At 42.1% G+C, this 144,179-nt stretch overlaps 1 long non-coding RNA gene across 1 annotated transcript; it reads left to right on the top strand.

The window, feature by feature from the left end:
• Positions 1-30,261: 30,261 nt before the first annotated feature.
• On the top strand, positions 30,262-126,557 carry LOC144761667 (uncharacterized). Its single transcript, XR_013595838.1, has 3 exons — positions 30,262-30,680; positions 125,143-125,528; positions 126,289-126,557. It is a non-coding gene; the product is annotated as an uncharacterized LOC144761667 (long non-coding RNA).
• Positions 126,558-144,179: the final 17,622 nt, after the last annotated feature.

Below are 144,179 nucleotides of genomic sequence, written 5' to 3'. Positions count from 1 at the left end.
CAAGACCTCACCCCATTATTGCAAGGATCTAGAATTACAGGGACTGTGATGTGGCATTGCATCGCTCCAGAGAACTCTCAGATATGAGGGCAGGGAAATTTCCATTTACTTGAATATCACATAACAGGTTCAGGAGGCACGTAAGAAATTCCTGCCAGTAAAGAGGAAGCTACAGGAAATTAACATTACCTATGCTATGCTCCTCCAGCTCACCTGAAGTTAATCATAGACAGCAAGCAAAAGATCTTCAGGGATCCTAAAGTTTACAACAGTTTCTGCAGCAGCAAGAAAGGGCAGACAGTCAACAGAAATCTCCTAGAGGGGACACTGGGGAACTGGCATCTTCCTCCAGCTTGGATTAACCTGGCTATAGTTACATTGCTCAGCATTGTTCCAATATATTCTGCGACCATGCATGCATTTGATAGCTTGTTTACAGACCGCTGTTCATGGTTGTAAGATGACTGCCAATGTTTGATCAATCTGCATTGCACCCTGTCCGTCAGGATAAGTCAGATCTGATATTAGTGATCCTTTGATGCAAGCGAGTAGCATGATATGATTCTCCCACCTAACTTACATCACTGGTGCCCTGCTTATTACTGCTTGGCAGCCCCCTCCACAAGAGTCATATTGTGGCGGGTTCCAGCGGGCTTTGGCTGCTCCCATGTGTGCACCAAACTCTTTCCATAGACTCGAGTTGTTTGAAGGGGGGAGGGGATGGGGATTTTTGGAAGGGTTTGTCTAGGAAAAGGTAATGTTTCTGGCACAATAGGGCGTTGGAGTGGGTGGGGGAGGTTATATGTTGGGGTTGAAACTTGTTTCCAAAGCCACTAATCTGCTTGACACAACAGATGCACTGATTCGTATTGCGGACTTTTCCCCATTCTACTCCCTAAAACTGTACATCACAATGTAACATGACACAGACACTTAGGCTTCTAACTCTACTTACCTGGAACATTAGAGGATTGAATAATCCTCAAAAGACCCACAGGTTTTGGCATATTTAGACCACCACGGAGTGCAGGTTGCATTACTACAGGAAACTCACCTCACTCGGCACACAGAATTTAATGTGGATGCCAGATGAGCATCTGTACACATAGCCTCATCCTACTCATCCTTTGCTCGAGGAGTGCTTTTAATGGTTAAAAAAGGGACCCTGTTCTTAGTGTTACACACGCAAATCGACACACAAGGCTGCTGTGTTATTGTGCAGCAAAACTTTAGTGGTACCATCCAGACATTGACTAACGTTTATGGGCCGAATACTGATGACCTTGAACTCTATGCGCAGTTCTGGGCACGACCACACAAAATGCCACCTTCAACGGTGGTGTGGAGTGGAGACTTTATCACCTGTATTGACCCAACCTTAGACAGATCGACCGATATCAAACACTATGGTAAACAAGCAGTCAAAGTACTTAGGGACGACATAGAAGAGCAGAATCTGGTGGATATGTGGAGACTGCGATACCCGGACGGACACAAGGGCAGATATTCCTCACCCACACATTGCTCATGTTCAAGGACAGGCCACTAGTTAGCTACCCAAGAGGTTAGTAACTGGACAAAGACAGTAGACCATATGCTGAAAGACTGCCTGATCATGACCCCCTTTAGCTGGTGTTGGTGCTGCCCACTCACACACCCTGACTGTTCAATAGGTGCTTCCCGACAGCTGCAATGCTGGATCAGGTCTTCAAGGCAGAAATACAACATGACATTGTTGAATACTTTGAGCATAACACAGGCACAGTGGTGAGTACCCAAACATTGTGGGAGGCCTTTAAGGTGACACTGCCTGGAGACTGGATCATTAAACAAGTAGGTGTTCTACATGACATTCACCAGCATCTCTGTGCTTGAAAGGACTATCATTTACAACAAGGGGTGGTGATGGACAGAGTCTCTGAATTAAGCAGAGTACTCTCACCCAGTCAAGAGATCAGGGCTAGATCCAACACCGTTTTTTAGCTCATTGCACCATCCCAGTTTCAGAACCTGGCTGTATGCAAATTAGTCTGTCCCTGGCCCAGTGCATCATGGGAACAGGACTATCCAGGCATTAGAGAGGGAACATGAGCCAACTCTAGATGCAACACTGCTAGTCATGGTTAGAGAAAATATATCTTCTTATCAGGAGATGGTGAATCTGAAGGTTTGTTTCTACTGCATAAAAACACAGCACAGACCTATGGTGAGGGCAGCTGACTTGGCCAGAGGCTTGCAACTAAACTTCAAACAACACGGACATCCACACAAATCGTGATAACAGATGCTCAGGGCAGGACATGGTAAGACACACTATTTATAATACACGTGTTTACAGATTATTATTCACAATTGTATTCCACACGCTTGACCACGTCCGATGACGAGATTGCCGAATATTTAAAAGGCATTGCCATGGCCTGGCTCTCTGATGGGCATAGAGACTATTTTACACAGCCTCTCATGGAGGGTGAGGTATGGGCATGATTTGCTCCCTGCCAAATGGCAAGGCCCTGGGGACGGACAGCTTGCCAGGAGAATTTTACAAGGAATTTCTTGACTCGCTATTTTCGCATCTACGCGGAATGTATGCGGAAACATATGAGCAGGGTATGCTCCCCCTGACTCTCTGGGATAAAAGTCTGGATCATTGCGAATCATACTGACCACTCTCACTTATCAACACTGATGCTAAAATTCTAGCATAAATATTCACTACCAGGCTACAGCCCCTAAGGCAACACCTATTCTTACCTGATCAATCAAGATTTATTCCGGGTCGTTCAACAACACACAGTTTGCATACGATTTTCCATCATCTGTCGAATGGGGATTCATGTTCGCTGTCCTGCGTAAACTGGGGAACCCCCTCACCTTCCATCACTGGATTCAACTACTTTACACTGAGGCAGCCACAAGACTTCATATAAATGGTAACAAACACAGCATACCCATTACGCATTTATAGAGGGATACGGCAGGGATGCCTCCTATCTCCCACGCTGTTCACTCTGGCTTTAGAGCCTATAACATGTAAAATATGCCAACAGCACCCAGACACAGCACTGAGGTTTTGATCGCAGTCCATTAGCATCTCTCTTTATGCAGACGATATTGTCCTCTATGTGCGTAACACGGCAGATAACCTAATGCCATTGATAAGGAAATATATTTGCTATGAATGATACTCTGGTTGAAGTATAAACTGGTCCAAATCAATAGTTATTCCACTGACACCCTGCATGCAACAATTCACCTTAGAATTTCCGCTGTTCTAGTAAACCGACTTGGTCAAATACCTGGGGATCTGGGTGCATGGTGACCAAGGAACTGGTGGTTCGGTTGTATGACGTTACAGCGCATACTTTTACAATGCACACCTTTACAACGCATTTTTTACAACGCAACATCCATTACAACACATTCCATTACAACGCATGCCATTACAACGAATTTTTAAAAACTACCTTTACAACGCATTCCATTACAACGCATACTACCTTTACAACGCATACCATTACATTGCATGAATGGTAAGTATTGGATAGTGTAGGGGTAAAAATTACTGTTCTAACTCCAGGGGTTGCAACAGTAGGGTAAGTGTTGGATAGTGTAGGGGTAAAAATGACTACTCTAATTCCAGGGGTTGCTACAGTAGGGTAAGTGTTGGATGGTAATGGTATGCGTTGTAATGACTGCGTTGTAATGACATAAGTTGTAATGGTATGCGTTGTAGTGTCATGCATTGTAATGGCATGCTATGTAATGGATGTTGGGTGTAAAAGTTTCGTTGTAATGGTAGTGCGTTGTAAAAGTTGCGTTGTAAAGGTTGTTTCCCGGTGGTTCATGAGAACTATGGGAGAGCACTGTCCAAACTAGAAGATCAGGTGGCCTGATGGATCCGATTGCCTCTATCCCTGGTTGATCGAATAGCGATTCAGAAAATGATAATGCTACCACGCTTCTTATATTTATTCCTCAACATACCCATTACCCTGCCACAGCACTTTTCCTGAAACTGTGTTCTCATTTGATCACACTCATTTGGGAGGGCCGGCAGCCAAGGGTCGGTTGGAAAGAGCTTACACGTCCTATGCCCAAGGTAGATTCCGATCCCTGGATCTCCAGCTTTATTACCTTTGCGCTCAAGCGCATTTCGTGCACTACTGGCAACACTCACACGACCATATTCCTCACGTCGCTATAGAATCAGATGACGTGCACCCGATACCACTGTCTACCCTTATACCTCAGAAGAGACCAGGCATTCCTTGCTTTTTAATAAACCCGGCTCAGAGCACAATTATAGTAGGGTGCTAAATGATACTTACGCTTCCGGCTAGCCATTAAAACCCTTTACACATCCTTCCCTCGGAACCCCCATCACTTCACTCATTACAAACACTGCTGACGGCATCCTCACGCATGCACCTCATAAACAAACTCTACGATTCAACTCAACATGAGCAATATAGGAAATCTGAACAGGCCTTTGAGAGATTTAGGGCCTCATTTATGAGGCTGTGTGACACTTTTACGCCGCCAGTGCGTCACTTTTTGTGATACACCAGTGGCGTAAAAAATGCGCCTTGATGCGCCAAATTTACAAAGTGACGTATCTAGGTAGATGCGTCCCTTTGTAAACCCCTGCGCAAGGTATAATGTATGCAAGGGGGGCGTATTGACGCAAGAAAGGGTTGTAGAAGTGACGCAGTGAAATCTATAGGATTTCACTGCACCACTTCTAGGATGCAAATGTGTCAATATCTTACACCTGCCTCACAGCAGAAGTAAGACTGACGCAGGCCCTTTCACATGGGGCTTGCCCCATGTGAAAGGACGCATTGCTGGAGTTGCGTCTCTTTTGTGACACACTCCAGCAATGCGTCACTTTTGTGCCATACAGATACGTCAGAAATACTGACGTATCTGTAACTCCTTGCACACTGATGCGTCATACTGTAAATATGACGCATCATTGGTGTCGCAAGGAGGGCGCAATGAAAAGTGATGCCCCGATGCGTCACTTTTAATAAATGAGGCCCCTAATACCATGCTCGACACACCTCTGTCCACAGAGGACTGTGGTTTTGTTGTATACTGACAAAGCTGTTAACACCAAACTGTAATCTTAGCATAATCCATAAAAATGTTTTTCAACAAATATACTACACGCCGATACAGTTACACAAATATGGATCGCAGGGAGACGCCAAATGTATATGATGTTGGGACGCTCAGGTGGATTTTATGCATGTTGCGGTGGCATGCCCTCAGGTATGGCAATACTGGAAGGAGGGGACAGACACTATGGGCACTACGCTATCAGATCTGATCCCCAACACATCACAAATTTGTCTACTTGGCCTGGTGACGGTCCAGAGGCCCCCCAACCTCAGATTAACAGCTGTTGCCCTTTTACTGGCCAAAATACGTATTGCTATGAGTTGGGGCAGCAGGCGAGCGCCTAAAATGCAGTATTGGACAACTGACATGGTATCCTGTAAAGAGCAATTAGGAATATATGTGGAGGAGCTACCTCCATCCCCAAGACCGAAAGGTTTTTGTGGTCCATTGGTCCAAAACCTGCAATTGCAGTCCGACACATCAGCAGAGCATGGAGAGGGTCAAGAGTCTAATGGACATCACAATACAGAGTAGGGAGTTCTTATAGATGTTGTAACACTGCTTAATAAGCCGCAGGAGAATGTAAAATGTCCAAGTCGCCCTATCATGCTATATGTAATGTTTTTTTTATAGTATGGAACTTTATGACAAAATCAATTTATACAAATTAAAAAAAAATAGTTTTGGAAAGTGACAAAGTTATTACAGAAACCAAAGATGCCTTGTTTATAGAAAGCCAGACCTGTCTATAACAGCACTGGCGCTGCCGGTGTAATAACCATCCTTCTCAATAACCATCCTTCTCAAACCTTTAGTCAGGAATAAGAGGACCACTCAAATGTCAGTTTCACCACTTGTTGGCTCTCACTGGAGACTTTCTTGGCAAAGATTTAATTTGATGAGTTAATGTGGGGTAAAACTCTATTCTAGTAATACAAATTGTGAGGTTATTATTAATTATTTTACATTCACTCACAATTTTATTTTACATCAAAATATATATTTTTCAAAAAGCATTAATAAACGTCATACATTTTTCTTATACTTTACAATAGGGAGATCTCCGCCGCAGTGGCGGAAATGGATTCCTACGTGTGAAAAGTTATAATTAGTAACTTTATAATGCCAAATTTGCTCTTAGATGTCTCTACTCCCTGGTTTCAGAGGATGGAGTAATGTAAGTCTACACGTAGGTATAAATCTACACTCGGAAATGTGAATAACACAAAAGCGTAGATTTATATCAAAGCGCAAGAGTGCATTTTCACATTAATACATCTACATGTGTAAATTACCTTTGTGACCAGGGACCTTAGAATTTTAGTATTAGCATTGATTAACACAAGGAGTACTTAAGTGGCTAAGCAACGGAAAGATCGGGGACCTTAAAGGGGCTTACAATACTGGAATAAATGCAATAATAAAATGACAATCAAATGTGGAAGAAGTCATATAAGACATGATGCCTTCTGCATGGGTGCCAATTCTTTGCTGCTCATCCGTTATTCAGGTTACAAATTCATTTAATGTTGACATGCATTTAGTTCTGAAATTAGGACTTTGCACATGGTAAACAATCACAGACACACTTAAAACGGCTCACGCTTAAATAAATAAATATTTGCCACTGGATTGGCACAATTCATTTTGGATCCTGTGTCTTCAGTCAGAGTCTTTTTTTAAAACAGCATTTTTCAAATATTGCAATTACTGGGGATGTGAGAGATTATCATTATGGGTGTTTTTATTATACAATTAGGTATCGGGCAGTGTACATTGTTGCCATGGTTACTGTAGCAACGAGTATGAAAGAGGGGGGTGGTTCAGTCGATACTCTGCCAGCCTTGATTTCTAATTGATGGGGTGTGAGGGAATGATTAGACATACAAAATTCGTATTGATCCTACAAGCCATGCATGTTCAAAGCTTCCTGGAAGTAAACTGTCATTTTCCAGGGATACATAATTAGAAGTTTACTCTGATTTTCAAAGCGATGTTGATGTGCTATCGCTGACAGTCCAGGGCAATTATTGCAGCTGTAATGGTAGGGTTCCTCGGAATCAAGAGAAAACGGAAGGCAGGGTTTTGAATATACTTTCATCCTGCAAGCTGAAAAGCTGGGCTTGTGCATTTAGGGCCTCATTTACAAGGTTGTGGCGCAGGGCAGCGCTGCCAGGAATCATGTGGCGCTGCCCTGTGTCAAAAGGAAAGGGAGAAATAAGCTGTATCTCCAAGAAATGGTCATTCCTGTCCTTTTCCCCTGCGCTGGTGCACTATGGGCTAAAATACGCCAACGAAGGCACTTTTGCGACAGTGCAAGGGTGCCTGCGTTGCGTGGCTGATTGATTTTATGCACAAAAGGACACTTTCCTGCACAAAATCAACCAATTGAGGCAATTTCCTCTTTACACGTAGAACGAGTAAAATAATTGGGAGAAATGAAAACATTTCTCTTAGTTGCGCCTACCTAACGCCATCGCTGGGATGGCGTTAGAATCTGACGTATTCAGGGGTTTATGATTCCTCGTAAATCTTGGAAAGCTTCAGATCCCATTGGTGCACAGCAACACCCATGGAATGCCCAGTTCACGCAGTGTTCTGTGTGAAAGGTGCACATATTTAGAAGACCATGAAAAGCCACATGAAATGGCTTGTCTGGCCTTGTAAATATGCTGTGGCACATTGTGCCACCAGAGCGCCAAAAAAGTGACACCCCGGCGGTGCAAAAGTGCCACAAGGGGCCTTGTACGTGAGGCCCTTAAAGTGCACACGTACCTGAAAAACAACACTAATTTCGATATTTCATTCGATTTCAGTGGAGAGGTGTGGTGCAGCGGCCAGGGTATCTGACTTCAGAGCACAGGGTTCACGGTTTGATCACCGGCTCTGGCGGCAGCTCAGCACCCTGTGACCCAGGGCAATAACTCACTTAATTTCCATGATGGCCCCCAGCGCCTTGAGACCCGTAAGGGTGAGTACTTTTGCGCTTTACAAATACGGATTTACGTTACATTCAGTTTATCCCCCAACCCTGTCAACTTTTCTCTGAACTTCATAGTGAGGCATTATTCAAATGTGAAGCATTCTTGGTACAGGTGGGAAGGCGGGCTAAGACACACGGAAATTCCTTCAAGTGATAACATGTAAAAAGATAAACTTGCGCCTGCCACTCAATCAATGGCAGGATTTCTACTGAAATAAGGCTGTGGCCCCCAGGGACAGCATTTTCAGTAGAAACCCACATATAACCACCATGAAGAGATGCTCAATGTCCATTAATGGTGAGGGTTTTGGAGCTGAAGAATTTGGGGTCATCATTAAATTTGATGCACAGAATTTATTGAACATTAATTGGATTGCTTTTTCTTCATATGTGTGGTATTTGCGTCATTCCTTTGCACTTACCTCTACTGGTACACTTAATTCCTCATTTAGCTAGTTAAACCTTGAACTATTGACTTTGACGGTGGGATAATTACGATAAAACATCATAAAGTGGAGATTGGTCATGCCAGCATGTTGACCATTGTTGATGCAACATTGGGGCACATCAAACCCACCAACGTCGGTCAGCAGTACCACTTCTCCTGGCGCTGCCTTTCATAAAAGTCTGCAACTACCTATGCAGTAAAACATGCAGTGAGGGGAACTACATACCACACAGCCACCCATTTCCTGTCTTCCAGTCCCCTACCCTAGTCTTTGCAAGCCACTGGTGAAACTAGAAAAAAATATCTAGTGTCCATTCACCTTTTCACAGTCAGAAGACATGTGCAATCTGCAGTCCTGCCAGTCGGCAGCTCTGCCAACCACTAGCACAGCACAGATAACCCCATGCAGGTACTCAAATGAATTGTATGCCATTAACCCTACCCAAAAGCTGTTGCATTGATGCTCCTGAAACCTCCCAAAACATCATAGCTAAAATACCAAAGCACTCTGCTTTGGTATCTCTATCTACAGTGTTTACATAGAGGAACTTAGGAACCAATATGTGTTGGCACCACCCCTGGTAGTAGGTTGCTGTATACCATAATAGTACCATCATAACAAATTTGTTCAATTGATACACATTCCACAGATACTTGTGCTGAGAGGAGCAGTCTGTTAACCACTACTACCAATTGTATTGTATAACCCCAAAGTATCCATAGGAAATTCTCTGCCACATTATGTGATCCCAGACTGGGATAACACAGTTAGACTCAGACATGTACACCAGCACAGCCACCAGCAAACTTGGATCTGCCAAGACACAGCACTGAAGTTTTATTTAAAGTATTGCCAAGAATTTCCAAAGTTGTACCGAACATCTGAAACCTTTTAAAAGGTAGAATTAAATCTCAAAATCCCCATGATTAAGTGCGTCATTCTTCGGTGAGTTGTAATCCCAATTCAAGTGCAAACAGCCCTCTCTGCATGAATAGGGACTACATGTTGTGTCAGAAAACCACACATTCGCTAACTTTCCATATTCACATGGTACCAGGAAAAGCGTGATGAAATATGAATGGTGAAAACTGCTCGGAAAGGGACAAAACATGAGGTAACCGGGGTGCAAAACTAAGATTACGCATACAGTACCAAGCAAGAAATTTCAGTATACGCCGTAAATGCTGCATCCTACTGCATTGTTATTCATTGGGTGTTGTATCCTAATATAGACTGTGCCATTCGGGATGAAACTTGATATTCACTAAAATTTTAGTCAAACTCCAACGCACATAGGGGATTATTTATGAAAATTGGCGCATCGCTGTGTTAAAACTGCGATGCAACAGTTTAAATTGCACCCTCCTTGCAACACAATGGATGCGCCATATTTAATGTACGGCACTCCATGTAGCAAGGAGATACAGATACGCCAGTGTTTCTGATGTATCTGTAGGCGCAGTAATAACGCATTGCTGGAGTGTGTCCCAAAAGTGACTCAGGTCCAGCAATGGGTCATCACACTTGGGCATGTCCCATGTTAAATGTGCCTGTGTCAGTCTTACGCCTGCTGTGAGGCAGGAGTAAGATTTTGACACAGTGGCGGCCTAGAAGTGGTGCAGTGAAATCTGATAGATTTAACGGCGTCACTTCTACGAGGCTTTTTGCGGGGGAACGCCCACCCTGCGTACATTATACCTGAATCAGGTATAATGTAGTGCAGGGATTTACACAGTGACACATCTGCTTAGATGCCTCACTTTGTAAATAGGGCGCAATATGGCGCATTTTTGGGCCGCTGTTGCGTGACAAAAAGTGATGCAACAGCAGCGCATATCGGTCGCAATACCTCATAAATAAGGCCCATAGTCTCATTATCAGTGGCTTCTTAATTCCACTGGGGTTGGTGACTTTGGCTTAGTTTGAAGTGCGAGGTTAACAGTAACTCCACAGATGTGTCTTAAATTCAGAGACTCCACCTCCTGAAAGAAGTGAAATTCAGGCGAAACCGGAATATGGCTCTGGTCCAATATCAGGTGCAGAAATGAAGATTCCCTTGGTAATTCCTCATTTTTAAGCAAACCATAATGATGGCACTCTGAATGCCTGGCATCTCTGTCCCCCGGAGTGACTGATGTCCAGTTTCAGTAACTCCACAGGACAGGATCAGTGATGTAATGGACCTTGAGGGAGCCCCACTGCCTAATTCATGGAGGATGCGCCCTACACCCCGGACCCAGTCAAGAGCTCTCAGGCTAGGGGCCCGCCACCCCTGCATAGTGCCTGAGGGGGCTCCCTGGAGCTCAGCAGCCTCCACACACAGCAGGGTCTGGGGTGGGGGCTAATATTACACCACTGGATAGGATTACACAGCCAAACTCCAGAGTAACAGAAATGAGGTGATATTCATGCTAAGCAACGTGCCAGAGAGAATTAGCTGATCGAGCCAGGTGGCCATGGAGCAGGACCAGGTTTCCCTCATCTATTGGTTAAAATCCAGATCGGTTCAAATTGGTTCCTTAGGGTAATCATGATACTGTGTTATTCCTGTTTTCCTCCTTATTTAAAGTACCCTTTGATTTTTTGGACACACAAACACTCACTAGGCCACAAAATGTATCACTTATTTTAAATGTGATTCAGAATATTGGCAGCACCTTTAATGGAATTTACTTAGAATGACAAAAAACGTTTTCAAATCAATTCGCTTCAAGACACTAGGGGCCAGATTCATCAAACCAAAATCCGCTCGCAAAGGGCCAGATTCTGAGAATCTGGCCCTTTGCGAGCGGTATTTTTGCATTTGGGATGCATCATCCCAAATGCAAAAATCGCAATTTTAGAAATCGCCACATTGCGATTATTTGCATTTAAGGAATCTCAATTTGACATTCCTTAAATGCAATGTATGAACCATTTCAAAATTGCGAATTGGCAATCTGGGGCCGCTATTTACTGCGAAGTTTAACTACGTGGTAAATAGCAAAAACTTAGAAAAATGCACTTAAGTGCATATTTCTAAGTTGTATGTTACACACACACATGTCCTTGGGACATGTGTGTGCGCAACACCAGTGTAAATTACCATTTCAGGGGTGCAACAGGGTGTCCTTTGGACACCCTGACACCCTTGAAATTGCTTCCTTATTTGCGAATCGCTAATAGCGAATCGCAAATAAGGAATGACTCCCCATTCATTCCTATGGGCCTTTAGGCCGATAGGAATGAATGGGAAAGCCATTCCTTATTTGCGATTAGCAATTAGCGAATCGCAAATAGGGAATCAGTAGAAATCGCTAAAAATATTGCGATTTCTACATGCATACCGTTTTGCGAGTCTTTAATAGCGAATCCTTAAAATTCGCTATTAAGGACTCGCAAAACATGACTTTGATGAATCTGGGGGATGATGGTTCCTTCCCTAGGGACATTTTTACTTTTGGTTTGTTTGAAATCATGATATAGCAAATTCTCATGGTTATCCCTACCCTTATCTCTCTAAGGAATAAGATGTAAAATGAAATCTTAACTAGTAATAGAATCTAACAATTTCTTTCTAAATGATTCTAACTATTTCAAAAGGTCTACTACTTTTCTCCCTAGAAAACATATCTACTATCGTGTAAGGAGAATTCTAAATTAAGTATATATTGAAATTGAGCACATGGCTTCAAAGCAAGATTGCAAAGAGGAGTAACTAACCCGGCTTAGTTTGTACACTTTAAAGACTTTGTGGACTGTTCACGAAGGGATGTATGAGTATGAGAAGCAGTACTCCAGTACATAAGAAAGTACTCCTGTTGTACTACTTCCCAAACTCATAAATGCTTTCAGAATCAGCCACAGTGTCAGGTCTACCTGAAAATGCTTAACACAGCTCTTCCACCACCTAGAAAGGCAGCCAGCAATCCTTGTATGCTATACATGAGAATGTGATGAGAAATCACCAACAATACTTCACGTTTGTGACCATGGGCCAGATGTACCAACATTAGGAATTATGAATCATACCAAATTTGGAAATCGTAATTCCTAATGTAAGGACAGTTGTATTTTTATAATAGTGATTCCTAGTCCGCTGCAAATTGACCTACCGCTTGAATATTAATGAGGTAGGTTGCACTTTACAACACACTAGGAATTGGAGACATCACAGGGATGGTGCCCTGCTGGGGTCAGCAGACTACCATGCTTGTGATTACTTTTTAATAAAGCAGACTTTTTTTTAATGCAGCCTGTTTCTCTCAAAGAAAATGGATCCTGGTTTAAGAAGAAGTAGTTGTCCCAGGGACCACAACTTCCTCTTAAACAAACTACTTTTTACATTCACAAAGTGGGAGGGGTCCCTTTGGGCATCCCTTCCCATTTGTGAATGCATTAACACTTCACTTCTGTAGTCATTAAAGTATTACTGTTTTGCAACTGGAATTCGGTTGCAAAACATTAAAACATACCTTACCTATTAGGTATTTGGAAAGGACGCCCCTTCCAAATACCAAATCTGTATTTGGTTGCAAACCCAAATTGCAATTCTGTAGCGTGTTTCAGAATTACAATTTGGGCTTGATACATAACAAAATGATTTTTTCTGACCGCGAATGGGCCGATTCTGTGAATCGTCCAGTCTGCAACCCAAAAAAGCTTGATACATCTGGCCCCAAGCGTTTTAAATCGAATGTGATTGTTTTGTTTGATTGTATACAGAGCAGTGTTTTGTAAATGTTTCAGTCGAAAAAAATAGATGAAGGGAAAGATTAACCCCTTCTATGCTTCTGAGGACGTAATGGTTACGTGCTCGGCTGTGATGCTGGAGTGCAGAGGATGTAACCGTTACATTCTCAGCAGAGAGATTCTCTTTTCAGATTTTTAGCCTCCGGAACAGGGTAAGAGCTCCTTCAGTCTTCTGAGGCATTTTACCTCTCCGATGTAATGACGATCACACGCATGCCACGATGATGTAATTACATTAAAAGTGAAACTGAAATGAGCTGATCGGCTCATTTCAATTTCACTGCTTCGGTGCTCATGGGTCTATCTCAGCACCCAAGCACAGAAACACAGGGGAAAGGCATCATTGGAAAGGGAAGAATCTCCTCTTTCCAATGGTACCTTACCTAGTGGCTACCTGCTTGGGGATTGCCACAGGAAGGCGATACCCAAGCAGGGATCCACCACTAGACACCAGGGCTTTTGCTCATCTCCAATGTTTTTGGGAACATTTAGACTTTTTGCCCCCCCCCCAGAGGTGGGCATCAGCCCCCAATTTGCACCCACTAGGAAACCAGGGACTATTTTATTTAGTAGTGTAGGAGTGAAGGTTGCCCAGAATTGGCATGCCAATGACCCAACCACTCCTAAAAAATAGCTAATCTTTCTGATCCCCTGGGAGGCAGATGGGGCAGTTAGCCCACTAAGCAATATTGAGCATTTCTTTTTAGCTAGAGTAGGGGTGGCAGCTGCTCAGAATGGGCATGCCAGTGCCCCCATCTCACTTCAAAAAATGGACACAATCTTTATGCTCCCCAGGGCATATGGGGTATTTGCCCCAATCGACCCCCCAGGGGCAGAAAGTCCGCTAAGCAGTCCCCAACAAATAGCCTCAGTCTTTCTCCCCACCAGGGAGCAGATGGGGGAAAGCCCCCAATCTGCCCCCAGGGTGCAGAAAGCCCACTTGGAACAAGGGATATGTTTATGAGCATGTCAGTGAGCTGCCGTTTATTTAAAGCACACATTTTGGGTGTCGCTGCCCATGGGGGCAGATCAGCAATATATTTAGGCTCATCTACCCCCAGGGTAGAAAATGACTGGATCCATTGCATGCTCCTTTCACCCAGTTAGACCCTAGGGAAAGTTTTTGTGTGTGTGTGAACTGGAGTTCAGCTGACGTCTGTGTGTACTGGTGTTTGGCTGGCAGTGTTTGTGGGCTGTCGCTTGGCTAGTGGTCTGCATGGAGGGCGCTTGGCGGCAGTGTGCATGGACTGTCACTTGGCTGGTGGTGTGCATGGACTGTCACTTGGCTAGTGGTGTGTGTGGATGGCGTTTGGCTGATGGTGTGCATGGATGAAGCTTGGTGGGTGGTGTATGGATGATGCTTAGCTGGCGGTGAGCGTGGATGGCATTTGGCTGGCAGTCTGCTGGTTGTGTGCATGGACGACGCTTGGCTGGTGGTGTGTGTGGATGACACTTGTTTGGTGGTGTGCTGATGTGTGTGTGGATGGTGATTGGCTGATGTACAGTGTGGCTGGCACTTGGCTAGAGGTATGGGATACGTGATCGTACCATGTTGTATCACCCAGAATTGCGGGATCGCCGCACCAGCACTCATTTTCCACCACCCAGTGTTCAATTTGGTCACCTGACAAAAATTATACCTCACTTGTGTTGGTACCCAAAGGAGACTAGCTAAAAAATGTATTAAATGAAAAACTGAGGGGGAAAAAAAGTGGGTTCAAAATAGCAGTTTTTAGGCTGACTTTGCTTTGGACACCCACACAAGTGAGGTATTTTTGTTATCAGGTGACTAAGGGGAAAACTGGGTGGTGGGAAATTTGTGCCAGTGTGGTGATATCACAGCTTTCCTACACAGAAATGTGAGGAAATTTTGATTTTTTAGCTATATTTAAGTTTGTAGGGCATTCTGTGTAGGAAAACATTGGGGGAATCCACGCAAGTCACAACTCCCTGGACTCCCCCGCTAGTCTAGTTTTCAGAGATGTCTGGGTTTGATAGGTTTCCCTAGATGGCCGCCGAACCTGGGACCAAAAACACAGGTGCTCTCTATCTATCCTAAATCAACCTTTTTTGAAAGACTTGGTGGAATGCTGGGTGGTTCAAAGTTTGTGGATCCCCACAGATTCTAGAACTTTCCGTCACAGAAATATGAGGAAAATGCATTTTTTAGATACATTTTGAGGTTTGCATGGGATTGTCGGTAACAGAACCTGGTGTGAACCACACAAGGCACCCAGCCAGGATTCCCCATGGTGTCTAGTTTTAAAAAATATACAGGGTTGCTAGGCTTTTTTAGGTACAGACTGAGCTAGGGCCCAAAATCCACAGCTAGGCACATCGCAATAAAAGGGTCCGATTTAGTGGAAAAATGTGATATGTTCATGTTGCGTTTTGGGCTGTTACTTGTGGCAGGCACTAGGCTTACCCACAGTGAGGTGTCATTTATAACAGGAGACTTGGGGGAATGCTGGGTTAAAGGAAGTGTATGGCTCTTCTCAGATTCAAGAGCTTTTCAGCACTGAATTGTGAGGAAAATTTCTTGTATTAGGCAAACTTTGAGCTTTGCAAGGGATTCTGGGTAACAGAACCAGATGAGAGCCACACAAGTCACCCCATCCTGGAGTTTGCTAGTTTTCTATGGATGCCAGCTGCACTATGGCCCAAAATCTATAGCTAGGCATGTTGCACAAAAGGGTCAGTTTTCAGTGGAATTCTGGATCACACATAGAAGTATCAAATTACCATTATTTAATGATTGTTTTTGTGCAGGAAGGGACATCATGAATGGTGCTTGCATTTTCTATGTGTGCTGTAGAAAACAAAAGCGAGGGGAAATAAAAGTATTTCGACTCTTTCGCCAATCTAACGCCTGCTTTTGCATGGTGTTAGTTTTTGGCACTGCCTCAGATTTACATATCCTTGTAAATCTAGGGCAGCATTAAAAATCAATGCATGTTGCAGTGGAATGCCCACAGCAACACCCTTTGCAAGCTCCTTTCACCCAGATACCTTTGTGGAAGGGTACCATATTTTCAAAGCGGTGTTAGGCCACTTTGTAAATATAGAGCAGGTCATTGCGCCACCAGATCGATGGTAAAAGTTACTATCTAGTTGTATAATCCCCTTGTCAATATGCTCCTTAACCTTCAGAGTAATCGGAAACCCACGACTATATAGTGTAGTAGATTAGTGTACAACAACCTTCATTTACAATGTGGAATGGAAGGAGAGAGAGAGAGAGAAATACTGAGAGAAAGAAAAAGAGAGAGAGATAGAGAGAGAGAGAGAGAGAGAGAGAGAGAGAGAGAGAGAGAGAGAGAGAAGGATTTATTCAAAAAGAGATATTTTCAAACTAGGTGAAAAGAAATAAATATTTGCAACCCTTATTAAAGATGCCACCATCACATATTCTTGTAACTGAACACAAAGAATCAATGATACACGAGGAACTAAACACTTACTTAGGGCCTTCTTCATGGGAAGTGTTGCATCGCTGCGACAAAGCAGCAATTAACACTTCTCTGTGCGCCCTCCTTGCGACACCATAGATGTGCTGTATGTAAAGTATGAAGTGGCTCCTTTCTGGGGTGTGTCTGAGAAGAGACGCAACTCCAGCAATATGTCCTATGTGACCCTTACGCCTACCACGAGGCAGGTGTAAGGTTTTCAAGCAATGGCGTCCAGGAAGTGGCGCACTGAAATTTACAGACTTCAATGCGCTACTCCTACAAGGCTTTGATGCGGGGGAATGCTCACCCTGGATACATTATACCTGACACAGGTAAATTGTAACGCAGGGTTTTAAAAATTGACGCATCTGCCTAGATGTGTCACTTTGTAAATAGGGCGCAACATGATGCATTTTTTATACCAGCTGTGCGCCACAAAAAGTGACGCATGCGGCACAAAAGTGTCACAATATAATATAATAAGCCTCTTAACATTCAGAGTAAGAGTCTAAGGGCCAGATGTATCAAAATTAGTGTTTGTAAGTTTATAATAGAAAATTTTACAGATTCGATATTATAGACTCGCAAAATACAATGTGTGTAGGTTTCAGCAATTTTTTTGCGATTCCTACACATTCCTTATTTGTGGCTCGCAAATTGCGAGTCGCAAATAAGGAATGGCTTCCCATTCATTTCTATGGGCCTTGAGGCCCATGGGAATGAAAGGGAATTTCATGCGCAATTTGCCTTTTTACAAGTTACAAGTTACAAAGGCTTCATGAACTTGTAATATGGTGGGTAGGACATCCTCCACATTTGCACTGGTGTATCCCATCTTTCAAACTCTAAATAAGGCCCTCAGTATGTTCATGGTCATTTGTCACTCCATGGCTGCTCATAAATTGCATATCTTGTAATTCTTAGTGGAATCAGTAGCGTATGTGCTTTTCCTCACTGAGACCTGGCTATATGAAGGCTCCGCTCCCGATGTGGTCCAAAGGAAGTGCTGGGATAGTCATTATTTATTAGGAAACTCCTAAGGGCATGTTCTCTACTCTTGAGATTCAGAATTGCGATCGTTTACTCTTCACTTTGACACTTAGGGGATATGTACAAGGAAGTGGCGGAGTGAGGCATTAGCCATCATGGCTTAACGCCTCACTCCACCACTTCTGAAACTCAAGGCTGCACCATATTTACAACAATACAGCCTTCTGTTTCCCCCTGTGATGATGCTACACTTAGCAATGTAGCCCCAACGCTAGTACCCTTGCACCATAGTGTGTAGGGAGGTGTCCATTCCTGCACATAAACAATCCTGAAATGCCATTTTGTCACTTTCATGTGTGCTGCTTAATGCAGCACTCATGAAAGTCACAAAATGGCATTGTTTATGTACAGGAAGAGGGACCTCCCTGTACATACTCAATCAATAGCATTTTGCTTTTTCCATGTGTGTTGCACAAGGCAGCACACATGGGAAAAGCAACAACGAGGAGAAAAGAATGCATTTCTCCTCGTTTCATCAAGACCAGGTACTACCTGGTCTTAATTTTGGCATTGCCTCCTCTCCTACGAATGCTGCCCTTGTACATAGGGGTTGCATCAAAATCATTGGATGTTGTGGTGGAACACCCACCACAACACCCGCTGCCAAACCCTTTGACGCTAACCATAGTGTGAAAGGGTGCTTTATTTACAAGGCAGATTTAAGCCACGTTAAGTGGCTTAATGCTACCTTGTAAATAAAGCGAAGCCCCTATCGCCATGGAAATGTCACAAAAAGTGACGTTCCCATGGCAATAGGGGCTTGTACATATGGCCCTTAGTCCCACCTTTACCTTTTCTGGAAGCTTGTGGTATAGACCCCTGGACCCCTATGCTCATTTCCTACAGGTTCTTCCTGATTTGGTTGTGGGCTTAGCTAGATATAGGGATAACTTCACCTTGCTTGGTAACTTCAATGTACTTCATGATGACATCAATAATGGTGCCTTAAAGGACCTTTTAAAGACCTTGGGCCTCATTTATGAAAAGTGACGCATCGCTGCGTGAAAACAGCGATGCGTCACTTTTCACTGGGTCCTCCTTGCGACACCAATGATGCGTCATATTAACAGTAGGACGCATCATGGTGCAAGGAGTTACAGATACGTCAGTATTTCTGACGTATCTGTATGGCGCAAAAGTGACGCATTGCTGGAGTGTGTCACAAAAGTGACGCAACTCCAGCAATGTATCCTTTCACATGGGGCAAGCCGTATGTGAAAGGGCCTGCGTCATTCCTATGCCTGCTGTGAGGCAGGCGTAAGAAATTGACGCATTTGTGTCCTAGAAGTGGCGCAGTGAAATCTTATAGATTTCACTGCGTCACTTCCATGACCCTTTTTTGCGTCAGAACCCCCGCATCACTGCTTTCACGCAGCGATGCCTCACTTTTCATAAATGAGGCCCCAGAAGTTCAGGCATTGAAAGAGATTGCAGATGCTCAGTTTCATCAGCCTTGCCTGCTGGTCTTTGCCCTTTTCTTCTCTCACCGTGCTCTGCATCTCTTGGTTGAGACTCTCTCTTGCTTGTTGCACTTGCCCCCCTCTTTTGACTAGTTCCCTTTCACCTCCCTACTGTTTCTTTGTGCTCCCTTTCATCCTTGTTAAGTATTGGTCTCTTTTTCAACCCTGCCAATCCCAGGTGCTTGTGTCAGGCAGAAAGTTGCCTAGCTACCTACTTTTCAGTTTGCTCATGTATGAAGCTTTCGTGTTTTAATGGACATACGTGCAACATTTCAATGCCTGATATAAGATTCCTTCGTTGTCATTTTATCATAGAGTGGAACAAGGCAGTTATGTACTTGCAGTGAGATAAATATTACCCATTTTTACACAATCTAATATTTTTGTAATATTCTCAAATAGGTGCACTGCTCCTAAAGTGTGTATGCAACGCATCTAACTGACTTCTGGGAGTTGTATCAGAATACCAATATTGGGCATTGTATCCTTGGCAAGGCACAGGAATTAATGGTTTAAAACTGTATACTGCACAGTCACTAATACAAGATGGTTGCCATCTCTCCCATCTTACCTGGCTCCCTATTTTTTTTTACGTTTCCTTTTGTTTGCGTACTGACACTAGTTAGCTAGATGAAGCCCTCCCTAGGCAGCCATGCATCCAAGTGTGCAGAGGCCTCACAGTGGCCAAACGTGCCCTAAAGTGGGAATCTTACATCATACATTCAGCCACTTCTGCTTAACTTACTCTGATACCACGTCCTTGCAATCTAGGACATTTGGTATTACCTCTTTCGAAAATAATAATAAAATGTATGTCATAAACAAAATGATTTTATTTAAAAACATCATTGGTAAAACAGCCATTCCAGTAAATGTTTTTTATGTTTATTGCAAATAAATATAGCAGCCACGTCTAGGTGATTAATTGTTCTGTTTTTTATATTTTTCTTTTGTGGCACATTCTTACATTAAAATTTTTTTATTTGTCATCACGCCGGCTTGCCAAGGATAGACTTATTGGCTTTGTCAATGCTTGTTGTATGGGTTTTCTAAACGGCCAGAACATGCTGAAAATGTGGTCCAAAGCGTTAATATATGGCCAGGCTAAGAAGCAGTGATATGGGAGTAGGAATGAGTGCAACATTTGCTGTACATTTCATCAGATTTGGTTGCTAACGTTCAAATACAAGCCGTTTATAAAAAGAATCTGCCAGCTTTGGCAGGGGCAGCACCGCCGCAATGGTGGAGGAGTTTCGCCCCACTTGTCAGAGTCAGTCGCAGAAAAATAAAATGATAAAACAATATCATTTTATTTTTCTGTGACTGGCTCTGACATGCGTGTAGGGCGTGGTGAAGCCAGGCCAAGACAGGGAGGATTGGTGGGCACTTAGAAGTGCGCATGTCAGTTTGGCCGGCAGTCTTAGGTGGAAGGTGTAGGACTAAGAGTTGCAGCTCGGCCTCTGACTGGTGGGCTGAAAATCCCACTATGTCTTTCCATCATACATGAGGTGTGTGAACCAACATTGGAAGCTCTACCAACAGGTCTCCAGTCACAGTACTCTATGGCCCCATTCATGAAGGGCAGTGGTCATGGCCCAAAAGGTAACATGCAAACCCATCCATGTTGCTTGATCAATATCCAATCCTGTGTCCACATTAATCATGACAGACATGGGGCAGCGTTGTATATGATTTCGTAGAACAACAATCTCATGATTGCTAAGAAACTATTTCTCCTAAACTGTTTCATTTATATTTCCAGAATGAATGTAATTGGCTAATTCATAGAAATCGATTCCTAGAATGTACTTTTGTTCGAAATTAGCTTTTGCATGCTTACTTGATTGCAATGGTTTCAGATCTTACTTTCAGAAACAGTTTTTTTGGAAGTATTTATTTCAGTGCTATACTGCAGGGGACTTTATTTCAGATTGAAATTGTTTACATTGTCAAACAATTTCTTTGGATGATTTCAATTCACTGACCCCTCACTTCCCATGAACATCATTCATCCTGACCCCGCGGAACCATTAAACACATCCATCCTGGCCTCCTAAACACCCCTTACCACACCTAAACTGCACAAATCCCTGAAACATAAAAGCCTTTCTACCCCAAAATTCCACCTATCCCAGAAACCTAAAAACTCCTTACTACACCAAAATAACACCCATCCCTGGTGCCTAAACTACGCCCACCCCATAACCCTAAAAGCCCTTTTAACTCCTACTTGCCACCCATCCTTGAACCCGAAAACCCCTCACTATCTCTAAACTACACTCAATCCTGAATCCTTAAAAATGCTTTCTATCCCTAAACTCCACAGATCCCTGAACACTAAAAACAGTGTCGCAAAGGCTGAGGAGTGCCTCCCCACTGCTTTTCGCAGTGTAAAAAAAGGAAAAATAAATTAATAATAACTAGAGCAGGGGAGGAGTGGTTTGCACTCCCTAAGTGCGCATGAATATTTTTCTAGCCGTCTCGTGCCAGCCAAACATTTCATGCGCACTTAGCATGTTCTCTACTCTGGGTGGAGAACATGCCCAGGCTCCCATTCCCTGGCTCAGTGCTGAATCATGGCGCTCAGACCAATCAAAATGCTGCATTGCAGTGTTGTGATTGGCTATGGGTAGCCCGGGAGCTGGGTGCTTCCTGCTTCTTGTTTGACAGGAGAAGCCAAGAAGAGGACAGAGAGTATGGAGGAGAGGAAGTGGCCAATAAGCCGGCCAGCAGGCAAGTCATTTATTTTCCCCCGCCCCATCCCACTGCTGCTTCCCAAGATCAGCCACCATTGTCTAAAACAAATCATCAACACCCTTAAATACCACCCACTCTTGACCCCTAAAACTCCTCACCATGCATAAAGTTTATCCATCCCTAAAACCTAAAACCCCTTTACAACCTCTAATCACTACCCATCACTAAACCTTAAAACCACCAACCCTAAGCTCCCCCTCGCTCTGAACTGTAAAATCCCCTCAACATCCAAATACTCCACCCCTCCCTGAATGCTAATAACAACTAATCAGCCCTAAATTCCACTCATCTGTGAATCCTCAAAGTATCTCACCACTGCTAAACTACATCCATTCCTGATATTTAAAAATCCTTCACCACTCTTAAAATCCACCCATCATTCAACTCTAAAACCCCTTTCTATGCTTGAACTCAACCCATTCTGTGCCTCTAGAAACACCTCATCACCTCTGCACATAACCCATACCTGAACCCAAAAAAAACCTCACTAGTCCTAAGCTTCACATAAGTTTAAAGTCGTTTTAAATTTTTCCTCAAAGTTATCTTTCCATAATGTTCTATGTATTTGCATTTCCTTAACATTGTTCTTCCTTAAAATTGTTTTTCCATGATTTGGCTTCTTCCAATGTGGTTTGTTCTCGTTTTTCCATGAATTCACAAGTATCTGGGGCAGCTTCCGGTCCATGGTGGCAGGCGGCAGCACCGATTAGGAAGGGACTGTGAAATTCTCACTGATCAATAGAAGGCAGCCACTCTCAGGCTGGTCGCCAGATCTTAAAGCGGTCTCCAAACATTGTTGAGTCATGCTGCATTCCAATGTGCCAGCTTGGGTGGGAAATGTGTGGGGGCAGTGTGGCACAGTGATATATGCTCAGCTGATATGCATAACTAGAAGATGGTTATATAGCAGTAAAGATCCTAAAAAAGGAAGTGTCGCACAAGATGCATGATACTTGGCAAAACTGGAGATATTTGAATAGACAGGAAGAGAAAGAAATGAGTAAAGACAAAGGAGAGGTCAATGGAAAAAGAGTGAGAGAGAGTGTGATTGAGATACTGAGAAGAACATTCCATCTTGCAAACCATAGTTGAGAAGTGTGGCTCAATGGTTAGAGCGGCAGACCCTGATGCAGAGGTGTAGCCCGGGACCAGGGTTCAATTCCCTGCCTTGGCGGGTCTTGGGCTCAAAAATTCCACGGACCTGATAATTCTTGCCTCGGTGCCTATTCCAATCATGGAGTCCCACTCTGCAAATCCGGGCAATAACTTGCTTAATCTCCACAACGCTAAGGTTGCCTGGCCTCCACCTTGGGGTGTGCCCAGGAGTGGACACCTCACAGGGAAAGCCAGGATGGGTTCCACAGCGGTATTCGTACAAGTGCCTTGAGACCCTTGCGGGTGAGTAGTGTGCTATACAAGTATCAATTTACATTTACATACAAGTATCAATTTACATTTACATAGCTACATAGTTATTCATAAACTGTTCTCCTTACACTCTTAAATCTGTGACACACCTCTGATTAACAGGTAGCTGCATGTCCCAGCCTGTGTACACTACTTACAATGTTCTACAATTGGGTGAGCAAACTGGCTACACCAAGGATTAAGCAGCATATTATACGGTAAGTAATAAAAGAGAAGTAATGGAAAATAGATTTAAACTGGTACAGATTGCAGGATCATAACTTGTTTTATAATATTGGCACCCAAATATTGAACATCAGTCCCAAAATATTTATAGTTGTTAAGGGTGATTCAGCTAAGGCACAAACAGTATTACTACTGCCAACAAAAATAAAATTGAGACACAAAACCATGACTGCTTTACATCATCCCATAGAAAAGCAAAGGGTGGCGTCCTTGAACAATTATGCATCAGAAACATGCAAGTTATTGACCTTCTGAGAAAAGAACATCCTCTAGGATGCACAAGTGTTTCCACTTGGATAGTTATTGAGGCCTGTAAAGTCTGGTGATGTATTCCTTTTCTGGAAGCTCGTAGCTAATAATAATGTCACAGCATGTAGCATACACATTTCAACAGATTGATCATTTTGAGGCCGCACACTATGATGTAGATCCCTAGCCAATACCAGAAACAATGAACAACAATACATTGAGTACGTTCCTCTCAAAGAAAGAGAAGCTGCTATGATTTTTCCATGCTGTTGTGTTGATTATTTGGAGAGCATAGACATATATTAACCTATCTTGTATTGATGTATCCGAGATGGTCAATTTAGACTTTGTAGAGTGTCGTCGATCCATCATCTTTTGATTCATGTGCATTGTGAAATACTTGAAAATAGGATTATTGTCCAGTTCATGACCCAGGTAAATTATTGCCTTTATAAACATGTTGTGCAGGTCAAATCTTAAATGCTGCCCTGACATCGCCCCATTGATTCAGTAAATTCCTGTTCACTCATTCCCATACATGGGCAAATTGATACATTTAAATACTGGGAACCGTAGAAAAATCATTTCATATTTATTATAAGAATGCACATTGAGAGACAGCAGAGATGCATGACTTTGTCATTCATGGTTCTCAGATCTGCAGTGCATTGGTCATTGGAGTCAAGTCACCAACCTTAAGGGCAGAAATGGAAGGGAAAAGGCTGTTGGTGAACGTTCCAATCAATCTTCATAAGGACCTTCATGCAGCTGATGGATGTGGCTGAAGTAAAAAACAAAATAACTTTTTATTCCATTAAAAGCATAAGACTAGGACATTGGCACATTGTATTTTGAATGCTTAGATTAACAGTTTGGTTATAGGAATGTGTTTGTGCTCAGGACACACAGAAATAAAGGAGTAATTTTATACCATTATTTTTTTATGCAGCAGAGGATCTTATTTTCCTGGATCCTTGGTGGCATTCAACAATCACCTTATCATCCAATGTGGGCGGCCAGCCTCTAAATTCAAATTTCCACAAACATATGCAATAAGCTGAATACATTGAATGGAAATTTATTGGAAAAGTATAACATATACATTTATTGGAAAGAGTAAACATTCATTTTTTGGAAAGGGTTCACACATTCAATTTTAAGGTATTCAATTTTAATATAATCCAAGAAATCCAAGGTAGGGTGATCGCAGTAACAAACAATGTACCCTAGTTATAGAGTTTGGTCAGCACCAGGAAAACAAGGTAGTTGAACCGATATTGAAGTATCTGTTTCAGTCACATAAGGATACTGAGATTGACCAATTGTACAGATCAGAAACATGTTTTTTAACCCCTTCCATGCTCATGACGAGCTGAGCTCGTCATGAGTTGCGCCGCTCGCATGCTCATGACGACCTCAGCTCGTCATGTAACGCGGCTTTTTAAAAAAAAGCCGCACAGCGTGAGAAAAGCCGCCGCACGCATGCGGTTAACGATTATATGGAATTCAGGGCAATCTAACCCTGCTAAACTCTTCAATCATTAAATCAGAATTAATTATTTAATGTCGTGTAATATGTCCTCTTCAGTTACTTTCTGGTAAGTGGCATGGTCCAATGAGCATGTCTGGTTAACACAAGAGATTATAACTTTTCTCCAGGTACATTTTATGTAATATCATATAAAATCACCATATGGCGGTCTACAATGTTTTAAGTGGAATTCTTAGCTGCCAATATGCCTAAAGCAGCAGAGGAATAGTTCATAAAAAGTACTACACAATGATAAAAAGGAAAATAGAAATATAATGGAAACAACAATAAAAGTATGCGCCTTTCTCAATGGGTAAATAGCCCTGAAATGCACAGCAAATGGTGGACAGTTCAAATCCCTAGGGGCAGATTTATGTTAACTGGCGCATCCCCAGGGATGCGCCAGTTAATGTGCGCCACAGTGCGCCACAGCTCCGCCACCCATGGTGCGCCGCATTTACAATGCGGCGCACCATGGGGCAAAAACGGCACAGATGCGTGACGCATCTGTGCCGTTAAGGTGGTGCATTGCTGGAGTTGCGTCGCAAGCGCGACGCAGCTCCAGCAAGGCTCGGGGGTGCCCCATCTTAACAATGCTGCGTCAAGACCTACGGCTGCTTCAAGCAGGCGCAGGCTTTTGACGCAGCATTGGCCTGAAAGTGACTGAGTGAAATCTTATAGATTTCACTCAGCCACTTTTGCGAGGCGCACCTGCCCCGGAACGCCCACCCTGCGCCGGAACGCCCACAAGCGGCTCAGGGCTTTACAACGTGACGCATCTGCCTAGATGCGTCACGTTGTAAATCGTTCGTAGGGATGCGCCATGTTTACGGCGCCTTGCGTGACGCAACAGCGGCGTAAACGTGGCGCAAGGGCCTCATAAATCTGCCCCCAGGTACTTAACGACCACCAGATATTCAAAACATTAACATTTAATGCAAGCCGTGCACCTTTAAATAAGAAACACCTGGACGTTTTCACATGTTGTTGCAATGGTCTTTACAATGAACATAATACTCTTTGTTTGCTTTCCCATCATTATAACAATACTCTTCAAAAGAAAAATGCATTGGAATTATATGTGACCTATTTAGCAGAAATGCTGATTAGCCCATCCTAAGAGTTGCTATTTGGGTGATGAAAGGACAATGGGAGTAAGTTAGGAGCTTTAGTTGTTAGAGAGAGAGAAGGTTCTAGGCAGGACTTGGGCCATTTGCGTTCCTTGGAGTGTCCCATCCAGGAAGGCTGATGACAGCCATGTGCAAAGTTTCACACTCATATAGCTCATGTTATGGGTTTTCCAGCCTAGAGCCAGCAATCTCCAGTGGCAGACGCTATTCATTGGAGGTAGTGGGCAGGGGGGATTGCAAGGGTTGCAAAAATAAAACTTCAGGCCGGCCACCTGGCCAGCTGCCGTCTCTCGATCGGCTCACTGCCACCTCTGCTCCTGGAAGCAGGAAGCACCTAGGCTCCTTACTCCCCTAGCCATTCACAGTGCTGCAATGGAGCGCGATGATTGGTCTGAGCACCGCGGAACAGCGATCAGGTGGGTAATGGGAGCCTGGAACACGTTCTGCACCCAGGCTGTAATGCAGCCTGGGTGCAAAACATACAAAGTGCGCATGACGGTTTGGCCGGCCAAACCACTGTTTTGTTTTGTTGGTTTGACAAACCACTCCTCCCCTGCCCTGCTCTGGCAGTCCAGCCCCACCCGAACCAGTAGAGGAAAACTAAAATAATAATAACACTAGTAAAATTATCATTTTTGCTCCTCCACCTTAGCAAAGGAGCCACCACTGGCATTCTCACTACCGGCTGTGACAGGCATCAGCATTATTGTCAGCACTGCAGAAAGAAGATGAAGTTATGAAATGGTACCCTGCCAAAGAGAGTTCCTGAACTGTAGACGGTGGATTAATGCTCCCTGTCTGAAAACTATTTATAAAAGTGTGACCCAAATTGTCCTACTTGGTTCAAGTTTCAATCTGCTTCAATGGCCAAGGACGGTGGTACTTTGCATCTTACTTGAAGAGCTGCTGTTATCCAGGGCTGATCACCTTGATAGCCAGTCTCCCAAGGGCGAGGAGACATATTGCTGGTGAAGCTGTGGTCTGCCTAATATCTGGGAGCCTGCAACAGTGATAACCCTCTAGACCTACATTTCTTTAGTTTACAGCTTCTCAAAGCTCAAAGTTAGGGCATAAAAGACATTATTCTCCACACAATAATAATTGTTTTTCCTACAAATTTTATTTCATTTTTTTCTTTTTTTATCTTTTAATATTTTATCAGTTGTACTTTATTATCTGAATAATTAAGAAAGTCACATTTGAGTAAAATACTATGATTACAATTGAAAAGATATTTGTACTTTTTTAGAAGATAAAATATTAAAAGATAAAAGAAAAAAATGAAATGAAAATTGTAAGAATAACCAATTATTATGGTGTGGAGAGTAATGTTTTTTATGCCCTGACTTTGAGCTTTGAGAATCCGTAAACTAAAGAAATGTAGGTCTAGAGGGTTATCACTTTTGCAGTCTTGATTGTTTTTCCCCTGTTCCCTGACCTGTGAAGTAATCTTTTGTAGGGAGTTGCCTTGTTAATCCTAATATCTGGGAGCCTGCCTGCCTGCCTACTGAGCGTTGTGAAGGAGAGTGCCTTGTCCCACAGGAGCTATCCGCTAGAGAAAGAGAAGCCCAGCCACTGAGGCTAGGACAAGAGTGGCCTTGAAGAAGCAGTTTGCTAAGAAATTGTGTACTGAGCTAACCTGAGTGAATCCGAGGGACCCCCAAACTCACTGCTTAACTAAAGACAAGTTAATCAGCAATGATTGATTAAATAACTCTTTTCTCTGACTTCCACTCTGTCATCGCTGTACCCGAGGAACTCACTCCAGCACCTGGACCAGAGGAAAAGGATTCCCCACTGAGTGTTCTAAAACTGCCTGTCGCTTCTCTGAGCCACTGCAGATGGAGAGAGAAGGCAGTGGGGCAACCAGACGAGCCTCAATGACCACACGTGTGACTGTTTTCCTATGTGTTTAATAAATACACACCCACGTGTGGATGATTGAATTGTGCCCCATGATCAGGTAAACCCAACTCCTGACTGTGAATAAGCTGAACAGTTTTTGGGTGGACCTTTGAGAGATAATTGTGACTTGCATGCCAAATCTGCCTAGGCAAATGTTACTCACTGACTTCGGAATCACAGATTGCACGAATAATGCTCCACGTGAACCTGCACCCATGCTAACTTCTAACATGTTATATTTCACTGATGAACAAGCGTAGCGTGGATGCACATGCACCCCGATTAGTGCTAACTAACAACATATAAAAAGGTCTCCTCCAGTTAGCAGTATGTGACTGCAAAACAGTAGCCACAGATTAATCTCGAAATTCAGCTGGAGTATGATAATTACACCATGTCATCTGTAAGATGTACTTTGCAACTCACTATTAGAAGACCCACTGCCACTCAACACCTAAAGACCTGTATAACGTCTAATGAGATGGAGCACTCTAACCACTGCCCCTACTGCATTTCACTGACATAGCAAACAATGTCTATTCTGTCCTACCTCCTACCTCTAACGACATAATGGAGGACTGGTACTCTAGCCTTTCTGACAGTGGCGGCCCGTGCGGGTAAGCGTGGTGCGGCGGGGGCTGAAAGTGACAAACGACACAAGGTAAGTGTTTTTTATTTATTTATTTTACATTCCCTTTCCCTTCGTTTGGCAAATTCAATGCCCCCCGCCCCACTGCACTGTCTCTATCTGCTATAATCCATGCAACCATATAATATCATATTGCAATTCAATATCGGATCGGTCATTCATCAACAGGACAGTAATATAATATATTGTGGAATCTTGCAGGCAAATGGAGGGTATAAGTACAGGCTATACCAGCCCGCATAGCTAACCACTCAATACTCGCCAGCCAGGTCTTCAAAGACCAAAGAGATATGCTGCATTGTGCTTATTACAGGAGGATGATTATAATGCATCCTGTGAAATTGTTCTCGCTTGACAGGTCCTAATGGCCATCCTATAGAGGAGGACTGCAATACTGTCTATTCAGGCATATCTCTGGCTGCTTCTCACTCTTTCTTTACACCTGCTACCTCCCACAGATCCATAGAGCTCAGAGTGGATGACCTCCTGCCACAGGTAGCATAAGAAATTGAAGTGAGAAATGAAAAGATAACTAGCAATGCAATAAAAGGAACAGCACAGAGCTTCCAGAATCCATGTCTATCTCTCACACTCCCTCATCACACCCCAAAGCGATACCTCCCTTAACGGATAACCGCACCTCGGTGATCATCATGCACAACATGGAAACACTTCCCACACATACTCAAAGCAACAACAACACACTTCCAACCACACATTTACTCAATGTAGCAGGCTACACATGTGAATACGCACTCCAGTGCCCCACACAGGGGTAGTGAGCGGTATACAAATGGCATGAAACAATAAAACACATCCAGTTAGAATACTAGGAGAACGAAATGAGCCTGGGTGAGAAAAAGACAAGACCAAGGAAGAAAGCATGTGAATTGCGAGCAGTCAACCGATACAGACAGCAAAGCCCCCTAATGACGAGCATGGGGCTGACTGACATAGAACTCACTCAAACTATATGATTTTATGATTTGGAGGCAATATGTCTGCCAACAGACAGATAAACACATATATATAGACTACAACTCCCAACGTGCACCATGAAAAACGGCACACCAGAGGCATATAAAAAGGTGCAGTGACGAGGGGGATTGTGGGAACCCTTGGTTGATGTGCTGACAAACTCGCCTTTGAGAAAGGAGCGCGAACGCTCCGAAATGCATTAGGCAAATGAACTTTATTTAATCAAGGTTGTGTTCCGGTTTCTGGAAAATAAAAGGTGTTCCTTACAGCTGGAGGAGTGCGTTTCTCGTTTTTGGGACAAACTTGGCAGAAATGTATGTGCGGCGGTTCCGGCCGCAGAGAAGATGCACCTCCCCTGACAAACTCGTGGGGATCTCTTACCTGCAGTGCTTGGTGAAGGACGGCGCAGTTGTTTCCAGGATTGAGGAGCCGGAATTCAACCCTGGAGCCCACTGGAGGGTAAAAAGCAGTTCATGAAACAATTTGAAAGCACACAACCATTGGAGGTTATTAATGGGTACTAGACTCCAACTCCCAACGTGCACCATGGAAAACGGCACACCAGAGGCATATAAAAAGGTGCAGTAACGAGGGGGATTGTGGGAACCCTTGATTGATGTGCTGACAAACTCGCCTTTGAGAAAGGAGCGCTAACGCTCCGAAATGCATTAGGCAAATGAACTTTATTTTAATCAAGGTTGTGTTCAGGTTTCTGGAAAATATAAGGTGTTCCTTACAGCTGGAGGAGTGCGTTTCTCGTTTTTGGGACAATTTTGCAAACTTGGCAGAAATATATATATATATAGCTGAGATCTAATGAACAGCATGTTGGAAGGCATAGTCGAACTTTGCATAGCTATTTTTTAAATGCATTCCAAAGTCATGCCTAAATTATTTTCTTAGCCTTCAGTAGACCTTCCATTTATATGCAGAGCAACTGTGTCTGTGCTCATACCCATGGTAAAAAAAAATAGTTAGGGCCTCTGTAAATGTAGCCGTTAAAGGTGGGTTATTAAAAAGAAATGCAAGGCTGACAGTTTCTCTCCAAAAGGAAGTAGTCATGTGGAGAATTCAGTGAGGACGAAGCCATGATGTGCCAGTATTTGACATTCTAAAATGAGAGAAATCATCCTAGTCTGTTTTCTCATTGAAGCCGAGAATGGGATTGACACGGCGCGTGAGCACCTCGCGCCCGGACAGCCTCGCGCCTAGCAGCCAGAGCCTCATTCTCATGATCGATTCCGCCCTTGTGCTGGAACCGCTGATGCAGAAGAACGAGGCTCCGCTGCCCCCCTTCTTGCAGGGAGACGATTTAGACGTGGTGTTTTTAGAAACTACTGGTAACATCAAGTGTTATTAACGTGAATGTATTTGTCTCACTTTTCTGGCAATTTAGAGGTCAAGATTAGAAACTTGATATATTTTTTTAAGATAGTGTATACAATTGATTTTCTTTCAAATTTGTGTATTTCCTTATAAAAATGTTTTAATCCTCGGGGGCATATTATCAAGCCTGGGAGATAAAATTATCGCCACTTTATCGGCCGAAAACTGCCGATAAAGCGGCTATAATGGGCTTGATAGTATGCTCTATGGAATTCCAATCGAAGCCCATGTTAGATGTGAAGACATCTAACATGGGCTTCGATTGGAATTCCATAGAGCATATTATCAAGCCGATTATCGCTGCTTTATCGGCAGTTTTCGGCCGATAAAGTGGCTATAATTTTATCGCCCAGGCTTCATAATATGCCCCTTGATTCTTTAGAAATTGTGAAAGGGAAGTTATATAATTTGCCATTTGGTTCATACAAAGGAAGAAACAGCGGGGCATATTAGCAAGAAAACTGCCGCTAAAACGGCGATAATGGGCATGCTAATATGCGTTATAAAATTCCAATAGAAGCCCAGGTTGGATATCCTGCACATCTAACCTGGGCTTCTATTGGAATTCTATAACACATATTAGCAAGCCCATTATCACAGTTTTAGCGGCAGTTTCCTGCTGCTAAAACAGCGATAATTTTTTGTTCAACGTCTGTTTTTATTTTACCCCCAGAAGGGGCAGGGCAGGCCCACAAGAGCGGGCATCTACCCTAGGACGAACTAAACCAAACAGCGGACCAGAACGATCCAACACACAACCAGAAGCCTAAAGGAAGGCCACAAGATAGGAAGAGTAGTATGAGGAGGGGGTAGAGAGAAAGTCAGAGAAGAGAAAGTCAGGGAAGGAGAAACCAGAGGGCCCGGGGAGAAGCAATCCTCGTGACACACCTCGGGGAGCACAGTCCGGCCTCCATGGTCTTCATTTCGTGGGACTACGTGGGGTAAAGGGGAGCACAGCGTCATCCACCAAACGCAGAAACAGCGATAATTTTAATGAAGTTCTTGCTAATATGCCCCAGCGTTTTACAAAACGAAACTGTTCTGTAAACATAATGTCAGAACAACACTATCTTTCCATAATACACTACCGGCACCTACATTCTGTGATCATTTATGCCCGACCCTACCAGTACAACTAGAATTAGTCTCACGTCTACCTACCACAGGTGCCCACTGTCTCGCGCTCTCCTATTTGTTCACCTTTCAACTTCGTGATGATTGTCCTCTCAATGCTTTCAGTATATCCCCTTAATAATTTTCAGCCTTAGGTCCCCGCTTCGCCCCGTTACTCTCACTAACCTCTTCCTCATACACATCAGGCATTTGCCTCTAAACAGTCCCATTCTTGTCCCAACTTCCTGGTTTTCTTCTTTTCCTTGTGCACTCCCTTGAGGCCTCTACCCTCATGGGATAGTCAATAGAGGAGGAACACACACACCTATTACACACCCTGGCCTAAAAAATTAGTGCGCCTCCTTTAGCCTGCCAATTGGGCTAGAGTGTTGAATGTTAGGATGAAGAAAGACGAGGGATCAATAGAGATCATCCCATGACATCTTAGTATTATCTTTACATCCATATTCTTCAAACTATTATTAAACATGAGGACAATCCCAAGCCAAGAAGCAGATTGAGGTGAAAGAGTAAAGAAGAACACAATAGAAGATGTCATAAATGACAGCCATGAAGTGATCACCATCAATACACATACAAGGAAAAGCAACAAGACTCAAACTCTACCAACGCAGTAACAGACTACCACATAGTCAAGTTAGACCCATGCAGGACATCAGGTTGTGAGGAAAGTGCAGCAGGAAGCCCTACAACCATCCAAGAGGGGGACCCCAGAGGCAAGGCCCAGGAAGCAGAAACCCATCTTATTGAGCATCACAGAACAAAGGCGGGAGGAGAGAATCCTTTATCACATGTTAAACACAAACGATAATAATTTGAACTGAGAAACAATGAGTTACAGTGGAAGACTTCATGGCATGTCTTCTAGCCCCGGATAGCACAGACAGTAAGTCACCTCATGGAACCTTGCAATACATGCAGTATATGTCTGAGAACATACAAGGCCTTCACGGGCACACCAGCCTCACACACAGGATCCCCAGGAAGGACACCTCCAGTTTTGTAATGAAAGGCAACAGAACAATAAGCAGATAGAAAGGAGCAGGGTGCAGGGCCAACAAATGCAATAGTACCCATAAAAAAGGTGGGGAATGAAAAAGAGATGCCATATTTCCCAAATGTCACAAGGTCAAGATTACAGCCAAAAATGCCAGAGAATCTCGAGGCTGCTCTGTCGTGCCCCACAGTAAATATTGCAACAGAAGTACCGGAATTGGGGGAACAAGCTCTGAGAGAGCTTCAGGATGCTCCGGAGGTCCCTGATGATGTAGAGGCGGTAAAGGCAAAGTCTGGAAATCACGGGGGGCAGGATCAAATCAAGGGCACTCTGATTTCTGAAAAGTGGAATGTGAGGGCAACACTACACCTGGAAATACCGCTGGGCCAGAATCCTGTACAAGTCAACAGGTATATAAGGGAGGCAGAGTGCTGGACCACCAAATGGGAAGTAAAGACTCAGCTTTAGGTATTAAAGGTGGGAAACATCCTTTACAACGCAACTTTTACCACGCAGTGCCTTTACAACACAACTTTTACAACGCAAACCATTACAACGCATTGCGCTGGGGGGCGCTCTAGGATAGGGAATAGGTTTAATTTACTATCCAACACCTTCCCTACTATCAACGGGGACTGGAGTTGGAATAGTAAATTAAACTATTCACTATCCAGCGCCCCAAAGCACTATGCGTTTTAAAGGCATGCGTTGTAAAAACAGCGTTGTAAAGGCATGCGTGGTAAAAGCATGCGTTGTAATGTCATACATCCATTAAAGGTGCAAGAACCACGCATTTGTCATTTATTGTTTCATAGGTTTAATTTCGAAGGACCAGTAAAACTAGTGGTAAATCTGAAGGAGGTTTTCTTTTCCAGTCTAAAAAGCAATATACATGTAAAGACAGAGGTCAACAGAGACTTAGCTGTGTATTTACAAGAACTGCCACTAACTAGCCTCAGCGTTAGTTAGCAGCAGTTTTCTTAACGCGGGCTATCACCAAAAACTATCGCCCTCTTAGCGATGTATTTACAATAAGTCTCTACATGGCGATAGTAACAGCTAACCATGGTGAAAACTGCTGCTAACACTAGCGTCAAGGCGATACAAATTTTGATGTTACGGAGAGAAAAGTGACGAAAGGCCCATTAGCGGCAACAAAAAATCCAAAAAACTCATCTTAGTCAGCCCAAAATGACTTTTTCTGCCTCTAGAGGCAAAAATAGCCTATAAGTCCACCCCCAATGAAATATAGGAAATAAAAACAATGCAATGCAGAAAGGGAGCAGCCAGGGTCAAGTGAAGCACAGATGAACAACCCTCCTAAACCACCCAACAGCCAGGGTGACAAGTCAGAGTTCTAGGGGAAGTCGAAATGCAGATTCAGGGCTAAAGTTATAAAACGAGGTGCATCGTTAGGAAACACCAGTGATGCATCACTTTTCATAGTGCCCTCCTTGCAATACCAAGGCAGCCAAAACCTTGAAAGCGGGGACAGTCCCCGGGGCCGGAGGCCTCTCTGGGCCTGCGTCTGTGACCCGGAGTGGGAGGCAGAGGTGCTGTGGAGTTGCTGGGCTGTGGCACTACATATTGAGGGGTCTGCGATTGCCCTTACCTGGTGGTAAAGTCTGGCAGGTCATATGGAGACACGTTGCTGATCTAGGTTAGAAGACCGCCTGGTGCGCTTTGGAGCTGCAAACGGTAGAGGTGCTCCTGCGCACCAACTTAGGGAGGTCTGCATGGCTCACCAGGCACCACCACTACACCGGGGAGCACGGAGGAGATTACCAATGGTGGGCAGCGTCTCTCTGCATCACAGGCTGGAGGATGTTGCCCTCGCCAGACGATGTGAAGGGTGAGGCCCTTGAGCTGCGCCAAACTTGTGTGGTAAGAGCACTGCAACTTCACGCCTGTATTGGGAGGTTCCCCTGCGGACTTGGCGGGGACTGCTGTACCCATCCTTGTGAAAAACTGCCTGTCTGAGGCTCCTGCTTTTTTAGTCACCGATTGGGAGAGAGTGCAACACATTGAGCCCCCGTGTCAATGTCCAGGTGAGAAGAAGGTGGGACGTATAGTGGAGGAGGACCGGGGCGAGTCGGGCCCAGGCCTAGCACCTGTGGGTGACGCACACAGTGCCCTGAGCAATCCCTGCGCCGTGGCTGACCTACATCACAGAGGGAACCGCACAAGACTGGTGGGGGACTCCACTATCTAACTCAAGTCGCTGAGATCGGCTATTGGTGGCAATGGGTGCTAGGGGCAAGGGGGCCAGTTCTGGCACAGGCTCTTGGGTATGCAGCTTGATCCACCGTCACTCACTGGGGAACACAGAATCTGGTCCCCACTGTTAAATTGGAAGAGGAAACCGGGTGGTGCTGCCTTTCATTGCCCCCTGTTAATTTTGTTTGGGGTGTACAGGGGACTAACCCTTAGTGGACTTCTCTTACCACAGCGCTGCACAGTCTTGTTGCTGTCCCCATCTGCTGCTGCTGGTTCCTCTGACCCGGTGGTCAGGTGTTCAAGTTTCTCCTCAACCCACAAGCTTCTGCCTGCAAATATAACATGCTACAATGCATGCTATTACATTGCGTACTATTACAACGCGGTCGTTACAACAACCGGCGTTGCTAGTATGCAATACCTTTACATCCCAAGTTATTACAATGACTAGCTGCAGGGGGCGCGCTGGACTTAGAAATAGTATTTTTTTTTTTTTTGTAACTTTTTATTATAATAAAAGAAACATAGAAAAAACAGACAAGCCAATACAACATTAGTACATCAGTCGGGAGAGTGCTCAAGGAGGACGGGAGATACACAGTAGTATGATACAGGAGTTGTTGTACACAGATGAGGGGGCAGCAAGCAGGAAACACAAATCAAGAACAAAATACGCTATATTATACCAGGAATGTCGGGTCAGGGAGAAGGAGGTTAGAAATAGTATTATTTACTATTCATACTCCAGTTTGAGCAACAGCAGGGAAGGTGTTAGATTTCATATCCAATACCTTGCACCCCCTACAGCAAGTCGTTCTAATGATTGCTCTAGCCCCGGGACCCACGCTGACCCCATAAGGCTTATCACTGCCCTACCTGGGCTGCAACCCTCTGCTCCCTTTGCTCCTGTTCCCGCCATCAGTCTCCCCCCGCCGCCACAGCCTTCTCCATCCTCGCGTGGCTCCAGTGCGGGGGAGACCACAATTCCCAGGGGGGCATAGCGGCAGGCAGCCGCTCCACCCGACATCCGCGCCTGGAGGCGCTTGAAAAGGAAGACTCTTTGCGGCAGAGCGGGTGTATTGCTCTAGCCCCGGGACCCACGCTGACCCCATAAGGCTCATCACTGCCCTACCTGGGCTGCGACCCTCTGCTCCCTCTGCTCCTGTTCCCGATCAGTCTCCCCCCGCCGCCACAGCCTTCTCCATCCTCGCGTGGCTCCAGTGCGGGGGAGACTACAATTCCCAGGGGGGCATAGCGGCAGGCAGGCAGCCGCTCCACTGGACATCCGCGCCTGGAGGCGCTTGAAAAGGAAGACTTTTTCCCGCGTCGCGGGACGTGCGCGGGACTGCGCCGGGCTAAGCCCGGGAAAAGGGCGGCCACTTAGTGGCCCTCAGAGGCCAGAGGAGGCCTGGCCGGACACCCCCACTAGGTTTCTGCTGAAAAAAGGAGGTAAACAGAAGTAACTCATAACCAGTGACTGCCTAAATGAACACTCTGGCTCTTTCTAAGGTACTATACATTGGCTATTAAGACACGCGCTCGACTATTACAAGTGCTTGTTGTTGTTATATCTCCTCTGCTACATATATAAAAGCAAGCCACACTATGACTCGTAAAGGGGTCCCCAAAAATATTATCTCTCAGGGGGGTTCGCTTAAGGGGACATTGGATCTTTACTTAACCAGGGTAACATCGGCAATTGATCGTGAAATAGAGAGAGCAGAACGACGTCTCTCTATAGAAAGTACATCCAGTAAACGATCTCCTCTGGTATCAGCTGACCTAGTACAAAATTCTTCATTACTGGGGGAATTAAAGGAGATCTGACTGTAACACCATGTATACTCCTGTAGAACAGGGAAATGAGCAAACCGGTGTTCCTACCTGCTCTACGGGAAAATGTAAGTCCCCAGCCTAGTATACTATCCCAATCAAATGAAAGTCTCCTGTGTACCCCCCTTTCACTATCGGCCAAAGATAATACTCAATCGATAGCGCACTCTCAGGCCCTTTCTGTTAAAAGAAAGCGTAAAGGTGCTAAACATAGGGGGGGACCGGCAAAGCAACAGAAATTGCATTCAAGTCCCCAATCGGTTGTTAACACCACCCCTAACACATCTAAGGTACGTTCAATACCGGATTCACCGGAATCTCCAGCATCTACTCCACCACCTAACCTACTGGATCAGATTGAATATTTGGTTAAATCTTTAATATCCCCGCTGATAGAAAGAATGAAGAGTATAGGGGAAAAGGTCACGAGTATAGAGGAAACTACCAAGGCAAATGCGCTTCTTATAAAAAGAATGGCAGGACATAAGCGAACACAGACTCTAGCTGTTACCGAGGTGCCCAAAATCAATCAGTTGTCTTAAAAACATCATTTTCAAATACTCAGAAAGTAACCCTAAAACCTGCAATAGCACAGAGCTCTGCTCCTAGAGTAGGGCTAATTAAAGAAGCCACGATCTCCGAGGGGATAGTCGCCAATCAAGGTAACACACAAAGAAAAATTAACCACGTAAACCTACCACTGGAGGCCGCAACATTAATGTGCATCCTCTCGGGAGTGCCTGCGCTCACAAATGGAAAAATCGAACGTCAACAAGAATTGAAAAATAAGGTATCATTCTGGTTAACCAAAAATAGACCCCTTCCACCTAATATCGATGGAAAAATCTTAAATGTTAGAAGGGTGGGGTGGTTAGGATCCCTTCCAAAGGATATAGCTGGAGACCTGGTAATAGTAAATTTTAGAGATAACCATGTCGTTCCATATCTTCGAAGTTGGCAGCCACAAATGGGAGACAGCCCCATAACAACTTGGGAATTGTGTGACTTCTACCCTAGAACATCATACTTGCCACCTGTAAGACTGAATGTAGAAAACAACTACCCGATGGGTTGTAGAGGCCTCGTACCTAACAGCTATAATATACCCACTTACAACCGATTTGACTTATTCTCTGGCCTAGACTTGGTGGACTGACATGTTCTTATATTGTGAAATTCGATCTCTCTGGATGATTTGTAACGGTTTGATGATAAGGAAAGCTTGCTATATATAGGAAATTATATGTAAAAGCTTTTATGTAAATTAAATTTTATGTTGTAAACTTTTATGGCTACTATCTTTTAACCGAATAAAGTACTTTTGATGATGATTGATGACTTGCGATGTAAAGGTATTGCCTACTAACAATGCATTAGTTGTAACAACAGCGTTGTACAAGCACCGCATTGTAACAACAGCGTTGTAAATACTGTTTCCCCTACCTGTGCCTCATCCCTCGTGGTCCAGTGGTAGAACGTCACTGCTCTGCAGCTTGACTGCACTCCTGTCCCTCTTCTCTGCTGTTCCTGTTAATCTTTCTGCTCTTCTCCGTTGCTTTTCTCCCTTTGTCTTTATTTATAATCTTTGCTTTGTTTGGCTTTGTTTGTCCTGTGCTTTTTTGCATTTCCTTTTTCCCTATCCTCTCCCTTGTTGCCGCTGCAATCACCTGCATCACCACCCCCTCCAGTGTCCTTTCCAGCGTTTCCCACCTCCCAGCTGTCCAGGCCCTCTGCAGCACTACTTAATGGCGCATGCTGTGCGGCCATGTGCAGCGGGCATGCCACTGGTGTGCCGAAGGGAAGCCCGTCTGCGTCCATCTGCCCATGTACCGTGCCCAGCACCAGGGACCTTGCCACTCAGACACTCCCCTGCTACAACGCCAGCATCCTCCTCACCCTCAACCCTGACGCCATGCAGTCTGCCATCTAGCATCACCGAAAAATATCCTTGCACCCTGCACCTGCTGAAACTGCAAACGCACCTCCTGCCACATCAGCACACCAGCGCCTTTTGCCATCCAGCCGACCAACAGCACACCCAACTGGCTCAACAGCATCCTCCTCAATGTGTGATCCCTCCACAAATACGCTTCAGAAATCTGGGACATCCTCAATGCCACCTCTTCAGACATCTCCTTCTTCAACGAAACCTGGACCAACCTCTGCTCCGGACAGGACATTGCCATTCCCGACGGCTACAAAATCACACGCTAGGACCATCCTGACCATCCAGGAGGAGGCAGTGCCATTGTCTGAAAAAGCACACTCCTGTATTGGAGGAGATTATGGTCTACTCCTGAACTTGCTGGCTATGCTCTTGGTTTCTTAGATATCATTAAGGCAGACAGACTGCATCACATTAAATGGCTAGGGGCAGTCCGAAACCTCTTAGGGGAGCTAGGTTTGATTGTATTGTGGACTGATCCTGCAAATTCTATTTTTCCATTGAAAGCCGTGTTGAAGGCTAAGTACTGGGAATTGCTTCTAGTAAAATACGCAAGACAACAAGTGTCTACTTCCCTTGCTAGCCGGTTTATGGATCATAAAGTGGCCCCAAGGCTGGAACCATATTGGGACGCAATCACCAAACCTAAGGATCGCAAATTGCACTTTCAGTACAGGGTGGGGACACACCCTGTAAGATCTTTCACAATGAAATGGTCATCTCATTCGTTAACTGGGTGTCCGGGATGCAGTGCCATTATTGAGTCTACGGCACATATCATTTTTGTTTGCGATACATACGCTGCCCCACGTCGGGCCTGGTTGATACCAATCTGCAGGCTCCTAGGCACAAGGGTGGCGGCGGAGGCCGAACGAATTTTGCGCACCGATACATCACTACCCATTGCATTAGCTATGGCAACATTTTTAGGCTGGACATGAATTTTGTGGGCTCGCCTAATTGCACAGTGTCCTTGATTAGAATGAATAACCTTTTATGATGTGGTATGTGTACATGTTTTTAATGTTTTATTTTTAACCTGTGGTTTTAATAGTTTTAATTGTTGTTTGGTATTCATGGGGTTGTGCATAAATGTATACCTCGACATATGTTTTATAGTGGGTATCTGATGTATTTGCTGTTTTTGCACATTGCTTTTATGATTGTAAAAATCGAATAAAGCTTTATGAACTTGAACTTGCACACTCCAACTGACCACACACGCTAATGACCCAACGGCGAACATGGAACACCTCCACATCCAGATCCAGACCAACCCAAGCACCACCCTCCGGGGCACCCTCAATTACAGGCCCCATTCACTGATGCCATTGTAGACCTCATCGCACCCCAGGCTCTCCCATTCACTGACTACATCCTACTCGGAGACCTCAATTTCCACCTGGACAACCCCAGTGAAAAGAACAACACTCCTGTCCTGGGGAACCTCGCCAACATTGGACTCAGGCAGATAGTCATCGCACCAACCCACAGAGCCGGAGACGCACGCAAGCCCGTCTTCTCCATTAGAAGAAACTTCAACTACATCCACACCACAGAACTCTCCTGGACTGACCATCATTGTATACATCATGCCTTCGCCCACCGTACACCACTGCCATCATCACCCACGTCGCAGCTGGATCAAGGCCACTGAAGAACTTCTCGTCAACTCCCTCAGCACCACCACTCCGCCAACGCTTACAGACATCAACACCACAGTGCGCAACCGCCACCAATGGATCTCCAACTGCGCCGACACCCTGGCACCCCTCAAGAAAAAAACAGGCAAACAGCACTCCAAGAAGGCCAACAGGTTCACTCCTGCCCTCCACTAGTCCAAACGCACCTGCAGACGTCTCAAGCAGAGATGAAGCCACAACAATACCCCTGAAATTCACAAAACCTGTAAATCCACCATCAACGCACACCACACAGAGGAAAAGGAAATACCCTGGATTAATAGGTTTTGTGCAACACCATGGCGCAAGGGTACCTGCATTGGTGCATGGCACCGATTGTGAGTAAATGCAGGGGAAAAATACAGGAGGGCTCATTCATGAGGCCCTAGACCCCCTTCCGACAGTTTAAAGTGCGTCATTTTATTGACATACTTGCAGCGTTAATTTTGCATCACGTTGCGCGGTATTTACAAAGTGACACATCTAGGCATATGCGTGACCTTGTCAAGCCCTGTGCCACATTATACCTGGGTCAGGCATGATGTATGCAGGGTGGGCGTTTTATTTATTTATTTATTTGCAGGTTTGTACCGCGCTGGCTTCACTCCCGAGGGAGTATCTCCGCACCTTTGGCTTCTACAAAAGAGTTTGAGAGAGGGAGTCTTTAAAGCTGTTCTAGTCTAGGTTTACTGTTCAAACAAAAAGGTCTTCAACCTTTTCCTAAAGGGGAGATGGTCTACACATAGCCTAAGAGATATAGGGAGGCTATTCCAGAGAGAGGGGCCAGCTATTGATAGAGTTTTGGTTCCATGTCTGGCCTTCTTAGCTCTGGGTACACACAGAAGACCTTGTTCACTTGATCTTAGTGTCCGAGTAGGAATGTAGGGCGTGAATTTTGTGGTCAAGTATGCGGGGCCCATACCATGTAGGCTTTTGTGTATGATGCAGCATACCTTAAATTTTGCCCTCTGTCTGACAGATAGCCAATGCAGTTTAGTCAGCAGGGGTTTGGAAGGCGTGCGGGGAGGAGCATTCAAAACCAGGCGGGCGGCCGTGTTTTGGGCTACCTGAAGTCTGTTCATGACTCCTTCATTTGCTGACAGGAGCAAGCCGTTGCAGTAGTCCAGGCGACTCAGAACGAGTGCCTGGACCAGTGTCTTCCTAACTGCATCAGGTAGGAATGGGAAGATTTTCCGTAGCATGCCAATAACATGAAAGCATGCTCCCACCACCTGGTTGCCATGTTGTTTGAGGGTAAGCTCCTGATCTAGACGGACCCCCAGATTCTTGACAGTTTGTTTAGGTTCGGGCACTGGGCCAAGATCTTGTGGCCACCAATCTGGGGTCCAGAGCATTTTTGCCTCACCAAACATCATGACTTCCGTCTTCCCCACGTTGCACTGCAGGTAGTTGGAGGACATCCATCGTGCCACCGCTTTCATGCCCCTGGAGAAAGAGTTTCTGACCTCAGGTGAAAAGATCTTAAAAGGGAAGAGGAGTTGAGTGTCATCTGCGTAAGATATTGGGATAAAACCATATCTTCTCATGATGTTCGCCAGGGGTGCCACATAGATGTTGAATAAGGTGGGGCTCAAACAGGAGCCCTGTGGCACCCCCTTGGTGATCTCAACTTCCTCTGACCTGTATGCACCCATAGCTACTTGCTGGGTGCGGTCCTTCAAGAAACTCTTTAACCATGCCAAGGCTTCCTGCTTTAGGCCGATGTTAGCCAGTCTGGTGATCAAGATAGAGTGGGACACGGTATCAAATGCCGCAGACAGATCCAACAGCACCAGGACAGCAGAGTAACCCCTGTCCTGGTACATGTGTAGATCGTCTGCGACTGCCATCAGGGCTGTCTCCGTGCTATGTCTGGGTCTAAACCCGGATTGGGACTGGTCCAGTACTTCAGTGGATTCGATGTATTTAGACAATTTGCTGTTCACATGTTTTTCAACGATTTTGCCCAGAAACGGAAGCAGGGAGATGGGTCTGAGGTTAGCTAATTCTTCCCAAGGAGTAGCTGTGTTTTTCCTCAGCGGTTTCACCAAAGCCTTTTTCCATCCCTTGGGAACCTGTCCCGTACTTACAGAGAGATTGATTATTTGCTGGATAAAGGGTCCCAGAGCTGCAGCCAGGATAGGCATGATTCGTGCAGGGATGATGTCAGTAGGGGATCCACTCTTTATCATAGAAATGTTTCCTATTACTTCCTCCATAGATATAGGGGGGAAGGCAGAGAGGGAGTGCCTAATCGGCTTTTCTGGTTCCAGGTTTATGATGAGATCATTGTCAGCGGTGTTCTGATAATTCAGGAGCGTAATTTTGTTATAAATGGCATCTATTTTCTGGTTGAAAAACTGAGAGATGTTGTCACAGAGTTTTTGTGACGCTACTTCTGCACTTTCACATGCAATGGGTTTAAAAAAAGTCTCTAAAATCTGGTAAAGAGTCTTAGGATTATTACCAGCTGCTAATATTTGTGACGCAATGTGGTTTTTCCTTGCTGCTCGGATGGCTTTGTGGTATACTTTCTGAGAACTTTTGTATGATTGTTTATCCTGATCTTGGCGTGATGCCCTCCATTTCTTCTCCAGTTTTCTAGTGGTTTGTTTGAGAAGTCTAAGGTTCTCTGAAAACCAGATTTCCTGCTTGTGTGCAGGTCTGGGCTTAAAGGTTTTAAATGGCACAATGCTATCTATAGTTTTGAGGAGAGTTTCCTCGTATGTCTGTAGGGCATTGTCAATGTTCTCTTTCTCATTTGAAATTGGTCCCACAAATTTTTTGTTAAAATCTTGTTGGGTCAGCTTATGCCAGGGTCTTCTTTTATTTGCTAGGGTGAGGTTTCCGTTTCCACATGAGATGAGAGTGGGAGTGTAGAATTCTATTATAAAGTGGTCAGTCCATTCCACTTGATAGGGGGATCTACATTCGACCTGCAGGGAATTAGTTAAAATTAGGTCTAGCGTGTGTCCTGCTTGATGGGTGGGTTCATGATTGATAGGCTTTAGACCCAAAGTGGCGAGGTCTGACAGCAATGTTTGAGCTTCGCTGTTTAGATCCAGCTCACTGTGGATGTTAAAATCTCCCAAAAGAAGGAAGTCAGAGTCTTCATATATGTGGGGTGCTAGTGTTTCCATCAAAGTGATAGATACATTTGCACATGGCCCAGGGGGGCGATATACTAATGCTCCCTTTCTGCTGGTTTTATTCGAAGTATGGATTTTGAAAACTAGTACTTCTAAGTTGGGGGTACAGATTTCATCCAACACCGTTATGTTGGTTTCCTGTTTATGGACAATTGCTACCCCTCCGCCAACTTTAATAGGACGGTCCATCCTGACAATTTTGTACCCTATAGGGATTCCCAGTGTTATGGCAGGGACAGAGTGAGGTTTAAGCCATGTTTCAGTCAAGAAGCATAGTTCCGGTTGATGAGAGTTAATCAGGTCCCATACTTCAGTAAAATGCTTCGGTAGGGATCTTATATTGCATAGCAGATTTTTAGTTTTAAGGGGAGTGTAATTCTTCTCAATTCCCGTAAATTGGGGGTTAGAGTCCATATGCTTCCTACCAGGAGGACGCTGCTTAGCGGTGGCGGGAGAAATCTTACAAGCTACCGCTGCTGTTGTAAATTGTGATTTACATAGTCGGCATGAGAAAGGGCCTTCTATGTTATGTACCGCCTCGGTTGGGCAGAACGTTGGTGAAGACCTTAGTATTTCTAATAATGCCTGAGAGGTATACGTTAGCTGTCCGCCGGCGTGTCCCTCCATAGCCTCAAGCCCCTGGCCCCGTCCTGTCGCGGACGGGCGCAGACGGGCAGGTCTTTGGCTTGTCTTCGGCGCTGGTTGAGGCGCCCCACTGCGCGCAAGCACTGCGCGCTTGTGTCCGACGAGGGCTATATAGCCTTATGGGGAGGAGAGCTGCAGCGCTGATCGCTCGCCTTCCTGGGAGTGTCTTGCTCTTGCCTGCCCCGCCCTCCGCTCAACGTTCCCATGCAGTAAAGCTTTATGGCAGTGGAGCATTGAAATCCATCAGATTTCACTGCAACAATTCTAGGACGACACTGTGGCAGAACCTTACGCCTGCCTCATGGCAGGCGTAAGGGTGATACAGTGCCAAAGGGATAGGCTGGCCCCATGCATTGCTGGAGTTGCATCATGTTTGTGACACAACTGCAGCAATGCATGACTTTAGTGCTTACAGATACGTCAGGTTTCCAGATTATATGTCATTAATTGCGCTATGGTGCGCAGTACAGTGAATATGGCTCATTCATGGTAGCGCAAGAAGGGCGCAGTGAAAAATGTTGCAGCGCTGTTTTGTCAAAGTGATGCAACACTTATCATGAACGAGGTCCAGGAACGTGCCCTATCTTATTGATAGTGCGCATTACTGTCCTTTTGTTTTGTCCCAGGGCAGTGCAGCAACATTCCTTGCAGTGCTGTCCAGCACCAAAACCTCTGAAATGATGCCCCAAGTGTTTGCACCAATTTTAAGACCAGCTATTTTCTGGTCTTAAAAAATTGCCTCTAACTGGACTTATCTGCAGTTTTGAGGGGTTATCGCCGGACAGAAATTTCATTCTAAATATTGTGAAGTGGAGTTAGCTGCTGTTTTTGCATGGGAATGCCCACCTTGCGTCTCATTTTTTTAAAGTCCTGCTAACAGTATTGCCGATCTTGAAAATTAACATTTACGCTGGAAAAGTGCTACTAACTGCAGTTAGCGGCAAATTGTAAATAAGGCAATTAAAAAAAGCTGCCATAAAATCAAAAATTGTACGCTACGGCGGCGTTAAGTTCTTGTAAATATGCCCCTCAGTGTTATCCAAACCATGCCAAGTCTCTCTAAAGGCCTGAATAGCAGTCCACTGAACTTTGAGACATGAAAAGTGTCCCGTAAAAAAGCAAAACTCATTTGAAGGACAAGAAAGGAGTTGTAATACTTGTGTGAGACACCACAATTGCAAAGACACCCAATGCTGGTCAGAGGACCACCTTGTGGAAAGTTTGCAAAAAAGCTGTAGAGTTTCTGCAGCCTAGAAAGAAATACCACTGCCCAGGAGAATTAACATCTCAATCTGCCAACCTGAGAGTGTCAACCAGACATGTGAGGGCACTGGCACCTCAATAAGGGTGGAACACCCATCGGACACAAAGCCAATTCAGGCAGTAGAGGGTACACCATTCTCTAAAGCCACCAAGAAGCCACATGCACTGCCTCCACTATCTCCCTTTAAACCTTGGCCAGCACCCATAGGATGAGCCGGAAAAAAGGAAGCCCGCAGGAGACAACTCAGCCCATGACAGAATCATCTTCATGCCAGATGGTGCAAGTAGCAAGAACAGAAGTACATAAGTAACCACTGGTTTCCCTGGAGATGAAGAGATCCATGCTGGGCATTTCAAACCTCTGCAAAACCTCTGGAGGAGCCTTTTGAAAGTGCATTAGTCTTGGAAGGACTGGAGGAGGTGATCCATCCTCTCATTCATATCTCCCATGGTACGAACAAAAGTGAGGGAGGAAGACAAATGTCTGCCCAGTCAAAATATCCTGCAGGTCACCAGACTGAATGCTCAGACCCCACTCATACTGGAAATTAATAAATACCTTTAAATTTGTGGGGTGAGTCTGAGCAACCATATTTCTGATACAGGTGTATTTTTAGACCTAGACCTAGGCCTGTCTCCCTTTGCCTTCTTAATCTGCTTGTCTCCAAACCCAGTGGCAGGGCTGAAATGCCCCAGAACTAGTTTGAAGTTCCAACAAGGGAATGCTTGCCCTTTATCATTGACAGACCTCCGGGATGGCACAGGGATCTCTGACCAGGTGGAAAAGGGCTCTGCCATTTTAGAATTTGGTAGATCTGGGCACTCTGTGATAGTTTACAGGAAAACACACAGTAAAAGTGGGTTTAGCATACCTGGGAACTTTAAACCCATTGCGTAGAGAGTGTAGGAGTCTACCCCATCCTCAGCTGACACTGGGCATGAAAGTGAATAGGTATCTACATTATATGATCCCATATAGTCATATTGTAACAATGGGATCTAGTGTAGTAACATCATAAAACACATGTTCAAATGCTGAGTGATTTGCAAATATCACCTAGATCCTGAGATGCCAGCATAGGACCATTTTACGCAATATTTATTTTTTATATTACATGATCCATTAAGATTAGTACACTTTCGAAAGTTTTGGAACAATTGAGCATCACCGGACATTGCATTTTTAGTGTTTGTTGTTTCCCTGAGGGTGTTTACTACCTGCATTCTGATGGTTCTGACATTGACCCAATTGGCACTGTTAGGTGTATATAATCCCCTGTAAATATTGCCATGCTACTTCACCCATTGTACCCTGGTTTGGGAACACCAGGACACTCGTCATGGGCCAGAGTGTTATGCCCCCGCACATCCCCAGATAATGCTCCAGATAATCTGTAATTAGCCCTTTAAAAGAAGATGAAGCATGTGTGTGATGTTGGAGAGGGAGGACAGGAGGAAGAGGAGCAGTAAGAGGACACATCATTATATGTGACTCTAACAGTGAGCGGGAGTGGGTCCTTCACACCACCTTCTATATTGCAGACAAACAGAAGAAAGTTAGTTAAGAGAGCTGTATGACCATAGGAGGACAGAGACTAAATAAGAAAATAGACAAAAGGACACTCATTTTTTCACAAGAGAAAGAACCTACGTCAGACAGAAGGAGAGAAATAGAAGTACATCATAAAGAGGAGGAGTTGCAAGAGGAATCAAGGCAGGAAAGGCTGAGAGAAACAGAGAGCGGAGAAGGTTTATAGCCCAACTGGTGGCAGACCAGAGAATACACCAGACCCAGAGCAAGACAAGGAGAAGCCGGAGTCCTGAGGGAGGCAACCGCTTCAGCAGCAGTGCCTCCTAGGTGACAGGAGGAACGGAAAAGCACTCTGCCCCAACCACACTCAGTGGGATGTGGCTTGACCAGATTAGTGCTCATATACAGGAATGGGATGAAAGGTTGGAGGGAGCAGGAACCACTAAAGGGTGCTTTCGGGTCACAAGTGGTCATACCCAGAATGAATACAGCAGACAAGTGATCTATTTTATTTTTGTTTTTTGCGCAAGTGTAAGAAAGTCATCCAAGCTTGGGAAGATTCCTCTCAGGTTATTCACTGCCTAAAAGTGTGAAGGCAAGTTTTTTCTTTTCTTGAAAATTCTTTATTTGAGGTATAATGCACTCTTTGGTGCACCATAAACGGTGAACAAAAGGAAGGTGATTAAGGCTTCAAGAAAGCTAAATAGAAAGCTAAGGAAAAGTGAGATAAGAAAAATGAAAGGATTAGAAATAGGGAGAAAGAAAAAAAGAAATAGAAAATGGACACCTACTTACCTGTCACTCTCTGTTCTGTCCAAAGCATCCGGTCCCCCTGGGTGAAGCACCTGAGAAGAAAAGAAAGGAGAAATTGTCAACACGGAAGAAGGGCAACAGTCCAAGGAAAAGACAAGAAAGAGGGATAAGTGAGAAATATGGAATACAGGACTCCCAAGACAATCAATCCATTAAGTTTACCTTTAAAGAACTGAGAAGTTCATAGTCTCCTTTTCACTAACTTCAGCACTGCTTTATTCTATTTTCTATCAGAAGTGGGATCAGTTGCCATTTGGAACAAGACAGAGAACCTGGTATATCTCCTCATGAAATGACAGCAAAAACTAGAGTGGGCACTGGAGCACTCCATTAAGTCTGCCAACATAGCAAGGGGAGTCTTTCAGGACACTCTAAAATGTCAAGACGATTGGTTATATAAATTGACCAAAAGCCAGTTGCAGTTAGCACCAGGGATCTCTCATAGCAAAGGAATTGTTCCAGTGGGAGCTAGTCCTGGCAAAGATCAAACTGCTTACTAGATAACTTTTGAAAGAGCGGCCAAGGCCAGCCAGTTGCCAGAGTACAGATGGACACATTACTTAGCTCCCTTATTAGCAAGGGAATCCCAAATCCCTTACAAGGCTGCCAAGTTCCACAGGAGATACTCCCTATCAGAAATTTAAGAGAAATAATCTAGAAAGACTCAGCATCGGTGAGTAGAGTTATTGAGTCACTTTCCGGAAGGAAAGGTGGAATGCACACGATACCCCTAGATCTCTTTTTGTTTTTATTTAAAGATGCAGTGGACAAGTGGTTAACACATCAGGAGAGCACCAAAGAAGAAATCATGAATTAAACCTATTCAGAACAATTTATAGAAGCACTGCCAGACCTAGTCGGAAACGGCTGAGACAACATGCCGGTTTATCTCTTGAAAATGCCATAGATATGGCTGACTCCTTTTTTCTGAGTTCAGAACCCCAGGGGTCAATTACAACCAGTGCAGCATTCCAAAACTGTTTTACCACACCAATATATTATACACAATAAACAAGGCCCGGTTATTACCTTAATCTCCAGGTGAATCATACTTGGGTTATGGCCTTATTAGGTACGAGCTGTACATTCTCTGTCATCAGAGAAATGTTAGTAGCTCCATATCAAATAATTCCTCAGTGGAAAGTCATCCTTAAATGCATACATGGTGACCAGAAGGCGTATGATACTGCTAAGTTCCAAGTGGTTGGACCTCAAGGAAAGAAAACTTTCATAGAAGTAGGAGTGCATCTCAACCTACCCTGGGAACTCATAATAGGGACCGGTAACCCACAGTTCCTTCGCCTCTTGAAGACTAGTTTGACAAAAGAGCATTTCTGGTCAAATCAGAACTCTTTGCACATGAGGAAATGAAACCCCCAGAAATCCCACATCCTACCCACTCAACCATGAGAACTGGACAAAAACTCTGAGCTGCACACTTTAATGATAGTTCCCTCCAAAACACCTGGTAGAAATCCTAGGAGGATGAAAAATACGGGACTCGGGTATATCCCCATTTTGTCATTCAGAGGTGGCTGTTGGGAAATCTCAGAGACAAACCTCAGTTGCTCGTTCCTGATCCTTTTAGAAAACAAGAATTTTTTGCCCAGGGTATTTTAGGTTAGAGAAAACTTCAAAAGTCATTCTGGAACAATTTGATTGGCTGGGAGTCCATATCACATGAAAACTAATGCCAAACATTTTCAAACTTGTAATAAGAAAAACCCATATCAACCCCATAGCTCTTAAAGAAATGCCTCTCATATGTACTCCTTTTGAAAGGGTCGCGTTGGATTTCGTAGGGCCCTTAATTGCTTTTTGTAAGGGCAATTTAATCCACTTTGAATATGTCACAAGATACATAGACGAGAATCCCTCTAAAAGAAACCACTACTAAAACTCCTGCCTCCCTCATGATCAATATTTTTTCTCGAGAAGGTTTCCCAACGGAAACTTTAAACGACCGTTGGAATCCAAATTAATTCAACAGATCTGTCAGAATTTGGGGATAAAACTCCAACATACCTCAGTTTACCATCCGCAAACCGATAGCCGGGTAAAATGCTAAAATGGATCCCCTAAAAGAATTATGACCCAGGAAGGTCGTAACTGGGGTAATTGTTGGTGTCGGCCTTGTATGTTATTCATAAATAGGTTTCCCACAGCTTGGGATGTTCTTCCTTCGAGCTCATTATGGTAGAAGACCAAGGAACCCTTATTAGAAAGACATGGGATACATAGGAAGAGACATCATTAAATGAGAAGAAACTTCTAGAGTTTACTATTCAGGTAAAAACTAGACTAGGGAAATTGTGAGAATTACCTAAAACACAACAAGATTACACCCAGCAGAGACAGCAATATTTCTACATAATGGTACAAAGTGGAGAGAATTATAATTTTAGGTTTGGCTATTGGTATTATTACTCTTCACTGAAAATAACCTGAATGACAAGGACCTTATTGAATAATAAAAAAATATAGGAAAGTTCACACAAGTTGCTGAAACCACAGACAAAAATACCATATAAATTTGCTTCTTAAGAAGTGGATGGGATCGCCTCTTCAAGAAGTTAAATTAGATACCCCTATGTCACAGTCAGGAAATAACCTTCATGAAATCTCCTTCAGAGACAGTCTTAGTGTAACTCAAAAAACAAGAGTTGACTTACACACTACTCCCCTTCTTATCAGTCTTCACTGATCTACCCATAGAACAACGTTAATCTCTTATGCCATTATTACAGAACCAGGAGTTGTAATAAAACAACAACCTTACAGAATACCAGAAGCTCATTGAGAGGGGAAAGGAAGGAGTTAAAGCAAATGTTTGAAATGGGGGGGTCATGAACCGTCCTCTAGTGAATGGTCCTCCCCTTTGTTCTTTTCCCTGAAACAGGTTCTAATATATATTTATCTATCAATTTCAGAGCTGTCAATAGGGACTCCAAGTTTGACAACTACCCACTTCAACAAATCGATGAAATGATTGAGCAATTGGGAGAATCTAAATATATTTTGACCACAGACCTAACAAAAGGATACTGGCAGATCCTCTTAAATGTGAATGATTAAGAGAAAACTGCCTTCGTCACTCCACACGACCTTAAAAAATTCACAGTAGTACTTATTTGGGTTACATGAAGCCCCTGCTACCTTAAAAGACTCATACAATGCTGAAGGCTCACCGCCAATACATGGCAGCTTATTCGAATGATATTATCTTCAGTTTTCATTGGCTTGACCATTTAAGTCACTTAGCAGCCACCTTAAAAACCCCAAACCCGTCGAGAGGCAGAACTCCGTATCAATGCAAAGAAATCAAAGTTGGCCTATAGCAAGGTTGAATATTTTGTATATCTCCCAGGAATGCAGTAATTGCACTACAAAAGGAAAAATTTTAAACCATAGCTGAAGTCCTTTTTTCCAAAAATAAGCGTGAAATTATGAAATTCTAAGGCATGTTAGGTTACTACTGGAGATTTATCCGAAATTACTCCACCTCTCTGCCCCACTCACTGACATGTTGAAAGAGTCCAGGGGTTCTTCGGTGTATGTAAACCCTCCGGGGGCACCTCTATGTGCCTTTTCTGTTTTATAACATGTCATTTCTTCGCACCCTTGTTCTCCAGCCCCGTGATTTTTGGGAAATGCTCTATTCTTCAAACTGATACTACCAACATAGCGTTGGGCTCTGTCCTCTCCCATTTGAATTGCCGTCAGAAAGAAAACGTGATCCTACTCAAAAGTAGAAAGCTGTTCCCCTGTGAATTACATTATCTTCCGATTGAGAAGGAGGGTTTTGCCATCAAATAGGTCATTGACAAACTCTGATAATATCAGGAGGGTCTTCACTGACCATGCCCTGCTCAGTTACAGGAACAAGGGCCGTAATTCCAGAGTTTTTCGTTGGTTCCTTTCTTTGTAGCCTTTTTTATCTGAGGTTAGGCACAGAAAGGGAAAGGACCATGTTAATGCTGACTTTTCATCCTGGTACCCTGTTTTTCCCTAACTGAAAAATCCAGTGGCGGCTCCTCCACAATGACTGAGGAGCATCGCTCCACTGCCTGGCGCATAGTCAGCAAACAAAACAAAAAAATTATGCTAGAGCGTCATTTTATTTTTCATTTGCCAACTTGTGCATGGAGGGGTGGGCCGAGGCGGGTGGGGGAGGAGTGCTAGTGCACTCCCTAAGAGGTCACGTGTGTTTGGCTGGCTATCTCAGGCCAACTAAAACACACATGCGCACTTGGGTTCCTCCAGCCCAGCTGCATTCAGCAGCCAAGTTGGAGAAATCCCACAGACTCACTGGTCTGAGCAGGGCGTCTTTTCAGCCTGCTCAGTCCAATCCTTGTGCTGCCTTGCTGCACATTGATTGGCTGAGAGTCTGTCCCAGGGGCTGCTGGGACCCAGGAAGAGGCCAGCAGGAGCGACGCGGGAGGCGGCTAGCGGTGTCGGGTACATTTTTTAAATTATTTTTAACCTGTCCTGTGTCATCCCCCTCCCGCCCTCCCTTGGGCCCGATCTCACCCCTGCGTTTACCCCCCCCCCCCGCCTCACCACCCTTTCTTAGTGGAGGACCCAGCTGGAGTGGGTCCCTCACGCCACCTTCTGTAATAGAGAAAAAGTGGTTGTATATATTATATCTGGACTACACATTGTTTGGTAGGTAAGTTTTCAGATTTTATTATTGCAACATACCTTTTAAACTGTATTGCACCCTATTGATAAATGAGCTCGCGTTTCTGTAACAGTAATGCAGATTTTCATACTGGCGCGGTTTACTGGTGGTTGTAAGTGACAGATCTTCACACTTTCAACACAATTAATTTACCCCTTATTAAGCACATTAATGACAGGTTTGCTTGTATGGGAATATATCTTCATTATCATAGTCCTCCATCACTCTAATTACCAAAGCAATTGTTGACAGTGTTACACTCTCTAGGAAATTTGAAAGGTGATGTCATGACTTTCTTCTTATAATTTTATTTTTCTAGCTAGAATCACATTGACAGAGAGGGCATGCATGTCTTAACTACTAATCTAGACACTATGTCTTAATTGGCCTGGGCTTCATAGAACCAAATTAATTAACATGCTTTACATAACTAGCAACCTCTCATAAAGAGACCTTAGTAACTTTTGAAGAGAATTATAGTATTTATTACATCCACTGACAGCGCAGGTTCAGCTGCTGCCTCCACTACACATTTCATAGAAAACGTGACAGTTCACCAATTGACATGACATTTTGAGTTTTATGTCTGTGAGGCAGGTCTGATATAGTTTATTAATCTGAATAAAAGTGTGTCTTTTGAGTTATAAAAAAAAGGTAACTCTGAAGAAGGTTACATAATTTGCACCAGTGCCGATTCAATTCGGCATCTACATTTCCGATTATAAAGATTGCATTCCTGCAGGTGCACTTTTGCTCCTACATTCAAACCGACATTTGCATTACCTTGCAAGTGCAACCAATATATCTGCACCAAGGCAAAAAACAGGAGCCTATTTACTAGAAAATAACGCAGCGCAGCACTGAAAGACATCTTGCTGCGCCGAGGCGCGTCATTAGGAAAGTGCAGAAATGGGTTTTATTTACAGCAACAGGACCATCTCTGTGCTTTCCTCTGCGCTGGCACACAATTGGCTCCTAGCACCAACGCAGGCACCCTTGCACCAAAAACAATCATTAATGGCGTTTTCAAAAACACTAGGAGAAGTAAGAGTATTTCTCCTCGTTGCACGCCTTTAACGTCTTCCTCGGGAGGAGTTAGAATTTGACAGATTCCCAGGTTTACAAAACCTTTTAAATCTGGGAATGCGTCGCAATCCATGGGTGTTGCGCGGGAACACCCACATCAACATCAATGGAACCTGCACGATGGTCTGCAGAAAGGGAGCGTGTAAGTCACATGCACGCCACGATAATAGCACGCCAATCGAAAGGGTCACTTTCTCTTGTACCTGAGTATTCTCTTCAGCTTTAACAGCTTCTGGTCCAAGCATATCGAAAGATAAGCTAAAGATGACATTCCTGCGCGGACATTTGTAGGTTCGCACTAAGGTAGGCTGTAAATTGATTCTGGAGATGGTCTCAATTCATAGAGCGAAATGTGTTTCTGTATCTTCGTATAGAAGTGGTTCAAGTGGCCTCACAGAAATTTCCATACTACAAATTCAAGAGAATATATTTCTTTGGCGTCTGCTTGCCACACCGCAAGCTACACCAGCCTTTATAGTACATATGGAACTGGGCATGCACCATCTAAAATATATCTTCTCAATTTGGCCCATTCAGCTGTGGCATTCTATTTGGGCTAAACAAGAGACCAACTTCACCAAAGCTATTATAAGGGATCGTCTTGGCCCTGACAACGCACAGAGAATTCCGTGGCTCTCGTATATCTCCAGACAGGTAGCCCAACTGAACGGACCTCTATCACTGAATAAACATGATAGCATGGAATCCTCTAGTAAAAGGGAATTACAATTTTAATTACACAGAAAAGTGGCTGATGCCAGATGTGCTAATGACAGTTTCAAACTCGGCAGTGGTCAGATACCGTACTGTGGCACAAAGTGAGGGCCTTCCCAAAAATGAAACAATTGCCAGGGGCAGCTGTCAAATGTCCTTGCGATAGAAGATACACCCAAACAAAAATACATGTTATCCTTTCCTATGTATTTTATCCTTTCCACCAATCAGAAAACTCTATATAAAACCTTTGGGCCTCATTTAGAAGCCCATTGCGATGCGGGTGCATCACCTTTTTTGACGCACCGGCAGCGCAATGGGCTTGCCCATATTTGCAAGGCCACCTAATGTCACCCTGCGTGACTTTTCATGGCCTTGTAAATATAGGCCCCTTTCACACATTACTCTGCGTGAAAGGGGCATTCTATGGTTGTTACAGTGGATGTTCCCTTGCAACATCCGTGGAACCTTACAAATTCCCAGATTTACAATATTTTGTAAAGCTGGAAATGCATCAGAGTTCTATGTCTCCCTAGGGGATGTGTAGGAGTGGCACAACGAGGAGAAATACTTTTATTTCTCCTTGCTCTTTCCTCTTTCTATGCATGCTGCATCTTGCAGCACGCATAAAAAGAGGAAAATACCATTAATGATTGTTTTGTGAAGGAAAATGTCCCTTTCTGTACAAACACAATCATCCCCGCAACATAGGCACCTTTGCAACATGACACAAGGGTGTCTGCGTTGGCACACAACTGATGTTTGTGCACCAGGGCTGGGGAGAAGGAAAGGAATGCGTTAATATCTTGTAGCTATGGTTCATTCCTGCCCTTTTTATTTTGACACAAGACAGCACAGCAGGAAGGCTTGCTGCACTGTGATCCCTCAAAATATTGTAAATGAGGCCCTCTGTTTTTAGCTAAGTATCATGAATTAAAAAAATGCTTTTTTATAACTATATTCTCTTGAGGTCCCTTTCATTAGTTTTTAATGTTGCTTCATTTACATGAGAAGGCATATCACATAAAAAAAACCTTAATTACCAGCATCAACCCCTCTTTATTGTTAGGGGACTTCTTGATGGTCCAAACCTTTATGTCCTTCCACTAGGGGTTTAGTGTCCAATTGTGGGACAATAGCTTGGTAGACTAGTTACATTGTTCTAGTCCCGGGTAGGCATGATCTTGTAGGACGCAAGGCTCATAGTGCAGCAGTGATAGCCTTTCTTTTATATTTGCATATGCACCCTAGTAAGAGGATTCTGTTTTATAGAGCCTAGTAGCAAACCTAGGGTTACCTCAATATGGCAAATTACTTCCTCCAAACAGGTTTTAATCAGCCCTACACCAATGTACTAAGCTGCATAGGCACTTTGCACTCCTCTAGAGGCTTGATCTAAACTCACTTAATTGCATTTAACTTTATAATGAATTGTTTTGCTCAACGTTTTACATTTGCCAGTCCGTGCTGTGGTTTTCTTATAGCGATGAGCATAATAATATGCTAGGACCTGTATGACATTCTATTTTTATTTTGGTTTCACTGTTTGCAATTTGCTACCTTAGCTTACATTCTGCACTTTACATTTTGTATAATATTTTGACATATTTTGCCCATGAATGTTAAAATATTCCCAGTGCACTATGTCATATTTTACTTTCTCCATGTCAAATGTAACACTGACATGGCAAGGTCACTTCTTCTGTGGTTTGTGAGCTGTCTATTTGAAACCTAATATAAATCTTCAATTGAATCAAGTCAAGCACATCAGATGATCATGGTTTCATTATGCCTTTAAGTGGTGAGGCAAATCCCTCGCAGTCTTCCCCCCTATGTCCACTAGAGCCCCTTTTTGAAATTGAATGCATTTCTTTTACAAAACGTATCCAGGCCAATGAGTTTCTAAAGGTACACAAGGGTTGTTTAGTTTCTTGGAATGAACTAATAAAACAGACAAAATATAAAATACATGTGAATTTTGCAGGTAATAGAAAAATTGCTGTCCAAAAGTGTGTATCTTTTGCTTTCTAAAAAATAGTATGGGCCAAACTCCAATATCTTACTGCAACACAACATTTTTTTTATTTTTTTTTTTTTATAAATTTTTTTTTTATTTTCAGTTTTGGTAAAACAAGTCACACACACGTCTACATTTTTTTTTTGTTTGAGAAATTTTTATTAATCATTTTGAAATAGGAAACGATGCATATGTCAGAAATATTGGGAAAAAGTACATATTAATAAGTATTATAAAACAAATGTACCGAGAAATAAGTAAAAAATTGAAAGAGGATAAGAGAAAGGGAAAGGAAGAGAGGGGGGGATAGAAAAGATAGAAGAAGGAAAGGATGAAAGGAAAGGAGGAAAGGAGAAGAAGAAAGAATATGAGAAACATGTGGGAATAAGATATAGCAGTCAAGTAGTAGAGTTGGAAGAAAGATAGGTGGTGAAGGGGAGCCAGAGGAGATCGGATTTGATTTTTAGGGGAACAGAAGAGGATGAAGCAATAGCAATCCTGTGTTCATCACAAATGTAATTCCACCAAGTATGAACAGAAAGCTTAGAGTTATCTTTCCAACACGATAAAATAACTTTAAATGCAAGAGCAATAAACAGGTCCAATAATCTCACAGAAGATGATACAATATCAATATCAGTAGACAAAGATCCTAAAAAAACATTCGGCAGAGATAATGAAGCTAAGCAACAAAACATTGGCATGCATATATTCCAAACTTCATTCCAAAATGACAAAACAGGGGAACATTCATATAATTGATGTTTAAGCGTCCCAAGTTCTTTAGAGCATGACCAACAAAGTGGAGAGGAAGTATGGGAAAACGTATGAATACTGACAGGGGTAATAATAACTATGATATATGAAAAATAAAGATTGGGTAATACGAGCAGCAATAGATACTTTAAACAATTTGGACCATAAACGATCCCACAACAAAACGGGGAGGGAAACATCAAGATCAGTTTCCCAAGCAGTCTCAATAGTCGATTTAGGACAATCAGTAACAGTTGATAACAAAATTGTAAAAACAAGAGCAGCCTTAGGTTGATGAGTAGAAAATAAAGAATAAAGTGGAGTGGTAGGGATGAAAGAGGGAAAGAAATCAGGCAGTGAGAGAGAAGATAAATGAGATTGAATGGCAGACGTTATAATGGTATATTCATTTGTAAATGATGAAGGCAAATGAAATAAATTTAGCATTATCGGAAACGGAATAATAGATCCATCAGCAAAAAACTGATGAACAAACAAAATATCCTTTTCTTTCCAATGTTTAAAGTAAAACGATTTGCCCTTGTATCTAAGAAATTTGTTATACCACACAACAGATGATAAAAAACATTGTAAAGGAGAAAGAGTAGAAGAGAAAACATTGTGTAACATTGTTTGGGAGTATATTATAATAGGGTATTTATTTAAAAAAGAGAAATTTGACATAAAGACAGAATGTTGAAAGGAGAAATCTTTCAAAAGTGAGCGTTCTAGGAGAACCCATTTAGGAATAGGGGTTTTTGTAAAGTCATATGCCAAGGAAAAGGATTGTTTAATGAGGAAGGCGGAATGGTATGTTTTAAAATTGGGAAATTGAACACCACCTTCAGTTTTAGGACGAATCAGCTCATGTAAGGCTATTCAGGGATGCTTGTCATTCCATAAGAATTTAGTACAAGTAGATTTTATGCGGGAAAAATAGGAATTAGGGAGCATGGAGACAGTATAAAGAACGTGAGGGGTAATCATCATTTTAATCGTGTCTAATCTACCCCACCAGGAAAGAAATAAGGGGGACCAAATTTGAAGGAGGGATTGGAGTTTCTTTAAAAGGGAATCAAAAGTAAATTTAAGGGTAGCAAAAAGGGATGATGAGAACCATATTCCAAGGTATTTAATTTTGGAGGGACACCAAGCAAAGTCAGTATTATTGAACATATATTGATAACAAATCGAATTTAGGGGCAGAACTTCCGTTTTGGATAGATTGAGTTTATATCCCGATATAGAGGAATACAACCGAACCTCATCCATGAAATGTGGGAGGGAAGATTCAGGGTTAGACATATAAACCAATACATCGTCCTCATAAGCAGACAATTTAGTTTCAATAGACGAGATTTTAAAGCCAGTAATCCTAGGGTTTGAACGAATTCTTTCCAAAAAAGGCTCCAGACATAGAATAAATAATAATGGAGAGAGGGGGCCTCCCTGTCTCGTGCCTCCTAGATAAAGAAAAAAATTTGGAGAATTGATTGTTAACAAAAATACTGGCACAGGGTGACGAATAAATGAGTTTAACCAAGGAGATAAAAGAGGGACCAAATCCAAACCATTTTAGGGTACGAAACATGAACTACCAGTTAATACGGTCAAAAGCTTTTTCAGCATCAAGGGAAAGAGCTGCAGAATGGAACTTTAAGATTTTTACTATGAGCAATGACATTGGAAAATAAGCGAGCATTGTCAGCAGAAAGTCTACCTTTCACAAACCCCACTTGGTCCGTTTTAATTAGTTGGGGAATAATGGAATCAAGACGCGAAGCCAGGATTTTAGCAACAATTTTGCAATCATAATTAATCAAAGATATAGGGTGATAATTTTTACATTGCAAATGATCTTTGTCAGGTTTGGGAATTAGGACAATTAGAGCTTCCAAAAAGGACCAAGAGGCCTTAGCATCTGAAATAAAAGAATTAAATAATTGTAGGAGTTTTGGTGCAAAAAAAGTATGAAAAGAAGAATAGAACTCAACAGGTAGGCCATCTTGACCGGGGGCCTTTGATTTTTTGAGAGAAGTAATGGCTCGAGTTATTTCCTGAAGAGAAATATCTCTTTCCAATGAAGCAAAATCATCTGGAAGGGAAGGGGGAGGAGGAAGACCTTCAAAAAAGGACGCTAAGTTTAATTCTGAAGGGTGCATATCATCAATGTATAAGGACTGGTAATAATTATGGAATACTTCAGCAATATCTTCATCCGACGAAACAAGCTTATTACTAGAGTCATTAAAGATAGGACCAACATTTTTACGTTCCGATTTGATTTTTAAATAATTTGCCAGCATTTTCCCCGCTTTATTCTGGCCACCATGAAATTTAGATTTGATTTTAAGGAGAGTGTTGCAAGCTTCATTAGTGATAATTTTGTTTAGATCCGTTTTGGCTAGGATTAGGTCCTGTAGGGCAGAGGAGGACTTAGAGGAAAAATAAGAGTGTTTTTAGACGCTTAATTTCCTGAAGTTGATCTTCATATTTTTTCCTATTAAGTTTTTTTTTCTTAGAGACATAAGACATAGTAAATGCACGAAAAGCAGCCTTAAAAGCATCCTACTTATTTGGAATGGAGGTGTCAGAGGCATTATTAAAGGAGAAACATTTGTTAAAAAACTCCATACTTTCTTTCATAAAAACAGTGTCAGACAAAAGAAAGGAATTACATTTCCAACGACTAAATTTAGAAGAGATGTGGGAGAGGTCAAGTGTAGTGGAAACAGGAGCATGGTCAGAAATAAATATGGAGCCAATTACAGATTTTTGAAGGGAAGGGAGTAAAGATTTACTAACCATAACATAATCAATCCTCGAACGAGTATGATGCACATTCGAGAAAAAAGTATATTCTAGCAAATCAGGATTACACATTTTCATTTATCGTATAAAGGACACGAGGCAATGGCAGATTGAAAACTCTTGTGAGATTTGTCAGGTTGAAATTTACTGGAGGATAGTCTATCTGAAAACGGGTCTAGCCATTGGTTGAAATCACCAGCAATGACAAAATCAGGAAAGTCTATGGACGAAATCAGGACTTTAATATCTTTCCAACATTTTGGATCAGGACAAACAGGGCCATAAATGTTTAACAATACCATTGTCTTATTGTGTATGACAACCTTAGCCAAAGCCCAACGTCCTTCATCGTCACTCTGCGAAGAAACAATCTGAACATTTAAAGCTTTATGAAATAAGATAACAACCCCCCCTTTTTTATAAACAGCAGGAGAAAACACAACCTGACCCACCCACTGCCTTTTCAGCTTAATAGATTCAACATCAGAACAATGCGTTTCTTGAAGAAAAACAACCTGTGAATTAAGTTTAGATAAATGAGACAATACCTTTTGACGCTTGACAGGGTGACCAAGACCTCGAACGTTCCACGAAACAAAATTACACATGATGGTAGGAAGGAAGGATGGGCAACACATGGAGCAGACACATGGCAATGGGATAGCTACAAAAAGGGAAATAACAAACAAATATGTTACATGAGAAGGGAACTCCCAGCACACTCATATTACTGAGGCATAATACACCTAAATACAAAAAGAATAACAACATGAAGAAAAAAATTAGAAGGAGAGACCACGTAGGAATAGAATAGTAGAGAAAGAGAGAGAAAGAGCAAAGAGGCCAGGTAAAAGAGATGAAGGAGATAGGAGAGGAAGAAGGGTAAGAAATAAAGAAAAGAAATGAAAGGTAGACAGATCAAGGCACAGGAGCCTGATCGGAGAAGAAAAAAACAACCAAGACATTTGGGGCGAGGATACACCAGAGAGAGGACACAACCCCACGAGCTGCCAAGGAAGGGACATAAACAGGAAAAAAAAGAAAAGTAAGTGAGAGCGGAACCACAAGAAGAGGAACAGAGATTAGGAGGAAAAGACTAAGGGAGGCCAAAGAGGGTAAAATGACATCAAGAAGAACCATAACGAAGATCCAGATAAAAAGAAACATTAGGAAGCCGTGTCCATATTCAAAGGAGAAACACTCTGTAGGTAAGGGCGAAGCGTTTGCGGATCATCAAATGATCTGGTGCGGCCATTATGCGTGATCTTGCAGAAGCACGGATGTAGTATCCCATATTGAATATTCAGCTGTCTCATTAGAGGGCGAAGATTCAGGAATTCCTTGTGTCGGGCGTTTGTGGCAGTCGAAAGATCTTGTGAGATAAAGATGTTATGGCCAGACCACTGGAGACGTCGTTTGAGTCTGGCAGCTTTCAGAACAGACATTAACTCTGTGAACTCTAGAAAAAGCAAGATAATGCCTCGAGGTTTGGAGGAATTGAAGTTTATACGTCCAAGACGATGAGCTCTCTGTATATTGTAAGACGTAGGTTGAAGATCCAAAAGGTCCTGTAGGAATTTACGGATGAAAGACACCATATCTGGACCCTCCAAATTTTCCAGAATACCATAAACGCGTAGATTATTCCTACGATTACGATTTTCCAAATCCTCTGTGTGAATTTTGAGTTTGTGGATTTCTTGCTCCAGTAATGGGATTTTAGCTGAAGCATCTTGAATAACGCCACACGCTGTTCCAGATTCATAACTTTGCCCTCCATAATCATCCACCGTTCCTCAATTTGCTTAAGTTTTTCATTAGTAGCGGTCATGAACGGTTGGAGACCGCGAACTTCCTCAAGAATGGAATCCAGGACAGGGTTTGAGGAAGAGGGAATGGGCGAAGGCGGATAATTTTTAGGTCTCTTAGGTTTGGCACCAGTGTGCGACAATTTTGGAGTGTGGGAGTCATTAGCCATAGTGAAAACGTAGAAGTGTGCCAAAAGCAGATCAATACGTGCAGAACGCAAGACAGAGATTGCCAATAAGCCTGAAGTGACCTCACAGCTCAACGGTGCTCACGCAGCAATAAGTAAGCATCAAAGGAACAGGTTTGACAAAAGAAGCTCAGGTAGATGATCAAAAATCACTTGAGTGACTGACAGAGCACTATGCTGAGAGACCACTAGTAAATGACGCAGGGGTGCACATAGAGTAGTCTTAAAAGATCATAGGAAGCCCCTGCCTGATCCAACAACAGTATATTGTGAGACAATAAGGCACATATCACTTTGCAGGTCACTGTGACATCGAAGGCATGGTAGAAATAAACTTTCTCTTTAAGACCAGCATTCCTAAAATGGCGGCCGTAGTTCCTTACATAAAGTGTAGGCAAAACGGTGCACACTCAATGGCATGAAGCATCCCCCAAGGAACATCAAAGATACAGTAGAAAAGTCATTGAAGCATGAAACTCAAGCATACCAAGGAGTGTGAGAAGCATTGCAGCTGAAGCATTGGAAGAAATGAATGTGAAAACACGACCGCGGGCTCAGCGTCCAAAATGGCGGCCACCCGCGTCGCAGGAGAGGAGAAAATTACCGCCGATAATTAATGTAGACACACTGCAATTAGACCTCCCATATCGGTGTCCTCAGGGTCCCTGCACCTTCCGCCGACGTTACAGCAACTGCAGCCGTTCGACAAATGGCAAAAGGGGCTCTCACGGCATCCGCGGGTCGAGTCCGTTGCGGGGCTCACGGAGAAGCCGTCCTCTCCCGTTGGCGTGCAAGCCACGCCCCTCAACCCAACATTTTGATCACCCGAAAATATACCTTCAGCAGCTTAGCTCCTGCTCCTTTGATCTTGCGATAGGAAACATCACCCTCCACAGCATTTGGCCCAAAAAAATTGTAGCAGAGTAATAAAAAAATAGTGCCTGGTACCACTCAATAACTGAGTTAACTGAGTTTTAGATCAATAAAAAGCTAAATAGATTTATTACAAAATCTTAAAATATGCAGAAATCAGACTTATTCCAAGTCCCAAACAGAGGTCATAAAAACGAACCTGGAAGAAAAGAGAAATCTTCTGGCTTACCCTCCAAGCCATGAGATTTTATACAAATGTTATGAATCGGTATAAAGCGAAAATTGCAAAATTCATAATGGCATGATTAGGGATAACATATATTGAGCAAATCAGAATAAAGAAAGTCATATGCAAATAGGTAAGAATGTGTTACTTCATCTGTAATTTTTTGCTCTAATAGGTGTTTACAAAAGAAACCTACTGTTACATCTGTCAGACTCTTCCAGTCACATTGACACATAGGCTCTGATTACTATGTTGGTCGTACTACATCATAGTGGAAGCGGTACCCCCCGACAAGGAGTTGACGGTCCACTTAATTTATTTCAATGCGACCCCTTCACGGTGATCGGAAAGTGTATATTTACTATTGTGTCTGGTGCTGCAGATGGCAGCAAAAGTTGCAATAGTAAAAATACACTTTTACAAAATCCATGCACCGTGTGGCATTGACCATGTGGTGCCCACTACACGATGCATGGATGTTTGGAGGGCGCCAGAGGTGTCCCCCAGGCCTCACAGCGAAGGCTGCGGGAGGATGGGGCCCCTGCTAGCCACTTCCAAAGTCACTTTGTGACAGCACTCTATGTCATGAAGGCCGATATGGAAAGGCTGTGGGAAACGGACATCATAATCCCGCCAGTATCATAATACGGCGGTCGGACAAATACCTATGATGTCGGGCAGAAAGCCTCCTATGAATTGTCGGATGACTTTCTGCGCGACATCATAATCAGGCCCTTAGTGCCTTTTGATTGTCACAAAATGCATTAACTAGAACCAACAAACAAGCTACAGCTTATGATTATTTTTCATTGTGTACCAACCATGCATCGACCTTTAACTAAAATCTAAAGAAGGAAAGCTATGCCCAAGAATTTGAGTTTAGGAATAGCAAGTATTTATACGACTGTTAATTTGGGACTGCCTAATTTATAATGTGATTCAGAGAGTGTTTTACAAAATGTGTTCTTTCTTCTAAGCTGACGTATACATATTCTACTATTCTGTGCTTCTAAACTCCTACCAATTAAAATTATGTGGGTGGGCTCTTCAATATAGGAAAGGCTCCCAGATACATTAGGGGGACAGATTTACAAGCCTCCTGCGCCACCAGTACCTCACTTTTCGTGACGTACTGGTGGCACAGGGGGCTCCTCCATATTTACAAGGACAGGAAAAGCCACCATGCCTGACTTTTTCTCTTCTTGTAAATACGGCCTCTTCACACGCTGCACTTTGAGTTGAAGGGGCGTTCCATGGGTGTTGCTGTGGGTGGTCCCACACAACACCCATGGAACAAGACACCTCTCCAGATTTACGAGAAAACGTAAATCTGGAGATGCGTCAGAATGTTACGCCACCCAAGAGGTGGCGTAGCGAGGCGCAAAAAGGGGAAATGTTTTCATTTCTCCTCGTTTTTTCCTCTTTCAATGCGTGCTGCATTCTACAGCATAAATTGAAAGAGGGAAGAGGAAAATGCCGGTAGTGATTGTTTTTGTGCAGGAAGGTACCCCTTCCTGCACAAAAACAATCTCCCCACGATGCAGCAATACTTGCACCATGGTGCAAGGGTGCCTGCGCCAGCGCATTGCTGCAGTGTGTGCACCAATGCAGGGGGAAGCACAGTGATGTGACATATTCTCTGTAAATATCTCACATCCCTCTGCTTCGGAAGTGCCGCAGCGTGGCACAGCCAAAGGGCTTGTGGTGCTATGCTGCAACACTTCCTTGAAGATCTCGCCTATTATATGTAATAGTATTTTTCCTTGGAATTCCAGTTTTTCTGGTGATTTCGATAGCTGCAGTATGTGGCGCCTGGTGCAGCCAGCATCTAAAAAATAATTGGAATCCCAGACATTTCTGAATACTAGGGAGGACTGGCAAATCCTTTTACCCAGAATGCCTTGCAAATACTAACCTTTGGCTAAAATGTCAGATTTTCTTACATTTCTGAGAATGGAAGTTCACAATGTATGAAGATCCACAAAAAGACCTACCACCCATTGTCCCCACACTATTCTTGATAAAAAACAGTACCCCACCTGTGTGTCTGGGCTAACCATCCACTGTAGGAAAGGCCCCCTAATGAATTTACGAGATATCATAATTTTTCCTTGGGATTTCAGTAATTCTGGTGATGTGACTATGTGCGGTTTTTGGGCCAAGAGTCAGGCAGCATCAGGGAACGCTACCAACAGCAGACATTACTGAAATCTGGGAAGTCTAAAGGGGTTTGACTTAAGTGTATCCTGTCACTTTCAATCACCCAAAAATGTCCTGCAAATGTCAAACTTTGACTAAAATGACAGCAATTTCCAAGGCAAGTGGGAGCAACTTGGGATTTTTTGGGGCATTTTTTTAAACAGTTGCACCAGCAGAAAAGGACTGAACACAGTGTTGACCCTCCACCAAGGGGCAGACATACTGTCTGTTGTCCAGGAGTGGGGCCTGATAAAAAGATGGTCCAACACCCGACTAATGACATCTCTCACTTATTCCCATGGTAGTCTGGTGGACATTCTATACCCATGGGTGGGAAGATTGGGGTGTTTACCCTCTAACTGCCCAGAGAGTCAAAAATAAATGCAATCTGCTGGGCATTGCTACAGAATACCGCTCAGAGTGAACAAAATATTCTTTCTTTTATGTCTACATTTCTTGTGGCACCACACCAGCTTCACGTGGAACAGAAAATACTTTTTGCAACCCATGGGCACATCAATCATCTCTTGCTTAGCCCCAAGCTACACGCATTTGTTCGTGGTTGAGTTTGAAACAAGAAAATGTATTTCAGGATAATGAATAGAGAGAACATTCAATAATGTGCAGAAGATTCTTTGATGACTGTTTTCTTTTGCGCAAAGGAAACCGACTGAATAAACTAGTACATTTTCTCAATGCTACAAAGATATCATTATGATTGCAGATGGTAATATCAGAATCATTAAAAAAAGTCTAGAGAGATTTGCACAATAAACCACCACACAGTAAAAATGGTTTACATTAGGAACATAAGGGAAGTTTTCATACTCCTCCATTAAAATCTCATTTACCAACATTACCATTTGTGCAAGTAAAGAGAATTGTGTCAAAGTTTACTTGACCTTGGAAGAACAAATAATACACAATTCTGAAGCAATAAAAAACTAGGGAAATAGTGAAAGTGAACGCAACAGTCATACAAAACCTAGAAACAATTGTTACAAGTGAAAACTTTGGGGCATATATATACAAGGGCTTTATCTCCGCTTTTTTGGCTTAAAAAGTCAAAAAAGCGGAGATAAAACCAGCGCCCTATTTACAAGAGGGTGCTAACATGCATAATCGCATGTTAGCACCCCTTTTCCCAACGCTTCCCTATGCATCGCCAATAAGCTGCAAAGTAGGCGTTACTGGGCGAAGCCCGGATGGACTTCCTTACAAATATCACTGATGTTTACATTGCGATATTTACAATGCAGCCCACATGATTTTAGCACACATAAGATTTTTGCGAAAACTGAAGTTTTTGCCAAAATCTAACGTCTGCTAAAATCCTTACTTAGCCATCCCTAACATATGGGTGGATTATGCTGATACTACCCTGTGGGTCATATCAGCAAGGTTATCGCCGTTTTGCAGAGAACATCGCTGGAAAACCAGCGATGCTCCCTGCAAAAGGGCAATGACCTTGCAATCTGGAATGTTTATCGCCCTGGAGAAATGCGTTTTTAATAATGCGCTACCAGGGCGATAAATTCCAGGGATAGCTTGCGATAATATTATTATTGCTAAGCAAGGCCAGCGATAATAATCGTTGGCAATTGATGATATACCCCTAAATAGGATAAACTAGAAAGAAGAGTCAGGAAGAAGCAGCAAGATCAGATAATCATATGAAAACATAGGGAAATGTAAAAGTTTGAGCCACCTCAATTTACATATCGACATATAAAAACTATATTAAACAATGGAGAGTAAATGAGACATCGACCCGTTGCAAACAATAGAAGAAGAGTAAATAGTACACTTTAAAGACAAAACAAAGGAGAATGCATCCGTGTTTGACGATGCAAAGAAGTAACACACCTAAAAACTAGAAAATATAAGGAAGAAAAATAATATTGAAAATTATTGAAAAATGTATATATGGGAAGAAAGTAAGACATGGGTCTTGTAACGCTTATTCTCCTGTGCTGCTGTTGTCTCTATTGTAGTGTAAACAACACCTGGCTGATAAATAAAATTCCCACTTGCTGAGTAATTAAATTGCCGAACGGAGAGAGCATTTATCTTGACTAATGCCATTATTCTCCTATGATTCTCTGTTTGCTTTGCAGTGTAAATACAACTAAGCTGGTGAAGTATCTTCTCAGTAAATGACCAATAAAAATTGAAGGACATGAATTAGCAAACATACAATTGGGCAAATACACAGAATCGCCAGAGACGTTTTAATGTATGGGCAAAATGGGCTCTGGCCCAGGGCCCCAGCCTTTCAGGGGGCCCCCTGACAGAGTCAGCTCCGTTCTCCAGAGTTTTGCCCCAAAGACCTTGAATATTTCTTAAACAGATTGTTTTAAATACTGTTTTCCTTTAATTTATTTTTTACAGCTGATGTGTGAGAGTCTAGTACAGCCATTTTGCAGAAAATGTTGTGTTTATGTTTCATGCAATATACGATTATTTGCAGTAATATTGGTGAGCTGCTGCTGTGTTACAATAATGCAAACACACGTAATTATCCCTGAATATTAGATGTAAACACATTTAGGGCCTTATTTATGAGAAGTGATGCATCGCTGTGTGAAAACAGGGAAGCATCACTTCTTAGTGTGCCCTCCTTGTGACATGATAGATGCATCATATTTACTGTATGACGCATCATGTTGCAAGGAGTTACAGATACGTCAGTATTTTTGACGTATCTGTAGGCGCAAAAGTGATGCATTCCTGGGGTGTGCCTGAAAATAGACACAACTCCAGCAATGTATCCTTTCACATGGGGCAAGCCCCATGTGAAAGGGCCTACATCAGTCTTACACTTGCTGTGAGGCAGGTGTAAGAATGGGACGCAATGGCATCCTAGAAGTGGCTCAAAGAGTTCTCATAGATTTCAAAATGCCACTTCTACGAGGTTTTTTGCGGGGGAACACCCAACCTGCATACATTATCCCTGGCGCAGGTATAATGTGGTGCAGGGGTTTACAAAGTGACGCATCTGCCTAGATGTGTCACTTCGTAAATAGGGCGCAACATGGCACATTTTTTACACTGTCGGTGCATCACAAAAAGTGAGGCACAGGCGGCATAAAAGCGAAGCAAGGCCTCATAAATAAGGCCCTAAGAATATGGACGGTGTTCCTTTGCACTTTCAGGGACCTAATGAAATTAAATGAAATTGTGTAAACCGCGCAGCTACTCAGACTAGAGTGTCCTGGCGCTGACAACGGAAGGAAAGCGTGCATAAAAGACCCATAATTTATGTAACCCCTTCCATGCTCATGGCGAGCTCAGCTCGTCATGCAGTACACTGCTCGTGTGCTCATGACGAGCTGAGCTCGTCATGAACAAAGGTTTTTAAGGGAGTTCAGCACCAAGGGAGAATTGCTGTAGCATTGAAGGTGTTAAAAGCCAGGGTTTTAAGTTCTTTCTGAAAGTGACTAGGCCTGTGGTTAGTCTCAGAGACTTAGGAAGTCTATCCCACAAGTTTGAAAGCCGAGGGATAGGCATCCAGTTTTAGGCATGATGGCCAGGTTGGCATTGGAAGATCTTAGGGGTGTAGATGTTGTGTAGTGATTAATGAGCTTATTTAGGTAGCTGGCTCCTACGCCGTAGAAAGCTTTAAAGAAGATGGTCATTGCTTTGAAGTCGATCCGTTCTTTTATGTGGAGCCAGTGTAGGGGCTTAAGAACACGGATCATACTAGATCTGGGTTTAGGTCTCAGGATGGCTCTGGCCGTTGCATTTTGTGCCACTTGTAGCCGCTGAATAAGGGATTTGGGAAGACCGAGGTACAAGCGGTTGACATAGTCAAGCTTTGATGTCACCAGAGCCTGCCCCCGATCTTTCTGCTCTCAAGCGGTAATTGTGGCATGAATTTTGTTCGCATTCGGAGTATGCCAAGCAAACGCCGTTTAGATTTTGGATTTGAAAGCGCATGAAAAGTGTCTTGTCTATGACAATTCCTAAGTTTTTGACTTTCTCCTTTTCCGCGGGTGGCAGATATTTTGCCCACCAAGAGCTCCAGTCAGGCATTTCTTACCAAAGAAAACAACTTCAGTTTTGTCAGGATTGTACTTAGCTGATTGATCTTAAGCCAGTTAAAAACCTTTGTGAGGCAAGACTTGATCATTGCCCTGTCAAAGTCTGTTCCTTTTTCACATGTAAAAAACATCTGAGAGTCATCAGCATAGGAAACAATTTTGGCGCCCTTCTCCTCTACCAGAAATGCAAGGGAGGATAGATATATATTAAATTTTTTAGGGCTGAGAATGGAGCCCTGAGGGACACCTACATTCATGGGCGGAACTGGAGATGAGAAAGGGGGGAGACAGATGTCCTGAGATCTATTTGCCAAGAAGGATGACATCCATGTTAAGGAGGTACCCCCAAGGCCGATGTTAGCAAGTCTCTCCAGGAGCCTCTCATGTGGGACCGTATCGAACGCCACCAACAGATTGAGCAGTATCAGAACAGCCTTGCCTCCCTGGTCCAGCTTACCCTTGAGAAATTCAGTCACTTCCAGCAGAGCGTAAATAAAGAGATTGGGTTTGACTTAAGGGACAGGAAGTAATGGCGCTCCAGCAGGTGCGATTGTAGGTAGTTAAGCAATTCAGATACACTGTGCCAACAGGTCAGAGGCAACAAAGCCAGGCAAGAAACAACCTCTGCAAAGGTGAAGGACAAGTCCTGCACCATACAATGAGTCCAATTCCTGTACACATGTATTAAATGTCAGGTTCTAGTGTTAGAACCCAGTTAGTCAATAAAAGATCGTGCAAAAAACATAATGAAGGTCGAAATCCAGAGCTGCTAATAGAATATGTTTATAATTCACACTTGATCAGTACAAATGAAAGTAAACCAGCCGACACATGTTTCGTCACACTGTGTGGGGGATGTGACTCTTCAGGGCTGAGAAGGACATAAAATTGAAAGCAATAAATAAATCTATACGGTAAATCAAATTGCTTGTTGGTATTACTGGGATTAACTGCTAGAAATGGTGAAAAAGTGTTAAAAACTTGAAACCACCTATTAACACTGTCAAGACCCTATATTGTGTAAAGGCATGGTAAAGTGACATCAACAGACACAGTGGCAGACTCAAAAAACATGTGGGTGACATATTGTCTCAAAAATATCACAACAGAATAAGAGCAGATAGATTCCTAAGAAAGAATAATACAATGATTAGGTATGACTCAAACCGATGTTCTGGGGCTAAATCTAAGAGAAGACATAAATTTGAAAAAGCAACAGCAAAACGCGATATGGTGACAGAATGGTGAGTAATCACGCGCTAACTGCACAAGCTTTATATACAGTCTCCAAAGAGTTACTTTAAAGACCATCTCAAGACCGAACAATATTGAAAAGGTAAACTAGGCACATCATTGGTCCTATGTATTATGCAACTAGATGCAGTATCATCTTGTAACATCAAGCTCAAAACCTAAATCGCCACAAGTACGAAAAATATGAGTGCTAGGTGTGGCATGTGCCATATACAGTAATCAATAATGACAAAATGTACTCTAAAAAGTGTTGAAGCGAAGGAAATTGGAAAGTAAAGGCAGTCATGGAAAGATATCAGGACACAGTCAAGTATCGAGCGGCGAGGCAAATGACTTTGGGAAGCAAATCCCTTCCATAAGTGAAAAAATATAAATGCCAAAACAGTGAGTTACCTGAGGTTTTTCAAGAGTAGACAAGACGGTACTGTCGGAGAAGAGAAAGGACCAAGTAAGGCAAAAGTGTGGGCAAATAAGAGAGTCAATAAGGTGAAAAAAAGGGCTAAAGAGTAAAGCTTACCGCCAGACCGGTGGCCTTTCAATACCGGCTGCGGAGTGTAGTACTTGCGGATAAAGTTCCGTATTGGGCAAATAATCCTGCCGGTAGGAGGGCTGGCAGGGGAACGAACCTACGGACGGGTGTGTCTGAGGTTAATACTAATACCCCCAGTAGGTTATCTGGAATTACAATGAAGGGAGTGAGAGACTATCCCCGTCAGGAAATCGCATTGCGTGTGGGCATGAGAGAGATGGGGCCATGGCTTACCTCTGGAAGAAGCGTTGAAGACACGGGTAGGTGCTATCATCTTTGTCTTGGGTAAATCCAGGTAGGGGATTACACCAGAGAGGTGTGTGGGTGTAGAAGATAAAGACCTCGAGCACGTAGAAGACGTCGCGAGGTGGGCACGGCTAGTGGTTTGCAAAAAGTGTGCGTTAGAAAACTAGACCGCGACTATTATGGAGAGAAATGGAAGTGAGGGAAACTCCCCACTCCCCACTCCAGTTTGTGTCACTGGAGGGCGGGAAAAGCGAGTCTGCGACTATTATGGAGAAAAACGGAAGTGAGGGAATCACCACACTCCGGTATGTGTCCCTGGAGGACGAGAAGCAGTAGAGATAAGGGGTTGAAAAAAAGGGCAGAGAGGACATGTAAAAGGCACGAAGATGAGTGTTGCCGTGTGCGACGTGAACAAAATAGCCACCAAAGTAAGAGTCAGCGAAGTGGGAAAATAAGAAAATGATAGATAGTAAGTGGTGAGGTACACACACGATACTCACAAAAATGGTAAAATGCAAAAGATATTGTACATAAATTGCAAACACATAGGGCAGTAATAGTACGTGAAGTTAACATTTAAGAAAGGTTTAGGCTGTTGTTTGATTATAAATGGAATTCTAGTTTGTGGTACAAAAAGTCAGACAAATAATTCTTAAACAAGTGAGATAACACAAAGATAGTCTCACTAGTGCGAACCGGAAAAACTGGAGTCAAAGAATTTTTAAAGGCAGCAACTAAAGTGTACAAAATGGGTTGTATGATCACAGCGGGATTAGGATCCTAAAAAGTACTGTAGTTCATGATCATGTTGAGACCGTGTTTCACAGCTTAAAGGCGCAGTATCCAAGTTGCCTCTAGTCTCCTGAGTCTTAGTTCACGGTTTCCTACTCTCACCCCAGGTTCAGTGACGTAAATTCCGAAAAAGGTGAGGCTCTTATTGGGTCCTTGTGAAGTACATGTGTTAATGTGAGAGGACATTGGGTACCTAGCATCTCCATTTTGCATCGCCCTGACATGTTCCAGTTTTAAATATTGGAGAGATTTCTTAGCATGAGCTGAAAGCCATTTTGTATTTCTGCCAGCCATCTTGTTTGCCATGTGCTGCCACGTGCTCACCATCTGCTCTGTCCTCCCTCAGTGTTGACTGCTCTTGTAATTTGCCTAGAAATAAACTATATTTAGCATCTTCCACCTTCACACATGCTCAGTTGAGCTTGCAGCTATCCTTGCAACTGTTTCTAGTCTGTAAATGTCAGGATGTGTTCACCAGAATTAGCAACTGTTAGCTCCTCCCACTTTGTTGAGCAAGCAGACCTTGCATGCCCATCTTAGACATTTTTGCATGCTTACATGTGCCAGGACTGCCCCTTTGGTCTTATGCTGACTATGTAACCCTAAGCATATACAAGGCCTCTGTTTTCTGCACTCCTCAGACTGCCTCATTCATTTGCTAAGGCTTGTGTGTGACGTAGTCTCCCTCATTTGAGGTTAATAAAGATGTTCTTTTTATATTTCAGCTTCTGTGCCAATTTCTTCTTTGTTGGCTTAAAAGGACCAAGTATCAGTGGGACCCCTGAGAAGGTTTCCATTTTCTACAAATGGCGCTCCAACGTGGACCTCATCAGAGAAGTGGCTATCTAAGGCGTAATCTTGTCAGGAGACAGGAATCTACTGAGGAGGACAGGACAGGACTCTACTAAGGAAGTACTCTGTGCACGGAGATTCTGGGGATTCTCTGTCTCTTATAGCCCAGTATATTTCTGATCTTCCTGATTTTGATCCTCCACATGATGTCACTCCTGACAGAGAACCTTTTTGGCGTGAGTATTCTAAAAAAACCTTGGGTCATTCATAACTTGGCCGTTAGAATTTGGACAACCATTTGTTTGGTAAGAGTCGTTCTGCTGCACTTGCAGTTGGTTTGATAGTTTGATGCCTTGGAGTGGTAAGGTAGTTTAGTAACGCTTAATGTGGCTTTGGAATTTTGGAATTTGTGTTGGCCAACTTTGGATTTGTATGGGTTATATATACGAATTGCAATTTGTGTAGGCAGGTAATGAGGAGATTTTTCTCTGTTTGACTTTGTTTGAACAGCGCAACGTACGAAGTGTACCTTAAGCGCTACTTTGATTATAATATTTGCATATTCTGCAATATTTTTGGCATGCCTGTTTCAAGCACACATCGAAGAATGTATTGCTTTTTGGAGGTACCATAGTGAGATGTAAAGCAAATTAGCCGGCTCCCTTGAGGGAATAGCTAAATAGGTTTAGGTATAAAAACATATTTCTTCCTTGGTGATTCTGCATCCCCATGGAATTCAAATATGGACATAATTCTGCGCACGTTTATAAAAGGAGATATGCAGAGAGATTCTTTGGTGTTCTGCCAGACAAAGCTAGTGAATTGAGTGTATTTTGGCTTCTTGGAAATAAAATAGTTTGTTGGGCTGTTTTTTTTGCAGTCTTTTGGAATACTATTGAAAAGCGCTTCTTGTATATATGACTTACAAGTAGCATTTAGAAATGGTTTGGTTTAAGAACAGTCTGTGGGCTGTCCTTTGTTTCTGTCTTAAGTGTTGATCTGTGGGTTAAATGTGTGTTTAAATGTCTATGTGGTTTGTGGGTTTTCACATTAGTGATACTTCTGTGAGTAAATAGCGATTGCGCTATTTGTGAAATAATGGCTCTTGAGCGCGCTGTGTTGTGTGATTCTGAGTGTGTGACCCCTTCTGTGTATGTCTGGAATGAGCTCAATGTGTGTTTGTGTTTTCTTGCTGTCATAAGTCTGTTATGCAAAATGTCATTTAATTAACATTAAATAAAAATTAAATAACAATTCAGAAATGAACCATATGATATGCTATATAGTTACATGTTACTATGTAGTATATAGAGTAACTATGCACATGTACAAACTGCTAATGCTTAAAAGATGAATTTAGAATTCAAATTCAATAGGAATAAAATAGGCCTCAAAAACTAAATTGTGTGTTTTGGAATAAATAAACAATTATATAGCATTTTCCTTAGATACATTGTATTAGATATTAACAGGCAAACACATCATCTGAGGAAATTGGATGTTGTTGAACTAAAACACATAATATAGAACATGCATTGAAATGCCTCAGTTTTAAATAGACAGTCATCGTGCTTCCATTTCAACACTAAAAAAAGCTTTACAATAACTGTGTTTTAACTGCTGAGCAGGAGCTGTTGTTTTGATTGTAGGCCACGGAGAGACAGGAATGTTGACTCAGCCAGGATTTTGTCAGTTAAACACGGGGTAAAATCCTGCATTTCAGACTGCTATTTTAAAAAGTTACAAAAATCAGGCTCATTATTTTGAATAACAGGAAAACATTTAAAGGAAGGATTTCCTTTCTGAAAGCCTTTTTTATAAGCATATTCGTGGTTCTGATGTTAAATAATTGTTCTTTTAAAAAGTGGCACAAAAATTTGTCATGTTTCAAGTTAGGCTTCTGTGCTTAGTTATGAAAACAACAGTGGTCCCAAGCGCAAGCAAAATAGTAGAACACAATGAATATAGACACAATGGAAACTATATTAAATAGTGACTTGTCCAGCCGGACAGAGGTCCAATTTTTACTTATAACAATGAATATTCTGAAGGGATACCTTCAACATTTCCATAGAGAGGGGCACAAGCCTGTACCCAAACATATACCATTTGGCATAGAGAGGAAGATAGTCAGAAAGTTCTTAGGCAAAAGCTGTTATTTCCTGTAAAATTCTCAATGACAGAAATTCCATTAAACACCATTACTCGCCGTACATGGCAATTTGGACATTTTACAGTATAAGGTGTTTTAAAAGTCGACGGCGTTTCGATCCCATTTACTGAATCACAGGGATCATCATCAGGACAAGATATTGCCTAAATTATACACGCCATGATAGCCTAAAGAGGAGAAAGAAAAATGGTGAAATAAAACACGATACAGTATAGAGTAAAAGAGGCACATTTGTGAGAAAACTGAAAAGTGCCGTGATTATCCCTTCCCAACGGCGCAATGGTAGAAGGGCCGATGAAATGATGGTAGTACGACCGGGTCCCGTGAAGGCGATACGTACATGCCGCAAAGCACAATGAATTGGTGGTGAGATTAATGGTGAAAAATTAGCGGAATCGGGCACATGTGTGGGCCGGTACAGTGCTGTACACCAGGATAACCTGCGGTAGTGCAAAAAAGGTGAAGTCTATTGGTGTATTGATGGGTACCGCACTAAACTTATTTGCGGTTAAACCGGCGCATTGTACGTAGTGATAATGGCGAGTGAGCGCGATACGCACATGCCGCAAGCACTATGAAATGAAGGTAATCGATGTCCGTGACCGCTAGGTGAGAAGTACGGGCATGCTGCGGATACTAAGGGCTTACCAAGGTCTGGCCACAAAGGGAGTTGGCCAGGTACGTGAGGGTGTAGATATAACACCTGGGGATAACAAGGCGGTCCGTTAATTATTATAACTACCGCTCGGTTATGGCAAGTAACGCTGTGGTAAAAGTTAGTATCTTACCCAAGGTGGAACTGGCAAGGTATGGAGTTCCTATAGGTAAAATATACGGGGAACAATCTCCTCAAAAGGAAACATGCGCGAGAATCTGTCAGTGCTGTGAAGGAACATGCATGGCATAATCGTTAAAAAGGAAACATGTGCTTACCCGCAGAACGGCAGGTAGTGCTTAGTAGCGCGCCGCCTCGTTGCTCGGTCACGTGCGGGGAAGGAGCCCGCAACACGACAGAGAGGGATTAGAAGCTAAACCCACTTGGGTTTGTTATGTCTATAAAGCCGGGCAAGTGCAATTAGCTCACCTTCTCGATGGACTCGAATAACTTCCCTGGCCGTTTCAGTTATAGACCCGGAAGACCTGGTTATATTATTGCACGTGATTGGCTAATGTTTGAGTCACATGCCATCAAAGAAATTGTTGTGGGACCAAACAGCGGCCATATTTGGAGTGGGTTAGTTTGCTCCTAGAGAGCTAGGCAACATGGGGATTGTGGGACAAGGTGAGTGATACCATGCAAAAACGTGCAATTACATACAAAATTTGAGAAAGAATAAAAGAAGTTTGGAAGATAAGCAAAAGGATTAAACAACCACATAATTTACAGAAATAAACCCACAAAATACACAGATTGAGGGACATAATTAACACAATTAGTTGACAGATTATGTCAGGTTAGTCCAATCCTCATGCTGGTTCAGTCCTGGATTCAGACTGTCAGTACGCAAAATCTATTTAAGTTCCTATTTGTTTAGTAGTCTCGAGAGGTCACCCCCTCTTGGTGGTATGGACACTTGGCTGATCACAGTCCATCTTATATCATTCTCTGTGTGTCCTTTCTCAACAAAATGTTCCACAAGGGGTGCTTTCTCCGTTTTACACGTAATTCGGCTCCTGTGCTGTGAAATCCTCAGTTTGATTTTCTGTTTAGTCTGCCCCATGTAGATCAAGTCACACGGGCACATAATTGCATAAACCAAATTACAACTGTTGCAGTTAGTGAAAGTTCTCAATACATTTTTAATTTCACCAAAGACAAGTTCTTTCCCTTCCATACAAAAGTCACAAACAACACCGCATCCACATTTGGAGTGTCCTTTCAGTGGGGGGAGTGACCATAGATCATTAAGGGTAGAATTGGCCGAGGTGGGAGGGGGAGAGCGGCTCTTACCAGGTGGTCTTTCAAGTTTTTACTTCTCTTAAACGTGAACATGGGACTATCTAGATCTAGGTCCCCAGAGTTGAGAATGTGCCAGTTCCTCTTGACGCTGTTACGAATTTTGTTAGATACCGGGGAGAAAGTAGTGACACAGACTAGTTTATCAGACTGTTTTTTCTCTTTGGGTTCTAGTAATGTTTCCCGTGGGCAGTACCAGGCCCTTTTCATGGCATTTTTTACTAGGCGGCGTGGGTAGCCCCTAGCTTTAAGTTTCTCTGCAAGAGTATTGGCTTCCTTAAAATAGTCCACATTGAGGAAACAGTTACGTCTCAACCTTAAGAACTGGGAATAGGGCAGGCTATCTTTGAGAGCTCGAGGATGACAACTGCTATAGCCTAAAAGCGTATTCCTTTCCGTAGGCTTACGGAACAAGGAGGTGAATAGTAGACCATCCTTATGTTGTATACACAGATCAAGAAAAGGGATGTCGGTTTTGCTGTGAGTTAATGTGAAGGTTAGACCATTACAGTTGTTGTTCAACCTATGTTGGAATAGACAAACAGTGGTCCGAGACCTATTATTTTAAACACGAAAAATCAAAATTTAATGAATCAAAGGCGTCTGTTATTTGAACCGGCCAGATCAATTAATAAAGAGAGAGAGGCAACAGCAACAAACTCAAGATGTATACACAATATTTTAATCTATTGTCTGGGATTCGGAACGGAAACACAATATGCAATATTTCAATCTATTGTCAAATTCTTGAAGCGAAAGCACAATTCACAGTGTTATGTACTTTTTTTATGCATTGTCCCGTATTGAGAACGTGCAGTAAAGCAAACAAAGGGGTGTCTGCACTATATCTACAAGGGTGATACAGTTAGTGGTCCAGGTTAGTTAATGAAATGTCGACGTTTCGACTCGACTAGCGGCCATGCGGTCGTTTTTTTCCTGGGCCATGCGAGTCTTCTTCAGGACAGGTGGGGACGGGACAATAGGGATCCCATAGGTGACCCCTCCTAGGAGATAATGGTCAAGTGTACCAATCCGTGGTCGTCAGAGGAGAAGCGCGTCTGTCACGAGCCTCCACGGGAGTGCAGACATTTTTGCCATCTGTTGTCTAGTAATAATTAAGGAATTTATGTTGACTAATTGAAGTGGCCAGGTTATATGGTTCCGGCCTTCCTTGGCTGGTGTTTCTTTTGAATTGCTTGAAGTATAATTTCTTAAATCTGTGTGATTCTTTTCCGTTCACTTCATCACGCTCACTTTCCTTTGACACCCCTTTGTTTGCTTTACTGCACGTTCTCAATACGGGACAATGCATAAAAAAAGTACATAACACTGTGAATTGTGCTTTCGCTTCAAGAATTTGACAATAGATTGAAATATTGCATATTGTGTTTCCGTTCCGAATCCCAGACAATAGATTAAAATATTGTGTATACATCTTGAGTTTGTTGCTGTTGCCTCTCTCTCTTTATTAATTGATCTGGCCGGTTCAAATAACAGACGCCTTTGATTCATTACATTTTGATTTTTCGTGTTTAAAATAATAGGTCTCGGACCACTGTTTGTTTATACTAATACGTTACCCAGGTCCAGTACCGTTTTGGGTCACCCCATTTCTTTAATGGTTTATGTTGGAATAGAGGCAGGACTTCAACAGGGCCCCCCCAGATCATAAAGACATCGTCTATATATCATTTCCATTCAACCACCCCTAGGTGGAATGGGTTGGTGGATGGTAGGATGATGTCAAATTCAAGCCAGTCCATGTAAAGAATAGCCAACGTAGGAGCAAAAATTGCCCCCATCGAAGTGCCCTTCACCTGTTGGTAATATTCGTTGTCCTACATAAAGAAATTACGGGTCAGACAAATTTCCAACAATTGAATGATGAACAAGGTAGGTACAGTATGGGGGCGTGGTCGGGTGTTCTTAATTCTCTCAATAACAATAAGGGAGTCTTTTTGGGGAATGTTCGTGTACAGCGATTCGACATCTAGAGTACATAGAGTCTCGCTGGCAAGATCAAAGGGGTGGTTCTCGATAAGATTTAACATATACATGCTATCACGAACAAAGCAATGTGTGTCGGGTACAAAATCTTTCAGAAAGTAGTTTACATAATGTCCATGGGGTTCCAACCCAGACCCACAACCCGAGACTATCGGGCGGCCGGGGGGATTTTCCAACCGCTTGTGTATCTTTGGAAGGGTATAAATCACCGGAGTTCTGGGGTGGTCAATATTTAGGAAATTCAATTCATTTTTACTGAGGAATCCAGTTTCGAATGCCTCTGTCGTCACATGTTTTATGAGGTTTTGGAGCTCTCTAGTGGGGTTGGTGTTAAGTCTGCAGTAGTGGTCTGTGTTGGAAACCTGTTGTGAGAGTTCCATTTTGTAATTGTCTATGCTTTGCAACACAATGCCACCCCCCTTATCAGCAGGCTTAATAATCAGGTCACTTTTATCGCGTAGTGAGGAAATGGCCCTTTTCTCATCAAGGGTGATGTTGTAGGGGATGAACGTGTGGGCTTTCGCCAGAGATGTGATTTCCTTGAGGATGACCTTCTCAAAAGTAATTATCTCTTTAGGTATCATAGAGGACGTAGGTGAGAAAGTAGATGGGGGTCGGAAAGGGGTCAGGGCAGTCTTTGGTTGTTTGGGTTGGAGGTCAAAAAACGCACGGAGTCTTATCTTGCGAAAAAAAAAGATAAGTTCAGATTGAAGATTCAGGAAGTCGGGATAGACTGTAGGCACAAACGAGAGTCCTTTACTTAAGATGGAAATCTACTGGGATGAGAGATTGTGTTCTGATAAATTAAACACAGGGATAGTCATATCAGGGGGGCAGTATCTATTACCACTGGTAGAACTTGCTCCTCGTTTGCCTCTCTCCTGGGGGATTGTGCCATCTTACTTGTTGTTTTACCCGTCCCCTTTTGGGTGCCTCTCCACGTCCTCTCCCTAAAAAATGTGGATTGGGGTTACTATTGGCAGTGCTTGGGCCTTCACAAGAATCAGAGTTATCGGAGGAATCGTCCGAAGAGTCAGTAAAACCAACCACCGTATTCCTCCGGTTATACCGGCCCCATGGCCTGGGATTTTGTGGGTTCTGATTAAAGTTGCGGTTCGTGTAAAAGTCTTTTTGAAGATAGGGATATGTCCTCTCCTGAGTAAAAGATGTAATATCTTTTTTAACTTTTACAGATTTTTCGTTCTGTTCTATGCGATGAAATTCAGTTATGTTCTTCTCAATTTTTTCTAGCAATTTTTTAGCGTCAATAATGGTGTCGTTATCAGAGATCTGCTTCTCTAAATCTTTGATAATGTCAGCTAGTTTCTTAAGTTCCTCGCCGGCAGTGTCTATGCCCAGCACTAGCCAATGTCTGGAACAAGTGGTGCCTATGTGGCTAAAGCCGGTGATATATTTGGGGTTATCCGTGAAGACCCCCGGTATATTTCTTACCTGTAACCCCAATGGTATAGTTTTAGATCTCAAATATTCAGTTAGCATAAGGGTCATAAGCTCAAGGCGTACACATTTCTTTTTTTGTTTTTCAAGGTCATCCAGAAGGTTGGGACTGCCTGAAACCGTGATGTCGTCTTGGTCAGTAAACAAAGAACGTCCAGCACAGATCTTATCAATATATTCGTCAGAATACAGTGGGGGTGGGTCAGACATATCAACTGGATAATATTGTGGGTTTAGAAAAAAGGGAGGGTGGTGGGGAAAAAATGTCATAGTGATCCACGTTGGGGCAGTGAGGACAAGACCCCACTCCTAGAAGTGGAAGGACAAAGAAAGCCCTTGCAATCAATCGATTGCGCAATCTAATTATATATAACAACAAGGGCACCCATTTGAGTCAGCACAGGACCTCGGGGAACATAGTTATGAAAACAACAGTGGTCCCAAGCGCAAGCAAAATAGTAGAACACAATGAATATAGACACAATGGAAAATATATTAAATAGTGACTTGTCCAGCCGGACAGAGGTCCAATTTTTACTTATAACAATGAATATTCTGAAGGGATACCTTCAACATTTCCATAGAGAGGGGCACAAGCCTGTACCCAAACATATACAATGTGGCATAGAGAAGTAGATAGTCAGAAAGTTCTTAGGCAAAAGCTGGTATTTCCTGTAAAATTCTCAATGACAGAAATTCCATTAAACACCATTACTCGCCGTACATGGCAATTTGGACATTTTACAGTATAAGGTGTTTTAAAAGTCGACGGCGTTTCGATCCCATTTACTGAATCACAGGGATCATCATCAGGACAAGATATTGCCTAAATTATACAAGCCATGATAGCCTAAAGAGGAGAAAGAAAAATGGTGAAATAAAACACGATACAGTATAGAGTAAAAGAGGCACATTTGTGAGAAAACTGAAAAGTGCCGTGATTATCCCTTCCCAACAGCGCAATGGTAGAAGGGCCGATGAAATGATGGTAGTACGACCGGGTCCCGTGAAGGTGATACGTACATGCCGCAAAGCACAATGAAGTGGTGGTGAGACTAATGGTGAAAAATTAGCGGAATCGGGCACATGTGTGGGCCGGTACAGTGCTGTACACCAGGATAACCTGCGGTAGTGCAAAAAAGGTGAAGTCTATTGGTGTATCGATGGGTACCGCACTAAACGTATTTGCGGTTAAACCGGCGCAGTGTACGAAGTGATAATGGCGAGTCCCATGAGCGCGATACGCACATGCCGCAAGCACTATGAAATGAAGGTAATCGATGTCCGTGACCGCAAGGTGAGAAGTACGGGCATGCTGCGGATACTAAGGGCTTACCAAGGGCTGGCCACAAAGGGAGTTGGCCAGGTACGTGAGGGCGTAGATATAACACCTGGGGATAACAAGGCGGTCCGTTAATTATTATAACTACCGCTCGGTTAAGGCGAGTAACGCTGTGGTAAAAGTTAGTATCTTACCCAAGGTGAAACTGGCAAGGTATGGAGTTCCTTGAGGTAAAATATACGGGGAACAATCTCCTAAAAAGGAAACATGCGCGAGAATCTGTCAGTGCTGTGAAGGAACATGCATGGCATAATCGTTAAAAAGGAAACATAAGCTTACCCGCAGAACGGCAGGTAGTGCTTAGTAGCGCGCCGGCTCCTTGCTCGGTCACGTGGGTTTTTCTAAACCCACAATATTATCCAGTTGATATGTCTGACCCACCCCCTCTGTATTCTGACGAATATATTGATAAGATCTGTGCTGGACGTTCTTTGTTCACTGACCAAGACGACATCATGGTTTCAGGCAGTCCCAACCTTCTGGATGACCTTGAAAAACAAAAAAAAAATGTGTACGCCTTGAGCTTATGACCCTTATGCTAACTGAATATTTGAGATCTAAAACTATACCATTGGGGTTACAGGTAAGAAATATACCGGGAGTCTTCACGGATAACCCTAAATATATCACCGGCTTTAGCCACATAGTAACCACTTGTTCCAGACATTGGCTAGTGCTGGGCATAGACACTGCCGGCGAGGAACTTAAGAAACTAGCTGACATTATCAAAGATTTAGAGAAGCAGATCTCTGATAACGACACCATTATTGACGCTAAAAAATTGCTAGAAAAAATTGAGAAGAACATAACTGAATTTCATCGCATAGAACAGAACAAAAAATCTGTAAAAGTTAAAAAAGATATTAAATCTTTTACTCAGGAGAGGACATATCCCTATCTTCAAAAAGACTTTTACACGAACCGCAACTTTAATCAGAACCCACAAAATCCCAGGCATGGGGCTGGTATAACCGGAGGAATACGGTGGTTGGTTTTACTGACTCTTCGGCCGATTCCTCCGATAACTCTGATTCTTGTGAAGGCCCAAGCACTGCCAATAGTAACCCCAATCCACATTTTTTAGGGAGAGGACGTGGAGAGGCACCCAAAAGGGGACAGGTAAAACAACAAGTAAGATGGCACAATCCCCCAGGAGAGAGGCAAACGAGGAGCAAGTTGTACCAGTGGTAATAGATACTGCCCCCTCTGATATGACTATCCCTGTGTTTAATTTATCAGAAGACAATCTCTCATCTCAGGAGATTTCCATCTTAAGTAAAGGACTCTCGTTTGTGCCTACAGTCTATCCCGACTTCCTGAATCTACAATCTGTTGTTATGTTTTTTTTCCGCAAGATAAGACTCCGTGCGTTTTTTGACCTCCATCCCGCACAACCAAAGACTGCCCTGTCCCCTTTCAGACCCCCATCTACTTTCTCACCTACGTCCTCTATGATACCTAAAGAGATAATTACTTTTGAGAAGGTCATCCTCAAGGAAATAACATCTCTGGCGAAAGCCCACACGTTCATTCCCTACAACATCACCCTTGATGAGAAAAGGGCCATTTCCTCACTACGCGATAAAAGTGACCTGATTATTAAGCCTGCTGATAAGGGGGGTGGCATTGTGTTGCAAAGCATAGACAATTACAAAATGGAACTCTCACAACAGGTTTCCAACACAGACCACTACTGCAGACTTAACACCAACCCCACTAGAGAGCTCCAAAACCTCATAAAACATGTGACGACAGAGGCATTCGAAACTGGATTCCTCAGTAAAAATGAATTGAATTTCCTAAATATTGACCACCCCAGAACCCCGGTGATTTATACCCTTCCAAAGATACACAAGCGGTTGGAAGATCCCCCCGGCCGCCCGATAGTCTCGTGTTGTGGGTCTGTGTTGGAACCCCTTGAACATTATGTAAACTACTTTCTGAAAGATTTTGTACCCGACACACATTGCTTTGTTCGTGATAGCATGTATATGATAAATCTTATCGAGAACCACCCCTTCGATCCTGCCAGCGAGACTCTATGTACTCTAGATGTCGAATCGCTGTACACGAACATTCCCCAAAAAGACTCCCTTATTGTTATGGAGAGAATTCTGAACACCCGACCATGCCCCCCCATACTGTACCTACCTTGTTCATCATTCAATTGTTGGAAATTTGTCTGACCCGTAATTTCTGTATTGTCTGTATTTGATGAAGAGGGTGTGAACTTTCAGCATGGAGTACCGCATAGAGCTTGGGGATTTGGTTGGATGAAGGCCTTACCTTCTCCTCCCAAGCCCGGAAAACAGCGGGTACCTGCTATGGTCTCCTACGGTCCTCTAGGAAAATATTACCACTGCTGCCTCCCCAATCTCAAAAACTCCTGATCCAAGGTCTAATATTGTCTCGCTTGGACTATGGAAACGCCTTGTACCTTGGAGCCCCCAAAAAAAGTGGTCTCACAACTCCAGTTCGTGCAGAACACGGCGGCCCGCCTCCTTATGGGCACGCGTAGCCATTGTTCAGTCAAACCTTCCCTCGAAGCCCTCCATTGGCTACCTATTCAACAAAGAGTGCATTTTAAGGCCTTCTGTACCACCCACAAAATTTTGCACTTTAAAGCCCCCCCGATTTTGAAGGAGCTTATCACCCCCGCACATTCAATAGAGTCCTCCGATCATCCCACCTCCACCTCACTTCAGTACCCAGAATCAAGAGAGCCCGCTCGGGTGGCCGTCTTTTTTCCTACAACGCTTCCAAATTATGGAACGCTCTCCCACTGGATATTCGGGCTCAACCGAACCTGCTTTCTTTTCGTAAACTCTTAAAGACATGGCTGTTTCCCTAACTCACTTCCCCCCCACCCTCTTCTTTTTTCACTAGCGCTGGGACGCTTACGGGCAGCCATGCTCTTTACAAATCTGTAAACATTAAACATTAAACATTACATGAGGTCCACTATGAAGGACATTTCTTTGACATAAAGTTCAATGTCTAATAAAGAGATACAGGAGGAGCTGGAATGACATGTGAATTGCATGTCCATATTGTTCGAATTAAGATATGAGCAGAAGGAATCTAGTTTCTCCTGGGAACCAGACCAGAGGAGGAGACAATCATCAATGTATCTCCCCCAGTAGATGATGTATTCTGTCCATTGTGCTCCTTTGGCGCCCCATATCCATTCAGATTCTAGTGCGCCCATATACAGATTAGCAAAGGATGGGGAAAACTTGGAGCTCATGGCCACCCCTTTAATTTGTCTATACCATCGCTGATTATAGATGAAGCAGTTATTGTTAAATATGATTTCCATCATGGAGATAATCATGTTAGTGTGTGACCACAGTGTAGCCGGTCTATTGTGTAGAAAATGTGTGATGTTTCAAGTCCCAAATCTGGGTTGATGGAGGTATACAGGGATACCACATCCGGTGTGGCCATGATCATGGTAGGTTGCCATTGGATGTCCGTGAGAATTCCTATATGTGTTTAGTGTCCTGGATGTGGGGGGGTAAGTTTTTTACCATAGGGTTCAGAAAAAGGTCTACATATTGGGATAATCTCTCTGTGGGACCCCCTATCCCTGAAATGATGGGTCTTTCCGGAGAGAAAGGTGCTTGTTTATGCCCCTTGGGTAGTACATATAGACAAGGGTATGTTGGTCTGACCACTTTCATGTAAAGAGTCTCATCCTCATCTAATAGGCCTTGCGTCTGCCAGTTTTGAAGGTTTCTGTTAATCAGAATTGTCAGAGGGGCCATCAGGTTTCTGCTGAAGGGTTCGTAGCAGTAGTCATCTTGTAGCTGTCTCATGATTTCATCGTTATAGTCAGAGTGAGTCATGACGATTACGTTCCCCCCTTTATCTGCTGATTTTGTCTGTCTTGCTTAGTGTATTAAGTGCTAATCTTTCTCCTCTGGTGAGATTGTCCCTAATGTGTTTGCGACTTACTTGGGATTTCAATTCGTATTTGTCCAGGTCATCTTATACCAGATTGTAGAAAACATCAATGGGACTGCCACCCGGGTGAGTGGGAGTCCATTTAGACTTGGTCTTGAGACCACTGGAGATCATGGCGCTAGGGTCGATGTCTAAGTCTTGAAAGAGGAGATCTGTACTGCGAGGTGGATCATCCGTGACAGTTATAGATAAGAGTAGGTGAGTTTCTTTGATATCATTGATGGTTTGAAAGCTAGAGATATTCGTGTCATAAACACTGATTGTATCTCTGGTGGTAGTAGGTGTGTTTGCAAAATGTCTCCTTAATTTTAGGCCCCTTATGAAGTTGAAAAGATCGATCTTAGATCTGCACAAGTCCCCTGATTCATGGGGATTGAAACTGAGCCCTTTACTAAGAAGTGATATCATGTCGTTATGAAGTGAAATTGATGATAGGTTAATGACTTGGACTTTTTCTGTATTCTCTAGACCTTCTTCCCGTCTCCTGATCTCAGTTTCTTTTTGTATATTTGGTTTACTTTCATTTGTACTGATCAAGTGTGAATTATCAACATATTCTATTAGCAACTCTGGATTTTGACCTTCATTATGTTTTTTGCACGATCTTTAATTGACTAACTGGGTTCTAACACTAGAACCTGACATTTAATACGTGTGCACAGGAATTGGACTCACTTCCAGCAGAGCGGACTCTGTAGTTTAGTTAGCCCTAAAGCCGGATTGGGAGTCATGAAGTAGCTTCCCATCTTCAATTTGTTTTTGAAGGGCCTTGTTTACATGCTTCTCTAATACAGGGAGATTGGCCTGTAGTTATCAGGGTCCGTCGGTTTGGTGTTATCCTTTTTAATCAGTGGAAGAATCTTCGCATTCTTCCATAATTTTGGCATGTTGCCTGAGGAAAGGGAAGTATTAAAGAACTGGTTTACCATGGGGGTTTATGGTGGGAGCTAATAGGTTCAGGATATTTGCTGGACACGGGTCGGTAGAAGAGCCAGACGTAATGCTTTGGAGGAGGGTCAGTGATTCTTCAAGCTGAAACTCAGGGAAAGCTAGTATAGATGGAGGATCCAAGAGATGAAATTAGCATTTAGAACTAAGGTAGAAGGTCTGAGATGTTAGTGAAGGCTTCTTGGATCACGGAGATCTTTTTGTGAAAGAATTGAGAATTGAGCTATTTGCTTAGACCATTCTTCCGTGCATGGCCCTTCTTTTGTGACGGCTTTTGGGGCGGTAAAGGATTTAACTAAGCTAAAGATTTCCTTACTCTTACTTTGGGCATTTTCTATCATGGTTTGAAAGAAGTTTTTCTTGTCTGCCTTCATGAAAATGTAATGAGCTTTTAAGTTGTCTTTATACACCTTCCTGTCCTCGGGTAGATAGGATTTAGGCGATTTCCGTTCTATTTTTCTACAATTTCTTTTGCTAGATCAGAGGGAATCGTTAAACCATGGAGCTGGTGGGGCCGAACTCTTTGAGGAGAGGGAAACAACCAGTACTGCTGTATCAATGTTGGTTCGAAGCCCTGAATCTATTGAGAGGGCATCCTAGCCAGGGCAGCCAGACAGCTCCTGTGAGGAATGACTGAGGGCGTCTGCTAACATCGGGATGGATATTTTATGGAACGTCCTGTAATTAGGGACCCTCTGCCCTGCGTTAGCCCGAGGGGCTGTGGCAGAGTTGGGAATGTCAAATTTTAATAGGAGGTGGTCAGACCAGGTAATGGAAAAAGGTAGGCTTACTGATATGTCAAAGTTGTGAAAGATTTGTTTTAGGGTATGGCCCTTCTCATGGGTGGCCGAAGAAATAGATGGAAACATATTGCAGGCCTGCAGAGTCTCCAACAAGGAAATTGTTTGAGGGTCTTTTCCATTGTCCATATGTATATTGAAATCTCCCAGAATAAGGCAGTTGTTGCATTTTAAATCCAGGGAGGTGGTGGCTGTATTAGTAATACAATTTCCAGTTGTACCGGGAGGTCTGTAAATCAGAAAACCAGCTATGCTATGATGGGGGATAAGTTACTGCGGAAGCCTAAGGACTCTGCACCCTCAATGTTTTCCATTGGGATGGGAGAGCAGTCTAGTTTTTTACAGTAAATTATGGTGACACCGCACCCCCTTCCCACTCGGTTGGTCCCTTCTAAGGATTTTATAACCCGTGGTGATGGCCGAGGTGATAGTAGGGTTGGAGGCTTCAGACAGCCAGGTCTCAGTGAGAAATAACAGATCAGGCTGTTCGTCTAAAAGAAGGTCATAAATGTGTGGTTCATGCTTTTGCATAGAGCGAAAATTTAAAAGGGCGGCCTTTAAGTCCTCTGTTTTCTTATTGTTTTTACACTTATTGTTGTGTGGGAGGATCTTGGGTGCGAGTTTCCTGGGCTGGAGGAGAGACCAGTTGCACTTATTGCATCCAAAGTCTACCTTCAAGCTCGGATCAGCCGCTGTACACAGACAAAATGGTAGCTGCCTAAGGCTAAGCAGTTTTTTCCCATTGTCATATAGTGGAAGAAACTCACCAGAAGGAACTGGGCAGCATGGCCGGTGCCGGATGCCTCCGGGACGCCACCGGGCACAGAGGCGCTTGCCTTTAGTGTTTCCATTGTGAATATGTAGGCTAATGCCTATGATGCAAACTGGATCGCTAATGCAGCTGAGGAAGCAGAAACTGCATGGTGGAAGTGAGGAGCCCCATAGTAGCCCTAGCCCTCTGCACAATCGGCGTATCGGCCGCGGTGATAGAGGAAAAGCGAGATGCGAATCAGAGCAGCTAAGGAGGTGTAGGCAAGAAGAATCAAGTAAAGTGCAAGTGCCCGTAGGTAGGAGAAATTGTTAAAAAGCACAGAGTATTTCAGCCACACATATGCAATTTAAAAAGTATTAAAAACCTAGTAGCAGTGCAGGAAACACTAAATCCTACTGGTGTCAGCTGCGCACGTCCATTTACATCGGGAATATATAGGCTAATGCTTATGATGCAAACTGGATCGCTAATGCAGCTGAGGAAGCAGAAACAACGTGGGAAATAGGGGCTCAAATTGGATCATAAATTAAAAGCTGTTCTGACCAGGGGCCCCCAAAATATGTTTGACTTAGGGCCCCCAAAATCCTTAAGATGTACCTGCTGGAACCAATGAAAATATTATTATAATATTCTATTTTTAATCTATGGAGATGGATTTTCTCCTTCTTTTCAAAGTCCAATAACATAGCAGCATGAGTCTTGCCAGTTGCAATAAATTCTTCCTTTTCAGCCCATTTAGGAATCTGGGGTATCGGTCCAGTGGCTTTTCTATGGAAATCCTGTCTCCTTTTCTCTACTAAATTCAAAAATATTTTCTCTTCTTCATGTAACCTACATGTTAAATTGTCTTTGTGTGCTTCAGCTATATCTATTGTTTTCATTGTTAGAAAATATTCATCCATAAACTGTGTTGAATCTCTAGTACTAAGGACAGGGTTAATATTTCTACCTAAAGGAACTTCAGAAAAAAATACATCTATGTTAGAATAATAATATTGCAACTTTCCAGTTTTGTAAACTAAACTTGGTAAAATACTACATGAGATACCATATGTCAGTGGTAAATTATGATATGTTACTCCTTCTGCTACTGATGTGCGCAATTTCATGCACACATAGCAATCACTAACTTCCATAGTTTCTACATAATGTACTAACAAATTATCAAATACATTTAAATCTGCCTTATTTCTAATTTTACTATAGTGTAATTCTATCTCATCTGGTGCTTCTAAATCTACTCTGTCTTGTTTAAGGTTATCCACCTTTCCATGTGTACTAATGTCATTTTGTTCATTAGCAGCCATCAAATAAGGTATTGCTACTGTCAGTCCTAGCCATGCTATGAGCACTATCAATATACTACATATGCATATTCTACAGCATGTTTTTATGCAATTTCTTTTCGATTTTCCCGTAGCTCTATTATCAGCCATTTCGGACTAGGGAGACTTGACCCCTCTTTGTAACTTTTACTCAGAATATAACCAGTGAAGTCAATTTCAAGTTGGTCTCACTCCTTCGTCAAGGATCAGCAATTAATTCTTCATCACTTTTATCATTGATTTCCAAATTCTCAAACTCCTCGAGAATTATGTGAGTCCATTCAGGACCTTTGAATTTATTATTCAGTCTTTTCAATCGTGGACTTCTCCTTCTGGGTTTTTCTGTGGATGATCCAGATTGACTTGTGACTTTGTCTACTTGGTCAGGTTCTACATCTATTGTTTTAAGGCGATATTTCAGTCTTTTGATAAAACCGGGCCAAGTATCACCTTTTCTGAGTCTTTTTGCTGGCACTATGCTTTTATTTTCTTCAAGTGTCCTTTTATTTTCATTAATTTGTGGCACACTTTGATTTCTGTCATCTTGAAAATTCCTTTCTATCTGACCTTGTACAGGGCTTATTACCTCTGTCGTTTCTGCCTGGATAGATGCTTCTATACTAATCTGACCCTGTTCAGGAGTTTGTTGGATTTGTCTTTGAATTTGGCTTTGTTCCCCTTCTTCCTGAACTTGTTTTTCTATACCTATCTGGTCCTGCCCAGGTCTTGTAATTTCTTGATTGTCTTCTGCCTGAGCATTTGCTCTAATACCTGTCTGTCTCCCCTCAGACTCAGGAGTGCTGTTGCTGTTTTTTTCTGTTTGAGTGTATTGCTCTTTCCTTATCTGGTTATTCTCAGAATTACTATTGGCTTTGATTTCTGTAATCTGAGTGTGCTCTTCTATTCCTGAGTCATCCTCACTATCACTCTTTCTGTCTAAGTATGTTTGACTTCTCATTCTCACAATTATTTTAGGTATGTCAACCATGGGAATCCCCTCATCCTGACTGGTGCTAGGTCGTTCCTCATCAGTTACTTCAGGATCAATTTCTTGAGACCCTTCAGCTGTACAACTGTCAGCCTCTGCTTCGTTAGGTTCTGTTACTCTTTTGGTATGGCTGCCATGAATCCAGTTTAGTATGCCTTTACATTTCACAGCTGTGGTGGTAACCAGTATGACTTGATATGGTTTTTCCCACCTTGGTGCTAGGCACGACTCTCGAGTGTGATCTTTCATCACTATCCAATCACCTGGATTCAGATCATGTGCTGGAGTCGATTGTCTGGCCACAGCGTCTTCCCCAACCTTGTGAGAGATAGAACGCACTTGATAAGCCAGCTCTTTGCAGTACTCCAATACCAAATCATCAGATATATTTATCAGCTTGTGTCCTGCTACCCATGCTTGCCTCATTGCTCTTGCCATGAGTGTCTCATGGGGACTCAAGCCTGTATTTTTGTCTGGAATGCTTCTGAGTCCCATCAAAACAAGAGATAAAGCATCAGGCTACTCTGATCGAGTGGATTCACACATCTTTCCCAATCTTGACTTGATTGTGACATTTAGTTGTTCTACCACTCCAAAAGCCTCTGGGTGGTATGCACAGTGCAGCGTTTGCGCAGTTTTGAACGCTTCACAAATTAATCGAATGATTTCATTATTAAAATGAGACCCATGGTCTGATTCAATCGTTACTGGAAAACCAAATCGAGGTATGAGTTCTCTTAACAGGAGTTTGGCTACAGTTAAGCTGTCATTCCTTCTGGTCAGGTAAGCCTCTACTCATTTGAAAACAAGCAGACAACGACAAGGAAATATTTAAATCCTCAACAAGCAGGTAACTGAATGAAATCAACTTGTAGTCTTATGAATGGTCCTTCTGCCTTTACAATTTTCCGGGGGAAAACTACAGTTTTCCTACCAGAGTTCATTTGTTGACAAATTAAGCATCTCTGGCAAAGACTCTCTGCTACGCTCCTGGACTTAGTGCTAAACCAATCCTGTCTGAACAGTCTTATCACTGAGTCTCGGCCTATGTGTGTGTCCCTGTGATACATTCTTGCCATAGGAGCAAGCATACAGTCTGGTAACACAGGTCTCCCAACCAAGTAAACAATGACAACATCTTCAGCCCTTCTCTGACAACCTATTTTTTCCCATTCTTCATTTTCTTTTTATTCTGCTTTATTTTGTAGCTCTCACTTCCTCCCATGTTCTCACACCCTCTAGCAGCATAAGTTGGCAGCTGATTCCACATGCATCGATTTTCTTGTTTACTGCCATTTTTTACTTGGCACAATGTTGTACCACCTGGTCAGCATAATGGTTACCGGCTGTCACTTTGTCATTTCCATATTGGTGAGCAGCACACTTGACCACGGCCAGTTCTTTTGGTAATTGAATTGCTTCAAGTAATTCTTTTACAAATTGTCAATTTTTAATAGGGGTTCCCGAAGAAGTCATGTACTCCCTTTGCATCCAGAGTTAGCCAAAGTCATGCACAACCCTGTAACCCTACTGACTATAAGTGTATATGGTTACTTTCCAATTTTTCCCAATTTTGCAAGCTTTAATCAAAGCAATCAATTTGGCTACTTGTGCAGACTTGACTCCTGGTAAATTGAATGCTTCGACTGTACCAGCCAATGTGCACACAGCGTAAGCAGCACTCAATCCTACATCCTCATGTTGCATGTATGAGCCATCTACAAATAGCTCATATTCTGATTCTTTTAGTGGTTCTTCCTGTATGTCTGAGCGTGGTTTAGTACTGTATTCTGTGAGGTCGACACAATCGTGTTCAACGTCCTCCTTTACCTCTTCAAAATGTGAATTAGGTAACAGGGTTGCTGAATTCAGGACAGTACATCTGCTTGTTGTCACATTTTCTGCACCTACAATGACTCACTCATACTTAGTCAGCCGACTAGGAGTTAGGTAATGAGTATGTGTTCTAATTAATAGAATCACGACTGCATGAGGAACATACACTGTCACAGGATGTCCCAATATAATAGACTCACTTTGTTCTAGGCTCATACAAGTTGCAGCAACAGCTTCCAAACATCCTGGCAAGGCAGATGCCACTGGGTCCAACGTGGCAGAAAAGTATGCCACGGGACGTCACATTCGGCCATGTGTCTGGGTTAGAACTGAAAGAGCACAATTGTCTCTTGCATCACAGAATAGTGCAAACTCTTTTGAATAATCTGGCATCCTTAATGCTGGAGCTTTACACAGGCAGTTGCGTAATTTTAGGAAAGCAGTCATGCTTTCATCATCCCATTCCACCGGATCTTTTGCCTGTTTCTTTGTCATTTGAATCAATGGCTTAGCTAGGACTGCAAATCTCACAATCCACTGCCTAGAATAACCTACAACTCCAAGAAACATCCTGATTTCTTTCTGTGTCTGAGGTAAAGTCATGTTTCTGGGCTACATGGGACAACAATTTTATTGATTTTCCTCAGGTCCTGAACTACCCTATATTTTCCGCTTGGTTTCTTTATGCCAATTATAGGTGAATTACATGGACTGCTCATTATTTCTTTTAAAATTCCTTGCTCAACCCAACACTCTATTTCTGCTGCAACACCTGCTTTTATTTCTGGGCTCATTTTGTACTGTCGGGTATTTTGGTAAACTGCACCCTCGTTCACTGTCACTTTTATTGGATCAACATTTGCCATTAATCCTACTTCTTTTCCGGTAAAATCCCAAACATCAAGGTTTACTGTATTTTGACGTTCTTCTGGTAAATCTATTAGGGTCATTTTTTTAATTTCAGTCTCTTGCTTGGCTAACATGATTTTATAAATTCCATCTTCATCTGGAGTCTGATTTCGACACCACTTGGGGTGCCAAAGATTGTGCAGTTTGTTTTGCACAACAAATCTCTTCCTAGCAGGTTTACAGGACTGGAATCACACACTATGAATGTATGCATTTCTTTAAAACTGCCAATACGTACTCCCAATGATTCTGTAACAGGGGTCCTAATGTTTATTAGAAACGCCCACTACTTGGATTGTTTCTCTCGAGAGGGGTAGGTTTGGGATGTCTGCTGTTCTCACAGTAGAAAGGGTAGCACCAATGTTCAACAAGAAGGTGGTGTAATTTCCCTCAACTTTTCCTTCAACGTAAGGACCTGACTGATCTACAGGTAAGGATGCGCCAAGTACGTATTCCTCTTCCCCCCCTCTCAGGCACCGTCAGTATGACTCGTCTTCAAAAAATGTGTCTTGCAAAAGAGACTGTGGTGTTACCGTATTTTTCTTATCACTTCGCTCCCGAAATCCGGTGTCCACACTGTATTTGGCCTGACTCACAAAATCTGGGCATAGGGGCAGCTGGTAACTGATTCTGTATTACCTGTTGCAGTGGTCTCATTGACACCTCATTCTGCGTCTGTGGGCTAAAATTTGGGGTTTGGACATTAATATTCTGTATTAATTTATACTTGTTTTTCGAATGCCCCAATTTTCCACACCTTTGACAGGGAAAACTTTTCTTTGCCTCCTCTTTACTCATTCTTCCTCTTGGCTTACCCCCATTACCTTCACCTTGACCTTCCCCTCTTCCTTGATTATTTGCCTGCTGACTTAACTGGAGTTCCTGCTGTTCTGCTAATTTAACTTGAGCCCACATTACTTTTTCTTCTAATTTCTTTCGCCTATTATCATTTCATCCTCACAGTATTTTGCATACTTGAGAATCTCATCAATAGACTTTGCCTCCCAACACAATTTATGTTCTTGAATCATTTGCGATATTTCTGGTTTCAAACCTGACACAAAACAATATATAAAATGGGTAATGTCCTTATTATCAATGTTTTCCAACCCACTGTACTGTTTGAATACCTGCAAAAGACGTTCATAATATGCATGTACTGATTCTTCCTTATTTTGGGTTGTTCTGTCTATTTTTGCCCAGTCTGTTTCTTTTGGGGGTACTTTCACTTTCAAATAAGTTATTACCTGATTATATTTTTTCATCACATTATCTGACAGGGTTCCTGTCTTTGGATCTCCAGGGTATTCGTCATTGGGCAATATACTACCATAATTGTGAATTCTCTCCACAAATATGCATGGATAACTATGTCAAACAAACCATCTAGATCTTTTAGCATCACTTTTGAAAATTTCACAAATCTTTCGACTTGCCTGTACCATTCTACGGGTTTTTCTCTAAGTTTTTGGAAGTCATCTGTAAGTGATAAAATATCCTGTCGGGACCATGTGACATACACATAACCTCCTCCTGGAACTTCTCTCATTGGACACACCCTTTAAACCTTTTCTGGTTCTTTCATTAGATACTCAGATGTAGTTCGATTTGCCTGAGCTTCCTCCTTTTTTTATGTCCATCTAGCTTTCCATCTGTCTAAATCTCCCCATTTTTGCAACAATGACAATAATTCTTTTATTTGAAATTTTCGTCCTGACACATTCATGGTTTCTAACTCTTTGTCAGAAGATTCAGCTCTGTAAGGTTTCTGCAATACTTTAAATTTACCTATGTCAATTCCCATATCAGAGGCCAAATTCATTGATTTCTCATGAAATATTTTTGTATTTCGAGTGATATTTCTGCATATAAATACCAACTCCTCTTCACTGAATGTATTTAGTCTTTCTAATCCTATATTTCCGGCTATCATTTCCTCTAGTTCTACTCTTAATTTAAAAATGGCCAATACTTTGGCTGTGGTTTTGGTTTCTCTATGTCTCAGGACCATGTTTCTATTTCTTCTGGGGTTACTACAGTGGCACATTTCTATCTGTACTTCTTTAGAGCATCCAGGAGTGATTTTCCTGATCAAACCACCCACTGGTTCTCTTATAAGTAAATCCATCAGGGATATCATTGACTCGCACTCACTTGCCAGGTCATCAATTATTATATTTCCTTTTCTGGATAATACTACAGGTGTAGTGAGAACTGGAGTCTTGGGACATGGTTGTTTATCTCCATACAAGGGGATAACGTGACCTATAGTTACTGGTATCGTTAGGGCTTCAAGACTCATATTCAGTTGGATGATTTTCTGTATTAATTCACTTCTCTGTTTATTTATCGCTTCCCTTTCTTTTTCTTGTAATACTTTTTCTAATGTGGTTTCATATACAATCTGCAGAATCAAAGGTGGTTTTCAGAACTGAGCACTGGGGTTAACTCTATTTGTTTCTTCCTGATAGGGTGGCGGATTTTTCATTAATAAATCCTCAAGGTAATCATCTTCTGAATCACCACTACTAGGGCCCGATGTAGGTAGGACTCATTTACCGAATCTTATTTACCGAATTTTACCGATTCGGTAAATAAGAATCGGTAAATGAGAAGGGGGGACATGTAGGAGCATCCAGATGTTCCTTTTACCGAATCGGTAAAAATCTGTATTTACCGATTCGGTAAATACCGACTGGTAATGCCCATTCATTCCTATGGGCTTTGAAGCCCATAGGAATGAATGGGCGTTACCGATTCGGTAAATACCGACTGACACAAGGGTGCAGGGGGTGTCACTTTGACACCCTCTGGCACCCCCAAAAGAGGCTCGGGTGCCATGTGGCAGGCATACCTGCCCTAAGGGCAGGTCTGCCTGTCATATGGCACAGGTGTGCATGCACACATGTGCATGCACACCAGAATCGGTATTTTACCATCAAATAGATTTGATGGTAAAATACCGATTCTGTACGGCTTGTGGGACTCTGAAGAGTCCCACCTACATTTCAAGTTTACCGAATCGGTAAAAATACCGATTCGGTATTTTACAGAATCGGTAAATTTACCGATCTGTAAATTTACCGATTCTGTAAAATATGTGGCCCTACATACCATTTCTTCAATACCGGTCGGTAACGGCCGAAAATACCGATTTTCGGCCGTTACCGACCGACCTACATCTGGCCCTTAGTCATTACATTTTTTGTTTTCTCTGTACCTTTACTTCCTGATGGTTCTTCTGTGGTCAATACAGAATATAATCCTTTCACTAACATGGACTGTCTCCATTGTTTCATCTGCTTATCTCTTGTCCCTCGGGGAAACCTGGGATAAAATCTACTTACCTTCTGTCACATCTGGGTATATCTAGCTGAAAAGCCTCAGTCTACCACTCTTCTAACGCTTCATACTGCGTTAATCTTGGTCTGGGGTCTAATTCATTCATGTGAGTTCATAAGTTATGCAAAATCCTACCATTAAATGTATTATATTCTGGAAATGCTAGTATACCATCATTCTTTGTATACTCTATCCAGTTTTCTAACCACACACAAGTGTGGTAGCCCCTTTCTATCATCATGTATGATGCGGGTGTTTTTGGTGGTGGAATAATAATTCCTTCTCTCGTTTTAATGATTTTATCCTCTTTGAAAAAATCTTAATTTTCTGTAAAAATGACAATTTTTTCTTTTCTCCATACATGATATAAGGTCTTCCTCTAATTTGCTGGTCTTTGGCAAGCCCTAAGTATCTTCTATCAGGGTGATTTCCTATAACTGTTGGATCTAGATGCCACATATAATTACTGCTCTTTATAACACTGAAATTTCAATTATTGCAATTTACTTCACTTAATGCTTCTCCAATACCAGCGAGTGTCTTATTTTCAATGACCAATCAACATTTAATTTTCAAATAAATTCAACCAATGTTTGCGCGGTTTTTCCTGTGAGATGAGTTCTCACGCTCTGCACTCACCCCTCCTTTACAATATTACCTCAGCTACACACCCGCTGCCTCAACTAATCCCAGCATGGCTCTGTGCCATCAGTGCAGCACCCGCGACTGAACCCTCCTTTGCGAGGTAATACGACAATTCAATTTCTTTTCAATTTAAATGCACGATTCACTAAGTAACAACATAAAACATTCGCTACTATGCCTGATTGACTAAATTCAAAGAAAAGATCATTTCTTTCACTGCGAGTATATCCCTTCTATTTACCCTTTACACACTACGAGTAAAACCTCTTCCGCTTACTCCTCACTTAACCATCAAAGAATCTGTTACTCCTTCAGACTTACCCTTTCTAGGTGATATAAGACCAAAGTTTCACCAGCGAACTCCTTTGCCATCAATTACTCTCACTTTTATACAAACAAAAATAATTCCTAACCAGTGCTTCAAGTTCTGCCTAACTATCTGCACTTACTTCATCAGACAAGCAACCTCACTGCAGTGTGGCTTACCTTTATCACCCGCTATTCAGTATCCCCGGGGAATTGCAGACAACAAATAACAATACAAACGGGTTTTGGTTAATACATAAATCAATACAATATAATCAATACACAACTAACTACCTATCTTAACTAAACCCTAAACATCAATCTGCTACCAAAGATATACTGATCGGGTGGGATTACCAGCTCAATTTACCATACTCACCTGGGCCCATAAACATTCACACCTTGAACCGGTAATCCAGCTTAATTTCCTGCCTATCAGAATTTTATTCTTTTAGGACTTATACCTGTACACCATGACTTACAAATCCTTGTCACCTGTACTCAAAGTCTTAGGGATCAAAAGGTGTTAGCATAATAGGTAGTGAAATTTAACTTTTACCTTTATGAAATAACCACAGACTCTGGGATGTTTTAAACACTTTAACAATGCAATATTCTGTGAATCATTTGCCACAACAGTGAGATCAAGGATTTCTGAAGTAAGAATATAATTATTAAAGCATAAAACTTGCAAGACTTCAAAGTAATATTATTTGACGTTGGTACCTGGGAAGGGTGGAAAAGGGAAAATGGTACAAGGACATACCACACAGATTATATTTACCTAGAATAGTGCGAGGACCAACCCTGGCCATGGGCTGGGACAAAGAGAAAAAGGGCTCCTGAATAATCAGGTGCCAACAGGACAGGACAGGTGCAGGTCAGGACAGGTAATCCTCAGCTATGTGCTATGCCAGCGTCGCACCCCTCTCTGGCTACACTCGGACCCCAACTGGGTAATCAATTCTCCTCCCTCAGTAAACCCCGATTCTTCTGACAGAGTGCTCGACCAGCCCTCTGCTCTCGATTCTCCTTCAGCATATGTTGGGTCAGTGACAGGTCTGTGACAAGTCGGACAAACTAACTGACTAAGCCTACCTTAGTTATACCACTTTCAGGGCAGTGTACCACCCCCAATGTTGCAAATTTGTGTATTCCCTTTATTTGATTGGTCAGAAAGATGAGGAGAGGTCATCACACCATACCAGTATGAGATAATTTCCATTTGATATAGTTGAGCAATGTTCCCGCCCATAATTTACATTGCCATGATTTTATTCCACCCAGCAATATTAGTTTCAATTTCATATACAAAGTATTCAAAATCATTCAGTCACTTCCTCTGCTGGGGTCACACAGTCAGGTTCCCTGGACCATTGCGAATAAGTCAGGACTTGGCTGCTTGTCAATGTCAGCGGCTTCAAGGTTTTCTATGTTCAACTGCGCAGATGCAGCCCTTTCAAAATGGAGTTTTAAGACACCCTTCTGGCACAAATACGAGCTAATAAATAATAAAAGAGAAACATGTTAAAATGCGAAAATAAATGAATGCACTGTATACCACTTATTTCTACTATAACCCCATTACTTTAACTATTGTATTAATAATTAAGCAAGACGAACAAAGTTTAGTTCAAGCAGGAGCATGTGCATTAGTATGTGAGACATGAAGCGGCCATCTTTAATACTAGTGCGCAGCTGCAAGAATTCCCACCAAAAGCGATAGATACGTCACACCATGTAGATGTGTCAGACGCATGTGCAAAAGAGTTCCCGTGTTTTCGGCGGCCATGTTAAGACACTCGTCTTACTGTTAGTAAAAACACATACGCAAGCTTCCCCTAGATACTAGAAATGTCGTGTAGTGCAGTTTTATCACTCACAAAACATGTTGGTTAATAAATTACATGTTATTTCGAGAGGATTGAATCAGTGCAAGTTTCTTTGCGTATGAAACCTTGCCCCAGAAGCTAAAATGAGAACATATTTTCAGTAAATGTACACTATCTTTCTCAGCTATATGAAAATGAAGTCTGACATTCTCGTTAAATCATGCACTTCCAACAGGAGTAGGCCGGCAGTTGATTCCCTTGTGTTCTACTGCAACCTCTCAGAGTGTTCTAAAGAACAACTAGAGCCCTAACAGTGTTACTTTTGACAAAAGTGCGGCACACTCGAAGCCATGTTGATTGAATCAAACTGGTAAAACTTCAAATATTTAATTTAGAAAGGAACAAAATGGGGTGGGTTAAGGTTTACAATCGAAATTATGGTTAGTGCTGCAGAAAATAAAAATTACGATACATTTTAAGTGAGTTCTGACTTATATCTTCCCCTTCTATTTCATTAAAACATTCTGATATGCAGACTGAAACATGCACTATCAACAACATCAGCAGACTGCTAAATAACTCCCTTAAGATCGAACGCTTTACTACAGTGTTCTAATGAGCAACTACAGTGCTAACATTCTGAATTTATGCTTAAAGTGTGGCACATCTGAACGCCATCTTGATAGAATCGAAGTGGAAAACTGAAAGCATTTTCTGCTGAAGATACTGCAGTAAAAGAGAACATTTGGGAGATTCATAACAAAGAAGTCTCCTAAGATGTCCACCAGAGAAAAAAGAGCCTAAAGCCTAAATAAAGCACAAATATCACCCACATATAGCCCAAGGATAGCCCAATAACAGAATTGTGCAAAAGACCTATTTCTTTTGTTTTTTTGCAGTTTTATGTAGCACAAATGTGACCTGAAGGTATTAGAGCGCTTACATAAGCATCAGTATATTACACAAGGACACATTTATTTTAGTTTTCGGCATGGAGAGAGTAAGTGATTTGCCGAGAATCACAGGATGTCGAGCGGCGCCAGAACTTGACCCTGGGTCCCCAGTTGCAAAGTCGGCAGCTCTGACCCTAATGCCACGTGCTCTCCCTTAAGTGTAACATATTATCAAGTGATGAACTAGATTAAAAAACATAAAGATACCAAACTATTTTAAAATGTTGTGTCACTTTTTGAGAACTCATAAAATATATCCTCATTTTAGTTGTTTAGAGCAATAATCATAAATTCTATGGGACTAAGACCCTCTCATGGAGAAGGCTGCAGAGGCAACATGTTAGCCACACTGAGCAGATGGGAGGGACAGTGGCAGAACAACGAACCATGGAGGGCAGGGGGAAGAAGAGAAGTAGCAACAAACCAACCATGCAGGAGAGGCAAGAGAGAATGGGGCACTATAAAAGACTATTGAGGGTAGAAGGAAGAGGCAATGACAGTACAACCTTACATGTCAAAAGGTCCGATTCAGGCAGGAGAATCCCAATAATTTTAAGCCCAAAAAGGCTTTATTTTATCTGTATCCTGCCTAAAATCTCCTTATTTTCAAAGTAAGTCAATGGGGAAAATCAATTACACACATTTTTTTCTCCAAAATCTCCCTCTTACCAGATTCAAAATGTTGGCAAGTAGAGTACCTTGGATCATGGAGAGCAGGGGGAATGGAATAGGGACATGGACTTGGATAGCAGAGGACAGGAAGGAGTTGGGCAGGGGCACCAAACGGACCTTACATTGAAGGCATGAGGGGTTGCAGCACCAATAGGGAAGGGACAGGGCAATGCACATGAACAACAGTGAGCAGAGGGGAAAGAGGCAAGGGCAGCAAGCTGACCATACAGGACAGATATGAGGGACACTTGCAACATAACACACCATGAAGGACAGGAGGGAGGGGGCACAACAATGGACCAGACAAAGCAGGTCGGAGGTGATAGGGTCTTCACATGGAAAATGGAGGGTAGGGGGCAAATGGGCAGGACAGGAGCAGCAAGCTGACCATGAAGGGCAGGTGTGGATGGCCTCTGGAAGCAAAACACACCATGGAGGTCAACTGTGAGACTATAATGGCATGCAAACAGATAATGGAGAGAAGGTGGGAGGGGTCTGAGGCAGCAAGTTGACAACACAGGGTAGTTGGGCGGGGCTGTGTTAGCACAGAAGAAAATGCATGGCAAGTGGGAGAGTTAGTGGTAGCACAACAGCCCTGGTGGGCAAGAAGGAGGGGGCATGGGCATGCAAAAAGGACAATGGAAGACTGAAGGAAGGTGAAGGAGCTGGACACCGACAAAAGAGGGCAGGGAAAGGGGCTTCACAACAGACCATGCCGGGCAGACAGGAGAAGCAGTTGCAGCACAACAAAGCATGGATGGCAAAAGGGAGTGGCAGCTAAATGGAGGACAGGAGGAAGGGCTAGGAGCATGGAACTTTGACAGGCAGGGTAGAGGTGTCAAGGACAGGCAACAGCCATCTGATCATGCTAGGCAGGTGGAAGATACACTGGCTACTCAACAGAACACTCAGAGTAGATAGGAGAATGGCAGGTGCATGGAATATGGTGGGCAAAAAGGAGGGAGCAGGAGCATGCACACAGACATAAGAGGGCACGGGAAATTAAAGTAGGGGCAGCAAGCTAAGCACAGAGGCTAATCATGGGGCGTAGAATTTGGCAACGGGGCAGGAGGAGTGGGCAGGGACATCAATCTAAATGGAGGGCAGTGCCAGGACATCGGAACTTACAGGGCATGAGGGAGGGGACTGGTGCATAGAATCAGACAACAGAGGATAGGGGGAGGTGGATGGGATAGTAAGCTAACTGTTTAGGGCAGGCAGGAAGGGCAGTGGCAGAACAATGGACACAACACAAACCTGTAAAGAAGGAGTAGGGTCATGGACTTGGACATTGGATGGCAAGGATGAGGGGGGCAGAAGCAGCAAGTCTGAGTGAGGCAGCACACTGCCAGGCCCGGTCCTGCATCTAACGCCCCTATCCACTGTACATTGCTAAGGAATCTTACTTAACGTTTCAAAAACCTTAGAAATTTACTGAAACAAATCAAAGGTTACTGAGACATCATAGTTAGGCAATTGAATTTAAAAACCCTTAAAAATCACTGAAAAATTCCAAAGCTTACAGAGTTGTTATAGTTAGGCTCAGAATTCACCGGTACAAAAGCCAATGAAATTCAGCAGTTATAGTTACCCAAGCTAACTGTAACTTACACACCCACAATGCACTTCTTATGGCCTCAAATAATACATCACTCATGACATGGTCAGTGACATCACTCATGGTATCACTGAACTTTATGAGTGTTAAACATATATGCTAAGATGGTACAAAAGTTAAATTACTATACTTTGTGTACTTCTTATGAGTGATACTATTTCTAACATATATTTTGTGAGTGACTGTGTGACTGTGTGTATCCATGTGTGAGTGGATGTCTGAGTGGCTGTATAGGTGTGGGATTGGGTGTTTGAGTGGCTGTCTAGGTGAATAAGTGGGCATGTGAGTACCTGATCGATTCATAAATATCTGTGTGAGTAACTGTATAGGTGTGGGAGAAGCTGTGTGAGTGGCTGCATTGGTGAGTGAGTAGGTGTGTAATTGGCTATATGGGTGAGTGAGTGAGTATATGAGTGGCTCTATGGACGAGTGAGTGGGTGTGTGAGTGACTGTATGGGTCTGTGAGTGGGTGTGTGAGTGACTGTATGGGTCTGTGAGTGGATATGTTAGTGGCTGTATGGGTGATTAAGTGGCTGTGTGAGTGGTTGTATGGGTGAGTGAGTACAGGTGTGAGTGCTTATATGGGTGGGTGTATTAGTGTCTGCATGGCTGTTTGAGTGGGTGTTTGGTTAAGTGAGTTGGTCTGTGAGTGTCTGTATTGGAGAGTGAGTGTCTGTGTGAATGGCTACGTGGATGAGTGAGTGGATGTGTGAGTGCTTGTATGGATGTGTGAATGGGTATGTACTGGTTGTGTGGGTGTGTGAGTGAGTGTACTGATGAGTGAGTTGCTGTGTTGGGAGGTTGTATGTTTGTATGAGTGGGTGTGGGAGTGGCTGTGTAGATGAATAAGTGGGTGGGTGAGTACCTGTAAGGGTAAGCGTGTGGCTATGTGTCATAAGCCAATTACCTGGGTTCCAGGTGATTCCAATTGGGCAGCGATGCTAGTTCCCGAATCCTCTCAAGGCTTGCCCTCAGTTTACAGAAGGTGACACTGCTCTGGTTGCAAATCCCACGGGAAGGGGGTTGGGATGAAGAGAACGTGTGAAACCAAAAGGTGCTGTGTCTTGTCTACTAAACTGCAACACTGCAGCAGGCACATCAGTGAGATGAATATTACCAGAAGGTATGTTATCTACAAACAATCAAATACTAAGGCTTTAGTTTAGTATTAGCTATATCCTTTAAGGTATCACCTCATGAATGCTTTTTATATCCAAACCAACCTTTAGTTTTGTTTTGTTTAGGAACACCAGCTGCAGCTAGCTATTACCAACAGCATGTAATATGGTCAAAAGTTAAGGTACAAGATGATTGTTCATTCATAAATGTTGAAAGGAATAATATGAATCATGCCAGTATATGGTGATAGTCAAGAGAGGTGTGCTGTGGTAGGAACCCTGACACTGTGTGAGTAGCTGTATCAGTGATTAACTAGTTGTATGAGTAGCCTTGCAGACCCCTCCTGGGCCGATTTTGGTCCCATGATCCATCCCCCGGGGCTAGGCCTCTATACTGAGTGCCCTGGTCCCGCCCATGGCACCCAGTCATTTTTGTTGGGGACCCTGGTGGGGGAGCATAAAGGCCCCCACATTCCCTGCCTGCTACCTGCCTCCTTCTGGAGCCAGCATTGCTTTTGGACAGAGGGAGCTGCTGAACATCTTGCAAAAGACCCCCTTAATTATTCTGTTTGTGTCCCGTAGAGATGGTGTTCCATTGGGCAGTGGGGGAGGCTGTAGGTACTCCCCTGTTTTTTTTAAAAATAAAGTATGTGCCCAGGGGAGGTGATGGTCCACAGGAAAGCGGTAGAGCCGCGCAGTTCCCCGCCAGTAATTTACAAGTACTGCCCCATGGAGGTGGCCATCCACGGTGGTGGTGGGGCTGGGCAGGCCCCTCCGCATTTGTATACTTCAGTGCCCCAGGGAGGTGGTGGCCCCCGGGGCTGTGGGAGGCCGGCTGGTTCCTCTGCATTTGTATAATTAAGTGCCCCAGGAAGGTGGCAGTCCCCGAGCTTTTCAAAAGCCTAGAGGGCAGCCTCATGAGCCCCCATCTTTGATTGATCATGCCCCTGGGATTTGTCCCACCTGGGGAGCTTCATAAAAAAGGCACATCTTTTTATTTTATTTACACTGTGGAACCGCAGGTCCACCTGCAATTAAAAATTAAAAAAATACTTTTCACCCTCAGCAGTCTGCTGGGGGCATCACAGTATTCCTACCAAGGCCCCCTTTTCATTATTTTGCACTTTTGTTTTAAGGGACTCACCTTGAAGCCGAGGCCCAAGATGGCTGCCAAGACTTGCTGGTTGAAGTATTGGCAGCTAATCAAATTTTAGTAGGATTCGCGAGTCCACTGCAAGAACTGGTGTCCCCAGATATCTTTAAACTTTAATATCTCTGAAACTACTGAATGTATTTACACCAAATTACACAAAACAAGCTATCTGCCAAACCTGGTGTAATTCCGTTCAGTGGTTCAGGTTGTAGTCGTTTAAAAAAAAATCCACATAGACATAACATGGGAAAAACATATTTTGGGAACCCTTTTTTCTCTGCCCCCACTTGACAGATCACCCGATACTTTCAGCACAGCACTTGAACCATGAAGGGGAAGTATTTTGAAAATTTAATGAAGGTTAATCAAGCGGCGCCAAAGTAATTGGGAAAACAAAAAAAGTCTTTCCTAAGGAAACTGTGGTACTAACTATAACTACCTACTGGCGGTATGACCTACAGTAGTAAGTAGCTAATCCCACATGGTTAGTTCCAAGCATTGTTTAGCTTGTCCGTGTTGCGTACCACTCTTCCTCCCTCCAACAATATTAGATGTCCCACAATTAGCCAGAATTATGGGGCCTGGGAGTTTCAACCTGCAGGCTGGAAAATGTAAATATAGCTGCTGATTAAGACATCGGACACTGGCAGGGCCAACCCAGCCGTTCAGCCTTCAAAGAGATGCACAATGCGATTCATGAAGTAGGACACAGATATTTTACAGAGTGCAACAAAACAGCAACAGGATTCAGGGGCGAAAAAAACGTTTTAAAAAACCACTTACCTGTGAAGGACGGCCTGCCGCCTCCTCTCCTTCGTCCTCTTCTTCCTGCTTTGTCCTGCAGCAGGGTACAGCAAGAAGCAGGAAGCCCCCGGCTCCCAGGCTCCTGATAGCCAACCACAACACTGCAATGCAGCGTTGTGATTGATTTGAGTGCAATGGATCAGAGCCCAGCCATGGAATGGGGACCTGGGCATGTTCTCCATGCAGGTTGTAATGCAGCCTGCATGGAGAATATGGGAAGTGCGCATGACTGTTTTGGGTGGCTCGAGAGAGTCGACCAAACAGTCATTGCACACTTAGGAGTGGGCAAACCACTCCTCCCCTGCTCCTCTGTTGTCAGAGTAGCCCCGCCCCACCCAGAAAGCTTAAAATTATAATAACACACGTTATTATCATTTTATGCTTTCTGCTGCGGAGCAGTGGCGAGACGCTCCTCCGCCTTAGCAGAGGAGTCCCACTGCACAATTCCTAAAATCAAGGAGGTAAAGCTCTGGTGAATGCACCAGAATGTAGGGACCATTTTCTTTCAAAAGGGACTCTAAACACGTTTTTGTAAAGAATCGGTGTACAGAGCTGTGTTTTCACCAAACCCTTTGCGAAATTGACATGGATGATGGCATCAAGTTCGCTGCTGGAGTCGGCTCACCACAGCTGCACAGGGAGCTCAAATTGCATTGTGAACTGCACAAGGAAGTCTGGTCTTGACCTGTTAGTACAGAACACCCCACAATGCAAGTCAGTATCTGTTGACATGCCTCAGAGTGACAAGTCAAAGAATTAAAACATCACAAACAAATTCAGTTGAAAACATAGATCACCAGCCGATTACCAGCCTATTTTATGCAGTTCACCTAGACTCCCAGCACAGTTTAATAAGGTACATGGCTTCTCTGTCCCACTACAAATAATAATGATTTTGCTATGAGGCGCCTGTGCTCTGAAGGTTTCACAAGATTCCTAGTTCTATTTATCATTATTTTATTACATATGTGTGAGTAAGCACAACAAGGGGCTAGCCCAAAAATCCAACTATGTGAAGAGCTTTTATAACAAGCATTGGCGAACCCAAAAGGTCTCACTTATGCAAAATTAATTGGCTTTGCCAATGCTTTTTTAGCCATGTTGTACAGTGGTCCCTTATGATCCAGCGGGTTACCGACCTCAGGAACTCTATCACCATATATTCACCTGGACCCATAAACACACACTCACTCACGTAGGCTGGTTATCCCCATTGGGGGTCAAATTTTATAAATACTTTTATAAGATCAGTGCAACAATGTAATGTTTTCAGTATCATTTTATGATGAGTGTCTTGATGCATTTAAGAAATTGAAACAGGGTGTGTGACATGCACCCAGACTCAGGAAGCCTGATTGCAATATGATGCTTTTCCTATTTTGCCATGAGAAAGATTGATGTGCACTTTCAAGTCTCACCCAGAAACATGGAAGGCTTATACACCAAGTGGTGTATCTTTCAGGTGTATTGGATTTAGTAGGTGTAAGTCTTGCAGGTTGTTTGAAATCATTGTAGCTGTTTGTTTGGAAACTGAACAAAGGGAAGGAATTGAGATGGGCCATCATTTAATTGTTTATGTCCCTCATTCAGGCAAGATGCTTTTAACAAGGACAAGAACATGATATATAACGAACAGTAAGTTGAGAACAGTAATTTCAGACATTATGAGCAAATAATTTATGCGGTAGAGAATATTTTCATTTGAAGATGTAATGTCCTGAAACCAGAAACAATCCGTCCAATTTCAGACACAAATTTTGTAGACAGGAAATATGAAAATGAAAGTGAGTTGAAGCATTACTGTATAGAAGTGCATGTATATAATCGATTTGTTAGGAGCAATTGAAAAGCCAAAATAAGTAAAAGAATTTGAGTGTACAAGGCCATAGTTACATTAGGAAATTAAAATGCAGATCAGATGGCAAGATATCGTGCCTTACAAGAAGAGTCCATTGTCCTAGAAAATGGAAATTAGGATTTTCACAAGTGACACTACAAAGAGTTCAAATAATGTGAATTGTTTGTTTATGTATTCACTGCAAAGATCTTTGAGTGAACTGAGGGGCAAGATGCTTCTGAAAATGAGAAAAGGAAATTGGAAATATTGGTCAATAAAATAATTATAGATATAAGATATAAGAGATAGTCTGATTAAGATGTTGAATAACTACTTGGAATAGATTCAGATTTGCTGAAAATATGTTTAGTTGTTGTTTGATAATCCATGTACATAATCAGGGCAAAAAACTGTTAGTGTAATGAATCACATTAGCAAATCAGAAGACCCATTTATGAGATTACAGGCAGACTTTACTGTGATGCCACATTATAATGGTTTGAAATATGTCTTAGTAAGTGTCTGCCTGTTCTTCAAATGGTGGAAGTGTTTCCCACCAGGAAAGTATATAACATTACTGTTGCCAAATTGTAGTTGAGGGAATTGATTCTTTGATTTGGGCTCTCGACTTCTATTGCGACTGATCAACAATGATTCAGCAATGAAGTGTTTCAGATAATCTCTGCAGCTTTTGAAAATGCTGTTTTATTATTAGCTATGCATAAATTATGTATAAATCCCCCTGGTTTTGAAGGTTCAGGGGAGACTTTTCATTTTCCTCCTGAGACTCTGTCCCATTATTTTGAGACTTTTATTTCATCGTTTATGGTTGCTGTCAGTACTCTTCATGAGTTTGACACTTAATATCTTTCTCGATTTAATTACCTAAATAGGTAATTTGGAATGGTTTGTGAATCTGCATTTCTGTATCTGAGCCTTCATGGCAGATTTATGCATTCCTCTGTATTGTAATATTAACAATTCTGTAATAAATCCATTTTTTCCCCAATTTTTGACATAGAAGAGAGGGGTAGTCTCTCTTACTACTCTTACTGATAGATCAATGAGAGATCTCGGAGCTGGCGTGCCTACGGTAAATCTGAAGGTGCATACACCATTGGGGCTCTCTCAATTATAGGAGGGTCGGCTAACACATGCTGGTGACATCCATGAAGGGCCCATCTTTCTACTGTTTTAAGATGAGAGACTATTACTTTTGTCCTTCCTAATGGATAACATTTTGTTCAGCTGAAATCAGTAGGACAATGAGCACAGCTGAATTGGCAACCTGTACTGCACTCATGGGTTAGCATTAACCAATGATAACCATTTGGGACTCCAGCTATGCACTTAGCTTCCCTACTGGTCCTATTACTATACCTGCTGTAAACATCTCCTCATTCATGATCATCACATTAGGAGAATTTCAGGTTATTAATGTGCCAAGCCAAGCTTCCCAATAGGGGATTTATGCCAATGCTGCCACTTGAAACAGTTAGCAGTCTGAAATAAATAATGGGAACCTTGCTGTCACTACATTCTAGTTTGGTAATAATGCTGCATATTTTCAGGGTACAGGCTATAATTCTACAGAGGTGTCTAAAGGACAACCATGCCACGCAGTTAGTAATTGTCCCAGCTAGTTATGCTATTAGCCCCTGCTGAAAGAAGACTTCTTGTTAAATCAACTTGCTGGGGTCCAACCTCTGTCCAAGGCAAGAGGTAGAGCTTGTTTCCTTGCTAATGCCACTACAGCTATTGGGGCTGCTTCAATGTGAGGTTGATGCTGGTGCTACTACTACCTCCCTTTGTTTGTTGGGGGAGGGTTCTGACTTAAGCCTCCCACTCAACTGCAAGATTCATGATGTTAGAGACAAAGCAAGGAGTTTCGTAGCTGACGAGAAATAACTATGATTTCTAGAGAACATCTAGTCACTGGAATGCCTGGAAGTAAATTTGATTTGCGGGTTCATACCTACCAGAAATTCGAAATGCAGGGATGCTTTTTGGTTGGCCTTACAAATCCCTGCTTGAAAGTTCTTTGGGAAGGTTAGACTAAACCATTTCAAAATGACATGCCTTTAAGTAATTAAGGAGGACTGAAGGTGACCACAAAGGAAAAAGCTGAGATTTGTCTCCTACAGATTCATATACAGATATTGATATATAGAGTATCGGGTTGGTAATCAGAGCCCTTATCACCCTTTGTGCTGTTAAACTCTGCATAGCTTAAATGAAAAAGGTAATAAAGGTTCAGAGAAATAGATCTTTGTTTCTGCCGTATGTTTAACAAGATATGGGTGTGGTTCCTTGTATGCTTTGTAGTCAACTGGATACTGTTACATTTTAATGAGCATAGGGTAAATAAGTAAAATATATATATGTATTGTGGACTGGAATTCAGCAGCTGGCTTTGTTTTGCCCCCTGAGTCCGCTCCGTGATAGCTCCTCTGCACACACATCCTGCCATCTTAGGTTGATGTACTGGCTAAGGGTTGCTGGAATCGCTGTGCCTGAGTCGGGGAATTCGACCACTATGCGCACAAATACTAGCAGTAAGTAAAAGTTCCTGAGGAAGGGTGCATGTTACAACATCATATGGTGTGGCATTAACATGTGCGATTAGCTATATTTTTGTGAGCAGGCAATCTTGCTTCCGGCGAGGGCTCTCTCACGGACATCCATATCACCATGGCAGAATCAAAATTAGGAAGTGCTGCATGGGATGCGGGGAGAAAACAAGAAGAAAATGCATAATTTAACCAAATCAAAACTGATCTGAATATTGAAAATGGAGGTACTGCTTCAATTTCAATTAAGCAAAAATAAAAAAAAAAACTGGAGAAGTTGACAAGGCAAGAAATCAGAAAGTGGCAGGAGGCTACCACTCTAGAAAAATACATAGAATATGACAGGGTCTCTAAAGGCCCTAGAATTATGATTGTTCCAACTTATGAAATGTTCAAGGAGTGGGCAGCAATTATGGATAACTGCTCAGTGGTAATCCTGTGCATTCTGGTTAAATATGCATAACAAGAATGCAAGAACCAATTACAGGAGATCGATGCTCCCACACAAGACATACAAAGCACAGAAAACAAAGAGATCTTTGAAAAAACTATGAAAAAGATAAATGAGAGAATAGTGAAACTAGAGGAAGAAACAATTCCTAAAAAACAACATATTTTCCTAAGAGATCAGAAAGAAAATGAAGATGCTAGAATCGTGACTTTTAGTGTGAAATATGACAATGCAGAGCAGTGGTGAATGATCAACAAAACATATTTGTACAGAAGGACCCCAGTACAAGTACCAACTAGATGAGTGAAAGTGAGGGTTCTGAGGATGGAGGACCAAGTACACCAATATCAAGTACAAGCAGACCATCACCTTTTTAGCAGGTACAACGGCTAATCAATATGGAAAAGAGTTAAGTGAATTTGCCAAAAAGGTTGTGGAAAAGGAAGAGGCAGAGGTCGAGAACATGGAGAAAAAAGAAAACAAGAAGAAGTCGACGTAGAAAAACAGCAAAAGCCCCCCATGGTAATAAAGACAAGGTGTCAGAAATCAGGACAAAGGTGGTACACAATCGGAGTGTAGTTAATCTTTCTGAGCATATTCTCACTAAAGATTAACTTAAAGTACTCAGATTGGGTTTAGCATGCTGCCTCTCAAAACCTTTTAATAATTCACAATGCTGAATTGACCTTTTCAAATTCACTAGAAAACTCAAACTGCACAAGTGGCACTCATTAAAACGATACCTCCTTACTGGGCTGCCGATGACCAAACCCAATACAACCAGTAAAAGACCATCCTTAACACTGATCTACTGCATACATTAAATGAATTGGATCGCAGTAAGGGGGTGGTGGGGGACAAATACATAGATTTGGCCAACCTGGACACTGACTTGGACCTACGCTGCCCCGCTGGTTTCAACACCAAATCTACTTTCATGCTTACTGTACCCTTTGATTCTATTGATGCCTTTGCATCAGTGACTGTAGAATAGCTTTAAAAAACTGACTAAAATAATTAGGCGTCCAAGATACAAATGGAATAGGCACAATCTCAAAATAAATTAATGAGCAGCCATAAAAAGTCTGCAATCAGGAAAAAACATTGCCATTGAAACTTTAGACAAAGGGGCAATGTTTCTATCCTGTCTAAAGCAACATAATTGAATGAAGGATTCAGGCAATTGAATGATTCAGAATGTTATGAGATTGTACAAAAAAATTGTGGTTTCTAAACTTTAGAAACCACTGCCTTTCCCACTCGCTGGCGCCCTTCATACTCTGCAGTGATTAAAAGTTGTAATCATTGCAGAGTATGCAAGGGATTTGCGCCAAGTGATATGCTGTGGTAGAAACCACTACATACCACTCGGTAAGTTTGGCTGCGCAAAATACACTGTCACATCATTTGTTGGACGTGAGGGTGCATTTAGCACTATAAAAAAGTGTTAAGTGCCCACTTTGCCACGCAGTGGAATTCCACAGAATATCGCAGAACTTTCATGTAATTCTCCATGGAATGAAATGCTGCCAATAATGCACACCTCTAATTTAAAACAGTATTTGGGCAGATACCATAGTTTTTCCTTGCACTAGGACAGGCTTGGCTTTTAGAACTTAGGGCCTGATTTAGATCTTGGCGGATGGGTTATTCCATCACAGCGGTGACGGATATCCCATCTGTCGAAATATAAATCCCATAGGAATTATATTTTGGCGGACTGGATATCCGTCACGGTTGTGACAGAGTAACCCATCCACCAAGATATAAATCAGGCCCCTAGTGAGAACTGGATACTATCTTTTTGCAAAGCAGACAATAAACAATATCTCCTGAGGGCAGTCTCCCTCTCCCAACCCCTTGCTTTGGGTTTAATTCTATCTATGGCAAATAAACTAAGTAGGTAACTTGACTTGTGAGATTGTGCAAAGTATCTAGAAATGGGGTAATGCCTGTCTTCATGTGAGATGGCGCTGATATGCTCCAAAACCCTTTTCTTCACTGGGTGGAATGTACTTCCCATGCACCAATGATTGCAAAATCAGAGTTGCATGAAAGTGTTTTTTTTATCTTTTTCTCTTTACCTATGAGAGGTGGGATATATTTGCATGTCTGATTGCTGTTCCTACAAAATTTAGTTTTCTGCAAAGTAGGAAACCTTTCCTAGTATTCATTAGTCAAGTTCTGACACTTTGTATGTTATTGTTCGACAGTGTTTCCCCGAGACTAGTACCGGGGCTATAGGTGACTTGGGGGTGTGTAGTAAGTACCCCCCTGAGACTTTCCTCCTTGTAAAGAATTTTCCAGTGTTCCCCAAGAATTTTATTAACCTCCATGGATTTGTTATTGTATGTGGTGATGCATCTGATAGGTTCAATGTTCTTAACCAGACCCCCTGTGGTTTTGGAATGAGTAGTTATTATCTAGGTGTTCCTTTAGCTTTTTCAAGGGCTGTCTGTAAGGTATTCTCAGGCTATCCCATTTCCCTGAACCTTTTCTGCTTCATCTCACTTTATTTTAGAAAACCCTCCTCAGTACTACATTTTCCTCTAGCTCTGAGTAGGTCCCCATATGGGATGCTTTGAATGAGAGCTCTAGAAGGACTGCTATTGGTGTGAAATACCGTATTGCCAGCTGTGCTCTTTCTTTGTAAATAGGTAGTAACCCCATTATTCCCTACTCTGACTGTTACATCCAGGAAGGTAATCATCTCACATGTAGATTTTCGATTCAGTTCATTTTGATTCTGTTAGGAAGATCGAACGAACCTGCAACTTTGAACAATTCAACATGTAAACAAGAATGTTGTCACACTTGATGTATTTTATGTTAAAATTGTAATCTTTTTTTAATTAACTACACAATAAAGTCATTCTTCACTTTTTTGTTTCTGTGTAGACACAAATCTGAGTGCTTCATCCCTTCTTCCCTTCCAAATAATGGAAAGATCGCCGATGAAGCAGAACTATAACACCACGTATTCACTGAAAGTTTCCTTGGGATCCACCACCTGCTCCTCCCACCATCCTAGGAACAGATTTACAAAGCTAGGGGAAAAGCATGTCCCCATGGCAGTCCCCTGCCTTTGTCTGAAGTATTTGCTGTCAAATATGAAGAAATAGTTTTTAAGCAAATTTCAATCCTCTCAATGACCCTTTCATTGTGTAATAGATGTGAAAGGGATCTTGCTTTAAGGAAAGTCTCTTCATGCTTCTACATCTGCCCTATGACTGGTGCAGGTGTATAAGCTGCCTGTGTTGAGAGGTTAGGCTCCTAAGATATTCCATCTATCCTGTTCATAAAATCATTGATGTCCTGAATGTGGGAAGGTAGGGAGCTTACAAAGGGTCGGTTAAAGAAGTTCACATACTTAGATGTATTTTCTAAAAGTGCGTCTATAGAGGACACTATTGGTCTGCCCCGGGGATTAGCGGTGCTTTTGTGAATTTTGGGGAGTAAGTACAAGATCGGGATTATGGGATGTTTACAGAATTAGAACTTGTACTCATACAAATCTAGTAAACCTTGCTCCCTTCAGCTCAATAGCTTCTCCCAGAACATTTGATTTGTATTAGTGATAACATTTTATACGAGTCCTTTCTCCATCAATCCCCTCTCCGATGGCATTTGTGCCATCACAAAACTACCCATACTAATCAGTTGTCAAATTTAATACAGCTCAATTCCCTTTCCTGTCTTTTCATTTCCCTCTTTATTTTTATCTTTAAAATTTTTCATTTTCTTATACAATTCGCCTTTCATTTCTTTGAGCTGAAACACTTCATATTTTCCTTTCTTTCCCTTTTTATTTACTTCGTATCTTTTTCTCTTCCTACAACATTTGCACCGTCATTATTACTAAAGCTAGTGTTGTTACTCAAAGTATAGATAGTATTATTTGGTCTACAATCCCCTTACCTATATAAGCAAACCAAGACCCTATCGATGTTATGCTATTTGTTAATTTCTTTCAAACATTATCAACTTCCAGTGGTTTCAAACCTTCGTCCAATGTTGAGATATTTTTAATGTATCCTCCAATTTCCACACTTTTATCTGGAATATAAGTGCAACAATGTTGCACCTTCAGCATTTTACAGACTCCGCCCTCTTTTGCCAATAATATATTAAGAGCAAGTCGATTTTGTAAAACCAAATATCTAATTGCAACCATTTCTGTATTGATCAATAGGAAACCTCCAGCAGTAACAGTCCATAAGCGATCAACTACTGTGGATAATTGACAAATTCTACGTGAATTCAGAATTTTTCCCACTGAAGGTATCAATGCACTAAATAAGTCACCTACTATTTTTGAAAAACTGGCTCTTTTATGACGGATTAGTCCTTTATAGTGTTCATTGCTTCCGGTGATTCTTTTCACATGGTAAACTTTAGGGAATACTATTCCAAAATAGCAACTCCCATACCATCGAGCAGATATACCAAACTTCAGAGCTCATTGACTGAATTGACCTCCAAGTTAAGTGGGATATCGAAGGAGATAGAAAATCTTCAACAAAGAGTAGTTGGTATTGAAGAAAGTTCAGCCCACACTGAGACTTCACTAAAGGATCATGAGAGCCAGATTCTGGCATTACAGCTGAAGGTCGAGGACTTGGAAAATCGCCAACGCCGATCAAACTTGAGACTCTTTGGTGTATCGGAGGGTTTGGAGGGGTCAGACGCAAAGGCATATGTGGTGGCACTACTTAGCAAAGCTCTACCTGATCTAGCTGACTGGGACTGGGACTCCCAGGTCCAGAGAGCCCATCGTCTCCCCCCATTTCAGAAGAAGAAGGACAGTAAATACCCTAGGCCCTTCATAATCTATTTTGGGAATTTTCTCCTGAGAGAGGCAGTAGCACTCAAAGCACGCCCCAATTCTCCTATTAAATATGAGAATATGTCTTTATTTGTTCGCTCAGACTTGAGCAAACATACGATGGACAGGAGATGGAGACTAAAAAATGTATTGACCCCTTCAAAGCTATTGGGGGGCAAGCATTTTTGCAAGAGCCTGCCCGTCTCAAAGTTATCAAAGGTGCTCACACCTATTATTTTTTGGATGAGAAAGAGGCACAGAGTATGCTATCAAATTTGAGCTAATGGCTGGGCTGAAGATAAAAATGAGGGTCTACTATATGTATAAATGACTTTTTTTTGGTGTATTTTCTGTGTGTTCACTAGCACTCGGGGGGGAAGGAGGAGCTTAAAGAAAAGCAAAAAGAGGAAAGGGAAGAGATACTGGTTAGGGGGTGGAGGGAAAAAAAAAAGGGGAAAAAAAGCAGGAATGGGTGGTCGGTTAGCCCCGGTGCGTCTGTGTTCTATGCTGCCCCTTTAATGGCAGCAGAAATGGAAGGGGCTCCCTCTGGTTCTGGGCTGAGGGAGAGGGGGGGTGGGGGGTGGGCCCAGGTTCTCCGAGGGGTGGGTGGTATAGGAGGGGCTAAAATTTCTTAAAATTCAGCACATTGTGATAAAAGTTTACACTTGAAAGGATGGTATCACTGTTTTTTTTGTTTATTTTCATTCCTTTATAATATACAGTTTGGCAAAACGTACTTAGATTATATACCAAAATGCATACTTTAAAATGTCTTGCATGGAACGTAGCCGGCCTAAATAATAGGAATAAAAGAAGACTTATATCCGAAGAATTTAGGCTTTATAACCCTCAGCTAATTTTCCTATCTGAGACACATATTTCGTATAAAGATAGAAAACTACTTAATCAGCTGGGCTATGAGGTCGTAGTCTGCTCTTCTCAATTGGTTTCTCTCAGAGGGGTTGCCATACTACAAGATAAAAGATCTAAAATGGAAATAACCAGATCTGGCACTGATAAATTGGGTCGATGGGTGATTGCGCAAGTTTGCATTGGTAATAGTAAATATGTACTATGTGGAGTCTATGGCTCCAATAGAGATGAAGCTTTTGTTTTTGATGAATTAAATATGGAATTATTGGGCTGGGAGAGGGAGCTAATCATGATGGGGGATTTCAATTGCATTATTGATTACAAACAGGACACCACTAGACCGGGGACTCGTCAACGTATGCATAAAGTCAGGGCTGCTATTTTAGATTTAAGCAGGGTACATAATGTTAAGGATGTATGGCGCTCTCTTTACCCTGCTATCCCAGGTCATACGTTTTATTCAGCTCCCCATAAACTCTGCACGCGGATTGATATGGCCTGGGCAACGGATCAAGTCATTCAGAATAGTATTATGGAAATTTGCCCCCGGGTGTCCTCGGATCATAACCCTATTCTACTAACTTATAGTTATGATGACGGTCAAAATAATTTCAGATTGTTCTCGTTCCCTCGCTACCTATTGACTGACACAGTTTATATCTCTCAACTTAAGCTCCATCTGTGTGAATTTATTAAATTAAATCTTCATACTGCTTCTCATATTTGTGTTTGGGATACATGTAAGGCCAGTATCAGAGGTCATGCGCAACAATACATTTTTAAACAGAACTATGAACGTCGCAAAGAGAATAACAAATTAATAGCAGATATTAGGGAGTATGAAATCTTATTGGTTAAGGCACTTTGTTTACAATCTACTAATGTTCTAGAAATAGAACTAAAATTGGGATCGTTAAAATCGAATCTAAAAAGTTTTTTAATGGAAAAAAACTGTGCCAAAATGCTTAAGACTAAAATTCAGTTCTATGAAGGAGGGGATAAGATCGGTAAGTTACTGGCGTATAAAGTGGCAGATGACAGAGCCTAGACCCGTATTAAATGTATAAAAGGCCCCAAACAAATTCTGTATAATCAACCCGTGCAGATCTTGTCTCAATTCAGAGATTATTATAGCACCCTTTATACTCCGGAGAATCAACCCCTTATATCTAATATATTAAAATATTTAGAAAGTAACTTTAAGGAAAAATTTAATTTTCCAGGCTTGGAAACTCTTTCGGATGATATCACTGAGATGGAACTGAGACATGCTATCATATCTCTGCCAACAGGGAAAGCTTCAGGGGAGGACTCAATCCCGCTGGAAATATACAAAATGTGCATTGAGGAAATATTACTTCTTTTTCTCCTTGTAACACAGCATATCGGGTTGACTGGGAAGGCCCCGAATTCTTGGAATATTACGAAAATAATCTTTTTTTTAAAAAAAGATAAACCAGCGGAGGAATGTGGGTCGTATAGGCCTATTTCTTTAATCAAATCTGATGCGAAAATATTCGCCAAAGTGTTGGCAAACAGGTTCGCCCTGATTCTCCCTGGGATTGTTAATGAACAACAGCACGGTTTTGTACTGGGCAGAGACACAACAACTCACATCAACACAGCTATCACAGCCTTTGACATTGCCGAAACTGAAAACTCCCCACTCGGTATGATTTTATTAGACGCTGAAAAGGCTTTTGACCGAGTGGGGTGGGATTATCTGTGGTCGGTTTTGTCTTTTATCGGTCTAAGGGCCAATATAGTTAGCTGGATTCGGGCCTTATATGACCAACCTATGGCTAAAATCAGCTACTCAGGTCTACTATCCTCTACTTTCTCCATAGCACGGGGCACTCGCCAGGGGTGCCCGCTATCACCTTTGCTTTTCTCAATCTCTATGGAACCATTTCTATCTGCACTCCTGGCTCAGCCCAAGATAATCCCATTTAGCTTTGGACCCCACAGCTTGAAAATCACCGCTTATGCGGACGATATTGCAATCTACTCATCAAATGTCATAACAGCATTAGAGGGTATTATGGTCGAAGCAGAAAAATTCGGCAAAGTTTCTGGCTACAAATTAAATACGAATAAAACTCAGTTAGTGGCCAACTATAAACTACCGGGGGGAATTATGGGGGTTTGTAGGGCTGCTAACTATCTGGGGGTAAAAATTTCATCCAAGATTAATGACATAATTCCCATTAACTATGATGTGCTGGTTAAATCAAATAAACAGCTTCTTAAAAAATGGCATAAAATACCATTAAACATCATAAGCAGAATAAACTTAATTAAAATGAAAATGTTGCCGAAATTTCTTTATCTTTTCCGTTCTATCCCTTTGGCACTTAACAATATTTTTTTCAAAAAGTTAGATGGAATTTTCAGTAGCTTTATTTGGGGTTATAAGAAAGCTCGAAAAAGCTTATCTTCATTAAAAGGATCAACTGATATGGGTGGTCTTTGCTTCCCCGACTTTAAACTTTATTTTTGGGCAACTTTTATAGGCCGCCTTCGTTCCCTACTTAACCCTGAGCTTAAAACTTACTTTTTCCATACTATAATGCTGAATCTGGAAGCAAGAATGTTTCTCCTTAGACTGAATGACCCAAAGTTTTACAAAAGAGTCAAATTTAAGACACTGATACTGCTTAAATCTGGTTTGGTATGATGTGTTTTGTAAGACCTCTTTCTTTCACTCAAAATTGAGGCTTTGGGATAACCCAGGACTTCCGGCGATATTTAATGATAGTAGGGCTAGTGTTTGGGCAACCTATGATATTCTAACCTTAGGGGACATGTATGGTGCTTATGGCTTTCTAGATTTTGAGACTTTAAAACGTTTGTACCATCTTACGGATTCTATGAGGTTCAAATATATTCAGGTACATGATTATCTGATACGTCGGATGAAAATATTAACTGTCTCAGAATCTGATATTTGGGATTGCCTTTATTCATCTAAAACCAAATCGCTAATAAGCACTGGCTATAACTGTTTAACTTCTTATATAAAACAAGATTGCTCCAAATTAGCGGAGAAGTGGAGCTCTAAACTCGGATTGATGATCAATTCGGATCAGATCTCTCACTCTCTTTCTAAAATTAACAGTTTGGTTCATTCAGCCAGCCTTCGACTGCAACAGTTTAAAACATCTTGTTTATTATACCATACCCCGGAAGTGATTCTTAAATGGTCTTCAAATCCATTATATACTGATCATACTAAATACCCCAAATGTGATACAGTTGGTGCTAATATAGTACACATGTTATTTTCTTGCCCGCAACTGAAAGATTTTTGGCTTAACTTGGATAAAGCTTTGAAGCTTAAATTAATAAAACCACCAGTATTATCAGCTTCAAGTCTACTTTTAGATATACACAGTACTACGTTACCTCAAAAAGCTTTAATTACTATTCTGTTATCCTGTGCCAAACTTACTATAGCTCGGGCATGGATTTCACCACAGCCACCGCAGATTATGCAGTGGTGGTCTCTGGTTAATGAAATTCACAATATGGAAGCAGGATTAGCCCGTATTAGGGGTACCAGGGCTATGCTCAACTATCAGAAAATGTGGGGCAACTTTATTTAATAATTTCTTTGTGGGGAATGTACTTCTTTTTATATCCTATGAATTTATGTATATATTCTGTTTTTTTTTTTTTTTTTTTAGTATTATATGCCTTTCTGTATAAGTATTATGTATAAATTTTGATGGTATACTGTTTTTTTCTTGAGCTTCACTATGTGCTGTTAATAAAACAAAAAAAACAAAAAAAAAGAAGGAATCAATGCACTAAATATGTCACCTACTATTTTTGAAAAACTGGCTCTTTTATGACGGATTAGTCCTTTATAGTTTTCATTGCTTCTGGTGATTCTTTTCACATGGTAAACTTTAGGGAATACTATTCCAAAATAGCAACTCCCATACCATCGTGCAGGTATCTTAAAATAAGCTTTATTCCCACATACATAATAAACTCCAGGAAATACTGGATCAGTTCTCCCTTGTAGTCCCCAACCTCCGAGAATCAAAAAGTTATGTTCACATTCACTGGAACCAATAAATACGTTATTATAGTCAGTCTTTAATCTATGGAGACAAATCTTCCCATTTTTTTCGAAAGAATTTCTACACTTTTATCCGGAATATAAGTGCAACAATGTTGCACCTTCAGCATTTTACAGACTCCACCCTCTTTTGTCAATAATATATCAAGAGCAAGTTGATTTTGTTAAACCATTGATCAAATTGCAACCATTTCTGTATTGATCATTAGGAAACCTCCAGAAGTAACAGTAGATAAGCAATCAACTACTGTGGATAATTGACACATTCTACGTGAATTCAGAATTACTCCCACTGAAGGTATCATTGCACTGAATATGTCACCTACTATTTCTGAAAAACTAGCTCTTTTATGACGGATTAGTCCTTTATAATTTTCATTGCTTCCAGTGATTCTTTTCACATGGTAAACTTTAGGTAATACTATTCCAAAATAGCATCTCCCATACCATTGTGCATGTATCTTAAATAAAGCTTTATTCCCACATACATAATAAACTCCAGGACATACTGGATCAGTTCCCCCTTGTAGTCCCCAACCTCCGAGAATCAAAAAGTTATGTTCACATTCTCTGGAACCAATAAATACGTTATTATAGTCAGTCTTTATTCTATGGAGACAGATCTTCCCATTCTTTTCGAAATCTAGAGACATCGCAGCATGAGTCTTGCCAGGTGTATAAATTCCTTCCTTCTCAGCCCATGATGGAGTATGGCTTTTCTGTTCAGAAGCTTTCTCCTGAATGTCCTGTCTCCTTTCTTCAACTAAATTCAAAAATATATTTTCTTCTCTTAATGAGCAAGTTAAGTTATTCTTGTGTGCTTCTGCTATATCTATTGTCTTTTGTGTTAAGAAAAATTCACCCATAAACTGTGCAGCTTGATTACTAAGTACTGGATTCATATTCTTTCGAATAGAAACCTCTGGAAATATCACATCTAACTTTGAATAATAATATTGGAACTTTGCTGTTTTATAAAACAAACTTGTTAATACACTCCATGAAATGCCATATGTTAACGGTAAATGGTGATATGTGACACCTTCCGCTACTGAAGCTGGCAATTTTACATACATAACAATCACTAATTTCCATAGTGTCTACATACTGAAACACTAACTTGGTGAATATATTTGAAGCAGTGTCATTATTTGTCACAGTGTGATGTATTTCTAAATCATCTGGTGGTTCTAATTCTATTCTACCTCCTTTTATGTTAGCTAACTTTCCATTAGTGTCAGTATTATTTTTCTTTTCTACTTTCATGAAATAAGGAACTGCTATTGTTAAAATTAACCAAACTACAATCACTAACAGCATGCTACATATACAGATTCTACAACATATCATTAAACAATTTCCTTTTGGTCTTCTAGCAACTTTATCCTCAGCCATTTTAGTCCAAGAAGATTTCTCTTCTTTCTTCACTTTATTTTTCGAAGTTTTTCATTTCTTTTATTGGTTCAAGGAGGTCTCACTTCTCCTTTGTCTATCTGTCCTGCAATTATTTCTTCGTCACTTCTTTCATTTAAATATAGATTCCCAAGTTCTTCAAGAATCACACAGGTTGATTCAGGGCCTTTGAATTTATTATTCAAGATTTTTAGTCTTTGACTCCTTCGTCGAGGTTTTTGAATTAACTGTCCTGACTGACTAGTGATTTCATTCACTTGTTCAGGTTCCTCACTTATTGTCTTTAAGTGATATTTTAATATTTTGACACCACCTGGCCAGTTATCACCCTTTCTGACCTTTTTGGCTTGGACTGCACTTTCACTTACCTCGTCTCTCTCGAGTGTTCTTTTATTTTCGTTATGTTGTGCCACAATTGGATTTTCTTCATCTTCTGAATCCCTTTCTATCTGTCCTTGTTCAGGGCTTATTATTGTGACACCATTCGTCTGAAAGTGTTCTTTTTCCTCTATCTGATCCTGTTCAGGTCTTACTTCAATTTGTTCTTCTTCCAGAATGTGTTCTTCTTTTCCTAACTGGCCCTGCTCAGGTCTTATTGCACTTGGCTTGTCTGCAAACTGAACGTGTTCTTCTAAGCCTATCTGTCCCTCCTCAGATCTGTGAATATTTTGGTTCACCTCTGTCTGAGTATAATTTTCTTTCCTTATACCTGATCCTGCTCAGGGTCTCCAACAATCTCATTTTCATTTTCCTGTGCTTGTTCTTCTACACCTGTCTGGTCCTCTCTAGTTTCTTGCCTTTCTAATCTTGTTCTATTCTCGGTTTAATGATCACATCTGGTATGTCAACCACTGGTATACAGTCTTCCTGACTTGTGCTAGGTTGTTCTTGGTCAGCTACTTCAGAATCTGTTATTCTAGATTCCCTCACTGTACAACCTTCAGCAACCGTGGCTTGCAATGTGCAGTTGTGCTGTTTTCATTGTTTTATTTGTGGTTATTTAAGATATGTTGAGCAACAGGGTGTACCTGTTGAAATAATACATGCTTTTTAGTTAAAGTGTTTTTCTCTTAGAACATCTTGTGTCCGTGAATCCCTGCTTTAGGGCAGTAAGTAACCCAAAAGCATTGGCGCCACTTCAACTAAGTATTGGGTGGGGTTCTGCTGGACTAAAAAAACCCTGTCTTTCACTTTCAAGTTTTGGTGGATTTAACTAAGTTCACTCTGCTACCCATTGGTGTGAACGAAAACCTTATGCTCTTCCTAATTCATACAAGTCACATATAGGGGCACATGCATCAACAGAAATTGCATTCGCAAACAGTGCGAATCGCTAAAATTAGCCGTTTGCGAATGCAATTTCTGTTTTTGGTATGCATCAAATTTTTCCATGTTAAGGAATCGCAATATAGTTTGCGATTCCTTATTTACTCGCAATCGGGTTTGTGAGTCGCATAAAATTCGCAAATGTAAGGAATTCTTAAAATATTTGCGAAAAACGGTATGCATGAAAATTCGCAATTTGCGAATTAAGTAGAAATCGCTATTAGGAATTCCTAAATTAAGAAGTGTGAGCAGGTGCTAATTTTTTCTAAAAAAATGAAACATGTGCAATTGATCAGGCAACTATAAAAGGGCTCTTACAGACCCTCTGGAACTCTTCCAGGATGGCAGCAGCAATTGTGATGGCACGTAGGTTGCGTTTGAGAGCAGCAGGGAGGAGGCGAAGAGTACTGAGTGAAAGAATCTTTAGATTGCGCATCACTTTGCTTGGGCAGACACAGGCAGACATATATGACAAGTATAGGCTTAATGTAGACTCTATTTTAGATCTGATAGCAGAACTTGACCCCATATTGCAGAGGCAAACAGCTAGGACTCAAGCTATACCCACCCATGTACAGGTGTTATGTTGTCTTCATCTACTAGCCTCTGGCTCCTTTCAAGGTGTAATAGCTGTTGCTGGGGGGGTGTCACAGAGTGCATTGTCCAGAGTTTTTTAGAGACTTTCTAAATGCAATGCTATAGAGAATAAACCATCACATAAGATTCCCTACAACTCAGCAGGAGTTACTGCAGACTAAATTAGACTTCTACAACATGGCACATTTTCCACATGTAATAGGATGTATAGATGGAACTCATGTTCCCATTTGTCCCCCTTCTGCCAATGAATACATTTTTAGAAACAGGAAAAATTATCATTCTTTAAATATTCAAACAGTCTGCAATGCTAAAGGAATTATCACTGATTTAGTTGCAAGTTATCCAGGGAGTGCTCATGACTCCTACATTTTTAAACACAGTGCCATCCATGCTCGCTTGCTTGCTGGAGAATTTGGAGATGGATATTTACTAGGGAAATTAAATCTTAAAATATGAGATGTTTTTAAATGTCATGCTCTTGCATGTAATTGTTACTCATTTTCAACATGTATTTTTTTGACTTAGGTGATAGTGCATATGGTTTGAGATCATACATTCTCACACCTTATCTGACTCCAAATACCCACAAAGAACAGCAATACAACCATGCCCACATCTCAACCCGCAGTATCATTGAGAGGACTTTTGGTGTCATGAAGTCTAGGTTTAGGGTACTCCATATGACAGGTGGTGCATTGCAATACCTTCCAGATGTCTGCTGCAAAATTGTTGCAACTTGTGCTATCCTCCACAACATAGCTACTAGGAGAGGCCTTGAACTTGATATGGAGGATATGCTGCCAAATATTGACAATCAGCCTCCACAACCTCAGCACAGATTGCATGGACCTGACGCAGCAGAAGGGAGGAGAAGAAGGGCAGAAATCACTCAACACTATTTTTAACCAAAGGTGAGTTTAATGTAATGTCTTTGTCTTACTTTTGTTAAACAGATCACAAACGATGGTAGAGCATGGCACTTCTAAGTATAATATTGCTTACAATGTTATGAGTAAAAGAATACAAAGTGCAATCAGTGAAGGTGTGAATTAGACAAAATAATGAAATCAAAGCACCATTATGTATTTTTAATTGCAACTTATTTCTTTCTACCACGCAAACCTAATGCTCTGGTTTTGACATTTTCAGATTTTGTACAATTTCCTGCAGTCATATGTAGACCTCTTGCACTACGGCGGTCAGGCAAATCTTTAGGTTTTATTATTTCTTTGCTGGCTTTATTATCTACATTTGCCCCCCCTTCATCAAGTTTAAGAAAATTATCTTTAGACTGCATGTCAGTTGCAGCACTTTTCATGGTCATCATACCATCACAGAGTACATCACAACATTGCTGGATGGCCTTTTGCATGGAAATTGTATTTTTCATTACTCTTGCATTGCTGCATGTAACTCTGTTTAATGCCCTGGCATATGTATGCATGCCTGCAATTGACCTCATATGTCTATTGCAATTTGCAATTCTCTGGCTTTCCATTCCCTGAGTGATGTTCTCCAAAGCAGTAGCTATGCGGTCAAATTGTGAAATGAGGCCTTTTGTGCAGATTCAATCACTTTTGTTAGTTTAGTTAGATTTTTGTTCATAGAAATTACATTTTCATTGATATCACTGAGTTTCCCCTTCATGATTCTCATGTCCTTCCCTTGCAGACGCTGCACTTTCAATAATTTAACCTCTACAACATTGGCATGGGTGCTATCATCTAAGGAGTCTCTTTGGACTGTGGACCTTGGCTTTCTCCTTATGAATTTTTGAAGTCTTTTGCGCTGACATGACTGTTTTTCAGTGTTGTCTGGGATTGCTGCAGTTTGTTTTGTGACTTCAGTGACAATATTTTCTTCCTCAATGTCTGAGTCCAGAAGCTGTCGCACTCTCTTCCTAATTTGCAAATTATTATCAGGAGTAGAAAATGATTTGGACTGTGGCTCACATGTGTTCTCAGATTCCTTGTTGTTTTCCTCTGAGACATATATTTCAGTTTCTTTCTCATTATCTACAAATGAAAAATTCTATGTATTATATGTATGTTTTCAAATTACTTGAGTTAATGTATATTGCTTTGCACTTGTCTACATTATTACATTTTTTTGAAAACAAGCATGTTTATTTTTATTTATGTGATGTTTCCAGTCATTTTTTCATGTTTGAGAATTTTACATGTGTATAACATTTTTTAGGAAAAACTACATTTCCCATGATGCACTGCTTCATTTGATTAAATGCCTTTTTCAAAGCCAAAATGAGAAAGTGTCCTACTCTTAAAGGGATGTTAAAAAGGGATTAAATATGTCTAATGACATCAAGCACAACAAAGGGCTGGAAAAATAAAACATGAGCTATTTACAATGTACACATACCTTGTGAAGTGCCAGCATGCTCAGATGTGTCAATCTGAATGACTCCAATCACAGCTTCAGTCACAAGCGTCCCCTCAACCAAATCCTCAAGGGGGGTAGTAGGTATGTCCTTTGGAGGGCCTCCACCAGTTTTTTTCGCACTTTTTATCCTTGTCGCAATCCTTTCTTTTGCGCGTGAGCGTAAATCATACCACCTTTTCTGCAGGTTGGTGATGTCTCTGTGGGCAACCCCCACAGCATTTACCTTGGCTTGGATGGCCAGCCAATGTTTCCTTTTCACTGCTTCTGGAACCTTCAAAGATAATTTCCCAAAAAGCTCCTCTTGCCTTTCAGCAACCTCCTCTATTAATATCTGCAACTCCTGCTCACTAAACTTAATCTTTCTTTTTCTTGGATGTTGGTCTTGACTTCCACCTTCTGATTCCATTTCTCCCTCTGCAGCAGCACTCACAAAACAGTCCCTCAGGTTCAGCAAAGAAAGCAGTACTGATCAACTGCCACTCCCTAGTTCAAACTGTCTCTCAGGTGCTTTCAATTAGTGTAGGCTTCCTGGGTGTGTCCTCATTGAAATGCATCATGCAAATTCGCAATTTTGCGAATTTTTTGCGAATTCGCAAAATAAGGAATCGCATTAAAATTCGCTCTTCAAAAGCGAATTCGCAATAAATAGCGAAAAATAGCGATTCCTTAAAAAAATGCAAAAATGATGATGCATTCCGTTTTGCGAATCGCAAAATGCGATTCCTTAAAATTCGCAAATAACGATTCGCAAAACGGAACATTGATGCATGTGCCCCATATTTTCTACTACTAGTTCTTAGCAAGATTCTACTACTGCCATCCTTTTAAAAAATGCCTCCTTCTACACCAAGAGCAATAAAGATATACTGATAGATTGTATAAAATAATTTTCTGTGTATCAAATCTCAAACTCCTTAATGTCACTAAAAAATGGGTTTCCCCATTTATACAGAAAATTGGGATTACCCACATATTCCTAAGACCTTTGTAAGATGGACAAAAAAACAGTAAGTGGGTCATTGATTCAACTGAAGAGTTACAAATCAGACAGGTTATAGACAAACAAGAGTGATAACATTGAAATAACGTTCTTAGGAACTAATACATTTGATGTCCATAAAAGCTGCAGTTAAGGACCTATGTTGGCAGTTGGTCATTTCTTTCTCGAATACATGAGCCTAGTATCATTCCTTTAGTTTTTCTTTGGTTAAAGTCTTTACGCTTCTTTTCCAAACCAATCATTACAATAATTGAATGCACATTCCTGATCCAAGAGTTTTTGCATTGCTCATCAAGGCAAATTATCTTTCCCAAGGCCGAACAGTAAGGTTCTAATTCCAGGGTGTACCACATCCTCGGTCAGTACAGATATATTAACTTGGACAGTAGGTTCTTCAACCCTAGGTCCAGAAAAAGTGAGTGCAATGGGGTACTCTAGGACAAATTGATCCAGGATCGTAAACATTTATTATCAATCGTAATAAGGACACCAGACTGCAATAAACTCCATAGTTGAGCTCCATAAAGTGTACCTCATAAGGCTTCTACACTGTAGATGTTACGAGTTGGTGGCACTGATCTAGTGTTTGATGCTTTACAGAGTCCAAGGATCTCCAAAATACTCTGCTGGAGTTTTAAACAACTCTTATTTATGTGTTTTTCCCAAGACATAATATTTATTCGTTTTTTGCTCAGAAACTCAAATTTGGTTATCCTTTCATGGTGTACTACTCCCGTATATATTCCCCACAACACTGTGTGAATTTATAGTCATATATTTTGTTTTTGAGGGGTTAACCTCCAGCCCTTTCTCAGTATAAAACCCCACATAGCCGTTGATTAGCAATGGTAGCCCTCTAAGTGTTTTTGAGACCAGCGATGTACATCTGGCGAAAAGCAAAGTGGGAACTTTGCTTTCTGCAAGAATTGGAGAATCAATTGTGCAATTTCCGAAGTACGCGAATACATCATTCAAATACAATGTTAATAGGATCTGGACCAGGACACATGCATGTCGCACTCCTTTTTTGAGAGGGATACAGTGAGTCAATTGCTGCCCCACTGTACCTGGACGTAGCTCTCATTGTGTAGTGGTATAAATAGTGACAATATACTAATAAGGAAACAATGTCCATAACTGCCCAAAGCTTTTTCCATGGTACCATATTGAATGCAGACTTTAGGTCCAAAAAAACAACATGTGTAAGTGATCTTTGTTTAGAGCCACAGTTTTCCAATGGATAGTAGAAAGTCTAAACAACTTATCAATAGTACTAATATTTTTCCTAAAATCAGCCTGAAATGTGAAAGTAATTTGCACTCTTCCATCCTTTGGTGTAGTTTGTCAAGGACTTGGTGACAAAACACTTTTTGAAGACTTTCTATCAGATGTATGGTTCTGTAGTTGCATGGTTTAGTGCCTATCCCCTTCTTATACAATGGAATTATTTTGACAACATTTTATTTTATTTATTTATTTTATTTATCAGGTGCCCACATCATCCCCAAGGGGAGAGCCCCCAGCACTAGATTCAAGCAGAGAAGCTCTATACATAAATGCCTATAAAGAGGGTACAGCCATGTTTTTAAATGCTTATGGAACACAAGAAGGTCCTCCATGAGATACATTTCCAAAGGAAGGGATTTCCAGTAAAGGGCCGCCAAATGCCCAAGAGAGTGGCCACCCATCCTGGGTTTCCAAATTCTGGTACTAAAAATCAAAGCTTGATGGGAGAAATCCAATGCTCTAGTTGGCTAATAGGAGGCTACTTTGCCACGCAAAATAGCAAGTCCTGACTTGTGAAATGACTTGTGCACATAGCAAAGTAGTATAAACCTGACTCTTTTCCACACTGGAAGCCAGTGCAACTGATTGAGGCAGGCTGATGCTGAGCTCCTTATGGGGCTATCACAGATCAGTCCACATGCTTAATTCTGCGTAACCTGCAAGCGACTGAAGAGACAGCCGGTCATCCTTAGATATAAGATATTGCCATAGTCCAATCTACTCCAAATGAGCGCTTGAGTGACTTTCCCACGCCAGGCTAAAGGGATCCATCTGATTAGCTTCCTCAGTATGCGTAAGAAATCAAAACATCTTCCACACACCGAGTTTACCTGGTTCTGCATAAAAAGGCAGCTGTCTTATACGACTCCCAAATTCTTCGTGGCTCTCTTTTGTAAATGAGCTGCACTCAGGGAAATAGGCCACAAGGTATTATTCCAGACTCTGAACAGCAGGACTTCAGTTTTTGTGCATTCCACTTCAAACAGTGTGAACGCTTCCAGCTAGCCATGTCTGAGAGACAGCACAAAAGATGCTCACAAGCTTGAGGCTGATTCTCATCAATGGTAATGAGCTGGGTATCATCCACATAAGAAAATGTCTCGAAGCCCCAAGATTTGACAACATCCACCAAAGGGGAGACAAAGACATTAAGCAGAGACAGGTATATGATATAGTTGTGCCACACAGTACAGCATTTGTTCTGAGGTTTATGTAGATTGCCCACCCAAGGTTCCCATAAAAATATATCACTGCGTATTCCATCAGGACCTGGTGTTTTACCTGGTGTGCTGGTTTTGATTGCCTGTAAATTGCCTCTGGTAATGATCACATGTTGTGTGTTCTTGTGACAAGCCACTTTCCTACTTTACTATAATATACAATTTCCCCTAGTGGCTTTGTACAACTCAGAAAAGTGATTATACTAAATTCTTGTTTGAATACAATTATTATTTGTGTTGGCCACTACATGCCAGAATCTTTTACTGCTGGTATTTTTAGCTGCTATCAGCAAGTTCTGCCAAACATTTTTGTCACACTCTTTCCGTGCCACTATTTGGGATGTTTTATATACTCTCCCAGCTTCCTTTTGCATCTTGTGCCTCTATGCCTGGCTTTCCTTTGCATGTCAGGCCTTCCAGGGCACGATTGTGTGGTGAGGCGGGCTCTTGAATGACTCGCATGTAGGGAGATGGTTAGAGGCGTGACGCGGTTGAGGCGACACTTGTTCTGTTGCAGCTACGGCCATGCAGTAATAATATAATAAACTTAATTTAACTTACCTGGATGTCTCCACCTTATGTAATACTCCTTGCAAAACTAGAGACAAGGAATTTACGGACCCTGCAGCATTTGTGCTGACATCGGTGACCAATACAAGATTCTTGGTCAGGGCAGCTGCAGGGTTCTTCGTGGCTTGCATAATTATTAGGGGAGTAGCCACTTCAAAAGACCTACCATTTTCATTTTTTTTATTTTTTTATTGATCAGCTTGAAGACATAGTAAAAAACCAAAGATAACAGATATTATAATCATGGTGGTTAATACAGAAGAAAAGAAAATACATAATCCATTTACATTGAGGATCAAAAATGAATAATGGGTTACATAAATCTATTAACTCAACCAATATCTAAATGCGCCCATATTTTCAAACCCCTCTCACGCCTCCTCCTACCACTTCTTAGGAACGCGGCTGATTCCAAATTATGGAGAGCTAGAATCCTTGCTCTCCAATTCAGAAGAGTGGGAGGGAGCGGATTAATCCATTCTGAAGTTATGCATAATCGAATTAAAGCCATTGCAATACAGAGAATAGCAGATTCATGGAATGGTCTATCAGTTTCAGTTTCAGAGCCCGTTATTACTAACTCGGAGGAAAGTGAGACCGAGATCTTAAGAGAGCTATTAATAAATGATTGAACGTCTTGAAGGAATACTCCCAATTTAATGCAAGAGAAGAACATATGGACATCATTGGCTGCCGGTAAGCCACATCTTGAACAGCCCTGAACTGCACTACCTCCCCATTTGGATATTTTAGCAGGAGTAAAGTACAGATCAAACAGAGCCATATAACTTTGGGAGCGTAAGCTCCTGGAAATTAAAACTGAGTTAGAAAGGTCCAGAGCCGCGGCAATGTCTATACCGGCTTTACCTAATTTACTATCTAATTTTGTATTTTGGGAAGAAAGATCATCAGGAAGGCCCAATAGTGGATTTTGATAAAGGACCCGATCCTGGCCTTCCTCAGGATCAAGTCCATAAGTGTGTTTCGGACAAGCACGGTAGGGGAATTATGGAGAAGTTTATCTTTGTAACTACGTATCTGTAGATATTTAAAAAAATCATGTGAGTCCAAACCAAACTTATCCTTTAAAAATAAAAAAGAAGCCATGTTGCCCTCATGAAATAGATCCCCCAAAATGAAAATACCGTGGGATAACCACCTGATTGTAACTAGATCCTGAAAAATAGGGGGTAGTAGCCCAGCGGCAGCCAAGGGTGTATAAAAATTAATGTTGGGAATTAGCCATTTCCGGTGCACCTTCCTCCAGACTGAATACATTGCTACAACAACCTTAAACTTGTTTTTTTTTAATAAATGGGCTCTAAAACCGAGGAAAGAATCCCCTTAGCCTCCTCCCCTAAACCAATCTCGAATATAGAGGGACTAAGAAATGGTGGAAGTGAGGCACGTAGACCAAAAAGAGTAGAGAGGCCCAATTATACAACAACAGATTAGGGACTGACCACCCGCCCCTGTCCAGTGATAGGTGCATCCATTTAGCTGCCCTGCGTGAAAGATGGCAACTCCACAAGAACCTATTACAGCACTTTTCTGCACTTGCAAGACTAGACTGAGCAAATTCCAAGGGGTTGGTCCTAAAAATGTGCAAAAAGTTTGGCAAACTCAAAATTTTTAATACGTACCTCCTACCAAATATTGACAGATGTAAATTATCCAACCTGCGGAGAGTGGAATTAGCAGTATCTATTATAGGTAGAATATTAATTTCAGGTAACTGCTCTACTGCCGCCGCAATTTTGACGCCCAAATAGGGCACACTTTGGACGACTGGAGCATCAGATGGACCCATAGTAGACAATTGGGTAACTTGAGTTTTCTGAGCATTGAGTTTATACCCTGAGTGTCGGCCAAAACGTTCGGCCAAGTTCTTAATGGCTGAAAAGGAAGATGACACATTACTGGTTAAGACAATAATATCATCGGCATAGGCCAGGACTTTAAAGTCGAATAAATTGACCCTAACAGGTAGAATATTATAAGAAAGCTCTATTTTATTTATAAATAGATCGATATAAAGAGCAAATAACAGGGGCGAGCAGGGGCATCCCTGTCGGGTGTCCCTGTTGATATCAAACGGACGTGACAGCAACCCTGAAATGGACAGAGTTGCTTGGGGGACAATATAAAGGGACTGTAAAGCATTTATAAAGTTTGGACAAAACCCTTCCAATGGAGAACTTTCCACAGAAATCCCCAAGCAACCGTGTCAAATGCCTTTTCGGCGTCCAACAGGATTGCACCGAAGGGGGATCGTGTGGTTTGGGCCCAGTCCAGAAGAGCTATGACACGGCGGACATGATCCGCCGTGTCCCTTCCTGGAATAAACCCATGTTGCCGAATGGAAACTAGTGGGGATATCACCGATGCCAGTCTAACTGCTAAAATCTTTGAAAAGATCTTACTGTCCGTATTTATAAGTGAAATTGGATGAAATGAGGCGGGATCGAGCTCTTGCTTATCTTTTTTGTTTAACAAAATGATTGTTGTAAACCGCCAGGAATCAGGAATCCTACCTAGCTGGGCATCTCTGAGAGTTGTTAACAGGTCGTCTCTAATCTCCGACCGGAATGTGCAATAAAATTCCAAGGGAATAGAGTCAGGGCCAGCTGCCTTGCCGCTAGCCAAAGAATTTAACGCTGAATCTACTTCCTCCCACACTATAGGTGTGGCAAGAACCGCATTTTGATGATCCGAGATTTTTAAGGTGTTAAGCTCTTCAGTAAAAGGGTCCAACTCAGACTCAACAGTATGAGCACCGACTTCTTCCGTATAAAGGGAGCGATAAAATAAAAAAAACTGATAACACCCCCTCGGGCGTGTCGTGAATATACCCCTGGAAGTCCTGAATCCTAGTAATATGGTTAGCTAGGTCTCGCTGATGAAGTCGCTTGGCAAGGACCCTGCCAGATCTTTCACCATACTCAAACATCGTCGAGCGATACTGCAAAAATTTGGCAGCAAGATCCTGGCCAAGGAACTCAAGCAGAGAGAATTTAATACGTGCGAACTGTAGCTGCATATGGAATATATATGAGCCATCCGTAATCGCAGTTGTTTTTTTTTTTTTTAAACCTTTTTATTTGTGGGTATCACAGGCAGATTTAAACAAAGTAATCAGAATTTTGTTGTACATAACTACCAGTATTTACACAAATATTTCAAAAAGTAGTTAACCAATACTTGCAAATAATGAGCACTACTCCGACGGGCACTTAAATACAGTAATAAATAAAAAAATAAATAAAAAAAAATTTAAAAAAGGGCTAACACAAATAAATACAGTCTTTACTAAATTAGAGATAGACATAAATACAAATCAGGTTAGTTAATTTCGGATGTGTAAAACATGCCTCCCCATATTCTCTTTACTTTAATCATTGCTTTCACTCCTCTTTTCCTGGCTAGAGATAATTCCATATGATGTATCTCTTTAACCAAGCACCACCATTCATTCGCAGTGGGTGCTTGAATAGCTATCCAGGCTCGAGCCAGTACTAGCCTTGCACATGCCAACACAATAAAGATTAAATCTTGAAAAGGTGTAGGATTGGTCTGTATACCTGTCAGAATCATTTTAGATGTTAAAGGTGCATCAATTAGCAATTTCAATCTCAGTATCTTTCCTATACCGTCCCAAAACGGAACTAGCGCAGGACAAAGAACCAACATGTGTTCTAAATCAGCGGCCTGTAGATGGCATTTTGGGCATTTAGTTCGATCATTAAAGGCGTTATTCGGGGACCATTTGCTTATTTGTAGAGGTGTATAATAAAGTTGGCATATTGTTTTATATGCTTGCAGTTTTAAGCATGAAGAATGGACTAGCGTATCAATTTTCTTTAAAGAGTATGATATTTCATTTGAGGTAATACCTATGGGAAAGTGTAAGGCCCATTTCTCTGCTATTTTTGGACATTCATCTTGTTTATTTTCCATGAGACACTTATATCCCTCACTAATAGTTATTTTTTGATTTTCCTCTCCCTTGTATAAGCAGTGCCAAAAATCCGAGTCCAAAATCTCTTTCAGTTTTAATTTACTTACAAAGAAGTCACAAATGTGTACATATTTAAAATAAGTGTATTCTGGTAGCTTATATAATAGTCTTAACGTTTCGAACTCCAAAAAACCTGAGGAGCCATACAGATCCCCAAGTTTCAGTATACCTTGACTCGCCCATATTTTACACCCAGAGTCGGAAAAAATGCTAGGCAATCCTGGGTTGTTCCATAGGCGTAAAAGAGGATGATAAAATGACAACTTATTATAATTCATAAGTATCCTCCAAATGCTAATCATGTCCTTTGCGGTCTTGAACCTCACTCTTTTGAAGTAGTTTGGGTCGTTACTTCTAGCCAAGAACTGCAAGCAATCTGGCCCCAGCATCAATTGATGAAAAAAATATGGGTTGCTGGAATTAAACAAGCTCTGTAGCCGCCCCATAAATGATGCAAAATAATATAGTCGAAAATCTGGGAAATTAAGCCCTCCCTTTATAAATGGGAGTTTCAGAGAAGAAAGTGCTCTTCGGTTCTTTTTATAACCCCAAATGAAGCTGCCCAATATGCCATCTAGTTTTTTAAAGAAAACTGTGTTTATTTTCAGGGGTATGCATCTATATAAGTATAAAAATCTTGGCAAAATATTCATTTTAATAAGGTTGATTCTCCCGATGAGATTTAATGGTACCTTATGCCACTTTTTAAGGAGGGTCTCAGTTTCTTTTAATAAAGTATCATAGTTCAGCATAATAATTTCCCTTATATTAGATGTTAGCTTGATGCCGAGGTAAGTTGCAGCATAGCATACTCCCATCAAAGGTATTGGCGGTTTATAGTTGGCTATAATTTGGGTTTTATCTAAGTTTAACTTGTAGCCCAAAACTTTTCCAAAGGTTTCAGCCTCTTTAACTATACCTAACATGGATTCTGTCACATCGCTAGTGTAAATTGCCAGATCATCGGCGTATGCTGTTATTTTAAGAGAGTTTGCCCCAGATATAAATGGTTTTATCATAATTTGAAGCTGTATGGCATTAATAAAAGGTTCCATAGAGAGTGCAAATAAAAGGGGAGATAAAGGGCAACCCTGCCTAGTTCCTCTTCTTATGGGAAATTTGGTGGAAAATAGACAGTCATATCCAATTATTGCATTAGGTAAATAGTAAAGTGCTTTTATCTTTGTAATGAATTTACTCTTAAACCCCATTGCTATCAAAACTGACCACAGGTAATCCCACCCCACTCGGTCAAAAGCTTTTTCAGCGTCCAGTAGTATAATACCGAGTGGGGTGGAGTCAGCTGCGGCCATGTCAAGCACTGTGATGTCAGTATTTACATGTTGCGTCGTATCTCTACCAACTACAAAACCATGCTGGTGTTTGCTAACCAATCTCGGCATTATAGGGGACAGTCTCAAGGCTATTAATTTGGCAAACACCTTGGCATCAGCATTAATCAAAGAGATTGGGCGGTATGATCCGCATTCTGTAGGAGTTTTATTTTTTTTCAAAAAGAATATAATTTTGGCGGTGTTCCAGGATGATGGGGCCCCATTATCTGTAACAATCTGATTAATAACCAAACAAAGTACAGGTACAAGTTCCTCCCATAATAATTTATAAATTTCAATAGGGAGGGTATCATCTCCGGCAGCTTTTCCAGATGGGAGGGAAAAGATAGCTAATTTTAATTCTTCATCAGTGTAATCTTTTTCTAGCTCTTCCATATCTATCAAATCGTTCTCCGATCGCCAGTAATTTTTTATATAATTCTCCACCAAATCACTAGAGGGCATATTCTCAGGGGTATACAGCTTAGTGTAATAATCAGTGAACTGCTGCATTATCTTATCAGCTCGAGTATAAATAGTACCGTCTGTTCCTTTTATACTTTTAATTAGAGAGGTGGTTCGTTCGTCAGCTATTTTATAGGCAAGTATCTTTCCTATTCTGTCACCGCTCTCATACTGTGTGATTTTATATTTGTATAGTTTAGCAGTAATTTTATCTCGCAGCGCATCGTAGTTAATCTAAGTTCGAGTTTATCTTTGTTTAAATTTTTAGGAGCTCCTGCACTTTCTTTTCTAGCAATCTCAGCCAGGTGTTCTTCTAACCCTCGAATTCCTGAAATTAAGCATTGAGTCTCTATTTTCTGATTTATATTCTGCTGAATGATATATTGCTGTGCAAATCCTCTGATACTGGCCTTGCAGCAGTCCCAAACTAGAGTGATTTTAGTCGAATCAATATTAAACTCTAAAAATTCCTTTATGTGGGCTTTCAATAGAGGAATGAACGTATTGTCTGATAAAAGATGTCTGGGGAAAGAAAATAGCCTGGGTTCTTTTTTTGAAGGAAGTACCTTAAAAATTACCTTTATAGGATTGTGATCTGACGTCACCTTTGGGCAGATCTCCATTTTACAGCCATTGATGATTTGGCTCGTTGCCCATGCCATATCTATACGGGAATACATTTTATGAGGTATAGAATGGTAGGTGTATCCCGCCAGTGTAGGGTATAGCTGTCTCCAGACATCTTTTAATTTATGTATACGGGCTAGCTCTAAAATAGATGCCCTGGTTTTGCACATTCGCTGTGAGGGGGTACTCTTGGTCGTGTCTGTCGTATAGTTTATAACACAGTTGAAATCCCCCATGATTAATATCTCTCCCTCCCACCCTAGTAGTTCTATATTCAAACGATCAAAAACTGCAGCATCATCGTGATTAGACCCATATACTGCACATATGGTGTATTTAGAAGCTGATACCGTAATTTGTGCGATGGCCCATCTACCCGCTTAATCGCAGTTGTAAGCTGAACCTCAGCACAGCGTAATTCAATGCGTAATTTAGTTGTTTCTTTGATTCGCTTCTGACGAAAACACGAAAAGCTTTTGGTCTCACCGCAGACTGCTTCCTTAAGCGAGTCTCAAACTATGTTACTGGGGGCTGAACCTCTATTATTGTTCAGAAATTCTGTTACCCAAGGTCTCATATGGTCTAGGTACGATGGTTCTAATAACAATTTCTTCTCAAAGGTTCAAGGTCCGAGGAATTTTGCAGTACCGGTTAAAGTACAGTCAATTGTCATGATCCGAAATGATTCTGGGGAAGATAGCAATTGAGGTAGAATCTGCCAATTGATCTGAAATAAAAAAATAATCAAGCCGGACCATTTTTTTGTGGGAGGCAGAGAAATATGTAGAGCCATCTATGTTCATACAGTGGTGAAACCAAAGATCGGTCATAAGATGTTCTTGAACCAAAGCTTGTAGAGCTCTATAAACTCTGGGTTTCGGGCCCCTATAATTCTGCCCACCAGCAACATTAAAATTAGCAGGTAGATTGATGTTGAAATCCCCACAGAGAGAGATGGGCTGCAGCCATATAGCCAGTTCTACATTTAGGTAATCAAGCACCGCAGGATCATCCAAATTTGCACTGTACACTGTACAAACCGTGAGGGGTGTACCATTAATCAAAAGCTCTGCGATTGCCCATCTCCCCCCGATGTCTTGACTAGCTCTTACACAAGAGACGAGCCCACGTTTCATTAGTATTGCCACCCCTCTTATTATAGAGGTCTGATGAGAGCATACTATTAAGTCAAACCCTGAATTTTTAAGACACTCCCTCCTATTCCATGGAACGTGGGTTTCCTGCAGACACAGTACTTCTAAATGAAAAGCTTGAATAACACATGCAAACAAAGCTCGCTTTTTCCCATTATTCAGGTCACAGATATTCCATGAGGCAATACGTACCCTACCTGACGCCAATAAAAATCTTAAAGAAAAACATCAAATTTAGGATTATTCTCTGATTTAATCCATATTTGCCATGATAAGAAAAATTCTTCAAGCTTCTTTTTGAATGCGCCCCAACCCAGCCCTCCCAGACCTCCCCCCCGCCACCCACCCACCCCCCATCCCAAACCCCTACTACCCCCCAAGTAAGGCAACAGTACCGGAGTCCCAGTGATGGAGGAGCTGATAAAGCGGACCCCCCCCCCCGAGGGTCACTACCAACTTAGCCAAAAAAAAAAACTCTGCAAAAAGGGAATATGCCCACCACAAATTCACAAGGAGTCAAATAATGAATACAAAAAGAAAAAATCAGGAAGAAGTACATCCCTTAGGAGAGCATAGACCCGGCTAATAAAAAAAAAGGATATAACATTATACACATTTGTTTACAACTGTTAAATCTATTACAATGAGTCCAAAAAAATCTTTGCCTGAATTTCCGACTCAAAAAATCTAGTCTGGCCTTGGTGAATAATTTTAAGCTTAAATGGAAAAAGCAAAAAAAACTCCGCCCCCTTAGATTGAAAAGGGGCAATCAGCTGACGGAGCTGCCACCTCTGTTCAACCGTGGCTGGACAAAAGTCCGGCCTAACAAAAAACTGACAGCCTTTTCCAGACCTTTGCCTGTCAGGCCTGGCTAGATCATAGATCCTTTCTCTGGCTAAGAAGTTGTGTAAACAGATTAGAATGGCACGGGGTCTGTTCTCTGTTTGACCCAGGCAGTGTTTTGGTTTAAAGGGAAAACGGTGGGCACGTTGGATTTCTAACCGCCAGTCCCATTCCTTAACCTCAGGAAATGCTTCTGTGAAAAGATCAACCTCAAACTGATGGGTATCTGACCCTTCTGTGCCCTCAGGAACCCCCAAAAGTCTTAAGTTATTTCGGCGTGCCCGGTTTTCCATATCAACAAGTTTTCCTTGAATATAGACCCGTTGAGATTGAATTTCCTCCAGGGTAGATTTTTGGGTGACTAAGTCATCTTCAAGCGTGGAAATCCGAGTTTCTGCCTCTGTAACCCGGGATGCAATATCGGTACAGGTATTAATTACTCTGCGCAACGAGTTTTGGACCCTACGGCATGCCCCCTGTGCGCGGTCGCTCTCTTGATGTGTCTCTTCGCGATGAGTCATAATTGTTTAATATATTATGGCAAGCGTCTTTTCACCGGGAGATGAACCAGTGTTGGATTCCGAAGCGTCGGCTGCTGTATTTGGAAGAGTCCCCGAGGCTTGGGGCTGAGCAGAAAAAGAATAATCCCAGTCCAAAGAACCAACATTTGAGCCAGGCTCTTGGGATGCTTTTCGTACTGTAGGGAAAGAACTAGAAGTGCCAATAGAGTTCAAAACATCATTGGTGCACCAGTCACCCATATCGCTGCCATCATCATCAGTCCAATCCTTATCCAGGCTGTTGTCGTCAACCGAAGAGCCCGTATGCTCAGATAAGGAGAAAAAAGGATCTCCGTCCGTATCAGCATCAGTGTTTAATGAGACCATGGGTGCTGAAGTCAGGAGTGATTCAATGTCAGAAACTTGGGGTACTCCAATTTGAGAACTAAGGGCCGTATCTGAAAGGACTGTTTCTCCCAGCAGCCCCTTGATGGTAAGGCCAGATCAGGAGAAGTCTTGGTGCCTAGAACATTACTCATCAGATTAACAGCAGACTGCTTCACCTCAGATTGTGTAGAGATATTCTAGGAAGCGTCCCCATCAACATTTTTAAGCACAGCTACAGAAGATGAGAGAACAGCATTCGTTTTACCAGTTGGAGGCTCTGTAATAGGGGTGAGAGGAGCAGGAGGAAGACAAGAGGATTTCCCTGCAGCAAGATTCTGTGCAGTTGTACCAGTTGTGCTCACCCGTGGTTTGAACATTGCTGGTATCGGGACCGGGACCGGGACCTGAGCCAACTTTGACATTTTGCCGACCGCTGCCAGTGGCTGAACATTTTTGACTGTATGCGGTGAAAAGCGGTGTGGATTGGGCTGCCGAGGGATTCGAAACAACAGCTGTGGTCTTTGCCGCCGCTGCCGCTGCCCAAGGGAGAGATTTTGTTTGGTTTTTGGGAGGCATCTCAGTGCTACCGCAAGCCTGATTAAAGTGAGCAGGGTGCCGGTGCTGATTGAAGCGGAGCACACACAGGCTAACGCTCGAGAAACGCCGAACCACAGAAGCCAAGAGTTGCCGATCTCGACGTAAGTAACAAAGCCGCCAAAGCATCTCCCATCAGCGATAAGGTGTCTTTCTTTGATGGCGGAGGCCCCGCGCTATAGTTCAGTTTAGCAGCGTCTTCGGGGGGGAGAACGCAGGTACCGGCTCACTCGGCCAGGAGCATGGCCGCCATCTTGCCGCTAAGACCTACCATTTTCAGACGTGATTTTGATTTGGGAATTTGCAGGAATTGGGCACAATACTATGGCAGCCACCATTGCATGTACTGTGGTGAAAAGTTTGGATTTGGCATCGCCCAAACATGGAAAATGCATCGGGTCAAATTCTTTACTAATTCATTATGGATCCATTTTTTTTTAATCATTAGCCCATTATTTTGCTTTATTCAAGTAACATTTTTGGTTTGGACAGATTTTTCTAGGAATTATCTGTTTCCCAATTCATACTTCTTCGAAAGCCAGCACTATTATTTTTCTACACCTTTTTTACAAAGTCTGAGGTTCAAGATGCAATAAATCCATCCACCACCACCATTTCTACAATCTGAAAGAGAACCTCCTATCAGGTGGAAACAGTAGTTAGAGCACTCAATGCGTATTTGGGAGCAATAGATGGTTTTTAATTCAAACTAGAAAGGAGAAATGGCTTTTGGAGCCGGCTCTTTCTTTAGAAGGACAGGAGGTTCTCAAACAACTATCTTCATTTTTTTCAGATGATATTGGTGATGAACTGGACGTATTTGAAGATGTGGTGAAAAGACTTGAAATAACTTTTTCAAAACCACCTAACATAGTGGTTAGGAGGCACAGATAATTTACATGGGAACAACAAGCCAATGAAACCATAGATATGTATGTGGCATCTTTGAGAGCATTGGCTTCTAAATGTGAATTCTCAAATTTTACTGACAACTAATTTGAACAATTAGGGGTCCATTACGATTGCGGGCAGATATTGTCCCTCCGCCAAGTAACGGTAAACGGGTCCGACCGCCAGAGGTGCGGCGGTCCCTCTGTGCCCATTAGGATGTGACCACCACCCTGGCGGCAGCATCCCACATATTTAACATTGTGGCGGGCGGTGTTTTAAGCATTACCCGCCACATTGTTAAGTATGCATGTAGTGCATTGGCATGCACAAGGTGACAGGCACTTCCCTTTCACCACATGCCTTTCCATGGCAGAGTCTCCACCATGGAAAGGCATACAACCGCAGGCACTTCCACCATATTGTGTCCCTTTTCCGCCGTACTGGAATGAGACCAGTGGAAAAGCTGCGGAAGGCCTTTCCGTCCGCTGTGGTGCCCCTCTCCATGCTAATATGACGGGGATGAACCAAGGACATTTTGCGGGTAGATCGCCACCGCTGGGCCGGCGGGCCGGCGGTGGCGATCCGCCCAATATCATAATGGGCCTCAAAGTCACTTGGTGCCCTAATAAGAAAATTCAAGAGAAGCTGCTAACGTGTTAGGATACTTCTCTGGATGAGGCAATTGACAATGCTAGTAGCAATGCTAGTAGCATTTAAAATATGAAAGAATTTGCTAAAGTCTTAAACAATTCTTTAGAAGACACAGTATGTTTTGTTTAGAGCATAAAATCCAATCTTGAGAAGGATTCCATGTTTAAGCAGAATAGCAATTCTGAAAGTATGTGTTTTAGATGCGGTTTAAAAAGTCACATTGCATCTTTTAAAATCTGTCCTGAAACGAGGGAAAGATGAGAACCATCCATTACAACGCAGTCATTACAACGACCCACCTTTACGACACAACTATTACAACGCAACTGCCTTTGCATCGCATACCATTACAATGAATGCCATTACAACGCATGTCACTACAACGTACGCCATTACAACAGATACTATTACAACGCATGCCATTACAACACATTATAAGGTAAGTAATGGAGATTTCTTTTGTATTAAGATGGGTATGGGTTTTGGGGTACATGGGAATAGTAATTTACACCCCTACACTATCCAACACTTACCCTACTGTAGCCCTAAAACTATTATGGGTTGTAATGGTATATGTTGTAATGGTGTGTGTTGTAATGGAATGCATTGTAATGGCAGTTTTAAAAAATGCATTGCAATGGCATGCGTTGCAAAACATGCAATATAATGGAAGTTGCGATGCGAAGACTGCGTTCTAAAAGCATGTGTTGTAATTGCATGCGTTGTAACATCATATATTCAGGAAAGATGTATGAAATGTGGCACTGTCGGACATTCTGTCAGAGTCTGTTGTTCTTCTAGAGTCCCTTGTAAAGTCGACACAGTAGCTCATTTACAAGAAGACCATGGGATAAATGACAGAATGAGTTGTTTAGTTTTGTGAGACCCGGTCTGGTACTGCACAGGGGTAGGGATACGGAAGGTCTTCACACCTACAACTGACACTATATTATAGTGTCGGCCACTACCAGCAAAGGATGTTGTATAGCCATGACTCGATTAGGGTTGGGGTATAGATCCGCCAGTACCACTTTTTAGGGTGCTGTATGGATGGTCACTCATGTACTCAATGAAGTCCTGACCACCACCAAAAAGTATAGGTCGATCAATGTTTGGTCCTGAGGAATTGCCATCAATAAATAACAGGCAGGAATCATGTTGACCTATTACACCAGCACATATCCCCACATACTTTAGAGTGGGAGTGTGCGTTTCTTCTAGTTTTAACCAGAGTAGTGACCACAACTCATTAAAACTTTTCTGAGTGGACCACTATTCCCTGTTTTAATTCACACACACACAGTATCACCACCTATACCCCTATCTCACACCAGGGCTCTCACACGCACTGCACCCAACGGCTTAAGGAATAAAGATCTCCGCCAAGTAGGCCCCATCAAGGGCGCCTGATCAGGTTTTGCAGCGCCAACCCGAGTAGGAGCAGACTCAATGATGAAGCAAGACACCTGCTTGTTGGGTGTGTGAGGGTCTTTTTCCAAAAAGGAGGAATTTACCTCTCCTTCCCTTGTGAAATACCCACACAACATGGTTCACTTGCGAGATCACATACCTCCACCTGCAACACTCATTAGAAAATGCATACCTTATTGGTTACACTAGT

Source organism: Lissotriton helveticus, chromosome 6 (genome assembly GCF_964261635.1).
Source record: "Lissotriton helveticus chromosome 6, aLisHel1.1, whole genome shotgun sequence".
Taxonomy (NCBI): Eukaryota; Metazoa; Chordata; class Amphibia; order Caudata; family Salamandridae; genus Lissotriton; species Lissotriton helveticus.
The sequence above is the reverse complement of the archived record's forward strand: the minus strand, read 5'-3'. Positions and strand labels throughout refer to the sequence as shown.